This window comes from Pomacea canaliculata, linkage group LG2 (genome assembly GCF_003073045.1).
Source record: "Pomacea canaliculata isolate SZHN2017 linkage group LG2, ASM307304v1, whole genome shotgun sequence".
NCBI classification, from domain to species: Eukaryota; Metazoa; Mollusca; class Gastropoda; order Architaenioglossa; family Ampullariidae; genus Pomacea; species Pomacea canaliculata.
Window position 1 is genome coordinate 31,283,314 of NC_037591.1, and position 113,190 is coordinate 31,396,503.

At 40.5% G+C, this 113,190-nt stretch overlaps 9 protein-coding genes and 1 long non-coding RNA gene across 14 annotated transcripts; 6 read left to right on the plus strand and 4 right to left on the minus strand.

Annotated features, from left to right (window-relative positions):
- Positions 1 to 436: 436 nt before the first annotated feature.
- LOC112556815 lies at positions 437 to 23,489 on the minus strand. Of its 2 annotated transcripts, XM_025226180.1 has the most exons (3): positions 23,012 to 23,489; positions 15,263 to 15,546; positions 437 to 5,731 (listed from the first exon to the last, which is right to left on the minus strand). In XM_025226180.1, the coding sequence occupies exon 3, from the start codon at positions 4,105 to 4,107 to the stop codon at positions 1,564 to 1,566; it is 2,544 nt and encodes an 847-aa protein (XP_025081965.1). In that variant the 5' UTR covers positions 4,108 to 5,731; positions 15,263 to 15,546; positions 23,012 to 23,489; the 3' UTR covers positions 437 to 1,563. The 2 variants fall into 2 exon arrangements, with proteins under 2 accessions (XP_025081965.1, XP_025081966.1); XM_025226181.1 differs by lacking the exons at positions 15,263 to 15,546; positions 23,012 to 23,489 and adding an exon at positions 14,795 to 15,229.
- A 245-nt stretch (positions 23,490 to 23,734) lies between these two features.
- LOC112556817 (ribonuclease P/MRP protein subunit POP5-like) lies at positions 23,735 to 27,949 on the plus strand. 3 transcript variants are annotated; one of them, XM_025226184.1, is made up of 6 exons: positions 23,735 to 23,871; positions 25,136 to 25,218; positions 25,639 to 25,784; positions 26,247 to 26,384; positions 27,224 to 27,307; positions 27,710 to 27,949. In XM_025226184.1, the coding sequence occupies exons 2-6, from the start codon at positions 25,199 to 25,201 to the stop codon at positions 27,817 to 27,819; spliced, it is 498 nt and encodes a 165-aa protein (XP_025081969.1). In that variant the 5' UTR covers positions 23,735 to 23,871; positions 25,136 to 25,198; the 3' UTR covers positions 27,820 to 27,949. The 3 variants fall into 3 exon arrangements, with proteins under 3 accessions (XP_025081969.1, XP_025081970.1, XP_025081971.1); XM_025226185.1 differs by lacking the exon at positions 23,735 to 23,871 and adding an exon at positions 24,579 to 24,645; XM_025226186.1 differs by lacking the exon at positions 23,735 to 23,871 and adding an exon at positions 24,639 to 24,685.
- Positions 27,950 to 29,014: 1,065 nt separating this feature from the next.
- LOC112556816 (ATPase family AAA domain-containing protein 3-like) lies at positions 29,015 to 37,696 on the plus strand. Its single transcript, XM_025226183.1, has 15 exons — positions 29,015 to 29,345; positions 29,899 to 29,975; positions 30,334 to 30,495; positions 31,701 to 31,770; positions 32,105 to 32,270; positions 32,617 to 32,686; positions 33,001 to 33,156; positions 33,315 to 33,371; positions 33,875 to 34,000; positions 34,255 to 34,379; positions 34,594 to 34,645; positions 34,997 to 35,067; positions 35,436 to 35,598; positions 35,944 to 36,051; positions 36,436 to 37,696. Exons 1-15 carry the CDS (start codon positions 29,120 to 29,122, stop codon positions 36,607 to 36,609), a joined length of 1,803 nt encoding a protein of 600 aa, XP_025081968.1. The 5' UTR covers positions 29,015 to 29,119; the 3' UTR covers positions 36,610 to 37,696.
- A 2,366-nt stretch (positions 37,697 to 40,062) lies between these two features.
- On the minus strand, positions 40,063 to 51,047 carry LOC112557127 (succinate dehydrogenase [ubiquinone] iron-sulfur subunit, mitochondrial-like). Its single transcript, XM_025226778.1, has 8 exons — positions 50,941 to 51,047; positions 45,538 to 45,610; positions 45,120 to 45,178; positions 44,779 to 44,922; positions 44,425 to 44,503; positions 43,929 to 44,051; positions 41,186 to 41,410; positions 40,063 to 41,038 (listed from the first exon to the last, which is right to left on the minus strand). Exons 1-8 carry the CDS (start codon positions 51,045 to 51,047, stop codon positions 40,961 to 40,963), a joined length of 888 nt encoding a protein of 295 aa, XP_025082563.1. The 3' UTR covers positions 40,063 to 40,960.
- On the plus strand, positions 46,492 to 51,879 carry LOC112557126. The gene is made up of 4 exons (XM_025226777.1): positions 46,492 to 46,551; positions 47,837 to 49,241; positions 49,989 to 50,133; positions 50,922 to 51,879. Exons 2-4 carry the CDS (start codon positions 47,889 to 47,891, stop codon positions 50,942 to 50,944), a joined length of 1,521 nt encoding a protein of 506 aa, XP_025082562.1. The 5' UTR covers positions 46,492 to 46,551; positions 47,837 to 47,888; the 3' UTR covers positions 50,945 to 51,879.
- A 940-nt stretch (positions 51,880 to 52,819) lies between these two features.
- LOC112557794 (zinc finger protein 280C-like) lies at positions 52,820 to 62,328 on the plus strand. 2 transcript variants are annotated; one of them, XM_025227834.1, is made up of 9 exons: positions 52,820 to 53,010; positions 54,003 to 54,100; positions 54,590 to 55,310; positions 55,667 to 55,846; positions 56,497 to 56,656; positions 57,448 to 58,223; positions 58,644 to 58,933; positions 60,075 to 60,231; positions 60,722 to 62,328. In XM_025227834.1, the coding sequence occupies exons 1-8, from the start codon at positions 52,987 to 52,989 to the stop codon at positions 60,145 to 60,147; spliced, it is 2,322 nt and encodes a 773-aa protein (XP_025083619.1). In that variant the 5' UTR covers positions 52,820 to 52,986; the 3' UTR covers positions 60,148 to 60,231; positions 60,722 to 62,328. The 2 variants fall into 2 exon arrangements, with proteins under 2 accessions (XP_025083619.1, XP_025083620.1); XM_025227835.1 differs by lacking the exon at positions 52,820 to 53,010 and adding an exon at positions 53,060 to 53,222.
- A 1,098-nt stretch (positions 62,329 to 63,426) lies between these two features.
- On the plus strand, positions 63,427 to 69,129 carry LOC112558289 (nuclear pore complex protein NUP98B-like). The gene is made up of 6 exons (XM_025228657.1): positions 63,427 to 64,042; positions 65,262 to 65,413; positions 65,727 to 65,886; positions 66,402 to 66,645; positions 66,977 to 67,047; positions 67,488 to 69,129. The coding sequence occupies exons 2-6, from the start codon at positions 65,285 to 65,287 to the stop codon at positions 68,825 to 68,827; spliced, it is 1,944 nt and encodes a 647-aa protein (XP_025084442.1). The 5' UTR covers positions 63,427 to 64,042; positions 65,262 to 65,284; the 3' UTR covers positions 68,828 to 69,129.
- A 2,317-nt stretch (positions 69,130 to 71,446) lies between these two features.
- Positions 71,447 to 76,969, minus strand: LOC112558291. The gene is made up of 7 exons (XR_003098124.1): positions 76,781 to 76,969; positions 76,246 to 76,478; positions 75,361 to 75,429; positions 75,014 to 75,208; positions 74,469 to 74,702; positions 73,088 to 73,768; positions 71,447 to 72,247 (listed from the first exon to the last, which is right to left on the minus strand). It is a non-coding gene; the product is annotated as an uncharacterized LOC112558291 (long non-coding RNA).
- Positions 76,970 to 90,496: 13,527 nt separating this feature from the next.
- On the minus strand, positions 90,497 to 94,264 carry LOC112558007. The gene is made up of 4 exons (XM_025228184.1): positions 94,104 to 94,264; positions 92,801 to 92,885; positions 92,048 to 92,452; positions 90,497 to 90,642 (listed from the first exon to the last, which is right to left on the minus strand). Exons 2-4 carry the CDS (start codon positions 92,827 to 92,829, stop codon positions 90,591 to 90,593), a joined length of 486 nt encoding a protein of 161 aa, XP_025083969.1. The 5' UTR covers positions 92,830 to 92,885; positions 94,104 to 94,264; the 3' UTR covers positions 90,497 to 90,590.
- An 8,877-nt stretch (positions 94,265 to 103,141) lies between these two features.
- LOC112555766 (receptor-type guanylate cyclase gcy-3-like) lies at positions 103,142 to 110,806 on the plus strand. Its single transcript, XM_025224271.1, has 7 exons — positions 103,142 to 103,722; positions 103,951 to 104,161; positions 104,519 to 104,650; positions 105,939 to 106,056; positions 106,607 to 106,705; positions 106,971 to 107,062; positions 107,720 to 110,806. The coding sequence occupies exons 1-7, from the start codon at positions 103,142 to 103,144 to the stop codon at positions 108,032 to 108,034; spliced, it is 1,548 nt and encodes a 515-aa protein (XP_025080056.1). The 3' UTR covers positions 108,035 to 110,806.
- The last annotated feature ends 2,384 nt before the right edge of the window (positions 110,807 to 113,190 follow it).

Below are 113,190 nucleotides of genomic sequence, written 5' to 3' on the forward strand. Positions count from 1 at the left end.
ATCAGAAAAGAACTGTTACTTCTTAACCACCACCAATCCCGCCCCCCCCCCCCCACCAAAGAAAAAACCCAAACAAAACAAAACAAAACAACAAACTTAGTCAAAGGTCATGAAAAGAGAAGACAGTAAAAAAAAAACTGGCAAAGCAGAAAAAAAATTAAATGGTTTTGGACTGATGAAGTAAAAGAATGCATAGAGACTTCTAATGAATAATAATAGTTTATTATTTTTGTTGTAAATCTGAACGCTACAATTTGGTTAGACGATCACAAGTTTTCTCAAGTACTCTCCAGAAAATATGATCCAAGTAATATCCTCAATGCCTAACACACCAGGACTTCATAATCCAAACAAGAAATAGTTTGCTGTTTCTAAATGTCAGTCGGTAAACTGTCGCTAAGTAAGACAGACTGAATGCACACAAGAAATAGTCAAAGAGTTATTTCAATTTTATTTTTCTTTGGATTTGAAATGAGATTTTCACTGAACAGATATGCTGCACACTCGTTAATATTTGACGATGTATTCTCACGCAAGACATCAGACATTCCAGTAACAGGGTTAGTAAGACTGGCAACGATGATCAGAGGTTATTGTTACACATCTGTCAACAACAGACACTTGTAATTTACAGCTCCACACTGGCATGAAAGCATCCGAATTACTGAGGTAGCTCTAGCACCCTCCCAGAACTGAAGCATTATACACCAATATTTTATCTCCTCCTTCATTCCTGTCTCAAAGGCACGAGCGCCCTCTCTGCACTTGGCAGCTTTTTAATGAGAGAGTGAAGAGGACAGACCTGTGATACAGCCTCGGCTGCTGACTCGGGGTGAAAGCAGTTATTTTTTTCCATACTGTGTTCCTCTGATTTTCGTTTCCAGGAGGTCATCGGCATGAACAGCGGGGTCGGCGACATGGACTTTGATGTTCTACAGTTTGCTAAGTCCCGTAAAACTGATAATTTCGTGAAGAAAGTTTGAAGTGTATCTCACTGTCATAATCTGGCTTATCCGACAAAATCAGCAATTTTTCTTAAGGATGCTTGCTTCCTTTCAGAAGAAATTTGTGCAAAGCCCTGGTCCCCATTATATTCTGATTTTCCACAAAGAAGTAACATCACGTAGTTCAAAGTTCACTGAGCTATCCTGTAAACACTGTATCCGTGGTGATGATAATGATCTTTACAAATTAACTCGTAATGAGAGATGAAGAGGCGGAACACACAACTATATATACTCACACCGTCCATACACAACCATATGGTTTGTACATTACAAATTTTCCAGTAAACAAACAACAGAAGGTCACACATCTCACTCCAAACAACTCGATCAAATAAAGAAATAATAATGATACATTCACATACAAATTATGACAACATCAATTATATTTTGATCCCAAACAATTAATGCCTCCCATCATACTTGTCATCAAAGCCAATCCACATATATCGTTGTTGTTAACGCATCTTAAAAATGTTCTGAAAAGTTACAGACAGGTCCCACGCATGCGCGTGCACGTGTGTATCTGTACGTGTCATTGTGATGTGTTTTGAGTGTGTCACACAAGGGTTGACAATCGCTCTCCGTTTTCATCTTCAATCACATCCGTTGCAAACCGCTGGCCTTTCTCTAAGGTTTCTCTGAGTCCCTTCATCTTGTCCATATTTCTCAGTGCGCTCCGTCTGTTCTGGACGCCGTGAACATTCTGATAAATCCCTGGACCTTCTTTGTGACCACCGGATGCACTGGAGTACACACCCTGATGTGGAAGTGCGATGGTGTGGTTCCCGCGCACAGGTCCTTGCACACCAAAAGATGAAGTACCTGAGGACTGCGTCGAAGATGCACGCCCCTGTGACAGGTGGACGGGAGAGAAAGGAGCGGAAACCACGCGAGGCTTGACATCTGTGAGATTCTGCGAAACATTCCAGTGTTCAGCTTGCGGAGGGAAGGTGGAGAAGCTGTGCCTCTGTAAAGCTCCCTTCCCTTGTAGAAGCAGAGAGGACGAGCTCTGCTGTCCTTGGAACAGTTTGTAGATGTCGGAGGAAGAAGCAAACTGATGACGTCGAGGGCTCTGCGACAGAAGCATTTCTGACGTGGCACGAAGCTGCTCGTGAATCCTCGGCAGGTCCCCTAAGTTGATGGACAGTCTGTCCGCCGTAGAACGCGCAAGTTGGGGTTTGGGAGCGTGCAGCTCCGCCTGTCTGTACAAGCTGCCTACGTCACAGGAATTTCTGGCCCCTTGCCCCGGCCTCCTGACACCATTTGTGTATCCAGTGTCACAAGAACTGTAGCTTCGTCTCTGCACTTCCAAAAAGTTGCCGTCCTTCTTCTGCATGCGGCGCAGCTCGGCGAATGAAGCACTTCCGGCGTCCAACGAAGTTCCAGCATCCCTCGCCGTGGTCGCAGCGCCATGGTCGCTGAGGTTTGGCATCGAGCACACTACACCCCCTTGTCTCAGCCCCGTCTCTCTCGGCCGGATTTTCATGTATAGCTGGTCTTGCACCAGAGAGAAACTGAAATCCTTCGCCTCTCTGACAGAATCGCTCAAAGGTCGGTTGCTGATATCGTCTGAGTGACCACCATCAGCGGCAGTGTCCTCGCCGTGAGCGTTACGGGGGTCAGGGGTCGCATTAAGGTCACTCGCCCGGTTGCAATCACCGCGAGAGTCGTCTCTCGCGCCACTGCGGTTTTTATCGCGGTCGTTGCTGACGAGGGCTCGGCCTGGTTTATAGAAGGCAGAGGTTAGAGTGTTGACATCATCATTAGATTCGCTGGGCGAAGCCTTCAGGTAGTAGCTGTAGTCGATTTCTATCTCCCCTACATCGTTAAATCTCAGCCCTCCGCTTTTGCCCAGTCGGCTCAAGTTGTAAGAGGTGACATCGTCGCCTGCTGGGCACTGGGTTGGGTGCCCCTCCCTATCTATATACACCGGCACCGCTTTGTGGAGACCGTCAGCACCAATGGACTTCGATGTCATCAGATTGCCTGCAGGATACACCCCCTTGGCGTAGGCAGCACCTGCGACATTTTCGTTTTGGAAATTATAAAGTTCGTTATTATTCTGAGAACTCGTGTCCTCCACAAAGGGCTGCTGCGGGTCACAACGCTTTCCCGAAATGCCCACATCAGGCAGTCCAAGGTGATGCCCCATCAAGCTGACACCCGATGGACCTTCCAGCAAGAGGCGATGAGCGGTGGATCTCGTAGAGGTCGATGACCCCGACTCCTCCTCTACAATGGTCGTCAGCGCGCGGAGCCTATCTTCCAAGCTCGCGCTTTCGATGCGTTCCACGGGCGGCAGGTCTCGGCGTTTCACAAGAATTCCTCGCTTACACTGGAGGCGACCGCTGCTGGGCACTGGCTGTGGCTTAACGCCTGTGTAACCATGCATCCCCGGGAGACCAGCAACACTGCCGACGGCCCGCTGCGACCCACACGAACTGTCGGTCGTCAACGACGATAGGCTAGACGACAAAGCCGAAGACAGAGTGAACGAGCGACTGTCTGTTCCGTAACCTTCGTCAGCGCCGGGAGAAGACTGTTCGTCTGGGAGGACCGTCCTGCCTGGACTGTCGTCCGTCGGGTACACAGAATGAAGCTGGAATCTCTCCGCCGTCGTAGGAATCCGAGCAGCAGGCGTGTCGCCCGTCGAGGTCTTAGTCGCAGACTTGAGCTTGCAGGAGTCTGCTGTGTCCGGGAGGCAGTTCTCCTGCACGAGGTCGGCGCAGTACTGAGAGGAGTAGTAGACCTGCGCCAGCTCTTCGCTCAGCTGCTTGTGGCGCTGGTACTCCAGTAGCGTGGCGCGCAGCTGCTTCTGACGCTCCTCCTCCTCAACCTCCTCCTCCAACGTCGACAGCAGCAACCGCCGCTCAGATGGACCGGTGATGTCCCTCACTTCCATGACCACCGTTAGGGGGGTGTCATCTGGGGTGCGCCATGCTGGCGGCGGACAGTCGCTGTCGGTCAGAGAGTCCGGGGAGGACTTGCTGGGGGGAGAGCGCGAGCCGGCCGTGATTCCTGAATCCGAGTCACTCCACAGCTCGTCGTGCCGTTTGACGTTGAGGAGGGTCAAGGGGTGCGAGACTGGCGCTCTGTGCATCGCTTACTGTGTGACGTCACCAGAACCCCTCCCCTGTCTGTCTATCTTAACGTGTGTAACCCTACAATTGCTCTCCCAAATATCTAGTTTAAACATGAAAACTCTTCCCTTCTTTCTTTTAAAGAAAAACAACAGCTGTAGGGTGTGCAATCCTGATGGCGAATGTAGCAAATTGTATAACAGCTCCACGAGTGACGTATCACAGGTCAGCACAAACGATGACAGGTGTATGCACTCTGGTGTCCAAATGTTTGAACAGAATACACACAGTACAACACCCAATAGGTGCTGAAACTTGCACTGAAAAACTTCTCAATATTCCTGGCGATTACTCCATCATCTGTTGAAACTAAACACAAAAGCATAGGGGAGGTCACACCGTCCCCCGTCACGCTGGTCACAGAACACTCGCTTTATCTCTCGTTATCCGAGGGCTGGAGGGGGTGAACTAGGTTGCGCTGGGCAACAAGATGGATCATTAGCACCAGCTGAGTACACGTTATCACTTCTAGCACAGTCGAGGGTTAACACGAGTTGGAGAGCAAATGTCTGCTGCTACGGATCTACCAGTAAGGTCAAGAGCAGAGGGTCACGGACACTTTCTCTTTGCCTCTCGTTACGCCTCTAATCAACAACGTTAAAAAAAATAATTTGTAAAATCTTCATTTTTTTTTAATCTCCTCAGTTTTCTGGTCAAGTTCAGCGGTGGAATTGCAGGATCAGTCGGCACCAGTAGTCTAAAGGTGCGGGCCACACACCTACCCTAGCCACCCGGTGTTTTCCACTTTTCTGTTCAGTTTACCTGAACGTGAAATGAAAGCTCTGGCTTCCGGTTAGCCAGCCTCCTCCTCTGCTCGACAGGTGCTCCCCTCGTTACTCGCTGCCGGCTCAGCAATGATGTGATTCACAAAAGAGATGATTCACTGAACTCTCTCCTCCTCCTCTCTGCCTCGGACCCCTCAACCGTTCGTCCTGGGGTTTGGCGTGCTGCACACCAACGGTTTTGAGAGAGGGCAAGCGTACTTTATCACTGCCTCCAATCACTTTGGCACGCTGATAATCTCAACAACCATTCACACTACTCTCCCTCCTTTTTTTCTTTTTTTCTAACAGTTCATTCGCTATCGTACAAGGGAGATAAAAAAAACACGCATCCGGGTGTTCGCGGTGGAGCGAGCTTCACGTGAGAGATTCTCTGTTCTGTGAGGCTGGCCTGGTCGTGGCTGCTGTCGGAGGCTGGCGTCAGCGAGGTATCGCTGGCTGCACGTTGATAACTGGCTATTATCTCCCTCTAGTTCAGTTATCGACGTCGGTAAAGTTCTCACCAGGCGTCGCTGCTGTCGCTGCCGTTTCTGTCAGCTTCGTTGCTTTCGCTGCTCCTGCAAGCGGAGAGGTCTCGCGGTTCACAGACAGCGAAGTTGTGCGTCTCACCCGAGTTGCTTCGTCCTGTCAGGCTGCGAGCAGCAGCAGCAGCAGCAGCACAGCAGCAGCAGCAGCAGGGTACAGCGCGGCGGCGCACCCGTCAGTGGTCTCCCTTGCTCCGCTGGCGCCGCGCGCTGGCCGGAAGTCGCTTGGTGGCGCGTGCTTGGACTTTGAGCTCCGACTGCTGTGCCGCAGGCTGCATCTGAAATGTCAAGATGATTTTCACCTGTATGTATATACGACTTGTGAGTAGCACTCGTAGATGTATGGCCAAGAGAGCGGCCACAAGAGACGGAATTTTTTCAAAGATGTTGAAGAGAGAAAAGTGCAGTCGATGTACTTTTATATTTTGTAATCGTACTTTTAACGTGGATTGAAAATACACATGAACCTTGTCTGTAGGTGAGTGACACTAACACAGGATGGTAAGGTTATTCACACACGCGCGCCCGCGCATGGCTAGTAAAAGACTTTGTTGTCCTCCCGACTCACGTCTCCTCCCATCCTCCTTGAGAGACGCTTGTCCGAGCTGTGTCCACGTGACCAGCCTATGATGTGGACTCGACTGCATGTCGGCAATGGCTACCCCTCCCCTCTCCCCACCCCTATCCTTGGTCTCTTTCTCGCAAACTTTTAAAAACATTCTTCACTTCATCTCTGGGTGTTCTCCAATTCTTACTGACTAGCAGCGAGTATACCGCTCGCTAGTCGGTGTAAGGTAAGCACACGTGCGTACACACAAACTATTTCACACAAAAAAAAAAAATAGTGCAGTGCAAAGTGCGCAAGGATACACTGTGGTCATCTAACAACCTAACAGATAAGTCACTCATCGAAGATTACGGTGACTACTTGCACTCCTCTGTTTTTTTTCTGCGATGCTCTTTCCTCTTAGAATAAAAATTTAAGTAAGCGACAAGATAATTTATGACTGTATACCTTTTCAGAATGTGAAAGTGTATGTGCTCACTCTAAACTGCGAGCAATCGTAAGATGTCATTTTTCACGTGCTAGCGATAAGTTTGCCCACTTAATCTTGGAGGAGACATACAGACTAACGATGATTGAGGAGGGATGTCGGGAAAAAAGAAGCAGAATGGAGTGGGCAAAGATGTTTCTGATGGCTGTGAATCTGTTTGTTGTTTGCTTGTTGCTTTGTTGTTGTTTGTTTTGTTTGTTCCTTTTGTTTTTTGTTGTTTTTTGTTTTTGTTTGTTTGTTTGTTTGTTTGTTTTTTGGGGGAGGGGATTTTTTAGGCCGACACCGATAGCAACTTTTCCAAGTTTACGCGGAAATTTCTCAAGGAGCGTGGTAAAGCAAGGTTAAGGAGATCAGTAGAGACATCAGATATTCCCTCACACAGGCGCCATTGGTGTTGGCATCAACTGGAGCTGAAGTCGAGGGTTAACAGCGTCCTACTGTTCTCTGAGCGGACGTGGTCTGGAATCGCTACTGCCGGCACAGCGGAACCCGCATGATGATGATGATGGTGATGATGGTGGTAGCCTGGTACAAACTGCCGGCCTACCTTCCTGCTGCAGGTGAGCTTGCTCATGAGAGTGTAACCCCAAGAGGGAGCCAGCACGGCGACAATTACTGTCTCTGCATCGGCGTTGTGTACTAGTGACAACGGTTTGTGATGGATCTGGTGGTCTCTAAATCGAGGCTATGAAAGTTGTATGGCATCGCTGCTCCCACTTCCTACCTCCCTCCTTCTCTGCTTATCATTCCACCCTTTATCTATCACTCTCTTCTCTCTACTTCTCCCTCCCCCTTCCACACACACACTTCTCCGCTCCGTTTTCTCTTACATCTGTCTTTCCCTTCATCTTTCCGTCCATTCCATGCTTCATCTATCGCTCTCTCCTTTTTTCTATTCTTCTGTCTCTCAGTTCTATTCCTCTCTACCTACTTCGTCACTTCCACAATCTACCCCCCTCACCCTGCAGACACAGACACAACTTTCTTCTACTCTCCTTCCCTGCTCTTTCCCACCCTCTCTTCCGCCCGACCCTCCTTTTCTCGGCACGTGCGCGTCTACACCCATTCACCCGAGGAACACTTTTAAAAAAAAAAAGCCCTAAAGAAAGCATCCTTGCCACGGCCTCCCTATACAAGGGGCCATTAAAATTCCACACCTCGACCTTACGACGCCTTGAGGGCCAACCTTTCTGGCGCTGTAAACTGTTCTGCTAGTGTTGTAACTCGGCCACGACAGGTGAGGACAAGCTTACACTCAAACTCGGGCTTCGTCAGGGTTACAAGATGTCAAATTTGCAGAGCCATTTGGCTCTAATAATCAGTTGTAGCTGGTAATTACATGGGACGTGTGTGTTTCCCAAGTGCCGACATTTTAACTCGTAAAAAGTCAGGGTTTGTAGCCCGGAACACAGAGGCCCTTGTAGTTTCATACCTGAAGTAGGGTCGGTGAACTAGAGACAGAGTATTTTATGTCATACTGTTGCAACATTATTTTTAGACGAGCTCAGCATTAATGTTTTTGTAGCCCTCCTCACTCAATTCATCATCATCATCATCTTCACAGCACACACAAGTATTGATGGAGCTTACTTCGTGAACACTGTCAATAACCGCTGTATGTCTTTCTTCAATTTTAATAATTAAAAAAAAGTAATATTTGTCAGTTGTTTTAAGTGCTCTGTAGTCATAACGACGCAACGGAAGACGTTTGTCCTCGCCTGGTCCTCGGTCTTCAGTAGGTTTGCAGGTAACAGCGAAATCACGGATCGCAGATAAAATGATATCACCTGCACAGCTCGGGGCGCTTGCGGACGGAGACACACATACACAGCCATTAAATCCTCTTAACATCAACAACAACAAAAATAAACAGCAAACTACGATGTAGCTCTCTGTTTTTCTAAGGATCCTTACACACTCTCTCTCTCAACCGAAATAACTGTAGGGAGGTAAGGCCGTGCAGGCCATCACAAACTGCTGGGGAGGACACTGCCTCCCTTGTATCCCTCATGCAGGAAATGCTTGTATCTGCGTGTATGCATCCTGTGCGTGTGTGTGTGAGACTCAGACAGGAGAGAAAGTGTCTGTGTGTGGCTACGTGCTTGCGTGCATACATGCGTGCGCCTGTGCACCAGCCAGTGCTACGGAAACACCCTCCGCTTGCTTATTAGCGAGGTCATTAAGAGAAGAGTCAGGACAAGTTGCAGTCTGAGTACCAAACTTTCAAATCAAGACCTGTATGCGAGTTCTTGTTTGTGTGTGGGAGGGGTAGGTGAAGTGTGAGTGAGCGTTTGTGGTGGTGAGAGGTAGTGTGTATAATTATGTGATGTCGTGTGTGTACATTATATACTTTTAGCTTTAGTCTGAGATCAGACAGACCTCATCAATCGTGTGGACCTTGGCTAAGCCTCAGTTCATCCTCGTGCACTGACAGGAGCAGGGGTCGGGGTGGGAAGAGAAAATTGAATTGTATTCTCAGTTAAGAGATAAGCGCATAGAAAAGTGTGTCTTACAACCTACATTTACATTTACAGACAGAAGTTATACACCTTGAGAGCTTTGGGGTGGAACCATGCCAACCGTTTACATCAGTGAAAATCCGAAAGTCGGGAAAGATAGAGTGAGAGAATACTGATAATTCAAAAAAGAAAACAAGACCAGCGACCAACCGACAGACCGACGTACAGGAAACCAAAACAATAAAGAAATAAATTCGGAAGAGATAAAGTTATGAAGGAAGGAAAAATAAAGAAAAAAAATGGGAGAAATGAATATAAAGTAATGAAGAAATGAAGGTAAGCAGGAACGAAAGAATGAATAAAATAGTGAATGAAAAAAATGAAGGAAAGCAACAGAAAAAAAAAAACAGAATATGAGCGTCTGAGAAAAGCTAAAAAATTTGAAATATAAAAGTGTTTGTAGCCTTCTTTCTCTCTCCCGCGCGCGCTCGGGGATGGGGCGGAGAGAATCAGCCTGTAATGGAAAACACGCGGGGCACTCCGCAGCCTCAGGTTTTTTTTCAAAGGTGTGCGTACTCGTGAGGGAGGGAGAGGGGAGGAATATGAATGACAGGTAAGCTTTCGTATCCACCCACACTCTTAGTGGAAGGAAGAAGCAACGGAGAAAAAGGACCTAAACCAGACCCAGCCAGCAGGCTCAGAGGTTTGAGGGCCTTTGATGGCCTGCAGCTGCTGGTGAAATCTAGAATCCAGGTGAAGCTCGGGTGGAATGGAGGCTTGTAGCCCGGATGTTCTTTACTGCTTTACAGGTAATGCGGAACATTCGCTGTGTTGTTCCTACACCTGGTGCCATTATGCATATAGTAGTGTCAACAAACCTTGGTGTGATGGACAGAAGCCTTTACTATGTTGGCTGGTTGAATAATATCGCAATAAACATGTGAGAAAAGACTTTAAAGATTCTCCTCCTTCTCTTTCTCTCATACACATTCACTTACGCTGCAGATGTCCAAAAATATATTTATATTTTCAGGGTTCGACTAAATGACTAACAGATACGACTAAAATCTGTCATGTAAAATAATATTTATATTTTGAAGTAGTTTAATATTTTTTTCAAAATTCGGGATAATTCACTTCCTATGCGTAAGAAATTAAGAAAAAAGTTACAACAACTTTCTATAAACATTGTCCAGCCCCAAGATATTCCGAAGTTTGGGGAAAGTAGGAAAGGAGGAGAGACAGAAGAGAAGAAAAAGAAGTAAAGTACAACCCAAATGACATGTAGCCACGCCATCTGGATGGAGGTGCTGTGAGTTATGTGACAAGACCCCGGCGCCCACGAGGGCCTCATGTGGGCTTCTAGATAGCACGCGCTTCCTGCGCTACCTGCTTTGTGTCTACATGACTCTACGTGCTGTCTACGGGCTACGTCAGTGTCTACGTCCTCCCCACATCATCTCCCTGCTGTGCAGCGTGGCTCAGGTGTTGCAGGAGAAGTGCGAGAAGCAGAGCATCGATGAAACCAACATAAAGTTTAAAGTTGTAGGAGGAGCTCTAGCTGCTGAAAAGGTAAAAATGGAGAGAGTAGGGAGGCGTTTGGGGTTTGCTTTGCAGTTTATTTATTTGTTATTTGCAAGCAGCACAACACAGGTAAGTGCACACAATGCCGTAGCTCAACGTTCACGAACATGCAAATTCAGGATAAAAATGAGCTTTTCAAGTCCTGCTCAGTCAACATGAGTATTACACTAAGACAAACGCCATGCATGTAGGTATACATACGCACGCACACACGCAGACAGGAGAGAGAAAGCAAGCCTTGCCTTTTATCACCATTTCTATCATTCCTAGTGCAACCTGCCTACCGCAGTCTGAGAGACTCACGTGCCTGAAACACTAAAGCAGAGATGAAGGCAGCTGTAACCATACACCCATGAAATAAGTCCTGCCGACAGACAGGCAAGTGAAAGAATTATTACCAACCTTAAAACTTCTCCGCGAACATGGATGCCACGGTGTATGAAAACACTGAAAGACGATCGCCCACCTCCATCGCACGAGTAGTTCCACCTGAGCGAGCAGCGCTACTGACCGAGGCGGACAGGTCAAGCGGAACAATCTAGCAACGGTCATCAGCAGCCCTCCATCCCCTCCTCCTCCTCCGGTCTCCTCCCTCGGCGGTGGAGAGATGTCACGGACGAGTAGCCACCCACTGCGCGTGGACTAGTGACAGAGGGCCTGTCACCTTTGTCACCACGATGACATCATTAGAGCTGTCAATCACAGAGTTCACGCTCCCTGTCCTTCCCCTCATCACCCACAACCTCACCTGTCTTTCCTTGACGCACCTTGAGTTACACTTTGCAACAATATTCTTTGTTTGCGTCGGATGACAAAACAATATTTGTTTGTTGACAATTTTAATCTTGACAATCGATCTTGTACGAAAGTATAGTTTGATTGATAGAAAGAAGGAATGAAGGACGCTACCAAAGGTAAGACTATGGCTGTCTGCCTTCAAACCCGTCATCGTGGGGGAGGGAGGGTTGGCAGGTGAAAACATTACGTGAGGCGTGAGTGATTATCACCCAAAGGTAACAAGATGGACTGATGGGTTTGTAAACTTCTACAACTTGTACAGTGAAGTTGTTACCTGTTCATGAAGAACTCACAGTCTGGGTACCATCGCACCTGGCAAGGGCGGTCGAGGACGATAATTTTCCACACTCGAGCCAGCGTGGAGGACTACTGCGAGGATAACTTTTACACCTGATCTGGTTTGTTGATTTTTGAAAGGCATACCTGAAGGCTATCACGAAATCTGAAGAGTTGCAGTTGACAACTCTCCTTGTGATAAATGTCTTTGTTCTTGTTCTAGAAATAGAGAATCTCAGTTGCTTAGTCGCAATATCTGAAGTGAACAAGGAGCTCAGAGAGGTGAAGTGGCACAGGAGGAATGTAGTGTCTGCTTGTGTGTGTGCGCGCGTGCATGCTTCACACACACCTGTACAGCCAATTGTCAGCGGCTCGGGATCGAACCCGGCGAATGCAGGTGCAAGCCTGTTTTCATGGGTCAATGCTCTCCTATTGCTCAGTTTACAACGCCAGCCAGAAGCCGTTCGATCCTCATTTTCCAATCCACAACATCTACTTCTATATTTAAACTCGTGATCCCTAATGATAAGCAAAACTCCAAATCAAAAGTAACAATTCACAACCTCCCGTTAAACCGTCTGTGAAACTCACTGACCACTTTGACTGGTCTTGAAGACGCTAAGCCACAAATTCAGAATATATTTAAAAATTAAAAAAATAAATGAAGCCCTACTATTTTTAGTCTTTTGGAGAAGTAAATTTATTTTATTGAAGATGAAATTTTTTTTGTAATGGCATTTTAAGATATTATGACCTCCCTGGAGGACGGCGTCGTGTTTATGTTGTTTACCTGTCTCCTCCATTCCAATCATTTTCAATAAGCGCAATCAAGTTCTCTGCCTCCGATGCGAATCCCTCGCGCACACATTTCTGTTTTGGATCAGTGACCTTATTTTTCGATCCCAGGGTTCCATATTCCAGTGCCGTGATGTAAAGGCTCTTCATTTTTTTTTAAAGCTCTTCTCTGAAAATAACCGCCATTTACAGCCACTGGTCTTAGTTTCCAGCACACTAGCTTTCCTGCCTTTCCCATAATTCAGTAATTATTTTCAGCCAAGTGCCAGGCGGCGACCCAGTGTTGCCAGGCGTGCAGGACTTGGCTCACATCCAGTAAAATCGAATACATTAATTAGAAAGCTCGGAGGCCGTCCCTCCCTCACGTGTCCAGGTCATCATGATCTGGGTCTGACTGGCGATATTCGTCATCGTTTGAACAGTTTGACCTCGTGACCTGGCAACTGTCCCTCCCCGTTCACTATGTGTGTACAAAACACAAACATTCGAGATTCGTATCAGTTTTCTTTCGTTTTATTTATTACCCTAAGATATACAAAGTCACCTGGCATTTATTTATTGCGAAGTCCGTGACACCAGAGAGCTAGATGTTAGACTCCCTGCTGCCACAGTCCGCTACACCGCCTCCCTGGCCCCCCTGATCCCCGGCCTCCAGAATGAGGCTGTTGACCCATTCAAGCTTACAGTCTACAAGGCCATCTGGCAAACAATTGTTTTCTTAACAGAGTCCATTTAACAGTGTTACATTCGAGGCATATCAAACCTAAAATAATTTTTTTTTTTTAAAGTCGACCAGATGGCCCAGCCGGAAAGACAGCGAGGATAGTGGGTTCATATCTCGGCTCCGACACACACATTCTCTTTGGACGATACACTTATTTACAGTTGTGTCAGTTGGGACGGCAGCACTCTAACCTCTCGGCTATCCGCTTATCCTTTCAAGGTAAAGCAAGTCTACCTATTCACGTAGGGATACAGGCTGTCAGTAAGCTGCCCTACAGGCACAAAGCAACTGTTCCCCATACTTTGGGTTCAGAGTCTTAGGCTCAGTTATATGACAGTCACTCGTACAAATCCTGACTGGAGCACTCAGGGGAAGAGGAGAGTTGGGAGACCAGAGCAGACTTGGAAAAGAAAAGAACAGTAGAGAGCGAGGCAAAGGACGTCGGAACCACGTGACCTAACTAAGGATAGGCTAGATAAATAGCTGTACAAATAAATAGCTGTACAAATAAACAGCTGTACAATAAATAGCTGTACAAATAAACAGCTGTACAATAAATAGCTGTACAAATAAACAGCTGTACAATAAATAGCTGTACAAATAAACAGCTGTACAATAAATAGCTGCATGTGTCGTGACTATTGTGAAAAAGATAACCTCGCACCGACCCACGCCAGGTGAGGTGCCAAACATCGCTCAGTGTTGCTACAACTCAGTAAGACACTCGCAGAATTACGAGGCACTGATGGGGTTGCAGCGGTTGTGAATACACAGGTATGTGAGTGTCAAACAACAAACACATGAAAGGAAGACACACACACACACACACAAAGCAAAAGCGCGTTTCTAAACCAAAATATCAAACAACCCTGTATTCAGCATGCGGGATTTATTTTACCTCTACTCCAACACTCTTATTTAGCCCTGTATTCAGCGGTGTAGTCCGCTCCCTTCCCTACTCCGATATCGGAATGTGACGTCACCTGGGGGAGATCAACATTAACCTCAAAATGGTGACAAGATGAGACGTTACGTTAACCTCCTGTCAGTTTTCTCCCTCCCAGGCTTATAGTTCGAGACTCGTTCAACCGGCAAAAAACATCTAAATTACATGACTGTTTTAAAACGTTCGCTAGCTAGACCCCTGACAGAGATAACGGTGATTCCATGCACACACACACACACGCCAAAAAGAAAGAAAAAAAATACACTCACTCATTATCAAAGTCTTTCATAGATTCTTGGCCATGGTTTCTCGCCGTGTTTGTTGTGCACACATTGTATACACACCCCTTGCCATCCACACCAGGACATATTTTCTTCTTTCATTACGGACGTATTAAATTATTCACGTGACTGAGGTTTCTATCGCACGTTACTAGATATGTAACCGTCACGTAGTCTACTACGTCCCCTGTAATAGCTACTTCTGTAATCTTCATGTCACCATTCACGCCATGGTTTTCATTGTAAATTAAGTTGACCACGGGCACTACCAGATGAAAGAAGCATTAATCGCAGCCTGGAGTAAGTTGGCGATGTGAAGTGATAGGTAGTGTGTGATAGGTAGTGTGTGATAGGTAGTAAGTGATAGGTAGTAAGTGATAGGTAGTGTGTGAAAGGCAGTGCACGAGGGCTTACATTACATACACGAGGCTGTAAATTCCTGGGCGGCAGGGCGGCGACATACCGACACTATCACGTTACGTCGAAACCTTATCGCGATGAGGACGCTTTGAGACCCACCACCTGAAACATCTTTTGTTGACAAGAGATAAACTTGTAACCTTTTAACGTGTATCAGCAAACGGCGAGCTTCTTTATCTCTGTCGTCGTGAGCATCATTGTCTAGTCGTCGTCTTCGCTACTATCATCAACAGGGTTGTCTCTCTGTTTTAGAGGCTCTGAGCTGCCATGTTTTTTTCGGACGAAACCCTGAACCTACTTTGGGTTAAATTACCCTCGGAGAGGTACGAGAGGTGGAGAAATTTTAGTGAAATACTGAACGTGTTTTGTACATTTGTGTGCGATGGCCGTTAAAAACAGTTGCCATGGTCACATGTTCCACAGAAGTTTGTCCGATTAAAGACTTTCACACACTCAATAATCGTGACTAACCTTACGGCGAGCTTCCCAACGTTGTTTGTCCAGCTACTGTAAGTCTTCCCGACATTCCTCCTTTCTGACCACGTGGTCACGATCAAAGCCCTCAAGGTTGGGGAGGGGCGCGTCGTCCTTGACCTCCGTAAGTGCACGACCAACGGCTGACCACCAACAGTTGCGCCACCTCCACCAACACCAGGGTCGACGATAGGAGTGGCAGTCGTCGTACGCCCACGTCAGTCGAGCTCACAGCACACGTGACAGCACTGGAATCATGAAGGCGTTAAGTCCTCGTCATCCTAAAAAAAATAAAAAATAAAAAAATAAATTTCACAGATTGGATGACAGAGAGAGAGGAGTAAAAAAAGTAATCGCAAGATTGGAATAAAGATCAGTCACCAAGAAAACAAAGAATCTGTTCAGGCTACACGTGGACACACACAGAGGAAAGCGAAGAGATGGACGATGCGAGACAGGCGAGAGAGAGGCGTGGTTGAGATAAAACTGTCAACAAGAAACCAAGACCTCAATGAGCCCTCGCATGGTTAGTTCCGGAACTAACAGCACCTGATGGTAAGATTAAACGTGGATTAGCGTAAACAAAAAGGTGGATGGGAGGTGGGGAAAGAAGGAGAAGGGGGTGGAGAAGCGTGGTGGGTGTCACGTGACCTCGCGACTGAGATGATTGAAGCGTGACGAGGGTCAGGTTCCGGATGACAACGACTGCGCCATGCGTGTGAGGTGGGTATCCTGCCTGAGGTGCTTTGGAGTGGAAATCTGAAACTCCTGAATTCCTGAGCAGATAGTGGTGTCCTCAAAGCCCTCCGGAATCTTAAAAAAGTGTACGTCTCTTGATTACGACAAGCACGAGTGCAGAGTGAGAGGGAGAGTGTGTGTGCGCGCGTGCGCACGCGAACGTGTCATCTACGAACTGAATTCTTGTTATTATCTATAACGGAGCGAGATATGACCATCACACCCTATTCAGTTATAAATTTATGTTCGGTTATTCCCATCTTTCTGACTTCAAAACAAAATGCACAAGAAATTCCATTTAGTTTTTAAAGTATTCATAGTCTGCTTTCATGTAAACTGCAAGCGCCAACACACACACACGATCACACACACATAGACTCTCTCTCACACACACACTCACACAGACTCTCACTCTCTCTCTCTCTCACACACACACACACACACTCACACACAGTGCAAATCCATTTCCGCCGAGAGTAGGAAAAGTAACGACTGTAAAAAAAAGCTCATTGGCAGGGTTACCCCTTCTTCGTACTTTCTGCTTTCTCCGGAACCAGGGTCTGCAGAGTGGAACAACCGCCGACGCACGCCTTCGCTGTGCGGCTACACGTAAGCAGACGTTCGTCTCACCTGCCGTGTCCGTGTCGGCGCACGGTGCACGTGTACATACGTCATTACCGCCACGTACGTCAACCATGGCTCGCGACTCTCTTCTCTTTGCGCGCGCCTCACCTGGCGGCGGGTGCACGGGCAGCTGTTCGTTTTCAAGTTTCCACGGTAGTCTGCGAAACACAATGAGAGTAGGTCTGATTGAGAACAGATGTTGTCAGGCTCCGCGGTGAATGTAGTAATCAATTCTGGGACTACTTCTTTCCCCATCCTTTTTCTTGTTCTGTTTTTCCTGCCTTCCCTTTGTGTTTCTTTCTCTAGTCAAATGCAAAGCAACTGAAGTGAACCGACAGTATTGAATCAGCCCCGTGACCTGTGCATCTTCATCAGCGACTTGACAAGGTAAAGCTTGAAGATCCCTTCCACACGATGAAAGATGCAAATGGCGGTCGCCTCCTCAAACATGAGTTCCTGCTTTTATATTCAGCAACTGAATGACGATCCTCCGGCAAAATTAACACGAGTTTGGCATGGGGTTTGGGTGGGTGGTAATAGAAAGAGTCGGGTAACCTTTGCCATTTTAAAGGGAGGGGGTGCGTTTTCTAGTCACCCTGCGCTGGCGTGCTAAAAGCTTGCACCAAGCTGTGACAGTAAGCATTCCGTCAGGCTTTCTTCCAGTCACACCTTTATGCAAGGGTGGACGCCATTTTTCTATACCCGTAACCCGTGTGCTGACAGACAGGAGTGCAAGCCACTACCACCACCACTACCACCACCACCACCACTACCACCCCACCACCATCAGTCTGCCCTGACAATCTGCTTAAAACAACTACACATGGGTAAGAGAGCGTTAACCTGGCACTAAACGGAGTTTTGTTTGCCCGAGAACACGGGGCCGTTAACTGCCTTTTACAAACTGTCTTTGTTTGAGTTGTCGTCTGCGTGGTTCCTGACGTCCCAGAACAAGTTACAAGAAGTCAATCTATAAACTGAAGTCAAAGGAAGAACACGAGCTTGACGGGTGAGCGGTACTTGTCGGTGGTGCAGACCAGACAAGAATTAACCGAGTTTTAATTCTGTCAGACCATTAGTCCTTTGAAGACGCAACCAGGATGCCGATAGTGATCAGCAGGTCTTTGTCGAAGGTGTGATTTCAATACCAATAGCAACAGTCTAACATGAACAACTATTCTTCTCAACTACCCACCCTACCTTTTGGATTGATAATAGATACAAAAACATTGGATGGTTTACCTTCGTACGCCTATGGTTACACGCACAAGACTTATAAAAAAATCTGCTCACATCATTGCGAAACACTGAATGCGACGACCGATGCACACTTACCTGGCAATTGTCAGAAGATAAATCTGCTGGAAGCGACTTCGGGCACAGAGTTCGGCGAAGGGGAAAAAGTGCGAAATTGAAAGAAGATGCAAGGGGAGAAAACAGCTCAACCTAATGAAAAGCTTGTAACCTGAAGAAGCTACAGATTCGAGAACATCCAGCTTTTAACAAGATAGCATTCCATTGACTTGTCTCTCTTGACAACCGATGTCAGGCTGTCAAAGATCTTGGGGAACCTTCGAACATCTTGAACATTGGAACCAATCAACTAATCCATTTTGGGTTCCACGTGACTATGTCCACTTCACAGCGATTGCAGCAGCCCCGTTAAGTTTTTTTTTTTCATGCAAACTTGAATCATCCCTCCAAAATCGTTTTAAACTCTCATGATTCCCTTTATCACGCGCTTCAGCAAGCAAGCTTTGATTCTCGTGCAGTCACGCGCAGCGCTGCATGCAGTTGCTTCCAGCAGCAGCAGCAGCAGACGATCAACGCTAATCAGATGATAACATCATTAGCTGCTTCTGGAAATTACGAAGCGAACACAATTATAAAATCAAAAGTGATACTGACTTGCACGTTGGTGCAGCGGGTAGGTAGTCGGGTATCGTCTGCTGACATCTGGCTTGTGTCCAGAAGTGTTTAGCGAGCAGCGCTACTGGCTTTGCAGAAACTGATATATTATTTCACTGGGATCATCTCAAATACCCCGGGTGTAACTCCCTCGTTAAAGTTAGAAAGCACAATTGCACCAGCTTCAATTTCACTATTTAGACGAGCACTGTGTCCTCCTTCTCTCCTCTTTCTCTCTCTCCGAGGAGAGAAACGTGCGCGCCACAGATGCATAAAAATAACCTCTATATCATAGAACATTAGCTTTACGTATGACTTTCGTTAAAACTTTTTTAAAATTAAAAACTAAAAAGTAGGACAGAAAAAAAAAAGCATCAGGAGAAAAATTGCAAAGCTTGTGCTCACTTGAACTCTCTTCCTCATTCCTGCAGAGTTTACTGGAGACTAGGGCTGGGGTACGGGTGGCGCTGCTGCATAGTTCTTTACCCTGGAGACGCCTGTATCCTACTGCGTGTGTTACTTTACTCGGGTTCACTCAGGTGAGTCTTTTAACGGTTAGTCATGCACTTGCGAGCAACTGTAGGATGAGGAGGGATATGTGTTGAGAGAGAAAGACAGAGGGAGAGGCAGGGTGGAGGATTGAGGGCAAGAGGGGATTAAAGAGAGAACAGAAAGAGAGACAAAAGGACTGAATCCCTTTATACAAGTAGCTTCAGCATGTGTAATACCGTTCGATGAGAATCACAATTAGGGAGACGAGGATGAGGTAGGCATCGATGCTGGGCCTGGTGGTTGGGGGAGGAGGATACTGGAGTAACGACTACAGCTCAAGTTTCTCGATATACCCCGCAACCCCCACCACCACTACCACCACCACGTTTTACTTCTTGATTATAAACCTTAACAACGGAGGACTTAAAATTTAAAGAAAATGCACGAATGAGATTGCAGATTGTCGCGCGCGCATACACGCACTCAAATCAGCTTTTATCCAGCAAGTTTCAGAGAGATAGAAGACTACGAGATAAGAATTAAAAAAATGAGGAGAGAGAAAGAAAGAGTAACCAATTCTAAGAGTGTCTCCAGTCCTACACACATTTTGAGTAATGGTAGGTGTGCTCCTGGCTGAAGTAGTTTACTACTGCTCCCTTGATGAATGGGATTGAACTCAGCCAGAGAGAGAGAATAGGTCAAAATGAAAACCTGGCCTCGGCAGCAGAAAAGCACTCTCAGGTAAAAGCTGGCAGGTAAGTGGGTGTGCACGGGACTGCTGCTTGCTGGTCGGATCCCTTGACGAAATGGAAATGGGCGGGAGAGGGCAATGATGGAGTGGGGCTTGGGACAAAAAATACAAATTGCAAAGAATTAGATTTATTTTAAAACTGGAGGGTAAGGGGAGGGACACACACACACTATAAACGGTGGTCTATTTATAGAAGACAGCAGCTCTCATTCATGTTATCTCATCAAATATTCTAATAACGACACTCATAAAGTTTGAGCATCAAACAAAGAGCAATTTGAATGAAAAACACAGCTTTCAACTCAGTGACATCGAGTAAATGTAAATAAACAAATTAACAGAGCTCGCACATCAAAAGCTTCACGTGTAAAAGTTCTATTGTTCGACATTCGTAATGATTCGGTCCGACCCGAAGTGCATAGTAGTGTTCTACTACATAGCGAAAAGTTGAGAATATTGTTTTATTATTTTAGGTTAATGTAGTGGCCAAAGAAGTGCAACATAGTCATGCATGATTGCATTAATGGATGGATAGCATATTGAAGGACTCATTTTCGCAGGCTCTCTATAGTTTCTGAGCCAACCAGTCATTTAGCCACCAATCCCCCAATTAGGAAAACAAACAAATAAACCTCTTGGGAAAGAGGATGACAACTGTTTCGCAGTTAAAAGAATTAATTACACGACTTTTGTGGAAAATGACGGTTAGAGTTCGGTATAATTGTTCCCGATGAAGAAATGATAGTAACATTCCCGATTTTCTCGACCTCTTTCTGCGAAGGGTTCTTATATAATCGAACCACGTGACCAATTTTGGCCCATTTGTATAAGAAAGAGATGTAAAACTTTGTTGAACCTGGTCACACTTTCCAAGACACGTTTTAGGTCCGTAATAGCCTCAAGCAGCACACGCAGGTGAAAGGAGGTCGAGGTGAGAGTGAGTCACGCGACTCTGTGAACTGGCAGGCGCCACGGAGGGTTGAGTCCAGGTCTGACAGCACGTCAGTCTGATCCCCTCCCTTCTCCCCACTCAACCACAACCCCCACAACCGTTGTCCTCCCCAGTGAATCTCACTACTACAGCGACCACGACACTGCACGGCGACTTCTGTAGTCGCACCTGCGCTGTAGTCAGGTCAAAGTTGAGGCTATGCACAGACTGTCCTTCCTGCTACTGACCTCAGTTGATCCTTCATATACATCTTGCACATGCATTATTCTGGATTTTTCTAATATACGGGAATGTTGATTGTGAGAAAACACTCTCCTCTGTAGCAGCTTAAACAAAAAAATTCCGCCGACAACGGAAACGCACTTGTTAGTCGCTCCTGCTGTAGGTCCCTTTGAATTCCCGTCTTGGTGGCAAGAGGCCTAAATTGAAACAGCTTTGTAGGGAGAAGAGAATTATAAAACAGACTGAAGACATGACTACACACACCCGTTGAACAGAGAGCAGAAAGGACAGACAGCACAAGAGGTTTTATATCAATAAAGAACTTCACACACCCGCTTGTTCACGGCAGGCAATATCAAACGTATCTAGCACTTGAGCAAAATCCGGCTGTGGTTCTTAGCACCCTATTAGTGCTTTTTTTATTTTACATTTGTTAAGCCTAGTCCTAGACCCCTTCTGAGACTGTTTTATCTCTTTAATGTTTGAAGCCAATATGTTGTACACCTCGTTTGAACCTGTTCACTATCTACACGCCTGGCTGAGGCTTTCCGCACCATCGAGGAAACAACACCGATAATGCAATACATCGTCAACACGAGTGGTGCACAATGTCAAGTTTACCGTTTCCAGCGTTGCATGCATACATTAATTTACATGTATGTTTGTTGACCGAATTTTGAACAGGTCCCGAGAGTGTACTGGCGACAGCGTGACGGGATCCTTGAACTTCCTGATGCCGCAGCGTCGCTAGGATACGAACTACTTCCGCTGAAAGTGACGGACCGTGAACCGTTGCCCACCCCAGCAGCACCAGTCTGGTGATATTTGTGATCCACTGAGTGCTTGCCATGATGCAGACTTGCAATGGTTGCCGACTTGGCATAAAACCTTACAATCTATCAGCCATCATATGTGTGTATCGTATTTACGCGGTTGTTTGTTTGTTTTTGTGTGTGTGTGTGACGGTTTCCCGAATATCCCAACATTTTGCCAGCAACCAGTGAAGATGACATGATGAGGCTAATTGTTTATCTGACTGCCTCGTCCGCGATGCAATAACAAAACGCGATTGCCCCGTATTTTTCTCTCCATCACCAACCTCTGCCCCTCCCACCAACTCATCGGTGATGTTAGCTGAACACATTCTCGTCGCTCACTGACGAGGCTGGGAGCCTGTGAGGTTGGGGGAGAAGGGGCTGGGTGGTGGTAGTTTACACAGGGATGATATGACGACGAGTCGGCGCGAACTGTAATCTTTAAGATGAACTAAAAAGCTGTCGTGTGTACGTTAACAAGGTCCATTTTTTTTCCAAACAGGATGGAGATGATGGTATATGCAATGTGTATGAGAAAATAAACATAATTGTGTGTAGTGTGTGTATGAGCGAGAGGGGGAGCAACGAAGAAGTAGGTTTAGAAAGAGAAACAAATTCGATCATGTAGCTTTAGAAACAGGACAGCAATGTCTGAATAAAGAACAGAGAGGATTGGGAGGAGATAAGCGCTGACATTCATTCCGGTTGCCAGCAACACCTGTCCTTTCGTGGCGTAACTTGATTTTGACACCTGAATAGAAACAGGTGATGTCTACACTGGGTCAGCTTTCGTTTCAGCTATAGATCAATGTTGTATACAGCAGTTGTAGACAGACTTCTATCAGCGCCAGCAGGAGAGAATCAATATGCATTTAGAACAGGCGGTTAGTGGTTGTTTGGATACGAGCAGGTAGGCAAACGGATCTAGTCAGACAGGTGAATGTCGGTTATAACAAACTTCATTATTTGCACTATACCTCCCTCTCTATCACACACACAAACATTTCATACATCAAATACTCATGCGCGCTACACACACAAAAGCTAGACTGCTCAGATATTTCTTTGAAAGGAATTAGGAAGTTCCCGTTGTATGCAGAGTTACCAAACTCTTCTGATATATTTAAAACGAAAATTGTGCAACACATGCACACATAAACATACAATGATCATTCTTGGTTATCTTCTTACCATAAAATAATTTTAATTTAAACTCACATCCTACTTATTCTTTAGAGACTTACCTGTAGGTGCACCTTCAAAAACAACAACAAAAAAGCCCTGCTGCTTATCCCGATGTCCTCACTGCCGTAAAACTGCCACGGGTACGGAGAAAAAATAAAAAGAGAACACAGAAGATTGCTCCACGCTCTAGGTCTGCCAGGTAAAGGCCGCGGGCTCACACTGGCGGGCACCTACAAGCGAGGGCCGCAGGTAAACGTGGGGAAGGGAGACGATGGAGTGGAGGAGGCAGGGAGCAGGCTGCAGCTGTTGGTCCCCTCATCGCACGAGTCGTCAAACGCTGTCCATTAACAATGCTTGGCGTGCATCGAGGGTTCGAGTGGACTAATTACGGGCACGGGCCCGTACCTCAGTGTACGGTCATACACCCGACTGTCCACGAATAACCACGACAGATGGTTATAAGATAAGAGCGGCAGGCTTGTTTCCAAACAAGTAAATAAAGAACAAATAAAGCGGTGTGGCACACGACGGTGGTGGCGATCGCTGGCTGTGGTGAGTCCAGCTGTGCATGCCGTATGTGAGCGTGGTTTGGCAGCGCCAGTGCGATGTTTATGCTGCATGCTTCGCATTCACTCTCAGGCGGCCTGGGGGGTGGGTGTGGGTGAGGAGAAGGGGGAGATTCTGTCACCGGTCTCTGGCCTCGTTTGGCAGGCAGGACGCGTCCCACCGCACAAGCGGCAAGTGTTGAAGGGCAGGTACAACTGATTGTGCATTCTCTCTCTCTCGTTCGTGGAGGGAGAAGAACGTCGGAATAAATGGGATAAATAAAGGCAAGTATAGCATTTAAAGGCACCGAGGCGTGACTAAGTAGGACTGGAGAAGAAATCGGAGGAAAGTCCAAGTGTACCCTCACACAAAGGTAAATGAAGACGAATATTTTGCTCTGTCTCTCTCGCTCGCTCGCATGCTTCCCCACCCCACCCTCTAAGGATTTGTCAAATGCCTTTAAGGTTTCTTTTCAATCCGCTCCCTGACGGCCGAAGGAGCCTCATATCGCCAACTATAAATTATAGTAATATATATATGCTCTAACCATGTCAAGGTACATGTGATATGTGAATAACCAAAATCTTCAATGTGCAATACTGCACAATTACTTTGAAGAATTATAGGAGAGAAGAAAAAATTACTTTGAAGAATAATAGGAGAGAAGAAAAAGAATGCGCGGATATCTTTCAGCGTGGAGTTTGCCCCCACCACTCCCATCCTCTCTAAACCCGATATTCTTCCTACGCCACTGAGAGAGACAAATGACAAATCTTTGTTTACGAGGGTAACAGAATAAGTAAAAGTTTTACTTTTTTTTATTTATTTATTTTTTACATCTATAGCCCTCGATCTAAATAAAGGAAAAAGAAACACTACCTTATAACAAAACAAAGGCATAGATCTAAGAAGACGCCAGATTTTTATGGGGTTGTGATGCTACCACCGTGAACGCGTGCGTGTGTGTTTGCATGACTGCACTCACGCACTCCCTCTTTTTTTTTCCGGTAATGTGCGAGTGCAAACAAGGTTTAACTGTCAGCATGCAGCTTCCAATCAACACGTACCCTTCCTCACCAAAGCCAAGCATCTTCCTGCGTATTGTGTATACGTAGCAAGTGGGTGCCACTGCCAAACGTCACGGCAAGTTAGTCTGCTCAAATTGTGCTTTGAGATGAATTGGGGAGGTAAAGATCGAACTGCTATACTCTAACAATTATAATGGTGCTCATCCGGCCCGCTCAAAATAATTTCTTTTTTATCGTCATGATTCTGGCAAATCACCATGTTCTGGCCCCCGAGATTTTTTACCATGTCCAGTTCGGCTCTCGGGCTAGAAAAAGTTGGGCATTACTTACTTATAGCTAACCACAAGAAGTAAACAGTATTTGTTTACCAATGAAAATATACGTAGTGTGAGTCGTCTCTAAATCAACGATCGTATTTTTACTAAACATTATACAGAAAAAAACACATTTCATTATTGGCAGAGACTCTGCAGCAAAGGCGACACACCGTCATGCATGGGTATTTTATTTTATTTTTTTTATTTCAGACAGAATCTAGTTACCGCTCAGAAGAGATTACATCGTATTGCAAAATTTTACTATCGTCGAATTTTCGTTTTGCTGTTTCAGAGGACACAACTCTAGTTTTCATCTTAAAACGTTGTCAGTAGTTTCCCCTGTATTGCACTCGCGATGGTGCGGAAAAAGAACAGGTGTGTAATAAATGAACAAAGTAATCTTGCTTGTTGTCTAGACTAGTAATCTTTGCTGTCAGTTTTCATTATTTAAGAATCGAGAAAAGAATCCAAATAGAACCATGACTTTTTACTTTAGATTAGATAACTAAGAACAACGTAGTACAACCGTAATATCTTCGAGTAATCCAAATAGTCTGGACACAAACTTCACTAATCCGGATAAAGTGACTATTTGGCGATTACTTACAATTCTTGACAGTGTTAATGCTACGAGCACTATGTACATTAAAGATTTTCTATAACCCTAGTAGGATGTAATAGCATTTAACAGATCTCGCCACAAAAAGCACATGTTCATTGTGGGTTACTTAATGCCATAGAACGAAGAACGAACGTTAAAGAATTCAGTAACTTTTTGTTGCTTTTGGTTTGCAGGTATCTTTTGGCTGAGATAAATTTTGCAGATGGACGAAAGACAAAAAGAGATTTGAAAACTGAGGTTGTATATAGAAGTGTTCGTGATGCGCTGCAGCTAGCCTTTGGTGACTATGGAATGGGTGTCCTGAAGTCATCGTTAGTAGGTATGCAGGCAATTTACAGATTATTTTGCAACATAGCCCACTGATAAGTGGCGAGGATACAGAATAATCTTACTGGAAATCACCCATGACTTAATATCTACTTTTCAAGCATCAGCCTAAAGTTCTAAAATTTCCCTTACAGTGACTCCTTCTGTAGATGTTAAAAAAGGATATCATCTTGCAATTAAGGTGAAATATTGTGTTACTTAATACAAGAAAGTTCTCGATACAAAATTAGGATTTGAATTCTGTATTTCTTTGGATAAAAAGACTATATTTATATCCACAGGTCTTAGCATAAAATTATTTGCTTTTTTAGCTTCTCAAATTTGTGCCATGCAAAAATAATGTCACTTTAAATATATTTTTTATTCATCTTTAAACTCATATCTCTGTATATTTCAATAAATAATAAGTATTTCTCTACTAGATTTGCTGATGCCTAATATTTTATCTTGACAGTGAAATACTTGAATCCAGAAACAAGCATTGTGATAGTGCGAGCTAAACGTGACTTCTACCGCATGGCTCAGACAGCATTGTCATTAGTAAAGAAGATAGACAACATTGATGCCTTTTTTCACCTTCTTCATGTCGGAGGTATAATGTTTATACAGTTTTAAATGAATCCATTTTTTAACTGAAATCATCTGTCACCATTTTTTAGGATATGGTAAACTAGTTATTTTGTGGAACTTGATTTTTGCCTGCAAAAAGTGGAGTAGAATAATAATTAAAGATCTTCAAAATGATAACACCAGCCTACAACCTAGCTGTAGAACAGTATGTAGCAATCTTTGAAGCTGGACAACTGGAATAAGCAACAGTTGATCAAGTTCAATAAATGAGAAGCTTTTTTTCCCAATTATTAATTTATACAAGAGTTTTAAAGGACAGTGGGATGAAAACTTTTTTTCTGATAATGATTCAGTAAAACTCTGTGCAAGATCTCTCCAGATCTGGGTGAACAAACCATTTCATTTTCAAAACATACGCCCACAGAGATCATGATACATAAAAAGTGGTGAACACAGACCTCAGGATTTTACATGAATATATTTAGTTGAAGACCTTAGCCAAAGGTAGAGCAGGAACAATGTGTGTACAAACATGATTTTGACCACTTTCTATGCATGATGATGTTTATAGGTGTGTTGAACAAAAAAGAGTTCTCCCAGATTTTCAGAAATAGTATTATATATTGAGCTTTGCAGTCATTATAAAAAAATTTTAACTTTATGCATGAATAGCTATATCCACGGCTATGGCTTACTTGTCGCAATTATATGAGACTTATTCTGTCTTAACTTCTTTTACATAAGCCTTTTCTTTTTAATGTTTTGCTTGTGCCATAGACATGCATGCATATACTTTCTTTAAAATTGAATTACATTGATGCAATTACAATTTATTATTTGAACTTTTTGATTACTTTTCAGGAACCATTCGAGCATGTCAGAAATTTTTGATCAGACACCACAGACGCCAGTTGCCATTGTTGTTTCAGCAGTGTTCTACTCAAGGTATTGTTGTTTTGATGGAGTGTGCATGTTTTTGTAACGGGGTAAAAGGTAGTTTAACAAGTTGTAGTTCCATAACCTTTTGGTCTTATAATACAAGGTCTTGAAACCACATTATATTGTTGCCAGCCTTTTTGTGAACATATCTCTTCTCCTCCTAAATCTTCTAATGGGGTGAACTGTAGGAAGAACACCAATGCACACTGGTATCAAACTAGAAGTTTTTTTTTGGCTATCTAGTCTTTTTTCCCAAACAGAAATGTGTCAGGTTTGATACTTGTAACATCAGTTACATTTGGATCTTCATTTCCATAGCTGAATGCAGATTTGATCTTCTCCAAAATAAACATATACAAAGATAAACAAGAAACCTCCATTTTATTAATGGCAAATATTTTATTGCAGAAGAAAGAAAAAGAGTTCAGCAAGCTGTGTTGTCCACCTGTGTTCAGATGGAGATGCATAAAGCTGAAGAAAAGGAGAAAACTGTCATGGAGATCATGGAAGATGTGTAGTAATGTGAATAGAGTGACTGGTGAGTAAAAGGAGGATTGAGTGTGTGTGTGAGGGGAAGGTGAGCAAGCAAAACTGAACATGAGAAAGACAGTAAAAGTATGAAAATAAAAATAAACCATTTTAAATTGATCTGTGTTGTTTAAAGTGAAATTGAAAAAGAGGACGATCTTTGAGAATTAAAGCATTAAAATATCACGTAAGAAGTATAAGATAATTTCGATTACCTGGCTTTGCCTGAGTTACTGTGTTTTACTAACTTTAAAAGCTATGGTTTTACTGTCAACTTTTGATCTCTCACATCATTTGAGTCTTAACATACTCGTATGTGGCAAAATAGAGAAACACTTGCACTCTAGATGTCCCATGAGCTTACAGTTTATGTTCAGCGCAAAGTTTCAAATGAAGAGAGATAAAGAAAAACTATGTTGCTAGGCTCAGTTGTGCTTCTTCTACTGACAAGGGGAGGGGTGTTGACGATGCCAAGTTGTTCATTCAGAACACCCTGTACAAACATTTGGATAAGCCCAAGAAGCATGATAGTCTACTCTTCGCTGATTTTAGTTCTGCATTAAATACAGTCCAACCTTACCTTCTGGCTTTGAGACTGATTTCTGATTTTGATCTTTCTCATCAACTGGTTCTATGGATAGTGGGATTTTTTTTACACAAACAACACAGGGTAAACAGTAATTATTCTGATATTGTTGTCAAGCACTGGGTCCCCACAAGGCTGTTGCCTATCACCCCTGTTGTTTATCATGTACACTGACAGCTGCAGAAATACAGTCAGAACAGCTTCCTCATTAAGTTCAAGATTTCGGCCATTCTTTTCGGGTGGCATGACGCCATAATCCTCACCAGATGGAAAGTAGCCCGCAAATCATAACCCAATCAAATTTAGTCAAAAGATTTTCCAAACATTAAGATAGCTTTTCCTTATCCTTTCTTTCTTTCTATTCAATAAATTCACAAAGCTACCAGACAATACAACTTTACATTCCTAGATCTCTACTTATGTTGGATAAAACACACCATAATGTCAACCAATATTAACTTTTCTTCCAGCTTAAAATTTATTGTTATTATAACGCACCAGTCGAACTTTTTCCCAATTCTCGTTACGCACGTATCTCGGTAGAAGCAGCAGAATGTCTCAAACCCCACTTCCGCTTTAACCGAGACTAGCGCGCACTGCGCATGCGCTGACTAAATGACGAAATACCTTATTCCGACGAGAACACCACGTGAAAGCGGTACGACAAGGTTACAAGGGTTCACTTACAACTATTCTTGTAAAACATGTCGTGGCTATTTGGAATCGGTAAAAAAAGTCAGGATGATATACCCAGTATTCAGTTACCCCATCCTCCATCAGGAGGTGGAGGAGACGCAGCTGGAGCGGGGACAGCTTCGAGTGGTGGAGGTGGAGGAGGATTCTTCGGGGGGAAACAAATGGATGCGTATCACTTCGACTCCGCGGCTTTAGAACGCGCCGCTAAGGCTGCTCGAGAGCTTGAACAATCAAGTATGTAAATATATATAAATTTATTATAAACGTTAATTGAGTTAATCTGTTCAGATTCTGATGCAACGGTGTTGATCTACTACTATACTCTATTGCAGCAGACGATTTTCGAATATTAAAATAAAATTATTTTTTGTTCGAAGAAAGCATTTTGAAAAGATACCATCCCATCAGAAGAATCAAAGATTGATCTGCGCCGCAGACAACTTTAAATAATAATTCATAAAACCAACAAGTCTTTTATATTTTTATTCCCGTCAGAGCCAGCAGAATGATGCTTTCTACCATTTTCTGTTTTCATCCCCCTTCATCTCTCGCAGCCCTCGTATTATTTTGTCGTCTAAACTCTTGAATATTTTTAGAATTTCTGGTCTCGCGCAGACCACTTATTATTTCTGAGATCTCAAGTGTTTTGTACATGATATTAACATTCAATAGAAACTAATTTAGATGTTAGTCTGGTCTGACGCAGTCTGGTCAACCGTCATGTACATCAACCTCTTGTCATTTGAAATACTGTTTTTTAATTTTTAGATTTAATTTTATTTGGTAGGATATGCCAAGGAAGCATTGGACCTTACAAAACAACAAGAGGCCTCTAAACAGCTTGAGCTGCAAAAGCAAATAAAGGTAAATTAGTAACTATTGGTGAAAAAAATGTGAAACAGGGCTAACTAAACTATGCTAGTCTTTGTATTAGTAATTTTTCTTTTCTATTGAAATGCAGTCTGTTTCATAAACTGTTTGACAAACAGAATTAGCGACTCATTCAGGTGATGTCACCCACCTACTTAATGTACCCAAATCAACCAACCATTTTCCCAAAAGCCAATACCTAAGCAAAGGCAGTAAGTTTAGATATTAAAAGGGCAATCAAAAGATTGTTTTACGTTTTTCTATGAAAATGAAATCAGATATAGACATCACTATATTTTTTAAAGGGATTTCATGACTATAATAAAATGGTTTAGATCTATACTTTTAACAGGAGTATGAAGCACATATGGAACAGTTAAAAGTGGAACAAACAAGAGTACATCAGGAGGAACGCAGAAAAACCCTTGCAGAAGAGACAAAGCATCAGAATCAAAGAGCGCAGTACCAAGATCAACTAGCACGGAAACGCTATGATGAGCAGCTTGCGCAGCAGGTGAAAATAAAACAAAACACTTAGTTCTCACAACACCATAACTTAAATTTTTCTTTTTAGCTGGCATGTCTATGGAAATCATGCTGTTAAAACAATTATTAATATAATTTTAGTTTATTCCTTGTTGCTCATTTGAGGAGTATAGGGCCAGAACAAATTATTAACATACACTAGTTTAAAGCTTATTGCTTCTGTTTTTGTGATTCTCAAAAACCTATTTGTACTAACTGGTCAGGAGAAGAAACCAGTGATTAACAAGCAGCATATGAAGTGATGTCAAAGTATTTTATGCATTGTGCTTAATTAAAAAATGCATATTGACAGAGTTTACAGAATACTACTTTACGTATATGCTTTTGTTCCTTTAGTTTTAGTTTATTCCTTGTTGCTCCTTTGAGGAGCATAGTGCGCAACAACACCTTGCCAGCGGACCCGGTTTTGGGCAGCCCCCTTCAGTTGAGCCCAGGTGGTTCCGATATCCTTTGCCTCGCTCTTTACTGTTCTTTTTCGTCTGCTTCGATCTTCCAACTCTCCTCTTCCCCTGAGGGTTCCAGTCAAGTGACTGCTTGGCAATGGTGTCAGCTGGTTTGCTCAAGGTGTGTCCTTTCCAGCCCCATTTCCGCTTTTAGAGGTCTTGGCTAGTGGCATTCTGGTTGGTTCTTTTTCCACAGGATGCTGTTGGAGATCTTTTCAGGTCATCTTATTCCCAGAATATGGCGTAGGCATCGGTTGGTAAAGGTCTGGAGCTTCTTGTCGATGGTATTTGTCACTCTGCAGGTTTCAGAACCCTACAGTACAGTACTTTCACTTTGATGTTGAAATGCGAGTCTTACTGCTGAAGGATAATGCTTGAGAGTTTCAGATGGGGCATAGGGTGTTGAAAGCATGCCTGGCTTTGTTGATACGGCTCCACAGTCCTTGACAATGCTCCCCAGATACATGAAGCGGTCTGTTTTGGCAAAACCGTAACAATGCAGAAAAAAGAGATTGCTGGATGGACATTTTTACGAGGATGCTTTTGTGGTTACATATAAAAATTATTTTTGTCTTCTCCTTTTAATCATTTTACTTCCTCTAATTACTTTTTAGAGAGATAAAGCAAATCAGCCACCAGGGTTTTGATATTTTTTTCCTTATTTAAGTATGATTTATGATGCAGAAATAAGCTACATAATTGATACTTGCAGTGTTGAAATCCTGAACAGGCTCGTATGCAGGAAGAAAATCTCCGCAAGCAGGAGGAATCTGTAAGGAAACAAGAGGCAGAGCGATTAGGTAACCAACCTTGTTTAGAAAATCTTGGTGTTTAGATGTTCTCTCTGTTTGCCTTTCCACATTCAACTTAGTCCAGATTTTGCTTAAACATACAGAATTTAAAATTAGCTACAGTGTTCTGTATTGCTATCAACCATTTGACAGTAAGCATGTGGCAATAAACGTGATTGAATGTAAATAATCTTGTAACATTACTTTACATAAGTAAAAGTCAACAAGGTTTTCAAAATACCTCTAAATTCTTGTTACAGACTGTAAAATATTTTATTTATTTAATTTAATTTTTTTTTTTTTTAGTGTTTGTTTCACTAAAGATTCAATTTATTGGTTAAAGCCACCATGGAACGAGAAGCAGCACTCCGTCATAAGAACGAGGTGAGCAGGCTTGAAGCAAAGTATCGAGCAAAAGCAAAAGCTGACAGGGAAAATCAAGATCTCATACGGGAAAACATTAAGCTACAGGCATCGGAAAAACGAAAGATGGTGCTTGAATCAATTACGTGAGTAGTGTTTAAGATAGAAGAGGTAAAAACATTGATGGATTTTTTTTAAAAATACGAAATACGAAAATAAAATCCCCGTGCATAAGGAGTTAATAGTAAGGAAGACTGTTAGGTGTGTGTAAATGTGAAAAGAAGTGTGCAAAAACCATGTGTGATGGGACAGAATTTTTTTGCTTATTTGGGTGCTTAGTTTAGAGTGATGTATCAGGAAAAGCGCAACAGACTAATGCAGGTGAAAATAAATGTATTTTCCTATGAACTTAATGTGCTAACTATTTTGGTTTACCACACCAGGAGGGAATCGCTACTTAGTAGACACAATTGTTTCTTTTCACTTTTTCAGGACTGTAGGAGGTGTTCTAGGGAGTGGCTTTGATGCATTTATATCTAACTGGGATAAAGTAACAGCAACGGTATGTCTGACTCTTTTATAATTTTTCTTTAACAATAAAGGTTAATATGTATAGAGCCTAAAACTTTCGAATCAATAGATGTCTTTTTGATTGTTGTAAGAAAGAGCAGAATGTTATGTTTAAAACAAGGGCCAGCATTTTTTAATTCCATATTAATAATTATCAGGCATGGCCCAAGAGTTAAATGATTAATGATATCACTGTAGTGTGACAGGGCCTTTTTTTCTTTGTAAAAGCTGTTTTATTTACTAACTCCCTGTTAGTAATGTATGTTATACCCATACTTTTCATTTGCATATTCTAACATGTAACAGGCCTTAGGAATCACTCTGGTAGGTGCGGGTCTGTACTCTTCAAAATATGGACTTGGTCTTGCAGCCAAGTTTATAGAATCAAGGTTTGGCAAACCCTCCCTTGTCCGAGAGACTTCTCGTTTTACAGCTGTTGGAGCTTTAAAACATCCTATTCAGGTGAGTAAAACAATTTAATGTGATTGCTAGATTGTGTGTTGTGTGGGTGGTGAGAAATTATTCATGCTTGTGCACTAGCAAGTGCTGTAACAATTTTTAGTTTTTTCCTTATTAAAATTAACTTATTTGCTTAATTAATATCTTTCCTGTTATTTCAGACAATTAAGAATATGCAGCTGAAGCCAGAAGATACTCTTAAAGGAATAGTACTTAAGGTATGATCCATAAAGATGCAGCTTATGATCACACTCCACTTGTATAATTTTAGCACACGCACACTCACAGGTTGATAGTTCATTCATTCTACCTAATAATTAAATCGCCAAATGCTTACAATCTCATTCAAGTTGGAAATATTTTACCGTTGCCAGTAAGTTTGCTTCTATTTTGCCTGAAGGGCATGTATAATGCAAATTGCACATTTTGACGATCAACATTAGTGCAACGACTGAAAACTGTAAAGCAGAGGCATGTTAAAGGAAGAGATACTCATGCTGATGCTGATGCAGTCTTTCCCCAGCCCAGAGCAAATTGTTTAGTTCATCAGATTTTAATGTCAGTTTCGGGAAAATGGTGGTGATATGCCAGTTTCAGTAATATACGGCATAGGCATCTAATTTCATCTATTTAAAAAAAAAATTCCAAATCATACCTCACAGCAAATGCCTAGTGTTGAGTTGGTCTTAACCGGCAATTTTTTTTTTACTACATTTGTCAGCCTGAACTGGAAGAGAAATTGAGAGACGTTGCTATAGCAACAAGGAATACAAAAAGGAATAAAAGATTTTATCAGAACTTACTGGTGTATGGGCCACCTGGAACAGGAAAGACTATGTTTGTGAAGGTAATTATTTTTTAACTTGTTTTTTATAAACAGTTTATACCTCAAGAGATGGTTTGGAGTAATTTATGTAGGAGTTGGATGGAAAAAGACAAAGTACTATTTTCACGAAAAGAACTTAATTTACTTTTTGAGCTTTAGAAAACTAGTTGATTTATGCATGTTATATAAATTAGATACAGCTGATATCATTTTCTGCTTCAGAATGCAAAAGTGCAACAGTGTAAAACAGAGTTAGATAACATGTCTTGTTACAGAGCCTAGCCAGGCATTGTGGAATGGATTATGCTATCATGACTGGAGGAGACGTAGTACCTTTGGGAGAGACGGCTGTAACAGCAATTCATAAGGTGTTTGACTGGGCACAAACCAGCAGGAAAGGGTGAGTGACAGAAAACACCATGGCATATTCCATTGTTATTAGTAGTAATGATTTTGTACTCCACCTCACTTCTACATTCATATAAACTAAAATAGGAACACTGATGCCTTTTCCATAGTGTGACATCTCCTTTGGATGAACTACTTTTCCCATCCAACAACGAGAAAAAGTAAGTCTTACTTTTTGAATGCATTTAAATGTTTTTATGTTCCAGTGTCTTGCTGTTTGTTGATGAAGCTGATGCTTTTCTTAGAGACCATCACAAGGTAAGAATATTTACAAGAAAGGCAATAGAAAAAATTGAAATAATAACAAAATATTAAAAACATTATAGTTTGGGGTTTTTTTTCTTTCATGAAAACCAATCCCTCATTTATGCATCAGACCAGCATGCAGCTATGCTTTTACACATTTCATTTCCTTTATTATTGATGTTCTGTTGATTTTCTTGCATGGCATAAGGAACTGGTTAACTATAACACTAGTAGACAGCAAAAAAAAAACAAAAAATTAACAGTGTTTTGCTTTGTATGTACATGTCAGCTTAAACTGTTTTTATGGGATCAGTTTGTTTTACAAGTCTCAATACTTATTCTGACGTGCATTACTCGTTCTAGGAGCTGATCAGCGAGAACTTGCGACATGCCCTCAATGCATTCCTTTACAGAACAGGAGAACAATCTAAGAAGTCAGTTTATAATCATTCTGAAATACACATTTTTTGAACAGAAAGTTTCCTTACACTGCAGTGTAAATTACTTCCTTGAGAGTACTCAGTCTCAACATTTAACTTTGAAGAGTAATATCCATTGTACATTTGATGAAAACCTCTTGCATCATGCAAATTCAAAAGAAAAATGGTGTGCAACATGTAATATTTTTATAAATATTTTAATTATGTGTGTGTTATGCATGCTTGTGTTTATTTACAGAAGAAAAAAAGAGCATGAGAGCAATGTTTAAATTTTAACATCAGCGTGACAGTGATTGAATTTGGAATAATGGTGATAATTATTGAAGTGCATATTTACTGTTTCTCTGTTCCTCCTCTATCAGGTTTATGCTTGTGCTGGCCAGCAATCAGGCTGAGCAGTTTAACTCTGCGATCAATGATCGTTTGGATATGATGATAAAGTTTGACCATCCTGGGCTTGAAGAGCGTGAGAGAATGGTTCGCCAGTACTTTGAGGCATATGTTTTAAAACCAGCTTTAGAAAAAGGTAAAAAGACAATCATTCTAAATTGTAAGGAAAAAAATTGAGTCATAGGAGTTATTATCTGAAATTGTCAAATCGGTTATAAATAATTTTTTAAAAAAAAAAAGCTATATTTAGGTATGCATATAAAAATATACACACATAGAGTATGTCTGTATAGGTGTTAGTGTGGGGGATAAAACATGCATTTATCTCAGAATCTAGTTTTTCTCTGCACTATCACAGGCATCAGTGAAAGACCTAAACAAAACACAAAAAATCAACACAGGTAATTATTATAAAAATATTATATTGGGTAGTAAACCTCTACTTAGCATCATTTGTCAGATTTTGTTTTATTCATTTTCAGTTTGAAAGTTGAGCAGTTTGACTATGGGGCTAAATGTAAGCAAATTGCTGCCGTGACAGAGGGATTTTCAGGACGTGAAATTTCCAAGATGGCTTTGGCTTGGCAGGTAATTATCCTTGTCTTTTTTTTTTTAATTGCAGATCATTGTTGATAATATTAAATTCATGCACCTAATTCATTTTTGCTGTGGTGTCTTTGCTGACATCTTTGGTTTCGATGATTTGTTTGTAGTTTTTTATGTGCAACGCTTTGAGCTCACATTCACACAGGGAAAATCTGTATATAATAATAATGCAGTAATAGGGTTTGCTGTTTTTGTATAAAAAAAAAAAAAATCGCCCAAGGGGGAGAAAAGAACAGGGATGTCATGAGCAGGATCTGGTAACTTTTTGTACAACTGGAAGGGGGGCGGGGGGTTTCAGTGAAAATACATGTTGTTGATTATGTGTGGTGCTTATATGCTGAAGCCATAGGATTGATTCTTTTTAAGGTCCAGGCCTCCATTTCAGAAGATGGAACACTAACAGAGAAGAGGGTAGATGTTATAGTATATGAAGCACTTCAGCAGCACAAGGTAAAGATGGAATGGCATCAAAAAAGAGCGGAATTACATAAAAGCAGAAGTGAAGTGGACCCTCTTCCATCGTCTTTGCCTACACATTAGAAACTAGAGTGCTTACAGAAAATGATAATCAGATAGCAAATGAAGCATTTAAAGCAGCATAAGATAAAGATGAAATGACAGCATCATGAAAAACCAGCAAAATGAACAATAGCAGTCTATCTGAAGGTCTCTTGAAGGTTAAACATTTATTAATCTCAAGTATAGATGCTCATTTGTTTCTGTTATGTAAGCATATGGAATAATACATATTAATCATTTTTTATTATCATCAGAAGACAGTGTTTTCTTATTCACATCCCATTTCATTAATGTTTTTCATGATTCAAACAAAGCATTCATAATGTTTGTTACTGAGGCTGCTCTATGAGTAGAACAGATTTGAAAAAAGTGTGGACCCATGTTTGCGAGTCTTATTTTTAATGGACTGGCACTTTGGGAATCATATATAATACTGTGGTTTACTTTGATAGAGATTTGTTTAAAATGTGCCTCTATGGTCATTTTATTGTTGTTTGAGGAAAACAAATGCTCTGAGAAAGGTTGATAGTTTTACACAGCATTTTTGATGTTTGTGATAGTGTGCAAGAGATATACATCTGTATTGCAGTCATGTGTAGTTGTTTGTGAATGTTTTGAGGATAAATGCCATACATGGACACTTTTTTGGGTGTTCCTTAAGTTTCAGTTTTGAATTTTTCTAGTTTTAAAAGAGCTAAAATTTGCTTTGTAATAGGTAGATGCTTGTGAAAATGCATCATCCAGTATAATCACTATTGATCTTAGGTTTTCAAATTTCCATTTAAGTAAAACATAATACATATGAGGAAACGTAGCGTAAACTGTCATGTGAAATCATGTACATGTTGGGTAATATGTAGTCAGACAACTTTTCTTTTTTTTAATCAATCTGCATTTAGCCTTCTTTTGGATAATGTTAAAATCTCCACTGGACTATGTCCAAACCCTTTTGTTTCATTGCACAACTGTGAAGAGGCTGTGTATTAATCCCAGTTCATGCAATCATGTTTTGAATTTGCAAGTAGTGTGTTTGTGGGCATTGAGTGCATAAATTGTGACCTAATCATGTATCATATACATCAATTATATGCAAGATTTCAAACAGCAACCTCTTATTTTTTAAAAATACAGTATGATGTCAAAGTGCATAGGGAAAAAAGTGTTTCAAATGTTCACTTTTCATTCGTCCAGCACATCCACCCTATATTTCCTTCTAAAAGAAAGAAGTCGAAGAAGATATCTTTACTTTCAAGTGTGTGGAGGGTAACTGCAGTTTTCCACAAAGTTTACAATATGTATGTGACGAATGAGGCGGGGACAGGGATGGGCCTAACTCGCGCGAGAGGAAAGAGGACACTTCAGCTGGCTCGCTCACCCGACTTTCGCCCTCACACCCAGCTATTCGCACGCGTACGCAATGACAATCACACTCACCCGCGTGCACTAACACAACTAACAACACGGTTACGCAGCAAACAAATTATAATCACAAGAAAACAACAAAGTTGAATAATATGAGACAAACTATGGGTCTCTGAATAAACAATCTGACATCAAGACAAAGCCAAAAAAAAAAAGAAAACACTTTTTCTCCCAGCGCTTCGTGTCCGACGAACTTTTCCCCAGGCGCGTGCACCTCCCCAGTCTTGCACACAGCTGGGAGAACGGCAGTGTCCTCGCGACAGGCTGCCCCTCGACAACTAGTAGTGGACAGTCGCAGAATTGCCTTGGTACACTACTGGCGGAGATCCACGGGTCGCACACCGTTGCTCCAGGCGACGACGTTGGAGGCGAGTCTTCCGACGCACTGTCCCTAGCCCATTGACACTGCTGCTCCTCCGGTTGCCCCTGGCAACGGACAACAGCTGCAGTGGCGATCTCAGGCGACAGTGGTCCGGCTCCAGACGACCGAGACCCCAGGGACACATAGACACAGTAGTCGCTACCCCGGCGGTTGCCCCAGGCAACGGGTGGCAGAGCTGCTGTTGCGGTTCGGCGGTGTATCTCCTTGTCGCCTGCGAGAGCGGAGACTTCCTCTTCACTCTCCACGGTCCCAGACTGCAAGTACCAGCAAGAAGCGTTCACGTGGAACGGGCCTCCCTCAAGATAAAACTCGTAGTACCCCGCTTCCATAGGAAAAAATCCCCTAAGAAATGTTATGTCAACCTTTCGTTAAAAGTTTGTCTCGGATAGTGAAAAATTTCGGGAGCAACAGCCACGTGAACCACATATAAGCCTGGCCCACTTTCAGGGCGCTCGAGAGCCAGTTATGACATCTCCGGGCCCCTTGTACTTGTAATCGTAAATTATTTTCCCAGTAAATAATGTATGTTTACAATTCGAATCTCAATAAGAAGAAAAAAAATTGACAAGTTGACAGCCGTCGGGCCCGAAGGTACAAAAAAAGGCCAGACACTGGACAAGATTTTTCCTTTAACCTGTGGGGAAGTCACTGTACGTGTGCTCATGGAGGGGCGTACATAATTCCCCCCTCCCCTCCCGTCAATGACAAGTTTTTTTCAGGTGTTTAAATGCTCAGTTAACCACTGTTTTATATGTTTATGTAACGTAGCATCTGTTGTCAACAGTACGGCGTAACTTCAAAGTATTAGCGAGTCACGGCGTGGGAACCAAGTTTCTATTTCCTTTATTTCTTATGGAAAAATAAAGAAATAACTAAGTACACTTCTAGAGTGCAAAAAAAAAAAATATATATATGTATATATCTTGGGAGTGTAATAGATTATGTTGAGACAGGAAACTATATTTCGCATAATTGACTTCATATTCTTGTGCGGATTGATGGAGGAAATTGAGGTTTGTCTTTGGCCTGTTCACAAGTACATATCTCTTGGGAACCCAAGGCAATCTTATTATTATTTGTTGAAAGAATGAGTTACTGTCATCAATGCTTGAGTTGATAGGTACTCGTGATCGTGAGAGTCATTATAAAGAGACATGTTTTCACATTTCAAAATACAACAGTTAACAGTAATGACTTGATGATCTAATCAGTCCTTTACAAGTATTTAGCATGTTTTTGAAAATGGTTAGTCTTCACTGGACTATGGACATCTGCAAAAAAATAAAAGTCCAAACTCCGTTGTCCTGTTGCACAACAAATGTGCTTTACATACGAGTTATGTTCATGATCTAGTTCACAAAAACCAGCTTGTAATTTACAACTCACCTGATTGCAGGCATAGAGTACGTGTGTGTGTGCCAAGATCGCAATTTGACTTTGTATGAATCAATATTGATATATGCACGGTTTGAAGCAGTAATCATTTTTTAAAAAGTGTGCAATGTCAAAAGAGCACAGAAAAGGTATTTTTTAACTGCTTATCCAACACCTTCACCTCATACTTCTATAAAGAAGAGGATCAAAAGCAGACATCTTCACAGAAAATATTTGTGTTGCATGCATGTTATTCAGTGAACACTGGTTCACCACCGCTAGAACAAACACAATGATTTAAATGAGACAAGTGTATTTCCTTGTCTGTTTATTTAAATGAAGGCAGGCTGTCAAATATAGAGCTCATTGTTTGGACTCCTTTTCTAACTTACAACATTACAAATTCCTGGGAAGGTTTTTCTGAAGACATTTGGAAGGTAAATTAGTCTAGGAAAAAAGGTACAGAATTTCAGCCTTTACGATGTTTTTTTTTTCACCAAAGAGACTGGAGAGAAACAGACTATTTTCCCCCAATGATTTTATAACAAGACGTATAACGGTTGCTAAAGAGTGATGCAAAATACATTTTCAGTAGCTAAAAACTACTGCAAAATAACATGCATATTGAGGAGTTTACTACCAAAACAATGTGCAGTTTGATGCAGGTGCTTGACTAAACAACTGTCATTTTTCTAGGGGTGACAAAAAATTAATGCTTGTTACAACTAAACAGAAAAAGCTATCATTAAAATTACAGATAAACAAAAGGTAAAAAGAATGCTACATCCACTATGCTGCATTTCACCTTTTGTTCCATTTCTTTTCTTAAGTGAGCAATTTTTCTTTGAGAGCATTCAAATCATTTGGCTTGGTCTTTTCTTTATTAACTCTTCCCTAATAACTAACATGTCTTGAGCTTGTCAAAAGTGCTGCACAACAGTTGAAACAAAAACAAATCTCCATGGTTCTTAACAAAGCTATCAAGCAGGACAGTCAATCATTATGCACCAAATACCTCAGCTCTAAAGGTTACATGATCTAAGTTAAAATACTGATCAAAGCACAAAAAAAAAAAAAAAATTAAAAATAAATGTTCTGCCAAATGGTCTCAAAGCTAAACAACAAGTCTGAAATTTTATGCAGAGTATTCTGAAAAAAAAATCTTTTCTAGATTTTTTTTTTAATGTCACACATTTAGTGTTTAGCTGCAGCTTTGTTGTAATTCATCAACATCTTCTTCATCTCCCCAATAGCCAGGCCAGGATTAAGACCCTGAAACAAAAGAAAGATTCTAAGAAATATCTATAATGAGGTCAGAAATGGCTCATGTTTAACTATTTTGTCATAGTTTACTTTGCTTGGATGCTGGGCACAAGTATGATTCAGAATTTGTTCAGATTCAAATTACACCCATGATACCTTGGGGCATGTCTTAGTGCAATTCATGATAGTGTGGCAGCGGTAGACTGAGAATCCATCCTCCATCAAAGCCAGTCGCTCATTAGTATAGTCGTCACGGGAATCTATCATCCAACGATACGCCTGCATTAAGACAGCAGGTCCCAGGTATTTGTCTGAGTTCCACCAATAACTTGGACAGGATGTGCTACAGCAAGCACACAATATGCACTCATACAGACCATCCTGCAAGCAAAAAAAAAAGCATATTTTATTTGCTCTAAAGATGTTCTACCAAAGAATCTACTGCAGACCTATCATTATCAATTTGTGAGATAACATATCAAAAAATCTTTATGAAGCTTGAAAGGTTGATACTATCCCCTTCAAGTGACTTCCCTTAGTTGGGGTAGGCTGCCAGTTTCACAAGAATCAAACACAGCTAGAGAACCTGGACTTTGCAGATGACATTAGTCTCTTATCTCATCAGGCAACAATATGCACAAACCAAACTTTGTAAGCTAGCAGAGAAGACTGGCACAATAGAATGAAGACCGAAGTGATGAGAATCAAAAACAAGCAGGAACTCCCAATCCAAATTCAAGTAGAGAATATCCTGGAAACAGATCACTTCACGTATCTGGGGAACATTGTCCACAAGGATGGTGGAGCAGACGATGACATAAAAAGCTGCATAAACATGGACAGGCATGCTTTCAATAGCTTACTTCTCATCTGGAACTCACGAGCATTATCCTTCAGCAAGAAGACCTGCATCTTCAACACCAATGTGAAAGCAGTCCTACTGCATGGTTCTGAAACCTGCAGAGTGACAAATACCATCAACAAGAAGCTCCAGACCTTTACCAACCGATACCTACGCCATATTCTGGGAATAAGATGGCCTGAAAAGATCTCCAACAGCAGCCTATGGAAAAGAACTAACCAGAATGCCACTAGCGAAGACATCAAAAAGCTCAAATGGGGCTGGATAGGACACACTACGAGCAAACCAGCTGACACCATTGCCAAGCAGTCACTTTTCTGTAATTCTCAGGGGAAGAGGAAAGTTGGGAGAACAAATCAGACTTGGAAAAGAACAGTAGAAAGCGTGGCAAAGGACGTCAGAACCCCATGGGCCCAACTGAAGGGGGCTGCCCAAAACTAGGTCTGGTGGTGAGTGTTGTTGCGGCTCTATGTAGGAGTAACAAGGACTAAACTATGTTTACAACTGGTGACAGAGGGATGGCATGTATCTAAATCAATAAAGTCTTGAACGAGGCCCTTGTACCATTGGCCTTCATTAAGCTCACATTCATATTTAATTCTGTGACATTAACTGATGCTATATACTTTATGATGTATCTACATATATATATATAGATCATATATATTATTCATTTTCTTGAGTAATGTTTAACTGTTTTATAATATGGACTAGATACTTAAAATAAGATGAAGTAAATTTCAGATGTAGGTTAAAGATTTATATCAAAGGAGAATCAACTGAAAAACATAAAAAGGCTATATAGAAAACAAGCTACACAAATCTTTGCAGAAGTAACCAGAAAATTAAATTTATCCTGAAAGTTTGCAGATAATTAAGCAGAACACTGCAAATTGTCAAATTCATGACTTTTTTAAAACTTTCAAAACTCCTTGAGCCCTGTGCTATTAACTCAAATCTGTGCAGCAAAAGTCATATCAGCTTTTCTTTCAGCAACTGTGATTTTAAAATGTTTAAAATGATTAAGCTATAGACATTAGGTTCCTAAACATACAAAAAGAAATGAAGCCTATGGCTTTAAGGATAGATGCAATTTTGTGTGATTTTGCAGAGGGAAATGAAAGAAAAATCTTGTAAAATTAGTTGAACTGATTAATATACCTGTTACATTACCAGTTTTATAGTGGACTTGAAGTCAGTAACTGGTGATGCAAACTTTACCATTAGCACTATCTTTTACAAATTATTAGATTTTCAGGCACTGTCTAATGCACTGTGTAATGAGCACTTTTATGTTTTATTGTACTATTTCCTTTCCTGAAATCTATTCTCTTTGTTTTCAACTAGACAAAATGAACAGCCTTTCCATTAGTTAAAATGTTTATCAAGCAAAAATAGTCTATTCAACTGTTACTGCTATCATATAGTAATCATAGAAAGTTAATGTATGTGGCCAATATTTTGACTGACCTATGTACAATAAAAAGTTTTGAAGGCATTGATACATTTTCTTTGAGTTAGTACCAGTTCCTATCAGTAACTATACAAGCAGATTACACTTATATCTTGTAAGCAGTGTCAATTTATTAGCCAACAAAATGTTGTCACTTTATGTGGATCATTCCACATAATAATGGACTATGTTTTGTTAATTGAAAAGGTCTTGTGAAAACAGCTTTAAAATAGTGAAAAATATGATGCTGCTTCACTACCAGCACATGATTTTTTAGTTTTGATCATGTCTGTTTACTCCGCGTAAAGACAAATCACTCAAAACTGTTGAGCCTCATTGCACACCTAGTCATTATTAATGTGCCAAACCCTAACAATAATCCTGCTTTTAAGCAACAGAATTAAAGCAGAAAATTTTACAGGAGAAGAGTAAGACTGTTGGCTAGATTTAAGCACATTTACCAGGGAATCATCTATCTACTTGCATCTTAACAAGTCATTTTCTTCAAAACACTTAAAATTTGGCCAACAAGCCGTTAATTTGAAGCCAGTTTTCTTCAAAGTTAATGAGGATGACCAACTTACCAACTTGGCCCTGTCTTCCACAGATTGAAAGTACTGTTGCTTTCCAATGTCTTTTTCTGAGGCATCCTTCTTTTTCAGGTATGGCTCAATAGAGCGATACTGTGCATAAAAGTTGCTCATATCCTGTCCAGGCAAAAACAAAATTTGTCTACTTTGGCTGCACTTTAATGCTGTCGATGTTGGCATGCCCAGTTTTGTAGCATAGCCAGTACAGACATCAAGCTTTGTGATAAACCACAGCAACAAGAGTACAACAGATCTAAAGGGAAATAATTTATCTCTCATAATCTTCCAGGAAGACTTATTTTTCTAGCAGACACAACATAACAGCATTATTTTTAAGTCTTTTTTTTAAAACATGTATTTTACTATGCAGCCTGTTCTATCCTGAACTCTCTCTCATCCCTTTCAGTTGGTATTTAAATGAGCTTTCATTATAAGTTTAGCTTTGCACACATGCTGCTCTCACTAACATTAAGTATCAAGTTATACTTACTGGTACAAGGTCCTTAATCACATACATATGAGGTAGGGGATAAATCTTCACTGGCTTTCCAGCTTTTGAGTTGATTTTGCTAGAAAGAAGATAAACAAATTTCAATTCATTAACTGAAATATATCTTTAATCTATCAAAAACATATTTTAAGACTGACACCTACCTCCTCAGCATTAAAAGAAAAGAAATCAGTTAAAAATAGAAAAACACCACAGTTTATGAAAATACTGAGGTAGAGCATTCTAAATACTGAGACAGTATCGCATTACAAGATCCAATATGATGGCTAGATGGCTTCAACCAGAGCCAGCCAGGATCTACCCCTTAGTTTTGGATCAGTGATTACAACTCACTAGATGCAGGCCAATGTGTTGGTGCCATCAATGTTCATGGCGCATGAACCACAGATGCCCTCACGGCAAGATCTCCGAAAGGTCAAGGTAGCATCCTGCTCATTTTTTATCTTGATTAAAGCATCAAGAACCATTGGCCCACATCTGAAAACACAAACACTGATGTGAACAGCATGCAACTGATATGTCTACTTAAACAATGACAGCAGATCTCACCCAAGAGATTTTTAGGAAGTCTACTCAACTACAAAATAAGCTAGGACAATTACTGAAAGTTTTTACTAGTCCAATGATAGAATGAAGCATTGTGAAGACATCTAGAGAAACATATGTCTACTCACTGGTTCAAGTCTACTTCATAAGTCTGTACTCGAGGCTTGTCTCCAGGCTTATCAGGATCCTGTATGATTTAAATTTTAAGAAATGCTTAGCTTTCACTATGGTATCTCTCATCATAAAGACTTAAAATTAAAAATCATTACAATTAAATACTGACACTATTATTATAAAACAAATGGTAAAACAATGAAGCTAGGTAACCCTGCATTAAGAAATGTTATGATAGATAATGTAATGAAAAAGTGGCACCAGGAAAAAATGTGTAAATGTGATGCCACATTTTTAAATCACACAATACACTATGTTATTAGTACTATGCTTAATATAATGGGAAGATCAAAAGACCATAAATTTCAAAAAGCAAAGTGTGCTTTTAAAATCTGTGAAATATATTTTCAAAAATCATAAAACACGTCATACCCATCTGTAGATTTCAAACTTTTTAGGATTGGCTGCAGCCTTAGGGCTGGCTGCAGCTGCAGTTTGTGCACATCTAGCCTATAGGAAAAAAGAATTAAGAAATGTCATCCTTTACTAAACTAAAATAATAATACTATAGGAATTTGTATAGCGCCATATCCAGGGCCCTATGGACAGGATTACAGTGCTTTGAAAAAACACACACAAGCAGGCATATATGATGGCAACTATGACAACTTACATTGTACATCGCTCCATCACGCTAAAATGTGAGGATGCCTTCTATGCTTGTTATTTAAAGCACAAGCAATAGCGTTTGCATTGTGGAAAGCATATGATCTTGACATCGTGTTGACATATGATTGTCAACTGTCGTATGCTCGGGCAGTGTAATGGTTTCTAGCGGATAACTCTATCATCAATTTTCAGTTAAATTATACCTTCTACTACTAAGTACTGACAAATAAGCCTGCCTGTTTCCTTATTTATTTTGTTTTCTGCAAAACGAAAGAAAATAAAAGACGAAATCATAATAAGTGAAGCCAAGACGGCAGCCTTGAGGTTATTTTCATTTGACAGTTACGTAATCCCAAAGTCATAAAACAGTCAGAAAACTCTACCAGCTATTCATTTACTGAAATACAATGACGAATTACTTAAAGACACCTTTAACAGTACCATCATAAACAAATTTTCTGCAATGCAACTGTAAAGGAAGGCCAAGGACACTGTCAAAAGGTGACCCTTCAAAGCTACTGATGAATACTTTTAATTCGATGCTAAAATAATAAATTCTAAGAAACCTTCGAGAAATTTAAATATGAAAATTGGATGTGCACACATAAAACCGACAAGAACGTACCTGGAAAAGCTGAATCAAAGCTTTCTTCACAGGCGAAAACTTTCACCAGACAGCTTGACGCTGCCATATTAGCTTAGGTAACAGTCAGACATGCGCACAGTCGCTTTCCGGTATTGTGTACATGGCGGCATAAACAAACGCACGGATAGTAGGTATGGATATGTACAGACTGTTCATAGCATGATTGTAATAGATAACAAGTAACTTACTGCAATATTGATATACTTTATTTATAGGAGTTACTATTTAAATAATTACACCTGTAAACTTAATGTCTGCATCGTAGACTCTGGAAAAGGTGAGAAGTCGTTGTCATGCCCAAGCCTGTCGACTGTAGTCTGCAATGTGTAATACATTCTCGCATTCACCTTAGCCGTACGTTAGCCTCACAAGGAGTCAGGGACGGCAATTTGTAACTCTTCAGGGGACTTGGTCTGTAACCAAAGACGTCATACTACTGCTAAGGCGTTTAAAATTCAGCATCAGTTATGCTAAAACAAATTAACTTTCATCAAGGCACCGACAGAGGTATAGCGACCGTAACCTTGACTTGACGAGCCCGAATTTAAAGCAGAAGAAATGCTACTCAACCAACCCCAAAATCCGCTTTGAGTTAGGAAAACAACAAGAATCAAACTTTACGGAGATTTTAAGGCCTTAGCCGGAGGTAAATGTGCCGCCCTAGACACTGAAAATATTAAGGAAGTGCTACTTTCAAGATCGAGCTGAACTGGTGCAAGGGAAGAAAAGGAAGAAGAAACAACTCAGGATCACGGATTAGATCCTAGATTTTGTTTATCAATGTGAGGACTTCAGTCATCAAAGACAGATTGCCAGATTACAACTTTCATTCCTTTACTAAACCGATGGACTGAATTGTACAACACTTGTACAACTTCAAGCTGAGATTAGATGCCAGTGTCCATTAGTGTTAATCAGAAGGTGGGCGGGAAGAGTAAAAAAAAAATCAAACCAGTAATTTTAAGGGACATGAAAAAAATGTGATAGTATTTTATAAATGACAGACACTGCCCCCTTTCCCACACAAATGCTATTTTTTTGTTTTGTTTTTGCCATTTTTTAAAAGTTTTTCTTATATAGCTTTTGTGCCATGTAATATGATTTAGCTTGTGAATGTATTTATCACTTCTATCTGTGTCTTTTTTCTGTACTTGCTTTCCCTCTTTCACATGTAGATATATGGATTTATCTCTCCTTATGAATGGTTTTGTTAAGTTTTAAGCCTGGAGAAATCAGATTAAATTTTAATTTTTCCATTATTACCTTTGTAATAATGTAAGGAAAGCATATTTGTGGTGATTACTTCACTAGACCTTTCACTAATTATCAGATTATCTTAAGTGATGAAATGAAAACTGTATTGGACAAAAAAAAAAAAAAAAAAAAGGTACATACTGCTTATTTTTTTGTCCCCAGATTAAGTGGTGCAAAAGCTGCAGTCGTCTAAGGATATCCATTTATCTTCTTGATGGTAATGATAGCACTTCATGATGAGATTTCTTATAAGCCTCAAGGCTCTACTATAGGACTCTCCATGGAGAAAAGACTAGGTTATAGTAAGAATTGGAATGACTTTTCTGGTATTCTTTCTGCTCTTCCTTCATCACTTTCAGTCAGGCAGGAAACAGAAGATGAGAAATTGTTGAAGCAGAAGATGCAGAAGTTGGCTGGTCTGGATCGAAAATCTGACAAAATCAGGGATGTAGATGAAGATGGAGAACCTTCAAGTAGAGCACCAGCACCATCCAGAGTTCAGACCAAACTTGGTAACATTAAACCAGATCCTTTGCTAGCTATTACACCAGAAAAAGGAAATGCATTAATATCTTGTGCTGGCAATGAGGACCACACACAAGACAACACTGAAGAAGAAAGTGGAAGGAAAGAATTGTTGGAAGCAGCTAAAAGAAAACCTCGCGTGAGATTTGCACCTGGAACTCGAACCTCACCCCCATCTAAAGATTCCTCCAGTCAAGATCATATGAGCAGCGACAGTACCTGTAAGCATGATCTTGATGATAGGATTGATTCGAAAAGTGAGTTTGTCCAGGATAAACCTTACCATCCTGCTCAGTATGCAGACAGTAATAAGGAAAATGACATTGTTAATAAATCTCTTTCATCTCAGACATGTCAAAGATATTCAGCTCAAGTCAGAGGGGACGATGGAGCTTATGCACTGTCTGGCCAGGCTGACTTCAAAATTGATGGCATGGAAGATGCTGTCGATGCTAAGAAATCAGTTCATGCCAAAGTATTCAGGCATACATGTAGTACTGTTCATAGCTCTAAGGAGGATGAACAAACTGCTTTTGATTTAGAAGTAAAGGAGTTTCTGGAAGGTACATCTAAAGTAAAGGGACAGTATCAAGGGAAAGGATGTGTTAGAGGAAATAGTGCATCGCCTATTGAAATACTGGAGTCTTGTATCTCTGACAGGAGTTCATCACCACAGACATTAACATACAGCAGAACACCCAGAAGCCAAAGTAAATCCCCTGATCGATGCACACCTGCAGTCCAAGGAGGCTCAGAATTCATTGTATCCAGAGGGCATGATCGGCCACAAAAGAATATTTCAGTTGTCCGGGAAGCACCTTACCGTCCACCTGTCCGTGACTACATGTATCCATTTGACAGCAGTAATGGAAAAAAAGAATACCAGTATGATTCAACACTTGAAAATCCACTAGCCAAACCTGAGTTTAACTCTGCTCTGAAGATAAGTGAAAATTTGAAAAGTGTTAAGAATAAGCAAATAAACACCTGGGGGGAAGTTTCTAAAAGACTGAAAAAAAAGAAACACGAAATCCAGGAAAAGGTGAGGAATCTTTTTTCATCAAAACAGACCTTTGAAATGTACCATTTGAAATAGAGCTTAAGAAAATGTGTTCATCATTTTTTTTTTAAAGTTTCTTTTTAGTATGATGATAAATAATGGAAATGGTTTTGTTAACTTTCATGTCAGAGTATTGTGAAATTTATCTTGTGAAAATGTGTTCAAAGCATGTTACAGTACAGATAATAAGAAAAAACAAAACAGAAGAAAGTAAAATGAAATAACTTAAAAAAATTTCAAAATAAGTAAATTAGGAAAAAATAGTCATCTGAACAATATATGTAATTAATGATGTAACAAATATTTTGAAAAGTAGACTCTGATGTCATAAAAGCAGATGAAATATTTTTAAAGTACATCAGTTAATAAATGCCTTAATTGCCTTAGTTGACTATAAATATCATTGGTTAATGTTTCGTAAATATCGGGCATTTTGTAGCAAGAAACTGCTAATAATGTTTACTCGTATTTATGAGTTTAACATAAAAGCACCAGAGGAAACATCATTCTTTTTGTTTTTGGCAATTCAGAAGAAGTTGAAAAATGGGTAAATGGGATAACTTTCCTCAGAAATGGCTGCTCCCAGGAAATAATTATTGTGTTGTATTTAAGGACCTTCATCCAGAATAAATATGCAATGGAACATTGTTAAATCTTAATCTTTCGTTAGTCTTACTCATAGAGAATGACTGTGGAATAGATTTTATAATAGTCATATATGTCATGCAGGCATCATCACGTGTTAATGTTCAATCAACATCAGGGCTCTTCTCAGAGCTTGTGGACATTGAGGTACCACTACATGATATTACTCCTTACTGTGGAAAGGGAGAAAACTTTGCGTGCTATGATTACAAAAACAGCACCTGCAAAGGTAAGATTTGTGAATACTTTTCACAAAGTTTTTGACAGTTAAGTTTTAGATGGGGAAAAATTATGTTTACATCCACGTAAATTTGTGGAAACATTCATGACATCAACAGAATCACATGATTTAGTTATTAGTAATAGTATTATCATGTAAAGAAGAGTCAAAGACAGTATGTTCTTCTTTGGAATTTTCTACTTTTCTGCAGGCACGCCCGTTAGTGTAGTGGTTAAAAGACTCGCTTGTCATCCACTGCACTGGAATATGCTCTGTTCAGATTTCATTGGAACACTCTGTAACACCTGTTTACAAGGCTGGTCATGTGGGGGGGGGTGTTCTATGGGTACTCCAGTTTCCTCCCCAACTTCCTTTCCCTCACTGGTGTGAAATCATCTCCCAGTGGAAGCAATATCCTTCCAAAGCAAAGAATCTGTCTTTCTCAAAATTGGTGAATGATGAGAAAAGAATGCAAATTTAGCAGAAATGTGATGCATATGATATTCACCAAAAAAGGTTTGTGGCAGTGGACTATGTGCATAGGTTGAGTACACGACTGCCTGTGAATGTCAAAAGACTTGTGCATGAATTTTCTTTTGTATATTCAGGATATTGCTGTGTATCATAATTTGTTTTATATTTTATTATGATATACATGAGCTTTTTTTTTTTTGTGTGAGATAAAGATAAGATTTTCATTTTGGCATGTTACTTATGTCCTGTAAACATAAACACAGTATGGAAGTTTCTTAGAATTCCTTATTTAGGTAACAGTCTTCTCTTCTCGTCTTTTTTAGGCACAGCAGGTGAGAGAACCTGACATTATGGAGTTCTATTCCTCTGACTTTCAGCAAGAACTTGCCTGACCTGACATTGACTGGCATTGATCCAGTAACAGAAAGTCTTAGTACTGCCAACCCCATTCTGGCTTTTGACCTTTACAGACATAATAGAGTCTGGGAAGGCCTTGCTGATAACTGATGCTATTTGTTGCTTTATTTATTTAAATTTTCACTGTAATTACCTGACTTGATAGCTACTGGCAGATGATTATTGCTTTTTTGATATTGTCATAGTAAAATATATTTGTTCTTTATATTCATAATCTGCCATATTCTGATATGTTGACACTGATGAATTATAAAATTAAAAAATAACAAAACTTTGCTTTTGTGATTATAAACAAGGTTGAATTATTTTTGATATTTTAAAGCTGTTATTGAAAGCCTTTGTAAAAACAGATCTGTGACACTAGGAGAAAAGAAGATCAAGATTTTGTACATGTAAATATGACAAAAAGAAGGTATGCTTTGTATGTAAAGAGAGGATGTGGAGAAAGGGTGCAGTCTTTTGAAGACTTACTGTTTTAAGAGTTAACATTTCATTCAAGATTTTATTAATGTGAGTCAGGTTCCTCCTCTCTACCTTGGTATATATTAATGCAGGCAGTAAAGAATCTGTGACTTATCATTGCAGTCTTCTCATGCCAGGATGTCCAAAATTATTTTATGCATAGTCTACATATCTACCAACACATTATATGTAGCATATAGCCTGTTACTTAAGTTTGAAAGATGACTTCAAGTTTTGGCAGAAAATGATGATAAACAGAATAAAAAGGATGATACATAATAAAAAGAGAGAATCATTTACGTTTGCAACCACAATGTCAAGATTGGTGATTTTATCTGAAAAAACAAATGTTTTGAAAACTGAGCACACAAAGTCTGCAAGATTAAAATTTTAGACAAGAAATGTGGAGTAATTTTTTTTTCAGTTGCCAGCATGCTGTTGTTTATTATTTATGTGTATCACATCACATTAACACTGTTGGTCAAACCATTCCTCCCCTTCCAACCAATCCCTCCTTCCCCAAAAAAACCCAACCTAAATTTGTTTACAATAAAAAGAGAAGTGATGAAAGGCTCAGTTTTTAGATTTATAAAATAGTAAAAACTTATTGTGCTGTACATATTTTTTTCTGTAACTTTTTGTTACAATATGCAGGTGCCGTCCCTACCTAACCCCTCCCCTATCTTCTGATTTTCCGTGATATAGCCCTAGTTACTGACACGGCATTAAACACAAACAAATCCCCTATCTTCTGCTGTAATTTGTTTTTACTGGCCTCTTCAGATTTTCTTAATTCTTTGAAGTGTCTTCTTGCCAGTGTTTTTAGCTTTTATTGTGAAGAACAGGTGCGTTTTGAATATTTGTAATTTTGTCATTCACCGCTAGTGGCGTACAAAGATGTTCTTCGTTGGAGGGGTGGGGGCAAACGTCATGGTGATAGTAAATGCATGGCGTTCGCACTTGCACATTATTAAAAAGAAGGAAGGTTCGGGAGTGCAGCTATGTACACGCGCGCGCCCGTACGCTGTGGTAGCATCACAACATATGTTGCTTTCTATGTTAGACGACGAAGCAACACTTAACAAGAAACAAAACTCAGTGGAAAAAAATGACTGTTGTTGCAATCACAAGAAATTATGACATATTCAGAATAAAATAAACCTTACAATCATATTAATGACAATCAAGCCTTGCAAGTCAGTGTGAAATGCTGATCAGCTGACATCTGTTCAATTTTAGAATAGAGAAGACGACAAGAGTTTATTATGAACTTAAAAAGTGTGGCAATCTATTCCCGAGAGAACACGAACTAGGAATCATACGTACCAAGGGACGCTATTTATTGAAGGAGGGTGGGGGTGGTGTGAAGAAATCCTAATAGCTTCCCCTGAACTTGTTGCGCTGTTTGTTCAACGCGAGCTTTTGGCGACTTAAGTCTTGTTTATTTTCCTGCGCGTTTATTTTATCTGTGAAGAGCTTATATAAAGGAAAACTGAAATAAACATTATTATGCCGAAGAAAAGACCAGAGAAGGTATGTTTTGTTATTTTCTTTGTAAATAAGCCTTCTGTTGTCTGCTTTTTTCTCGCTTGGACTCCATTCAAAATGGCAGCTCCCTCATTCATTCTCTGACTGGTGTCAGTTGACGAATGGTTATGTTGATCCTTCGGTGCTGGTCGTCGGGTAAAATAATGGAACAGACACAGTGGTTGATAAGACTCGTCACGTAGGCCTGCCTTGGCATGGTGAGCCGGTTCTGAATGGAACGACCAGTCTATCCTTTATAAGTTAGTAACTCTGTTCTCTGTCCACTTTGGCCCGAAGGACGGCTTTAGACTGAATATCGTGCTGAGAAACAGTCCATCAGTCCTTGCACTGCTTGAATGTTGTGAGAAGGAATTTTTGGTGTCCTACGAAGGTTGCCTGCACCAGTCAGGATTTTGCGTTATCTTTACGAGATGCATAACACCCTCCTCGGGCACTTGTTCTCGAATGCCTGTATTCGCATCTCAGTATCGGCAAGTAGGAGTCCTTATTTTAATTCCGTACATCAAGATTGGAATTATGAGGGACTTGTACAATCTGTACTTGGTAACGAATCCGATGGTGTTGTGCCAGATCCAGCTCACCACAGTATTCTCAGTTTTGATACAGTACTAGAGTTACGGATAGCCGAGGGGTTCGCTGGTTATTTAACCTAGAGGTGCGCCATTTCGATATCCCTGTCGTGTAGCAAACTGCTTGTAATTGACCCAAAGGTCAGGAATGGGTATCAGACTCCATGGAGGGTTGGGAAAGGTATCTAATGCAGCAAGGAAGAGTGTCTGGGCACCACCCTCACAAAGCGCTGACAATTACAAATCTGTAAATGACCAATAACCAAAATATGTTTTGGGATAACCTTTATCTTTTTTAAAAGTGGAAAGGATGCTAATATGCTTTTATTAAACAAAAAAAATTAATGATAAGTTGATCATACACTCAATGTCAGAAATTTATTTCTAGGATTTTTCTGTCTGTTGTAGGAATCTGTTTATTTCCAAGATCAAAAAAGGGAGAAGAGGCAACGCCACAATCCTGGTTTCTATGCCAGCTTTGTGAAGGGCTTAGTTTCTCAATCGGGGTAAGTCTTGTTATATAAAAATTCATGTACTTAATATTAGGTACAAATTTAAGAAATTCCATTTTGCCATGATACTTTCTAGAAACTGGAAAATTGGGGGTAAAAATTATGGCTAAGGTTAGAATAGTTTGATAGAGGGAGGTGAGGAGCACATACAGTGGAAGCTAGCCTAATGGTCATGTTGTGCTCATTGCTTTCATCTGGCCTGTCAAATACTTTCACTTTCCTCCACATAATAAAATCCATTCTTTCCTGCTGGATGGTGAAAAGTTTGGCTTTTATGTTAATGATGTTTTGAATTAGAGAATTCTCACTAATTGTTAAAAAGGGTTCTCTAATTCAATACATTATTGCGATGAAAAAGTGTTTGTTGATATTTTATATTCACACATGCACACAGGCTTGATGCATAAACATAATTGCTATATGCTATCATCCTGTGAGAGGAGGTGTGGGGTTAATACAACTTGCTGACATGTTCTTTTGCAGTCACCATGAAGACAGGACTAAAGACAAAATATTACCTCACCTACAAAAGGGGAAGAAGACTGCAGAATGTTTACAAAAAGCAAACAAAAAGAAAACTGCCTCCATCAGTGAAGAATATTCAGAGTTTTCTTTGCTGTCACTGCCAGAATGTGAAGTAGAAACCACAGAGTGCAGTTCTAGTAGTAATCCGGAATCAAAGAACTTAAGGACAATATCCAAATCTGTCATCAACGTGAGAAAGGATGTAAACTCATATTCTCATATTTTTATGAAGGATTTTACCTGCGGTTCCATGTTAAAACCAAACTTGAGAATACCAGGTCATTTCAAGAAGCAAAGAAAACAAAAGTGCAGCTTTGTCACATCTAATGACAGAAGAAATGTTGAGGCACATAACACATTGAACAAAGACATGAAATATGTGACTAAGGGTAGAAAACATTCTGTATCTGGTGGTAGTACTTGTAATATTGCCACAGTTGTTAATAAGAATTGTGAGCAGTTCAGAGGCCATCATCCACCAGGAGAAGATGATAAACTCAAGCACACTGGCATCCAGTGTGATATGTCTAGTCTGCAGGAAGACAATGCTGAAGAAACTTCAAGTTTTGATTCAAATGGGAATGGTATCATCAATATTAATGACATTTTAACTGCTGACCGAGCTGAACATACAGTAAATGCGAGATGTAACGATCTTGATGTTTGCCACAATGACAAGGTATAGCCAAGCAGTCCTATAAATAGTGCTTTTATCGAGAATAATATATTATGCAATGTGTACTTATTTTTTTGTACTTTTATTTAGCTATGCATTGTACTGTTTTATCAGATCTTAACTTTTTTAAAAATAAAATCAAATCTGTAGCAGAGATTTTGCAAATGAGATTGAGGCAGTAAACTACTTCCATTTCCTTACTTAAGAGAATTATATGTACAAACAACAATAAGATTTGCCTTATATACCAGTTTATTTCTTACTTTGTAACTCTAGTAGCTAAAAGCATGCTTAGAATAAGGTAATAATACATTTTGCCAGTTGTTTGACAACAACAAAATTTTTATTCACTTCCCCAGACATTCCAGACTGTTTTAGCCACTGTGGAAGAAGATATTGTTTCTCTTCCTGGGATGAAAGAATTTTTACTTAGGGAACTGCCATCACAGATGAATGTTCTTGTGCAGCAGCTTAAAGAGCGAGTAGTTATTACTGGCTCTATTGAGCAGCTTAACAGGATCTGGACTACACTCTCAAAGGTTTGATGATTACTGTCACTTAAAGGCAGAACATTTTCAGACCTTAGGAAGAGAATGATTTCGCCCTTGCTAGGGAAGGTAGGAATACATTCAGTGATGACAGTCATCACCAACTACTACCCCATGGGTACTCCTGCCTTCCCTCGTCCAGGTGAAACCATTTTAAAAAATGTGCACAAGAAATTCTGCCTTTAATACAAAATGTTGCACTACTGGAGATTATTAGTAAAGAAGGAATCTATATTTTGTATGATTCTGTTTGTGATTAAGTGATCTGAATTTGTGGATGCCCAGTCCTTGCTGTTCCATTTTAAGGTTGGGTATTTCAAGTCCTAACAATAAAATTTTGTATTGTTGTACATGGTTATGTGACTAAATAATACTGCCTAATTTAAAACAAAAACTTCTGAAGTATCATTGAAAACAGAGATTTGCTTATTTAGGGGAAAATAAAATGTTCTGACATCAGCTGACAACAAAAAGGAAATATAAGGACTTGCAATACATATTTAACAGTCTCAAAATATATGTAAATGTTTCAATTTTTGTTTGAACTATATCAAATTAGTATATAGCATTTTTCTTCATATTTTTAAGTAGTGAAGATTTAACTGCAAAATTTCATTTAGCTTGTCTTTTTCCTCGCACAGAAGAAACAAGAACACTATACAAAGGAAAACAAAATTTGCGAAGAAAGGGGAAAAGCTTTGGCAGAGATGGTATGCAACCTAGACTGCAGTTCTTTTAGGTCGTTAGACGTTTCCTGCAGGGCTTCAGATAAGGATGAAATGGCCCAGTCTTCTCGAACTGGTAAGTCCTACTCTGAGGTCAATCAAAATTCACTTTAAGAAACAGTGAGACTATAAAGAGCTACTGAAAATGTCACTTCCGTTATATTCTGCAGAGAAATTATAAAGTAGTTTAGCACACACATATATATATATACAGATTAAAATTAAACTTATCCAATAAACATTTTAAACATTTGTAAGAAATACTTTCTCTATTTTAATTGTCATTATTTTCTTTCTGTGTGGTGTGCGTGCATGCACATGTAGGAAAGAGCCTGAGACTTACACTTCTCTATAGCATTTTGGCATAGGGCATGGGGACATGGCATATGGTGACCTACAGTTATGGGATTGTTAAAACATACTCTACAAACAGAAAATTCATATAAAGAAGCAAAATTTAACTTGATCATTAGTTCCAGAAAATATAGTGCCTGTGACCACCAGGCATAGTAAAGCATTTATAATTATACAGTCTTACTGCTCTATCTTGCTTAATGGTAAAACTTAATTTCACGTAAAAATATGCTACTGTCTACTCCTACAATTTTTTTCATTATATCACACATTAACCATCTCTTACATATCCATTCTCACTCAAGGGGCTTGAGAGAGGGAGAGAAGGGCTTATTTTAAGCCCACATCATCAGATTTTTAAAATCTTCTATCCTCAGGTTTATCTGTTTGATTGATTTGAAGCTTTTAGTACATTATTTTGAAGCATGTTAGTTTTTAGACAAATATGATCCTGCCAGGAACCAACTGTTGTGCACAGAGAATTGTAGTGTTTGGCTATATGTCTGTTACCAGGTCAGCGTGTGGTTTTTGTTGAAAATGGCCATGGCATTTCACTGCAAGTGAATGTAGAGGTGCCTACTTCTCAGCTCAGTTCTTCAGCCAACATAACTAGCCCACAACCTAGCCAAAACTGTATGCCGCTTTCTTCAGTCCCTGGATCTAGCATGAATGTAAACAGAAATCGTGATGAAGAGGATTGTCATAAGTCTGTCTTTGCTGTTTCTGACATTCAGGAATCTTCACCAGAAGGAGAAATTTTGGCATTAGAGGAGAAAGTTGGAGAAGGAAATGCAAGTGATGAAACTTCTGACTTGATGCAGTTTTCAGTGAGTGATGAAGCATTGCTATCCCAGCCTGAACATAATACAAATTTTATGATATCCTCACAAAAAGCAGGCAAAAATTACATAATGGGTACTGTTGACTCTTTAGAATGTATCAGTGAAGAACAAACAGTAATTGTTGATGGAGAAAATGCAGTAGGTACAATACTGGAAGAAAAAACTGTTGATAGTTCAAACAGTGACACAGGTCCTGCGATCAGGCTGACAGACTTTGGAATGGTTTCTCCATCGTCTGGTGGCTTCTTGCCATCTTCACAGACACTGCAATGTGGACTTTGCAATACTGTGTGTCAGAGTGAAGAACTGGCTTTGAAGCATATGAAAACTGTGCATAGGAATGGTACGCTGAACACTTGTGAAGTATGCGGAGTGGCCTTCCCTGAAAAACGAGGATTGCTTGTTCATCTCAAAGCCAAACATGAAGGTTCTGGATGCACCTGTCAGGTATTTTTGAAACAGTAATAACCATCACCTTGCTCTATTTTCTTTATCTTTAAAGGGGTTAAATGTTAAGGTAATGATCTGGCCACGCTTTGTTATCTAATTTTTTTATGATCCTTTACAAACCTCATCATGAAGCATGCTTAATTTTAATATTTAAAATGGCAATTAATCTCTCTTCATCATTTTGCCATTTAAAAGATAAGTTCAACGAATAGCTATTGTTTAGTCTTGTAGATCTTAATTCTATCTCTTGTGGATCTTGACTCAACTGCTCTATTTGGCTTAAAGTTGAAAAATCTGGAAACAAAAGTAGAATGAAAGAGAATTTTATTGTTGAATTTTGTTGACATTTCTCCAATAGTTATTAGTATTTGAGTATACCACTATAGTTAGGCATATCTCATGTCCTCTTTCTTACAGATTTGTGGGAAAAAGTTTCAGTGCCATCGATACCTCCGCACTCACCTGCAGCGACATGCAGGTGTCAAAAGTTGTGCATGCACAATATGTGGGTGGCGATTCTTTGAACAGCACAAACTCAAATTTCACATGGAAACACATAAAACTGCTGAAGAGAGAAATCTGCCTTTCAAGTGCAAACTGTGCAATAAACAATTTGTAAACAAGGCAACGTACAGTGATCACTGCAACACTCATTCTGGGCTTCGGCCTTTTACCTGTCGTGTTTGCAATGCTGCTTTTGGACACAGGTAAGATAATTTCAATTTATAGATATATATATTCTTTGCTATTTTCTCTCAGTCTCTTATTTTGGCATTCCCTGTTAGGATCAAATTTTAAAGTCATCTACTGTTCAAATTAGAAAATATCCATTGTCAAGGCATGAGAGCTGCTTCATGGAATATTTCACCTTTTTCAAAAATACAGTATTTTATAGTGTTTGTACACTTGCAATGCTAGAAGAAAAGTACCCCTGAAGCAGCGTGGATACTGACTGACACAGATGGGTCAGTGATGGATACCATTCAAAATATTGGAGCTGGGGTATACGTCCAGTACCCTGATGGACATAGGCAGATGACAGCCATACCAACAGGCTTTCACTACACCAACTACAGAGCTAAAGTCAAATTCCTGATCTGTGTGATGAACAGTGTCAGAAGCAAAGCAAGCACAGACTCCCAAGTGGTGTTCCAAACAGATGTCCTACAAGCTGCTCCCAACAACCAGCTACCTAAGCTGACCGCAGCACTGAGAAATACCAATTGCCTGAAAACAGCACTGCAGTGGATACCCTCACAGTGGTATTGAAGTCAATAAGCAGGCTGACAGAATGGTAAAATTAGGAGCTGAAGCCAGGCAGAATGAAAACAAGGTCATTCAATCAGAGATGAAGACCATCATCAAGGTTTTGCACAGATCATCCAAGCACCAGCCAGCTACCATTATGTGTCCAGATCAGACCAGATGATAATTTTCCACCTTGGGACAGGACACCATCCGTACCATAAGCTTCACTTGGTGTCACCCCTACGTGCTCCTGTGAAGACGCAGAAAAAAACCCATGGAGCACATCCTACAGGAATGTAGGTTCCTCTAGAAACTGAGGGTAGAGGTCTGGCATCACCAATGCCCCTTGACACCAAGATGAATGGACCTGTGGATGCTTTGCAGATGACTGCCAGGTTTATCACAAAAGTGGGAAAAAAAAAATAGGTGAATGAGAACAGCATTAATTATTTTGCTTGTATATGGTGAATTATGAAAATCCAGGAGTTAAACATTCTCTTGATATTTGCCTCATTGCTAAAATATGTTTATTTTGCCATAGTTTAGCCAGTTTGTGCAGTAATAAGTAGAGATGATGATTCATCCTTGTCATTCTGGCAGAGTGGGCCTGAGACGGCATTTAAAAACCGTTCATGAGAAGGCCAGACCCTACGCATGCAGTTACTGTCACTAAGATTTCACCTACAAAGCCAAGCTAGATTCTCATCTCATCTTGCACACAGGCATCAGTAAACACAGGTGTGAACTGTGTGGAAAGGTTGGTACAAATGAGACATCTTGCAATTTAATGGCATGACATAGCTCAGAGAGTTGTTTATGAAGTTCAGGTCTGGTTTATGCTTGTTAGATATATCATTAATGGGTGAGAAGGCAGTTTTCAAAAATTTAGTAAATGGCTCTGACAAATTATTCACTCTGCACATCTGCAAAAAAATTTTGAAATGATTTCAAATCACTGTGATGTTATCACAGTTCTTGAAACCTAACATGTTCATTTTGATATTAATAGTAATCAATTTTTAAAAAACTAATCTAATCAGCTTTTCTTGATATTTGTAAATGTATTACACTAGATAACTGGAGAATAACTATTGAATAATTAACTACAATTTTTTAAGAATGTATCTATTTATTGAGGTATAACAGAAGCATTGAGGAGTGAAAATTGCATGACAGCTATCTTTCTCTGCATTTCAAACATGCTGAGGCTATTTCATTCAGTAACATTTTCTGTCCATGTTACCAAGGTATTCACTGCCCGAACATCTCTCCAGCGACACCGGGCTAAATGTTCACTTGGGCTGAAGACAACAGCCCACATTACCTTTAGTGCAAGGGACATCACCAGCCAGCCAGCCAAATGGGGACAGTGATTCAGTATTTCTCTGTGGCATTTGTGACAAGGCTTTTGCAAATTATGAGGAAGCAGAACAGCACATTGTCTTGCATGACTCCAGGGCATCTTCATCATCCGATAGACTTGTTCAGGAAGAATGCACAAATACAAGGAATGGTGAAGCCTCACATTTTCTGCAGAGCATCACTACCTCTCAGCCTGAGATGCAGTCTGTTGAAGCAGAGGTAGTCTGCTATGCTGTGGGCAGTGTGTCTGGAGTTGTGACTGGTCAGCTAGGTCCCAAGTCTTCTCTGGAGCACAGTATGACTAGTGGACAGGATGACCCATGTGCACTGAGAACGACTCAGAGAGGCACATTGAAAAGTCTGAACGAGGAGGAACAAGTTCAGCTGGTAGCAAGCACACTAGCAGACTTATCCACCTTATGTTAGATTCAGCACAGCTCGGCAATGGGACTCTTCACTCTGGGAAATGCTTTTTATCACATTTTACCACATGAAATAAGACACAAATACTCTTGAAACTCATAAACTACAAGTTATAAAACTCTCTGCAATTCAGCTGCATGCTTACAGTCAAACCATGATCCTTAAGTGTGTTCACTTGTGAATGAAAGTTCATTGTGCGATGATAACTGCTCGGCCAGTTATTAATTTGTGCTATCATTAAAATTGGGTCACATCACTATTACTTGAAAATAAGCTTGAAGAACACCCAGATGTGTATTCAAATGCAAGATAATACAAAAGACACAGGCTAGTGCGCACATACATGCATGTGCCTTAAAACTTATGCAGAGCAAGGAGGAGAGCAATAAAATGATATCATGAAAACACCATATTGAACAGAAGATGGAAAAAAAACGATTTAAGAGAATGAAAACATAGGGTTCAAAACACCTGTTGTCCAAAGACAGTTTGATTTTAGTAAAGTGTGAAGGAGGCACGAAGTCATCCTTCTGTGAAGTTTCCAGAACACTTTCTGGAATGCACTTAGAGCTTTTAAGTTTCATTGTGAGAGACAGGCACTTTAAAGTCGACTAATGTCGCAGTTAATACTACTTCAGGAAGAAAAGCGCAGATCGATTTCTGTATGTACTTCAACATTTTAAGCTTAAATTTTTGTATAGACATCCTTGCTCGTGTTTCATAAATAATTATAGGAAGTGTGTTGATTCTGGGAATGAATTGATCATTTATTATAGGCATATACATTTAAATGTAAAAAGTTGAGTGCAGTGCAGATTGGCTTGTATATGTGTGTGTTTTGAGAGAGAGAGAAAGGCCTTACATGCTTGAGACAGATTAAAAGGCTTTGAAAATGTATGTATTAAAAATGTTAAATTTAAATTTTATCACTGGTAATAATATGTTTGGTTAATATAGTGAAATTACTTTGGAGGTGTGCATAGGAAATTTTAGTTGAACAATTAGAATTACAAAGTATTGTTGTGGAAAGTATGTCTCGTTTGGGTAAAAATAAAGAAAACTTTATGGATTTCTAGTTTTTCCACTCCATCCCACCTCCATCTTTCATACCAAGGTTTGGTGATATTACGCCATCGAAAATAAACAGCCTGACATAGAAACCAAGTTCTAGTTAATAGCAGATCACGGGGTACAGTGGGAGGAGGCTGCCCGCTAAATAGCAAGGGAGGAAGGGAGAGGTTTGACCATCCCAACAGCGTGTCTTAAGGTGGTGGACAGAGGTGGCCTTCAGATATGACAGATTAGCTGGGAAATAAGCAGGGTTGCCCATGGGACATATTTTTCTCCACCCATCCCGGATCCCATCCCGGCAATCCTATGGACAACACTGAAAACCACTTTTCGGCCTTATGATTCAGAAAAGATTTAAATCCTTGATGAATGAAATAACAGTATTTATTTTGCAATATCAAGTATCGACTACCATGGGAAATACAAATGTGTGCTGTCCCATCCCATCCCATCCCATGGGACGTTTCCCATGGGATTCCCATTCCTATGGACAACACTGGAAATAAGCAGGTTTTGCTTATATGAGGATCAACTGTCGGTGCACTGTTAACTCTACAAAATGCGATGCGCTTCCCATGGTAAAAAATAGCGTCTCAAGGCTATCAGAGTACTCAGCGCCACTCAATGGCGGATGACGGCACCATGCATGTTCAGACACATTAGTACATAAACTAGTCTAGGAGATTGTGTACCCTGGTATAAACACGCCCAGTCGAAGGTTCAGAACGCAGTACAACGTGTCAGTGATCTGATGAAGGAAACCTTGCAGCACATGAGAACAGCCAGTAGGTATTCATTCAGCTTACCCCACACAGCACTCCACTTTTCCGTCCAGTGGACTGAAAGTATTTCTTCTAACGAGATTTTCTTCTATTTAACAAGAGTTCAGCTGGTCAGCTGTATACTTCTTGCAATATCTTCCATCGTTAGGAACCATATGATGGTACGGAAATAAATGAGTACTAGCATATACAAATCAGGAATTATTAAAGATGTAAAGAACACATAAACATAAGCCATACATTTTTTTTGAATGAGCAGATTTTTCCAAGTTAAAGATTAAAGAACATGACAGGTTTGGCGGTATGTCTCTCAGCCTGAGGGTGTAGGAGCCGCCATACGTGATCAGGAGACTGGCAGCTCATGATGGATTGTACTCTAAACGGATTTTATTACGAGGTTTGTCAAAAGTGCAGCATAGGTATACTGTTGCAAAAAAGGAAAGCATCATAGTCCGAAGGCAGACACTTTAAGCACAGCGTCCAGGTAAGCTGAATTAGGGTTTACTTAACAGCAGCGAGCAGGTGTAAACGGGAAAATGTAAAGCAAGAAGTCTGTCGATGGACAAAGGAAGTGATGCTAGGGAGCACAAATAAATGCTCGTACACACCATGTATTCACACTCATTTTCTTACCCAGTGAAAGCCGTCAGGTGCTGACTTTATTGATATACTGTAAGATTAAAAATCATATGAGATGACGAGTCTTTCAGCGTTCACGTGTCGCCGCATACGAAGAGGATTTCTTTGAGTAGCATACCAGAATACACAGTTCATCTTCTACTAGACATGATCATGTGCCAGTTATATTGGGGTTTGACATCTGTGAGCGAGAGTGTATTACATGAAGGATTACAATCAGCTGTGTGGGACATTTGCTGATTGGCATCCACGACAACGTGAAAAGACGACAGTAAAACTCATTCAAAAGACGTGAGTTTCACGTAGATTTTGAAACGTAGTGTTGAGAATCCGTTTTAAAAACACTTGACTTTTTTGTAATCATTTGACAGATGTGCTATATTAAGGTGACCAGACTTTTCGGGGGCGAAAGCGGGACACGTTCCGATGATGGTGTCGTCACCGTCAAAGAATGCCGGAAAAAAGTGATTTTTAAAGACAACCGGGACATTTGATGGACTTGCTAGAAAACCAGAAAGCAGGACATTGGGCGTTCCGCCCGATGAGCAGGCGGGACACGAGGTCAAAAGCGGGACTGTCCCGCCTAAAGCGGGACGTCTGGTCACCTTAGCTATATTCAATTTATTTTACGTAGTATTTTATTCAATTTTTTATACTTAGTGTCTATATTACAATTAATTATCCAAGTATTTACACGATGCTTACACGTGTTAGTGATTGAGCGTGTTTTGTGTCATAGCTTGTCAGGGTTAGCGAGTACAGTTAGTCTCCTACTTACTTAGTATAGCAGTCGAGCATTACGAACAAAAGTTGTTCCCAATCTCAAAAGTAAATAGTGAGGGTTTTCTTTAAGTTAAAAGATAGTTATCAACTATTATAAACTTAATTTCAAAGTTCTTTAAAGTAATTTGAAAGTTGTTCAAGCACATTAAAAACAACCGAAAATGATTGTTTATATCGGCAGGGTTGTCCATGGGACATATTTTTCTATCCCGCCCCATCCCATGGCAATTTATGCCTGTCCGTCCCATCCCACGGATGTTTCCCATGGGATTCCCATGGTATTAGAAACCACTTTTCGGCTTTGTTCTATAATCCTGCTACTTCACATAATAGATGATTCAGTGGAAAGATTTAAATCATGAATGAAATAACAGTAAATTTATTTTGCAATATCAAGTATCGACTACCATGGGAAATACAAATGTGTGCTGTCCCATCCCATCCCATCCCATGGGACGTTTCCCATGGGATTCCCATTCCTATGGACAAGACTGTATATCGGTACCTCCGAAAGAAGAGCTGGATGTACATGTACCGTACAGTAATCACAACACACGTCCGTCCCAAACAACAAACTTATATACGAACGGTCTTCTGGAACGGAACCTGTTCGTAAGGTGGGGATATACTGGACTTCCCGTTTTATTTTCATTTTTGTAAATTTATTAACATTTAAAGACACAAGGGCATGCTCGCTTAGACTTAGACTGCTTATTTATCATTGCAGGCACGAGGAGGACCATCGTAGACATGAAGTGCGTCAAACGAAGTTTGGCAAGTGGAACAAACGTTTTGCGTGTTCTGGTGGCTTACTGCTCGCTTCTTCTCTACTTTGCCCCTCCCCTCGTATCCTCGTTCGGTCAAGGGCTTCAGATCCAAGTAACTGTTTCTTCCACCGAGAAGTCATTTGTAAGAGGGGGAAAAGTTCAAGGGACGACTGACTATAGTCATTATAATTATGGATAGGGGGACAGTTTTTGATACGAAGCACAAAAGCGAGTAATTTATGATTAATTATACCAGGAATAATATTAAAATAGATGTTGACATTTTAAAAAAAATTATAGAAATGTGACCAAGGTGTATATATTAAATGTGTAGCAGAGTAAATTTCTGTGAAGTTACTTGAACATTTGAAGGAACATAAAAGATGGGATTTTTATTGTTCTTTGATTCATGTTGCTTGTTACAGGCCAGTTTTAATATTTACTGCAACCGCCGGGCGAGCCAGAGGTTCCCCGTGCATTACGATGTCGCCGCCTGTAACGGCCTGTGTGAGCCCAGGAGGAACGTGCAGCACTTATTGAACATCAAAGTCAACGCTAGCACCTACTTCCGGGTGGGCGTTGAAGGTGATGCGCAGGTCACGTAGACACGAGCGCGCGTGCACACACCCACACATATTTATAAATATCATTGTCGTCATTGTAGCACCAGGATTATCATCCTCTTGGCATTGCTTTACTTTTCAGTCCTCCAGCAACCGCAATTTCTTGCTTACGTTCGCTGCAGCCTTGCTTGATAATTCAGTACAAAATATTAATGATTTTAGTTTGTGGACGTGTCCAGTTGCCAAGCATTAAAACGCTTGTTGTCATGATCGTGGGTTGTGGGTTCAGATCTCACCTCCGGCACACCTTTACTTCTTTTTACACCTGGCAGCTGCTTAGAGGACCGGTCTATAATCCGCTCATGGTATTTGTTGACTCATCGTAAAGCAAATCAGTTCTGTCTGAAGCTATCATGATGGCTGATGTACAAACATTTAGCGTAACCTATTACTGTATATATATATGTGTTTTCATAGTGAGATCATTAGAAGCTTGCAAAGGTTACTATTCTGTTTTTATGTGGTGGCACTTTTTAGTTCTGATCGAGGTGGAACCAGCTAGGACACGCAACCTCAACATCGTGGGCTTCGGGGTTGTTGCCCTCACGGACGATGACAGGATCGTAGGGAGGTTCTTGGATCAGCGTGACGTGTTGATTGCGTCATGTGACCCGCTGTTGGAAGGTTCCACGGCTTTTCATGCTCGACCTGCTGCCAAACGATCGTCCTTGAAACTGGTCTGGTTACCTGGGTCCAGGAATTATGGGAAAGTTCACTTCCGGTTAGTTACTCTCTTCTTCCTTCTCCACCTTACTTCCCCTCTTTGTGTGTGTGCGCGCGCGAGAACACGTGCATTGGTGCACATCGATGAGTATGTGTAAGAGAGAGAGAGTGAAAGAAAGAGGATGAGATTACAGTTGCAAACCTTTCGTTTACTCGAAAAGTGATTAATTGATTGCATCTGTTCAGGCGTTTTATTTCTGTGTTTTCTCTATTATCTCTGCATTCTACTTGGTCTTGTTGTTCTTTAAAGTCTATATCTGGCATTGGTAATCATTATACTTACAGTTTATTACCAGTTAGATGCAGATAACTTTATTTTTTTTCTATAGAGCTTGGATCGTAGCACGACACAGTGAAGTCTACGTTCTTGATTCTGACTATGTTTTGAATGAAGTCTCAGGTAATCATTTTAATCTCGTCACGTTCACAGTCATATTTCATCCCATGCATACATTTTAGTGACATTTATTTTAGTTCATATCATCTGGATTTTACTCACCAACTTTATTCTCAGTACCTTGCATAATACGTAAATCAATAAAATTCTCATTTCCTGTTGAACTATTTCTTTTTACCAAGAGACCATTTTACTTCTTTATTTACAGAAATAATTTGTGAGTTGAATTAATACAAATTTTATATGTTAAGTTTCGTAGCTATGAAATTATGTCACTAAAACTGTATATAAATCACTATGAAATTAAATTATTAAAAGCTTACAACATCCCTGTTAGTTAAAACCATTAAAGATTATAGAAATTGCTATGAGATTAAGCCATTAACATTTACACAAAACTATGTGAGATTAAACATTAAAATTATAGAAATGACTATGTACAGGAACCAAGACTATTCCCGTGAAGGACGATTTCTACCAGGTCATGCTCAGAGTTTTTAACATCTCTCGATCGGCCATCACGACGACATCCAGTGCCGTTTCTTTATCCACAGGCAGCAGCGACGACGAACCTGCTCCCCCAGCCACCGCCAGCAGCAACTCCCCTCCTACCCATGACATGGAGAGTGTAGAGGTCGTCTCCAACAGCACTCACGACGACACGGAGGAGCACGCAATGACGTTGGTGGTGTCTTTTTCGGGAGGACGGCGAGTAAGCTGCAGATCCCGAACTTGGACTCCTTCGAAAACTCATTTGAGCGGCCGCTTGATGACGGGGTTCAATCTCACCTCCAGTGATCCTTTCGCACACACGAAGCGAGACGTGCCAGAGTTTAGGGACATGTTTCCGGAAGCACCTCCTCCCTCCTTCGATTCCCCCCTCACCGCCCCCTTTGCGTCGGACCTGACCAACCCTTTCTTCCAGTCCTTTGGGGGTCTGGAGTCTTCCATACGAGGCTCAAACTCGCCACAGCCCGGTGACTCTGTCAGGCAGATGTTCCCTACAGGAAGTGGGCCGACCTTTTTTATTTCTGGACAAGCACCAGGCGAGGTATCAGCTGTCCGCTTGGGGCAGCAGGCGAGCAGAACTGCCTCGAGCTTTGGAGCCAATGGCGCTGATTTAGCTTCAAATGCAAACTCGTTTGCGTCTCAAGATTTTGGCATGAGACTAAACCCAAACAACAGGGGCTCTAGTGCTGCTGCCACCGCACCATTCACAGGATTTTCAGGGCAGCTGGGTTTTCCGGATTTTCAGACAATGCTTTCTGGCCAGACGAGCCCGCTTGGCTTCCAGCAGCAAGGCTTCAGCCAGAATCAGTTTGGTGCAGGCCCCTTTAACCAGCAGCCAGCGTCATTCCAGAACCAGCAAAACCTGGGTAACCTCTGGTTTGGACAACAAGGCTTTGGCCAGCAAGGCTTCGGACAACAGTCGATGCCCTTCCTGTCTCAAACTGGTGCCGGTGGTAGCGCGTTTGGCCAGCAGTCCGGCAGTCTCGGTCAGCAGCAGTCTTCTGCGAACCCTTTCAGCTTCTTTAATTTCCAGCAAAGCGCCAGCACATTTCCGGCTACTTCCAACAGTCTCGGCTTTCCCAACGCTTTCGGCTCCAACAGTCTCTTCGGCAGCTTTGCCAGTTCCTCTTCTTCTTCTTCATTCTCAAACCTAGACCAAGGCCGGTTTAGTTCTTTCTTCGGTGGTTCGTCTGGAGGAAGCTCCAGTTTAGACTCGTTTTCTTTTCCATCTAGTTTCGGTGGGTCTAGGACGAACTTTGGTCAGATAGGCTAGCCGGTACTTACATTTTCGGGGATTCTAGAAGAACAGAATGACAAAAATAGAATTCTGGTCTTCTAGAATCTAGATCCATTCTTTAAGAGTATAGTAAAGGGAAGCAACACGAGCAGCATTGAGTACCTGCGTGTACACTGGATGAAGGAACTTTGTCTGAAACGCGGATAACAGTATTGAAGTATTGAAGAAAAGTGCAGACAGATGAAATGTTTTACTTTCTCTGTCTTTAATTTATCCGATGTCTGATGCTAATGATGCAATGTAATAAGGTGAAATAACAATAAAAGCTAGATGTGTACAGTGTCTTGGTCACATGTTCTTGATTACATGAGTGTGATGAAACTGCACCTTCTACATCTGATCTCTTCTAAATTTTCAAATCCCGAAATACTCAATCATTTCTGAAGCAGAATAAATAAAATATCTAAACTGTAAAAGAAAATGCAAAGTTTTTTTCTTTACAAAGTATTACCTCATTGTACTATGTGGAGAAATAGGTTTAGTTTTCAAATTAATAAATAGGTTGTCTCTAAATGTACAAATATATTTAGCATTCTGATGAAGTATCTGCCAAAGGTTTTAGAGAAGCCTTCTTATCTTTTCTATTAATAAATTTTTATGAAAAGAGTCACCACACACAACATTACCCAAACTGCAAATATTTTATTTTTTGTTCACCTTTTTTACCTTCTTGAAGGATCCCATACCGTCACGTTTGACATTCATACACCAAGTGATCTTATGTAGTGAATTAAACAGATACTAATCACGATAAATTTAACTGTGAACTGTGTAGGACACTGGGTTGGCGAATTACAGATGGATGATCAAAGACTTCCCTTAAAAGCATAATTAATGGGGTTTAACCTTGACGTAAATGGCAAAGTTCATTGATCACAAATGTCCGGAGAAGATCATGTGAATGTGGATTTGGGTTTGTTTGGCAGAACCAGTGTTTGTGAAGCGTGAAAGAAATTTAGCATGGAGAGATTAGCAGATTGTCGATGGCAAAACTGGAATGAACACGAGGATATTGTGTATTTTTCATCACGCATTTAGAAAGAGAAGTGTCATAATTAGAAGGATTTACGGTTTACGCTTAAAAATCCTGCCTTTATGCAATGTGTTGTCGTTATCCTATACACTACACCCCTTCAAAATGGGATCAGAATCCATCCATCCATCCATCAATCCTCTGTAGGTGTCATAAAATGTTTTTTTAAAATACTTTCTCAAACGAATTCTATTTGTTTCAAGTTGCTCCAGATAAACGAGTCCATCTACCTCAAAACTGCTGCACGTAGAACAATTGGAAGCATAGAACTTTGTACATTTTGTTTTCCGGACATTAGCATCCAGCCTGAATACATTCCATCTTCTCAGTCGCGTAAACCCGCTACCTTCCGTTATCCTAGAGTTGTCTGAGCGTGTTTGTCTCTTCGTACGATGGCATAAAGATCGATTATTCAGAGATCATTGCCAAAACACTCGCAGCTTCTGCGTTTACTGGGTCACGTGACTAGATGTTTGTTGTCAATATTGTCGTTGCGAATTCATTGCTGTTAGGGGATGACAGAGCTTCAGATGCTTTTCTCGAGTGCGTTTATTGTGTCGATTGTTGGCACTGCACTGAGGACGCCAACTACGCTTTATTTGAGTTTTATTTTTTGTTCATTTAGTAAGGTCAAACCTCATGAAGATGCTAGATATATCAGACAGCCTAGTAACCTAAGGAAACTCTTGTCTGATGCAGCTCATGATCGCACGACAACTTGCAACACGAATACTAAATTATCATCATCGCTGTAGTTATCGGTATGGTAATCGTGACACTTCCCGCTGGAGTGATATACAGAGAAGGACAAGACTTCTGAGTGACTTCTGCACCACGTGATCACTGTGCAAACCAAGCTCGATGACTGGTGTTGTTTTATAATACAACATTCTCACACAAAAGGAACTATCTAAGGCTTTAGCAGTTGTAACAAAATGTGAGCTTTATTCTAATTTTTCGCTATACCGCCATGCAGTTTACACTAGTGCAAGTGCACTTTTGTTGACATTAGCGGCCACCACCGACTGGCCAATGAAGACAGTTCCAGAAGCATGCAAACACAGCCTCGCGCAAACATACAAGTGTACATTTTCCCATTCAGACAGTACCCAACTCCTTCACATGCATTTGGATTGTGAAAGCGTGTGGATTTTTTCCAGTGCAACCAAATAACTGGCTTTTGTGTGCTACGCTGCGCTGCACTAGACAACAATATAGCCCGAACACCAGCTTCGTCACTGTATTCGAGAAAGAAAAACAAAAAGTGAATTCAAAAGAGAATTCGACTGTAGATTTAAGAATAATTTTGTCACGCCTGAGGGGATTCTACTGTACAATAGCCTCTACAACACGCCATCCATTTACAAAAGCATACGAAATTTGTAAATTTCAAACTTCAGTATTTGTCTGTGATAAAAAGCAAACATTACAGCATCTCTTACTTTTTTTAAAACCATCTTTGACACATTCGTGTTTGAGTAGGTGAGTAAAAAAAAGAAGAGGGGTCGAGAAAGAGAACGAAAAGGAGATTAAAAATAAACAGAACAAGATATTGCTGCTGTTGCTGCTGCAGTAGTGGTGGTGGTGGTGGTGATGGTTGTGGGGTGGTGGTGGCTTAGAAAAGAGTTCTGTGTACAACTTTCTGAGCAATGTCAAACTTAGCAAACAAAAGAACAAAAGAAGGATAAAAAAAACACGAAAGAAATGACATCGTGCTCTGTCTGGTGAGGACAGATAATTGGCAAATTTTGTAAATAACCGTCGTTTAAAATCCCAGAAAGCCATGATGAGGCTAAAACATTGGCTATGAATCAAAATGAATAGCTTTTATGCACGCAGAGAATAAATTGAAAACATTCTAGTCTCTAAAGGGGACAATATCAAATATTTCAAACACACGGAAACTAATATCATTTAAGATCATTTTGAGTAAATTTATAAACAAGTACTTCAATGTGACAAAAAATTAACAGCAAGGTTTAATAGGACATAGATAATTTAAGCATAAAGATCGGATCACCGGATCATTTTATAAACCAGCGAGACTGATAATGAAAAGGAATGAACGGGTTGTCTGTCAGTGTCTGAAGTCACAAAAATTCCATGAACGATCCTGGAGTGCCAAGTCACCTCAGAGTGTAACACGTGTAAGGAGAGGCGCAGCCATGTGTCCAAGTAGGTGTCGCTCCTAGATCCTCCTGGACAAGCAAACAAGTGTTCCTTACTCTTTCAAAGACAAAATGGCGGCATTCCTGAACCTCGAGGCACGTTGCTTGCGCATTCTCGCTTGCTCGCACACGAGCTCTGGTACAGCAGTCGAGTTCCAGTCAGTGAACTTCGCCTGTAGAAGATGCCTATGTAGACTGTACATCAACAGAGAGAGAGAGAGCACCAACACCCGCACGCACGCACCACCCACGCATGCACGCACGCACGCAGATAAAAATGAGTAAGTTTTTTTGTTGCTTTTCTAATAGTAAACTTACTGTTACTTATGCCAACATAGGGAATACCATTTTTAGTCCAAGTATCCAGAAATGTTACTGACTAGGGAGATTAATGTAGTGGTCATAGCAAGTAACGGAGTCATATCTTGAACTACTTTGCCTTGGGGCGTCACTGCAGACTACCCCGGGTGTAAGGTTTCTAAAAGGTAGTAATTTAAACAAGTAATTTATTTTAAAATAATACTTTTACATGTATAAGGATAGCAGCCGGACTTGTGCATGAATCTGACTGAATTTAGAACATGAAGTGTTTTGACAGTTTTACAGAGCGTTGAATAATATGATGTTAAAGCTGTGTGATGTTTGATGTATGATGTTGAAGCTGTTGTGTCCCAGCTGGCTACTTGTGGGTTTGTTTTGTTGTTAAACGCGACTCTCAGTGAGTGCTTATTGGCATCTTTTTTTTCTCTCTAGACTTTCGTGGATAAGTAGATGCTGCTTGCACTCAAATAGAGGGATGTTGACGCAGCTGTACTTTGGGAATGGGGGCGAAATAATAGAAATAATAGTTTCACAGACCACACAAAACGAAATTGCTCCATATCTTTCTTTCAAAATCTCCATTGCTTGCAAAACAGCTAGACGTCAATCTGCCTACTCTTTATCACAACACCCACCACCCCGAGCGAGTGATAGAAGAATTCGTACACAATCAGAAAGTCAAAATGGTGGAAGAAAAAACTCTTGACTTCTTACTAGGATTAGTTGAACTCTTAGTAGTCATTGTTGTTGTAACGGCAGTGGAAGTATTGCTGTCTGCTGCAGACGCTGATGAGTTCAAGGTTGATCTTGCTGAGTTCACTGAGGAAGCTGTTGTGTTGACGGTGAAAAATGTTGAATCTGATGTAGAGGCTGATGGGGTCTGAAGTACAAATGAATCCAAACTGATTTTGAAGGAGTTCGTGGTAGAAACTTTGGAATCTACCACTGACGTTGTTGAACTTCTGGGTAGATGCTGTCGAACCTATGGTAGATGGAGATGAGTCAACTGAAGAGGAATGAGATTCCAGGGTAGATGCTGCTAAGACGTTGTTTTTGACCCTGTGTTAGATGATTGTAGTGAAGTCCCTGTTGTGGATACTGTCGATGTTTGTGTCGAAGAAGATGATGCTGAACTCACTGATGTGGTTACTGTGGATTTCTGGGTGGAAGTAGACACTGTTGAGCCCACTGTTGTGGATAATGTAGTCCCTGTTGTGGATACTGTCGATGTTTGTGAAGAGGAAGATGATGCTGAACTCACTGATGTGGTTACTGTGGATTTCTGGGTGGAAGTAGACACTGTTGAGCCCACTGTTGTGGATAATGTAGAGCTTTGGGTAGCAGTAGATACCACGATGGCCGTCGTTGTAGAATCTGGGGATCTCAGGGTGGATGCTTTTATTTAGGACAGAACGTTTTAGCGGTTAGCAGACTGGTTTGGAAGGTTGTTAATTTAACCCTTTTATTTACACTGTCGACAATTATGTGGTGTTCGTGTGTGTGATTGTCGCTAATGATAAGAAAAAAGTCTCACTTACTCTCTCACTAACTTTGACAATATATAAGTATGTTTTATATGCTTCTTTCACTTAACTAAATGGCCAAACATTAGGGGGAGGGGTTACGAGGGTCTAAAAACCCATGATAATCTAGACAGCAAACAGACGCAATACGAACGTGTTAAAGTTATTGAAGACACCAACGAAATCAAATCCACAAAAATATCAACCGAGAATCGTCAACATCTCACTCATATCTCAAAAGATACATTAAAAATTTGCTAGATGCGTAAGTAATAACTGTTGCTGTCTTGGAACATGAAAAAATATTATGTGTAAAGCAAATTATCCGTCGAAAAGTGATTTTCTATCCGCCGTTCGTTAATTTGGCTAATTAAGCGCAGAGAGAAGGTACAGGTTATAACCACGTGACCCCTCATCATGTCGAAACATAATATAAATACGCTAGCACCTTCAACACTTGGCTTAATCTCTCTATCTCTTAACTGGTCACACACATGAGAGTGAAAGCGAGAAGTCAGGCAACAGAAGTGATAATGTCAGAGAAGTCCGGCAACTGAGGTCACAAAACTGACCTACAGACGATGTTCCGTCTTCACACACAGCCCTGTACCAGCTCGTACGCGGTGTGGCCTTGAGTACCCACTGGTTGCTGGAGCTGGTGGTGTAGGCACTCTCCCCCGATGACCCTCCCTCCCACCGGGTGTCCACGTCGTTCATCGCCGACACCGTGTTTTGGGTGTTGGTGTACCACTCCCACTCGTTGTTCAGGTACACCAGACCCATCCAGTGCTGCGTAAAGTCGGGACCTGTGTCAACAGCAAACAAGTCGGGATTTTCTAGATTACACAATTAGAGGATGTCAAGAAAAGGTAACAGAAAAAATAAAAAATAAAAAGATAGAAGGAATAGGATAAGAAAGAACGGACGAAAGAAAGCAAACACAAAGAAAGAAAACCCTGGAATGAGCAAGCCATCAATTGAAAATCTGTCCCACAATATGGATCCCATAGTTTTTATCTTCACTTTCTATAATTAAGGCGAATGGAACGTTGAGCATGCCTCCATTCAACAGCCAGTCCCAGAACAAGGTCATCGAAACAGAAAACTAAGATCGTACCGAGAGCAGCGTACACGTCCTCTGCTTGGTTATCGTCTGCAGGTGCACCAGGTGAGTTCCTTGAGATTCACAGCGGGTCTGCGCAGCATCCCAGTACTCATTGGAAGAGAAGCCATAATAACACGTGTTACCAACAGTCACCACCTTTACTCGCCTGACCAGCAAACTTGGAGCACGTTGTTTGCGTTGCAGCAACTGTTCAATAAGAGCATTAAGCAATTAATATTTTCTAAAAATACAATTTAGGAATGGCTTTTGCATCATTGTTTATGCAGAAATCTAGATATTTACACTTTTTTGTAAGTGACGATTATGAGTAGGTCGCATAATATCACCCGCCCACTCACCTGTTGCAGAGGAAGGTTGCGAGGGGACTGTTGTAAGATATGTTGACGGACTGACGTCTGTTTGGGATCCTGTCAGAGTGAAGTAAACTGTTAGAATGAAGTAAAATGTAAGTTAAATTATTTACCTTGCTTTTTACGCTAAACGAGTTTGATAAACTGGCAAATCGGAGACCACAGAACTATAAGAGTATACTCTGGGAAGCTTACACAAATCGTTCTGCCAGTTGGTATTTTATTGGAGATGTCCCCTTCCGATAATTAACCTTCCTTCATCTAGGGTAAATATGGCGGAGTTCAACTGAAACAAGTTTCTAGCTCCTACAAATAAACTGGACAAATAACTATAATGGTACAGAACTAACAAATATCATTTTGATTGACTGAATTCATAATCTGAGAGTGGCAAAAGCCTAAAAATGCAAAACGAACATTGCAATAGGCATGGTTGAATTTATTTTCGCTGATAATTTCATTTGGAACGAAAATAAATTTATATTTTTTGACATCTAATATTTTTTTTAGTAGTATTTTTGTCAGAATCAATCAACTCGACTTTAGCAGATTCTAGCTTCATTTTCATGATTTATTAAAAAAAAGTTTTTGTTTTAGTTATAAGTTTCTCATCTGCTACTCTGCCCATAATCACGCAAGCGGAACGATCTTCTTTTCTCGTAAAGAATGCTGGTAAATTAGATAATGTCACCTCTTTAGAGGTTGATGACCTGAGAGATAGTGTGTCTATCCTGATCATTTAAGCGGCTGATTTCCTACCGACATTTGGACAATTTGGCTTATGTGTAAATTACCGTTTCAATTAAATACCAGCCCAGGAAATCGTATATTTTCTTTGCTTTTACCAAAGAATAATAAAATCACAAAGCTGACCTACAGACGATGTTCCGTCTTCACACACAGCCCTGTACCAGCTCGTACGCTGTGTGGCCTTGAGTACCCACTGGTTGGTGGAGCTGGTAGTGTAGGCACTCTCCCCCGATGACCTCCCTCCCACCGGGTGTCCACGTCATTCATCGCCGACACCGTGTTCTGGGTGTTGGTGTACCACTTCCACTCGCTGTTCAGGTACACCAGACCCATCCAGTGCTGCGTAAAGTCGGAACCTGTCAACAGCAAACAAACGTTATTAAGATTTAAAGTATATTAGGAGCACAGCGGGGACGATGACAAATGAACAAAGAAATAATAAGGGAGAGAATGAGAATAGTAGAAAGAAATCAAACGCAAAATAAACCACAGAATGATCGAGCAAACTGTGGAGACGCTGACTAAAAGTTTGTTCCCAGATGTTATTATTGTCCTTTTTATAATTAAAACTAACTGAACGTTATGATTAAGGCTCTTCTATATGTCCTGCAGTTTGTTCCATGGTAATAACATTTAAGCAGAAAAAAGAAGATCGGACCTAAAGCAGCGTACACGTCCCTCTGCTTGGTTATCGTCTGCAGGTGCACCAGGTGAGTTCCTTGAGACTCACAGCGGGTCTGCGCATTATCCCAGTACTCAGTGGAAGAGAAGCCATAATAACACGTGTTACCAACAGTCACCACTTTACTCGCCTGACCAGCAAACTTGGAGCATGTTGTTTGCGCTGCAGCATCTGTTTAACAGGAGCACTAAACAAATAACATTTGTTGTTTGTCCTGCAACATCTACAAGCGGAATTAATTTATTTATTTATTTACAAGTGTATGTTTGTGTTTTGTGCTTGTACGTTAAATAGCAGCAGTTTTAACAATAATTATACTAGGAGCTTATTTTCTTAATACCTTTCAAATACTTTTTTATTCTTTCTTCTTATTGTTATTGGTACTAGACTAGTATGAGACTAAATCACAATGTTACCTAACCCTGATTTATTTTCGAAACTTGAAGAAAACACGTTAAAAGTCTGTTGACATGTAATGTGATGCTCGCAGTGGCTACTTACATGGCACAAAGAAGAGAGTCACCCATGCAAGTGCTACGGATCGGCTGAGGACATGCATCTCACCAATATACAGCGATGAGCGCCCTCGGGTCACGTATCTGACGTGTTCAGAACTCTTCACAAAAAGAAGCGACGCTAGCCCCAAGGTAAGTATCGCAGATTTGACTTCTTTCTGTTCCTTTGTTCTCCTTTCTATACATGCACGAGTAACAGGACAAGAGACATTGAAAAGGAAACAACATGGAGCTGTGATCTCAGACCAACATCCCCTAACAGTGTTTACAGATTGTAAGATCCGAGTGGTTAAATTGGTTAAAGCTGATAAAAGACCTTATCTTTGTGACGACCGATACGTGGAAAGAACTGAACAGGAATTAAAATATGTGTGAATAATACAACAGTGTCTGGAAAAACATCAGCAAGTATCAAACAAGCAAATTATAGTATATCACCGATGGCATAAGCTAGCAGCCAAGAAAAAAGTGTGTGTACGCTCGTTTGCGCATATAGAAGTGTGCATGTGCACGAGAGTGAAAAAATCAGATTAAGATTATGAAGTTAACCGTGAAGAAAATTGATTACACACCCTTCAGGACAAGAGACAGCCACTTCTAAAACATGACTAAGAAATGAAGTTATGAAAAGCAGTTAAATATGTCTAGATAGATAGATAAAGCAAAATATTTCTAAAGAATGTAGAACATATGCATTACGTAATGTATTTGCATAACTAGGCAAACTTTAAACAAAGTGATCCGAATTTCTTTCTTCACCGAAACATCGCAGGCTAAAATACACATTTTTGAATTGGAAGAGTTTCGAATATCTTCGCCTTTTTCCTTATCGGTCTTTTCTTCAACACAAGCAGGTATGGAAGCTAATAGTTTCGGCTCGGTCAATGCGTTATCGTTGTCTGACCTGTGAAATCATCGACCGGATGTGAATCTTGTCTTTTCATTAAACCCTTTGTTTACCAATCCACTAAGAAAGCACGGAGGCCAAAATAAACTTACAGAAAACTGAGCAGATCAAATATTAGTCCAGTTATGTGCGTGTCCACTACAATGTACAAAAACAAACTTTAGATAGACAAGATGAGATTTTATGTAGGAAAGATCCTCCTCCCGCTTCAAGTTCTTGCTCCTTCTCATCATCCGCGTGACATCATTTGAAAATACAGAACTTATCTTATCAAGATAATTGGCTTGATTTAACACAATAGTATTTAACTGTCTACACGTTATTGTCTACTGTAATTCTCTCCTCCTTCTCTCATTCTCGTTAGGTCTTTAGAACAAAATGAACAAATGAACGACAAAAAAAAAAAAAAACAACAAAAAAACAAGACTCCGAAAACGATGACGACGGCAAAAACGACGACGACGACGATGACAATGAAGAAGAAGATGATTACGATGACGATAAAATAAACAGACATTGTTACCTTGTCGATGCCAGATGCTCGCCCAGTCACGGACTGCCCCGAGCGAAGACTTAGTTGCTGCTTGTGGTGCTTACTACCGCTCTCATCGCAGCGGGTAATACATTGAAAGGCATTTAATGAGATTCAGCATCGATCTCGCTGAGTTCCAGAAGCAGACACAAGAGGAAATGACGAAATATACGTGAAGCTATGTCCGAACTCAAGTCTTTTGCTTGCTTTCTTCTCTCCAACAGCAATGGCCGCTGCTATTTATAGTATCCTCTTCTCTGTCTGATTCTACTCTTGTGATGTCGGTGTCTGAATGTGCGGTCAGAGTGAATGGAAAAACTGAGTTGAAAATCAAGAAAGGCTTGCAATGATTCTTGCTTCTGGTCGGAAAGAAAATCAAAAAGACCAGGAGAGCTACAAACTTAGCCGAAACAGTGGCTCGACCTTCGTGGCTGACTTTGCTTGAAACTGACTCAGCCGCCATTTGTGCTCGAAAGGCGAGACTGTCGTGGAATGTCATGCCAGCGTAGATTTGTTTTGATAAATTGACAACGTTGCATGCTTTCTGCTTTATGTAACTGCTTTAGTTCTTTTATTTATAACTGACGAGTTCATTTCAGGCTGGTTTATATGACAGAGCGACTAGTGAGGTGGGCGAGTTGTAGCTTTAGTAAGTTTTCCCGTGCAGAGACTGTACCGTAGTTTTAGATCAGTGCATCAAACAGATTCAATAAAAGAACAAAATTTTAGCTATTTCACTCTTCAGATCTGCCACGATAGCTGCAAAAGATTAACTGAGCTAAACTGGATCAGATCGGTTCCGCTAGCAACAAAAGATTAATTAAACTGAAGAAATAGGTTAGATCTGTCACCCTGATTCTCTGTGGTCGTCTGAAGTAAGAGAAGTTTTAGTCAATAACACTTTATTGTTCAACAGTGAAAGTTACTTAAACCTTTTTGCGATAATGTGACTACAGGGATATAGCATCTCGTCCTGTTTACATTTTTCAAAGAGCTGGTCTCCTGGCCACGCGAAAGTCGACATATTGATGAGTGTTTGCTATTTTTACTGAAAACCTCTAGACTCTAAATATCAGCTTTTCATCAGAAAAGCATGAGCTGTACAGACGGTTAAGGCAATCTTCAAGGATTATTATCATTTTTATCCAGGTCATTGTGAAGTAACAGTAAATACACTCAAGAGACCAAGGTGGCAATGGTCTCTGTTTGTTGCAGTATCGTCTTTCAGCTCCTGATGTAAAGTGGATCCTATGGAAGAGAATACGTGAAAAGCATTTCATTGTGAACATCAGCAGGGGCAAATGTACCCGAGGCGGAGGAATAAATAACAGCTACAATATCCGAAATCAATTATGAACTATTCGAGGAAATCTTGGGAACGAGTTTAAAGGACAGAGTAGGAATCGAAATAACAGTACTGTGAAAAAAGCTGAAATGGCTTAGTTTAAGATCGACTGAAGGATCTTAGTGATAATAGTGGGTTTCGACAGTATGAGAGCAGAAATAATGATGTCATTGGATGATTATTTTTCACACATGATTATTGAAACAAACCCCCTGTACTCGCTTTTTTCTTTTCAATGTGTTTACTCTCATAAAATATTGGCATCTGCTTTAAGAATATAGCATAATATATAATTTTGATTTTTGCTTTATTTAGGTTCAGCGAAAGTTAGTTTTATTGCTATCTTCTCGAGGCAGGATGATGAAAAGCAAAGTGAGCACAAAGGTAGCTGGAGTTCTGAAAGAAAGGTCAGCTCGGACGTTCTGACTCATTTCCCAGTCAGTATTAACTAACTGCTTACTGTGGCTGTGTGTCTGTTGGACATTGATCTCTTTTTTCAAAGCCATGCATTGGTGCCTGCCTACTTCCAACCAGCTTTCAAAGAGTCAGCGTTTCCGCCAATATTCAGTGGCGCGTACCAGAGGACCAAGCACCATTACCTGAAAAGGGTCTAACGAATAACCGCCTCACATTAAGCCCATCAACCTCCCCACGGACGTGAACCTCCCTCAGGCGACTCAGACTCGGTACTCTCCTATGATTCTACTTCGTGAAGCTGAGCTGTTAGATGACATTCAAAACGATGCCCATCGGCGCTCTTAAGCTGCTGCAGTCGTAAAATATACTTTAAAGAAGCAGTAAAATTTAAAAAAAAAGCATCAGTGTACCCACCTTTCATTTTTATTTTTTATTTGAAGAAAATGAGTATAGTCGACTCTCGTAAGTTGTTGACGAATTGATTAGGTGAGATTGGAAACCCGACAAAATGTCATGTCATTTATTAAAAAACACGCTTTGCCTAAAGTTCATGGATGGCTACACATCTCGGTCAGATCTTTGGCAGGTCCCATTTATTGCATTCACTGAATGAAACGATGTACATTAATGCACATGTTTGAAGTGATACATTGATTCTTGATTCGAAGGAGAGAGACAGGTGTAGAGACAGAGATAGCTGTGAAGACAGAGACGGAATGAAAAGAGAGAAAAATGAACCGAAAAGGGAACAATATTGTGATTATATGTGTGTGTGTTTCGTGATATATATATATATACTCTACCAATATATTTCCATATCTCTGCTTTGTAGTAGTAATGATAAAATATTGTGAACAATATTAACCCTGTTTTCTTCGCTTGTAAATGGACTTCTGTACTAAAAGTGATGGACTTTGTAACCACAAGATAAAAAAATGTGTAAACGTTAACCTCAACTTTTTCACCAGAAGGCACTGGTAAATAAACTCGTTCGAAACCACAAGATATTCTGTGAATAATTACTTAAAGCACACATAACTACACAGATGAATGACAAAGATAAAAGGAAAAAAAGCCAACAGGAATCTGCGAGGACATTGAACATACAAGAGTGCTCAATCAAGAAACCGTTGAAGAGTGACTGAGTTCAAAGCTGCGTGGTGGGCTGCAAATGGCACTCGAAGTATTTCTGTGATCAGACTGATTCAGTATCGGATTGTCGAGAGCGGAACAATGTGACAATGTGACAATGTGACACTCTAGCTGTTCAAAGGATCAGAACTGCAGTGTGAAGTTGTTGAAATGTCTGTAAACGGGTTCTATGCACGTTGCCATTAGCTCGACAACAGTTGAAGGATAAGGGTGATGGATTGCTCTTTCTATGAATTGCGGATGGAATCGGTTTTGTACACGTCAGCGTAAACCCAAGAGAGAAAAAAATTTACGATTGAGAGTTTAGTTGTTTTCTTTTGTAAACTTGAAATCATTTTCACCGCATAACCTTTCTTTTTCGTTTTTTTAAGATTTTGGAAGAATATAAGCATGTGCAGTGAAAACAGACTCAAGTGTTGAAAGTATTAAATTGAAGTTGTTCATGGTTGTCGCCATTATCGACATTTACCTCTGATGTGTTTGAGACTGGGGGAACCATCTAGCTTGAACATGTACAGTTTTATTTGTGTAGTTTCCTCTGCTTCTAAAAACCTGCATCTATGGGGATTGGTCCTTTTTCTTTTTCTATGATCTACATATAGTGTGTGTGTGTGCGATTTTTGTGTAAACACACATAAGTATTATCTGCACTACTATGAACAGCTTTGAACAACAATTTGAACATGTAACAACCAAAAGATTAATTTTGTCGTCATTAGTTTTAAAAATGTATTTAAATACTTATACAGACATACACATAGTAAACACGAATACATGATTTTTGAAAAATATTTGTTTATTACTGTCTCCGCACCTCGGGTGGCGTTAGCTCCGCAACTAATGTTGACTAGAAATCACACTCAAAGTCGACCAGCAGGTTTTACAGTTTCACGCGTGAGAATCTACTAAAGCTACTTGACTTGGACTTGACGCCGAGTCAATGGGCCTCCTCGGCTCTCATCGGCTGTCATCGGTAGGGAGATGGCTGGGCGGGATTCAACGAAGTGTGGCGGAAATCAACGAAGTTTGCTCAGAGTTGACAAGACGACGAAGGAGAAGAGTGTCGAGGCAAGTGTCAGAGGTGACGCCTGATGCAAAAATAAAGAAAAGAAGCATTTATATTTGTTGCCTTTAATTTGCTTCAGTCACGAGACAATAAATTATTTCCTCCTTACTCTCTCTCCCTGTCACTGTGTATGTGTGTGAGTGAGAGAGAAATTAGTGTATTTGAGTGACTATGAAATCCAGTGTAGGAACAGACATGCATGCATGTGTCTTGGTATGGGCTGGCATGTGTGTAGAGGAATTAGTCAGCATGAAGGGTGGGCTGGAGACATTGCCTGGTACTTACTCCACTGCCGTGCTCCTCGCCATGTGCATCGCCATGACCATCTGCAGCGTGCGCATCCCCGTGAGCATCTGCCGCCTGATGAAGGTCACATATATGTCATTAAAAAATGAAAAGTCGTCGTTACGGTCACACTTGATCAGTTTTTGGGTCTTATAGCCCAGTGAAGAAACAAATGCAAAAAACAAAAACAAAAGCAAAACAGAAGAGAACATCCCCGTCAAAAAAAAAAAAAAAACAACCAAAAAACCCCAAAACAACAACCAAAAAAACTCCAATGGATGAGTGGTCTTTAAATGCCCCAAAATGACCAAGAAAGGAAGGAGATAAGAAGGAAGGCTATCGAAGAAGCCAAGGAGTCAGTCATCAGTAATTGGTCCCTTGACTGGTACCGGTCGTTGTGGGGAACACCTTGGTAGCCGCGGCAGTTGTCCAATGTCCGCCACTCACACTTGTTTCGGGCGATAGGTTGTAGCAGTCAAGGAGACGAGAGGAAGAAGAAACAGGAGAGAAGGAGAAAGAAATAAAAAAGGAACTAAATAAATCAAGAAACAAAATAAGTAAATAATGAAGAAAAAAGTAAGAGCAGATGGGAGAAACGGAATGAAATGAAAGGAAGGAGAAAAGAAATAAGAAAAAAAAAAGAAATAAATGGTGGCAACTCACGTGTCCCGTGTCATGCGTATCTCCTGCAAAAGAGTGAAACCACATATTTCAATTATCTATGTTCGCTAGCTCTAAAAAGACAAAAACAAAATCACTGGCTTCATTTATGCATTTTGCTAGCACTTGAAAAAAATGATATTTTGTACGATGAATGCTAAAGACTTCTTTACCAAACGATAATCTTCTGTCAACCATAACTTACTGAGACCAAAACATTATATACATACAGAAAAACTATAGGACAACCATCTCAATAACACATTGAACTGGAGACAGTTTTACAGTAACCTGTTGTATCGGGACTGGAAAGTTTCTATGCCAGGACATGATAAACACAACCACGCAAAATCCGTTTGTCTCAATATTGCGGTAAATGCAAGTGTTGATAAATAGCTACAATAACCTACTCAACACTCTTATGTACAGCATAAGTTGTCATTAAAAAGAAACAACCATAAACGAAGCCCAAGGCATTGAGATACGTGCATTAAATGTCAGAAAGTTTATACTGTGCGTTAGTAGGTATTAGGTCTGGCTGCATCTATGTGCGATGTTTTCGTAAAGTCTACGTTTAAAAATCTGTTGTTACTCTATGTTAGACCTGGGCAAAGGCCGGCCCGCGGGCCGGATCCGGCCAGCCCGCCTCCTGTGTCTGACCGGCCCGCCCGCTGGCCCGCTAGCCAGTATATATACTATATTATCAGTATTGGGTAAAACTGAGTTAACTATATCAGCCCGGCCTTCTAAAACCATCCCAATTTCTCATGCGGCCCCTTGGGAAAATTAATTGCCCACCCCTGCTCTATGTAGTAACTGAAAGAAAATACTTAAACGAGCCAACCCTTCCTATCCCCAAGAAAACATTTTTTTTTTTTAAATAAGAAGAAGCATTTATTTCGTTTGAATAAAAACCATCATATGATCATCTGAAAAGGGTCGTATGAAACTGCTACATGCGAAGCAGAAGATTCAAGAGACGAGCACACCTGAGTTAGTCAATTAGAAAAAATGTTGAACTCAAAGAACATCATCTACCGTGCCCACCATGCTCATCATGCCCACCATGCTCATCATGCCCACCATGACCATCATGCCCACCATGCCACCATGCCCACCATGCCCGTGGCCATGCTGTGGTCTGCAGTGCGGGCTGTCGTTAAAGCTAATATGCCCATGCCCACCTACCACAGACGGAAAGAACTCTCTCAGCGAGAAAAGCACACTTGGTATTGATTAGCCTCCCTCCTCCTTAGTGTTTACATTGATATTGAGCTCCAGGCTAGTGGATAGTGTGAGCAAAAAAGCTCCAGCCTCTAGATTTCTTCTTCTCCCCATTCCATTTATCATTGATTTAAACTCGGTTTTAGGGAGGGTTGTCCGTTAATAGGGTTACCGACGGGTAATGCACAAAGACCTTGATTGCAAGTGATTATTTTCTGTGGCCCATTTTACCCTTTTTTGTTTGTTTCCTTTTTTTACTTTCTTTGTTGTTAAGCTGGTTACCTTTCTCATTCTATCCTTTTGACTTTCAAAGTTAGATTGTCATTATATAAAACATAATCACGTTTTGAAAAAAAAATCATGTGACAGTTTCGAGTCGAGTATAGGACTCGTTGTTTGTTCTATTTTCTGGTTCCTTAAAATATAAAAGACATTTCTTATACACAGCTTGTGCCTTTCATGGACACAGATATGAGTTTGAAACCAAAGACTGTGCAAACATCACAAGAGCAACCCGCGGCAGCGTTAAGTGCTTTTCGTTTTGAAATGTTAATTAACATGGTCAAAGTTGGTCGTTATAAAAATGCGACGATGAAAGAAGGCATCATGTTAAACTGAATAGGCTACAGCTTACTCTCAAAAGGGGTTAACTTTAAACCTATGTTAAAAATAAATGTATCTGTTTAATTGTCATGCAAATAAGATGTCAGTAATTTCTCCACACAAATACATTACGCAACTCGAAAAGGGTTTTCACAATGTTGAACCACAATTTAGAAATTAATTTTATCTTGTCAATACAAGCTTTGTTAAGCAACAGAGATAGTAAAGTGGCTGTGATAATCGACCATGTCGGATGCGTTCTTGAATACAAGTCCCTCATCGTACTCCACCCACAGTTTACTCACCACTGCCCAGAGCCAGCGCCATGATCATGGCCAAGACGCAAAGGATGAGTGTGAACTTCATCACTTCTTCTGCAAAAACATCGAATTTACATCTCATCAAAAAGAACAAACACATCGGAAAAACACGCTTCTCAGTCCGCGCAAAGACTTCCCACCCACTCGCGTCTGACGTTTCCTTTCTAAGGGTGAACTGACTTTGTCTTAACAAACATGAAAACATGAAAGTAGTGCAAGGTAAATAACTCGTCCGGAAGTTCCGTGTAGCCAGTATTACATTAATTATTTCCCCTGTACTGCCCAACCATAGGGTCTCATGTTTTATTTTAATTAATACAAAATAATTACACATATAGTCCATCAAATGGCAAAAATTGAAAAGAAATCGTCACAGATAATTTTTAAGATGATCAATAAGTTTTCTTGTTTGTTGGTCACATTAACATCGCATCTGTTTGTGAGGAATAGAAACATCTTTTTTTTTTTAAATAAAATTTATTTTTAAAAAAGTGCTCAAATGTTATCTTAGCAATGTTGTTAAGTGCGACAAAAGGCCAGAGATCGTGACAGGCCATACTGCGACATGCACGAGTGGTGCAGGAGGCGGCGACTAAGATGGCTAGGTTTCTACACTTCCTTGCTCTGCTTTCCAAATGGCTGACCAGAAGACACTACCTTCTTGATTTATTATATAGTATCTCCTTAAATTTTGCTTCTTCTTTTCGTCTTTCTGAGTATGAAACCGTCTTGGCCAGGGTTTGCTTGTTGCGAAATGTTCTTGAAGTGAGCTAGTCGACCGCAGCCTGGCAGATATGAATGACCCCGCAGGTGGTCTTGACGTTTTCCGCCGCTATCTATGTCTGCTTTGGTGACAAGTTATTCCCAAGAATGTTTTATGGCCTGCTAATACATTCAACAGGTGCCAACGCCGGTGAATTAATTCATCAGATGTGAAGGAAAATGAGATGAAAGTGCTTTCTCTTACAAAAGACTTTCTCGTATGGAGCAACTGTTCTTGCTGTGGCCGGCATCAATGTAACGGAAGAAGAACCGTCGCATGGGCTGGAAATTTCTATGCAATGTCGCAGCCTTATTTACACTTTTTTGTCATCACTTAACTCAAAAACTTATTTGCACTTAACTTTTGTCATTACTGAAACCTGTATAAACAATCTGCAGTAAGTTTGGGTTTATAATTAAAAACACAGCGAAGTCTTTATCTACGAGAAGAATACTTTGAGTTGATGTTAAGATATTAATATGATAATAATATTTTGTCATGATAAACAATATTACCATGTGCAGTAACTAGCTGCCTGGTAAATGTGCAGTAACTTTTGCTTAATATAAGCGCTTACTTTCAGCGCATAGTAATTATTAAATACGTATAACAATCTCACATGGAGCTTAATCATGATTATGTAATTACTTCAATTTCAACGGTCAAATTTGTAAAACTTAAAATTAAAACGAATCTTCACTTACCCTTTTCCGTCCTCTGCACACGAGAAAAAAGTCCTAAAAAATAGTGAAATCCGCCTGGGCGAGAGGTAACTGTGCGAGTGTCTTATATACAGCTTGTGGCGGCAGATAATTGACATGTCCCACGCCTCCTCCCGTGACCTGCAAGTGTCTGTCCTCCCCCCTTGTGATGACCTGCTGAAGCTGGAGGTCCCCAACCTCGCTCACGAAATTTTGTTAGCAGCAAATGCACCCTTTTGACATACCATATAATCCTACCACGGATGTAGGGAAGGGTGGGATAAAGAGACGAGGGTATGATGAAAGACAAAGGCTGATTAAAAGTTAAAAAAGTAAAAGTTAGGAGTACAGGTGCTTTAAGACGAATCAGAAAGTGTCTGTGGTGTATGTGTAGGGTAGTTGTACTTGTATTAAAAAAAAAAAAGAAAAGCCATTGTATGTTTTTTTTTAAAATCCTTCTAAAATTGTGAACTTTTAGTCTTGAAGGACAAAATGTCCTTGTACCGCACATGGAGCCATTGTTCTCTGGGACTTGATTCCTTTACAAGGTGAGAGAGCGGTGGCCTGTCATTTACAAACTGCTATGCCCGGAAGTATTCCCCGGTACCTGTCACAAAAAAAGATTCGCTGACAAAACTGACGACGACACGCTAATTAATTACCCCCTCCCCATGACAAGAGGAGCGAAGATAAATGACATCTATCTCCTTCAGACAGCCACGTGCAAGTGAGTCATTCCTGTCATGTGACTGAGGGCTTTTGTTAAGGTTTTTTAGTTAATGAGCAAGGAATGTTGGTCACTTTCTCCTTAAGGGACTTTAAATTAGTACATGAGGTGAAGTATGTGACTCTGTCGTATAAGTAACAATAAATAACAACCAGAGAGTTAAATATTCAACACCAGGTTTCATGTCAACAACGACTTTTCACAATGACATGGGCTGCAGATATAAAATATCGTTCAACATTTATTGGCAATTTGCATTCTCTTTCTGTCGGGCTGGTACTTCAATTATTTTAAATTGGAGGACTAATGTGTGTGAAGTGTAGCAATAAAAATCACGATAATATCTGCCCTGCGCTTATATGATAGAAGACAGATGATCGGCGAGGACAAAACTTGTCTCGCCTGTGGCCTCTTGAAGCACCAGCGAAATTTCTGTTTCATTTTCACAAGAACCACACTGGAACACAGTATATTCACAGTGAACTGCAGTGTAAAGTGCGAGGAACTTACTTGTCTTATCCTTGCAGCTTCTAATCATAAATTGGACACTTTGTCTCCTTTGACATTGATGTGTCCAACGTGTCCTTTTATTTCTGCTATCCGGAGCAAAAGGAAGTGTTGATGTAAATCACATGATAGCTTACTGGGGCTAGATCATTTGTTTCTGCTCTTCAGGAACTTGTCAGAAGAAAATAATTATATCTTCTTACGTAACAGACATCAAGGGAAAACAACTCCTTGAGGGTTTGTCAGTAAGTCATCTCTCTAGAACCACGCAAACCATCGATCGACGTGAGACTGTCATCTCTGTTCAGCTCATTATCTGCAATGAAGTGAGTGGTGTGCAGGAAACAGTATTTCCAATCCCCTAACTGCAAAACTGGAATTTGCAGGATGTCAGCAGGGGCACGTGCGATGGAAAGTTCTACAAGAACACTTGACCAATCAAGTCGCAGACAAGCCCAAGATGTGTCGTCGGCTGATTGCTTGTCCTGTAGCAGCCGCCTGCGACTTAGATTTTTGACCATTATTTAAAGCAGAATGTCTTTGTGTTCATAGTGAATCTCATTATTAAGGTCGTTGTCTGGGAGAGGTGGTATAGGTGGGAGTAGTGGCGGGGGAGAGGGTCAAGGGGGAAGGCTGAGGGGAAGAGCAGAAACCAAACTTACGTCTGACGGAGGAAGAAGAATGGTAGACAGACAATCTTACAGAAGTTACAAAATTACACCGTTAGGCTGATCTCTAACAAAATTGGCAGAAATATTCCTATCGTCAACGGAAAGGTCGTAGACCATGTTTTTCTCATCTATGTTGCTCTGAAGCATGCTTATTTTAATCTGTTATACGCTGTTGCTTGTGTCCCCTGTAAGAGGTAGGCCCGTTGTGATGTAAATCTGCTTACTCGGAGGACATTTTGACACGAGCGACAATAAACGAGTGAGCAAATTGCCTGGGGGCCGATGCAGTCCTCTAGCAATGGACGTCACCTAGTCAGCCCACACCTTGCTTTTTTAGTTTATGTATCTGCAATGAAGTGAGTAGTGTGCAGGAAAAAACAGTAGTGTTTCCAGTCCCCTGACTGCAAATTGTAATTTGCAAGATGCCCGCAGGTGCGCGGCGCGATCGAACGTTTCTATGAGAACACGTGATCACAATTTGTATTCCAAACTTCGCTACCAACAGGCTTGTGCTCACATTATGGATTGACTAAAAGACTCGGACAGCATACGAGGGACAGGAAAACAAACAAATAACATATGAACTATAAAAGAATAAACAACCGTACTAAACAAAGAATAAAATCAAATACAGAAAACACAAAAAGGAACGAAATAACAATAACAAGAACTGAGAGTAACATGATATTACAAAAGGAAGGTGTGAAAAAGGACTAGCATTATGAGAAAGGGTGTTAGGAGCAATGTTCATGTCAACTTTCTAAGTGGTCTAAGGACCATTTTTAACCAAACAATCGTTGTCAGGTTTGAGTAATGTGTGAAGGGTTATAGGAAACTAAAGCTTTGTGGGTGAAAGGAGGGGAATCTTTGTGAAATTAGCACTTTGGTCATTATGTTGAGTTTATTCCAATCGTGTTTATCTAATTTTACAAGGGAACTTTGATTCGAAGGTATGACACTTTGGTAGGGTTAAGAATGGCTTTAAGCTCGACTCCAATGAAGTTGTAGATCAAAGGATGACAATAAGAAATCGCAGTAAACGTTTTTGGGAGTCAAACTACCCCGTGGGAGGCCGTGTACCGTAAAAGATAAAAGGAAAGAAAAGCAGTAGACAGAGATAGACAGAAGGGGCTTCGGAGTAGGGAGCAAAAGGAATGAAAAGCTATGGAGGCAAGTGACGGAATAGTCACTTCCCCCTTTTCTTTCACTTGTTTAAAGGACATGCACACACATATCATTTCAGATGCTCGCACAGGGCTTGTTTCAAAATTAAAACGCAACAAAAACGCAACACTATGAAAGGAAAATTACAACTTTTATTACTACACTCTGTTGTCAGTAACTAAGGCACTGGCTCAATGTAAGTCAGAAGATGAGTGCTAACAATGCCGCTACACCCAGTGGAATGATGGACAGATGTCTGGCGTGGAGAGATGGGCCTCCCTGTCAACAGAGGAGGTTTACATGATTACAGCAACAGATACCTCCAGTAGAATAAGGCTTGACACAATTCTTGCGTGATTAAACAATTCACATCCGAGTGTTTGACTTCTTAGATCAGGATAAGAAGACTGTTTTCCCCCAAGGGTCATTTTAATATTTATAACAACAATCGCGGGCCGTACACATTATCAACTTAAAATGTAGCCTGCTCTATTTGTAGTTTCGCCACAGTATGTTAACACTTTTGCATCTTGTACTATTCCAGCCTGCCCCGCATTGCTGTCCTGTGAGTCACCACAATCCACCCTTTTGTAATTTGGTGAGTGAAAAATATGCTCTGCCACTATGAAAAAGCAGAGCAAAAAAAAACAGTTTGGAGTTTGTAAAGTATGTGTTTATAATTATAAATCTCAAAGAGGAGATAGAGTATACAGTAACAAAACCTTTTTTCCTAATGCACAATTTTCTGTTTGTGGTTGTGCAATGGAAGTACATTAATAATAATAACAAAAACTACATACATACCTCCTCCCGATGGAGGAGTTCTTGGCCTAAAACGTGTCTACACACATACTACAAGCACACACATGCTTGCACATGCTGAGTTAAACCCAAATGACTTTTTATCAGCCTAATCCCTTCATTTGCTTATCATTTGAAAATCCATGAAAGAATAATGTTTAACACTTTTAAGTGTAAGGTACAAATCAAAGTCGACGATCATTTTGAGAAAAAAAAAAATCTTCTTGAGCATTGGTTAGACAAAAAGGAATCTCTATCAATAATTCAGAAAGGAAAAAAATTATAAATGGAAAAAAACTACTAGGACATGCTATTTCTTTGTCTGACTTACAGCTAGACCCATTGTTTCACGTCCATAATGTATTTTGCGCTTGTCATGGATGGTAGGATGCTCTGGCTGACACGGGACACACATTAACCGAGCTCTAACAACGCCAAGTAAACGCCCTCCTTCAGCCACAAAGCTTGGTTGACAAATTACCGTCATCATCGCAACCTCGACTACACCTCGAGCTCCCCTGCTCCTCCAAGGTTTTATCGCCATCTGCAATGTCCTCAATCTACAGCTGCAGCTGTTTCCTTCACAGCTGTGCAAGTCGTTACTTGTTTCTGAGGTGTTCTCCGTGCTGTTCGTTCTTCACAAAGCCGGAATTGTTTCAATTATTATTCTCTTGCTGTCAGCAACTGACTTGATCTCATACGTTTTTACTGCTTCGTATTGTTTACCCACGGATCACCCCTCCTTTACCTTCTTTGTTTCGTTCATTTGTTTATCCAAGATTTTCCGCCCTCTTCCTTTCTCCCTTCGGTTTCTCATCCTTCTCTGTGTTCTGTATATCAGGCAACAGTACAAGCTGTAAGAATGTTTAAACGAAAGGCTTACCGAATACCCAGGATGAGGAGGTCCATGATCGCCTTTTCGGTGTATACCACCGTGACCTCCGCCATGTCCTCCACCGTGACCTCCGCCATGTCCTCCACCGTGACCTCCGCCGTGTCCGTCGTCGTGACCTCCGCCGTGTCCTTCACCGTGACCTCCGCCGTGTCCTTCACCGTGACCTCCGCCGTGTCCTTCACCGTGACCTCCGCCGTGTCCTTCACCGTGACCTCCGCCGTGTCCTTCATCGTGACCTCCCCCATGTCCTCCTCCGTGACCTCCGCCGTGTCCTTCACCGTGACTTCCACCATGACCTCCCTTATGATCTCCACCGTGGTCACCACTGTGTGTGTCGTGACTCCCGTGACTGCTGCCGTGACTGCCGTGAGGCTCATGGCCCTGAAAACGCACCTGAAGGCGCATGCATACAATCATGCAATCACACACATGTGCGTACACACGGATAGGAATATATAAACACATATACCATAAACGTATTCATACAGGAGTGAAGGAGTAAGTGAATATGTTTCTGCGCTCGTACTCGTGTGCATTTACTTTTATTCATCACATCTCTGTCTGTCTGTCTGTCTGTCTGTCTGTCTGTCTGTCTGTCTGTCTGTCTGTCTGTCTGTCTGTCTGTCTGTCTGTCTGTCTGTCTGTCTGTCTGTCTGTCTGTCTGTCGTCTCTTAGACGAACACACTGCCTTGCGTGAAAAACTGTAATCTGCTCTAAGATGCCGCTGCTCGGGATACTTACACTGGGGAGAACCGGAGCGGAGAAAGCATGTTGAAGAAAGAAATACAGGAGCAAGCATGCAGACAATCTCACTGAAGACATTTTTCTGCATAAAAATTTGTAAAAAACCGACACACGCACGCGCCCACACACACACACACACACACAGACAAGCGCGCGCACACACAAACAAAATCATGAGAAAGATGTGTATAGATCAATATGTCATGAGTCATTTTTTTAAGAAAACACTTGAAAAAAGTTTTAACTGTGAAGGTAAATACAGATTCTGTTTATCGGTCAAAACATTCTTTGAGAAGCATTCTGAATCTCTAATCCTAATATGACTGTGATCTTTCGTAAGAAGTCATGTTTAAAATAACAGCAAAACTTCATTAACAAAAGTTAAATACTTTTCAGCAAGCAATTCATGTTTCTGTTACACTGAGGCAAGAAAGAACAAGAGCGACCTTAATAAAGGTCAGATGTCAGGCTGAGGTGAAGTGTTTCCGCTTTATGCTGGCATTGACAGTTTAGCGACAGCAACATGTCTACCTTTTGTGATTCATTAAAAATGAGCTGCAATGAGTTCACATAAATTAATAAATTTAACAAGATCCAATTTTTTAGTTCCAATTTGCATTCACGCCAAGCTACAGTGCAGAACTAGGTATAAATGCCTATAAATAGCTCTGGACACGTCGGCATCTGTTATAAGAGTCTGGACTTTGTGGGAGGAATACAGTCCACATTCAGTCATCTGTGGTTCATGCCTACAGAGCAAACCTCGCAACACTTGTAACTAATGAGACAGGAGCTTGTGGAAGAACAGTCGCTGTTGAATGAGACTTGCTAACATCTCTCTGCTTCTAAGGAAGAAAACGAGACGGAGTGAAATAAACTACGGAGAGTAAGGACTGAAAATTATTGAAACAGAAATTCTCGAGCACATTCTATCGCAAGCGCTAATTTATTGATGAAATAAGATGAACGGTTAGTGACTAGGGAGAACAAAATGATCATTGTTATTTTTTTTTATAGAATTAATCGCCTAATTAATAGGAAGAACATCTTGGATTATGGTTAAACAAATTCGCGTTGATCTCCGCGCTAACAATGGCATTACACCTTCGTCACTATCGGAGATCACAGAGACAACATGAAGACCCAAGCTGAAGCAGGGAAGTAGTAGTATTGTCAGACAGAAAGCCTGTATCCTACTTTAAAAGAAAGAAACTTCAACGCTACTATCCTTGTCTTCAGCGCATGAAGCTCAGCACACTTCACATACTGACCACAAGGAACTTTTCCAAGAGTTTCTCACCTGTAGCTTTTCTCTTTCTCTCTCTCTTCGTTTGCAGAAGGCAGCGTCGTCTGGGATTCCCGGTCTAACTTAGGGTTTGGGAAGGTAGGACTTGGGCCGTCAGGGACTTTTTCCTTTGCCACCAGCGCGGATGTGCCTTGAGACAAACAGCCCTCAAGGTTTGCCGGAGTGTTCATCATTTCCATAATACTTCCCTCCTCAGTCCATCATGGCCGCATCCGACTCCCCTTATTTCTTCTCTTCCATACCCTTTCCCCCATAGCTTACAGCAAGGTTAGCATCAGCAGATCTTTCTTTACCTTTGTCCCTCCCTTCTCCTATTCCAATCTCTTTCTTCCTCCCATCCCCATTACCTCCTTTCCTTCGTCAACATGAGCGCCGACTCCTCACTAGCCCCAAGTTCCCAACTAAAAAATGTGGAATGCCAAGGAACTTCTTTGTTTCCTTACAGCCCGGAAGTTCTGAGTCTAAACTGTCACACTACATACACTTGATTGATAGTCCTTTCATGAATGCCGCCTTGTGTCTTTCTGGTGTGTTCTGTTGCGGAAGAATGGACAAGCCGGCTAATTCCAGGATTATTACTGAGGTAACTTAGCAATGAAAATGTTTCTTATCTTGGCATCAATACAATAGCCACTATTGTTTCCTTTCCCACTCTCACCGACAAAAGTCATCATCAATTTTGTTGTCACTGTCATGGACTTCACAGCTTTCTCACATACAAGCAGCCTCAAGTCAACTGGGAAATTAAAACATTACCATATTGAGTTAACCGTTGTTATAAACATCTCCAGCATTAGACTGTAGAAACTCCCAAGATTAGTGGCCAATACCAAACAAAAAAAAAAAATCAGATCTTTTGTAATTATCTTTTGATAGTCAGCAAGGAAGGTTAGACACTGGGAAGAATGCACAAGGTGTTACAAACTTTCCACACAACTAAAGCCGTTGTCCAAACTTCCATTCTTTATTTGTGTCACGTGGACTCTGTACCTCAAGGGTCTTAAACAACTGGAGAACTTCCACGCGCGAGTCCATAGCTCCATTCCTGGCATTCAATGGCAGGACAGTTAGCAACCTAGAAGTCCTGGAGAGGGCATCAACGCCATACTACTCAAAGCCTAGCTCCGTTGGACAGGTCATGTCATCATAATGAAAGGTCACTGCATCCGCTGTCAACTGCTTTAAGGTGAACTAGAGGATGGCAAGAGGAAGAAAAGTCGTCCATACAAACGCTACAAGGACACCATAAAGAAAAACCTCCAGCCTAAGGAATTCAAAACTGCAGGCAGCGGCAAAAACTAATGGCAGCCTCCATAAACTTGAGGTCAACCAGCGAGAGAGACTTGTGCGACTACATTCATGCAGCACATGACAACGCTTCATGATTTAGTTGTAATGTTCTTAAGATTTGAAATAAAATAATGAGAGAAAGAAAGAAGATATAACGCATATAAAACAGGAAGTACGGAAATGTAGGTTGACATGGAAGTAAATTGTTGTCACGTGATAACTTTGCATACCTTCCCCAAGACATATTTTTAAAGCTGTATTTTGTATCTGAGAGACAAAGGAATGAACAGTCTAGAAAAGCCCAGATTTTTTTTATTGTGCACTATTGTGTATGAAGCCACGTGTGAGCTGGAGTGTGTCGTGGTGTTGTGTGTCTGTGTAGTGTAGTGATGTGCGCATATATCAAATGTGATGCAACAGTGATGTAGCTAGGAGAAAGTGAGCAAAGAGTAAAAGATGAGATTGGGGAGATGAGCAAGTGAGAGAAAGAGACATAGGAAAGCGGTAGATAACAGTCCTGAAATTCCTTTAATAAACAGAATATAGAAAATACAATCAGATGATCTTAAAAAAGGACGAAGAACTAAGACAAAAGCACTAACGGCAACAGCCACCTCAGCGAGATCGGCAAGTTGCATCAACTTACAGAAACAGGGTGTGCCTACATCCTTTTTTAAGATCATTTTGATTGTATTTTCTATATTCTGTTTTTCTGTGACAAGGGAAAAGTTCTGATTGCATTGTAGGCTACACATTCAAACAACACGTTCAGGCAATATGTTCAAGCAATGCCTTTATGATAATACTCAAATAATACTATGTTTTTTTCCTTGTTAACACACGCAATAGGTGCAAAACAAAAGTTCAGCCATCACCTCCTTGCGGTAACAATGTTGGTTTATTGGGGTAAACCCCCAAACAGACAGAGGAAAATGAAGTTCTATTACATATATTATGGCGTCTTATGTTAAGAACGACTAAATAGATATTGTCATCACAAAAAAGATTGTTTCTAAGGGAGCTCAGTCCACATGTCTTATATTTACAGTTGAGAAATATATAAGTACATCCTACAGACTTTGACCAGGTTCTTGGGGATAAAACTAAGGGAGGCGACTGGAGGAGTACGAGTACAATAAATATTCGAGGCAGTTGTGTACCCTGCATTGTCTATGACCTATGCTGAAGGTAAACGATTTCTATAACAACCACAGTTAGTTCTCCACGGATGAAGTGGCACTAACATTCATCCAGGTTCCCCTAACACCAACACCTGACAGAACTTCTGCAAAGTTTATTCACGTCGACAATAGTTAGGTGTTCAGTCGAAAGGACAAGCAACCTGTGCCAAAGACAGTTATGTACATAACACTGAAAGTGCTTCATCCATGAGAAAAAGACATCAGACTTGGAACTAGTCACAAGTTACAGCTTGAACAGATAACACGAGTGTCATCTAGCTGGAACGCCTCTGTTACATTGGTATTGCTTTGTTTACTGAAAGGTTAACAAGAGGCTTTATTTCACAATCATACTTTTAAGAATCAGTATTCTGCTTCTTGTTCCAAATCACCCCCAGCGGAGCATAGGGCCGAAGACTCAGTATACCATGATGTATTTAAATTACTATTAACACAGGCCTAACTTAAAAATAAAAGCAGCTGTCGATTTTGAAACCGGAAAAAGCGAACAACAGTGAATATACTATTCTGTTGATAAGAAATAAGAAGAAATCGGGTAAGTAAGACAAACATATAAATGATGCTTGCTTCACAGGACCTGGTCGATTGGGTGCAGTTTGAACAGATCGTTTAGGTACTGTGTTGACAGACTCGTGTGGAAGTGTACAAACTTCGATTTTGCAAATTACAAAACTTGTAAAGGCTTTGGTTACCTAGGTATGCTATTTGTTTTCGCTGAGGCGTGCTTAGTTAGCAAGATGACCTTAGACAAACATGTTCAGAGATTTCAGCTCAGAAACTGGCCAAATAGAGGGATTGCCATCGATAAACAAGAAGACATAAACATACGTTTTCATGTTGGTGAGGGATACAGATGGTATAGTAATGTAAGACAGGAATGATGTGCTGACCTGGGGTAAGGATGGTACTGTATTCCGCGGCCGTAGTCATGAAGCGGAGGTAACTTAACCACAAGGTTAGCTTTGGGCCTTTCAACACAACAAGAAGGAGGAATTTTTAGTTGAAACGTTGTACTTTAGTTTTTGTTGATGAACCTTTTAATTTTTTTTGATATGTAAGAATTTATCTGGAGAGTTTGTGTGTGTGTGTGTATTTTCCATTGTTAGCTTTCAACATGTATTTATTTAGGACTGAGCAGACATACAATCGAGGTCAAAGTTGGGCTGTTCGGGCACGCATAGGCCAGTCGCCCAAGTCAGTGTCAAAATTAGTCTCATCTCTCTCTTGTTTACGGTCCACAGCTACACATGGGCAGGGCTGTTGCTATAGGGTGAAGCAAACTGTGAAGTACAGATGTAGCTTTGCATCATGACAAAACTATGAGAGGTAACTCTGTACCTTTATAGCTCCGGTCACACGTGTCCTATCTGTATTGCCTAAAACTACTATTCTCTTCAAACTGATTATCGGCACATCGAGGGCACTACCATCTTAAGTTAATCTGGCAGCTTCCAATATAATCAGCCTGAGAATGTATTTATTTTGAAACTGTAACTCAGTTGCAGGTCTGTCGAATCGATGATGTTAACAAAGAGAAAATCACTTCCGCACTTCAGGCTCTTCTTCTGATCGACTTTCTCTTTCAGGGCCAGATATTGATATAGGGCACACATAAAGGAATGCTCCTCACAGACCCTTCATGTCTTTGTTTATTGTCGCAAATTTGGTTACGTTTGGCAAAGCTTGGAAATAACCACCATGAAAACACTTCCCCTTGTCCATATATTCAATTATGTGCCCGGTTAGGAAGGACCTTTAGTAGTGTTGTTAAAGTTGAACAGACCTAGAGAAAGCGGTTGACTGGGCTTGAATGGCTCATCAGACTTATTTCCAGATGGTTTCGCCTTTGGCTTTCAGCTGTTTCTCTCAGCCTGCTTGATTCCTGAAGGTGTTCATGAAGACGGCTATTTGAATGTTGTGTTTTATTGAGGTCTTCATCTAAAGGTGGATTTGCATGCTTACTACGAAATGCTCATTTGATGAGGGTTTAAGCTTAGTTTCTTGGCCAGTAGGTTTGTTCGGTGGCATGAAAGGTGTTTTTGTTTAAAGTAGCGTAAATAGCAAATAATTCAATAAAACAATAGTTAACAGTTGCGTTTCGCCATTAAGATTTGTTTAATGAACACATTGTTATGTTTAAACTACATTGTTTTGATAAGAGTATTTTTAATATTATACATACATATATTATTTAGAGAAAACTGGCAGGCTTAAATTATTTTTTAAATTATTAATCTTTCAATAGGTTAGTTTTAAGGGTGGGACTTATCAATGTATAGAGAAATGGCAATTTTACTATCTACCCACCCTACCACAATTTATATTTTCTGGGGATACTGCGGAATACTTTTGTCACTCACGCTAAGGATTGTTGTGTAAACTCCTGACATGTGTGTATGGCAAGTGAAATACTTATTTGCAAGGTGGAACACAATTAACGATATGTTGCATAAAAGATAACAAAATATTCAGAGCCTGTAGTACTTTAGTCAATCGTGTTAAGGATCGGTTCCTGACATTTGTGTTTGGCAGCAGAACATTCAGGAGAAATGAGTGAAATACCATTTGTCAGATCGGTACTTCCAAGCACCTTCCTACTAGACATCAATTTTGTAAACACGCTACTATGTACTTTGGTGTACATCATCGATGTTGAAGGTTTGCTTGTCGTTAAAAATTGCACAGCACCAACAAAAACAAGAAAATTACATGACGAGGCAATCTTTTAAAGGTATTCTGAGATCAGTGATTGCTATCATGAAGCCAGCATGAGTGTATCAACCCTACTTTTGGTGTCGGTGTATCTAAGAGTAACGGGTGGTTAAGTTAGTATTTAAAACCTATTTATTGGCTTATATTCGCAGAGGATGATATAAAATTCCGCGTTACTATCCTACTCCTTCCCCTCTCTTTAGTAAAATTAAATTATAGAACTGTGATTACAATTATACGGGATCATATTTCCTCCGAGATACCAAAAAAAAAAAAAAAAAGAGAATGTTGTAGGTGTAACTGAGGTTTAGATAATCCTTTAAAACCAACAGTTGGAAAAACACTATTCCTATCACTATCATAGTGAAGACGACTGGCAACGCCGCAAGGCTGCTATGCCGACCACCACCCACTACTTCAGCTGTGAGCATCTTTCCGGAGACCCTTGTCTAGCGCCTGCAGCGCCGTGTCGCACCAAGAGACCGCGGTCCTGTTGCTGTGGCTGTTACACACGTGACACCAGCGAATCCACACTTTTCTCTCGTTCTGTCTTGTCTTGGATCGAGGGCATCGATGTGAAGGTGAAAGGTAGCGTCGCGCTCAACACAAATGCAAGAAAGTGTGGAACCAAAATGGCGACCAGAGACTGATAAAAATAAAGAGCAGATGAAACAGGCGGAGGAATGAATACAGAGCCAGATGGACGCCTAAAGGTATTGTATTCGTTACGTGGATTAGCATCACGTGTGAAATGAATACTGTTTATAATTTCCCGAAAGACGATCAACTAAGCAGTAGTAAAAAGACTATGGTACATCAACTTCATGTTTTATTGTCTAACTGCGTATACGGTATGCTAGTATGATCCCTCTACATATTAATCAGAACAGGTCATATCTCACACACTGTTGAGAGGTAGTACAGGCAGGAAACTAAAGAAATTGTAAAGAAGGCTGTAATGCGACCAATGTTTCCAGTTATCGGCGTGATTAACGGTGATGATTAGAGATGTTAGCTTAAAAATGTAATTTACATATTCAAGGGTCTGCATATATGTTTCGTCTCAGGAAAAAAATATAGGTTGTACCAGATCGTGAATATAAAAAAAAATTGTTTAGAATATGGCACATGCCCAGGACATCCAAAATGAAACTGCCATTAGAAGTTATTCTTTTGCTCATATGTACGCTACTGCAGATCACGACTGGTATCTTTCAGAAAAATGTTATGATATAAATAAACTGTAACGAACTATGTGAGTTCATATCTTCTGAAGTTTCGCTGAATCACATAGGATTGCTCTCCTGTACATCTTCCTTCTGTCGGCGTCACTGGACCTCGTTTTCGGGACTGGCTACACATTTACCTGGATCTTCTGTCCGTCTTTCATTTTACCCAGCATGCACTTGTAAATGGTTAAACTAGAGAGTGGCATGGCAACCTAAGCGCCAAGAAATCGTAAAAATGCCATTCCCTTTTTTTTTCTTCTTCAGTGTCAGATACAGACCCATGAATAAATCAATGTTGCCCTCGCAGTAACGTGACGAGCTCGAGACTTGGTTCTTCAACAATCTGCATATGTGATCCGTGCGTTGATTCCACGTCATCGCGATTAGTGCATGCCGGGGACGAGATGACTAAATCTCATGTGTTGCATTTAAAATGTTTTTTCTTTAAGCTTGGTATTTTCGACTTGCCGAGAGATCTGGTGCCGCCAGCTAAAATTCCATACTAACTGCCCTTGGATATATTGGTCGTATTATTTTTTAAAACTGTGCGATTTTCTGGAAGATCCACATCGTTACTTTTTCCATAAACATGTACCTTTTTATTTTCTTTAAAGAAATGCCTTTATTATTTTTGTTCAGGCATGTCTCCATTGTTCTTGTACACATGTGCACTTTTGCAACTGCTCTTGTTGATTGCATCCTGTGAAAAAAAAGGTTGTAGGATTCCCTATTAACATTTAAAATGACAAAATACAAGGAATAAAAAAAGCAATTTTGTTTTGTTTTGTTTGCTCAATATGTAAGGACCAAAGATGAATTATAAATGAAAGTGCACAAATGCCTTTGTGGCCTTATTTCCGGCTTGTAGGACTCGTGACTCGAAACAATGTTGGATTCCACAATATAAACATATTTAGATCGCGTCCACGAAGCAGGTAACGATGAAAATTCCAATATTCCAAAATCATTTTTGATGAAGCTGGTCAGATTAATAAAACGAAAGAAAATCTGCACGTGTACAACTAGATTATGCTACAGGTCTGACATTTTAGCTTCTTGTCAATGCGCTTTGAAGTCAGACTTGAACTTTGTCATGCATGTGGGTAAGCGTGACGGACGTTCCTGATAAATATTTCCAATCATGATGTTAGAATTTTCTGTTCTTACAGGAATGATATGCGGAATACAAAGACCTTCATGCAAGAAGTTGCTTCTCCGTGACGGAAGGCAGACCCAAAACTGTTTGTCAAAACTTTATCTTCCCATCCAGAGTAAGTCTTACCACCTACAACAAACGCTAAATAATTTCATTAAAATAAAAACAAGTTTTACCAAAGTGATTTTTTTCAACTTTAAATTCTAGCTCTTTGCAAATCTTAAGCTCGGTTCAAGTATGGACTTCTAGGATGCCGTAGGCCGGATTCAGCCATCTCAATAATCAGCAGGATGGCATCTCTTAAACCGCCTCGAGATTTGCTAGCGCATACTTACTGGACTAGACCAATATTTAGCGAGCAATGTCTATATTTCCTACCGGCTCGATCGATAAGGTCTTGTAAGGGAGCCCACCAAGATAGAGTGATCTGGCAAAAGCAGAAACGTATCACCAGTAATTAAAGATGCCGAACTATCGATGTTGTCTCTAAGAGCAGGACATATCTTGCAAAAACAAGGCCACTTGAGGAACGGATAACCTACTTCAAATACATTTCCTCTAGAAGTATGGGGAGTGGATTTCGCAATGAAAGTCAAAAGACACTAAATGCTACTTTTGTGATACCACTGGGAAAAACTGTGAGAAATAGGATTTAGAAGTCAGAAACTGACTAAAAGCTATCTTCATCAATCATATACAATAGCAGGCAGTCCTCTTCGCGATGAATCGGGTTAACTTTAAGGCAAACAAAATACGGCCTCTCGAAAACTATGATACTCAGTCCAACCATCAGGAGCAACATAGAGACATTAAGACAGTAATCGCTGAAAATCACTGTAAAAAAATCAGCCATAATTCTCCTACAAAAATCTCCGTGGTTCAAAGTTCTGTGAAAACAGACTTTGGCTCCAATGATGAGTTTAAACAGTTACCATCCAGCGAGCCGGTTGCGTTTGCAGTGAATGATGAGTCAAAATCCAGACTTACGGTGCTAAGGACCTGCTCATCAAAGGATATAATTCACAGGAAGTGCCTGCTGCATGAGGTGGAGGTATCGGTTAAAGGTGCAGACGACATTTGGGTCAAAAATCGCTTCATCGTGCGCAGCATCTTCGCCGTGTGCTTTTTCTCGTCGCTAGCTATATTCTGCGTGCTCGTCTACGACATCGTCAGCGATGCCATCAAAGCTGAGGAACACAAGTCAATAGAAAGCTGCATGAAAGGTATGTCTCCGGTTGTGGACCTGTTTTACGAGTCCTGTTAAGGTTGTGCGAAATCACAATATTTAACAACACTTCTGTCCGTGGAAGTGTGGACCTCAATGATGTGGAAGAATCCAGGAAATCTACCCAAGAACTTGCAGAACTGTGTCAGACCATCAGCCAAAGCGATTTTTTACCAATCTGTGCTTATTTGGTCACTAATGCGTCGATTCCCGCTGATATGGCCATCATCTCGGTGTCTGCAACGCACATTTCAACACTCAGCAGTCGTGTGAGGGACCAATTCCTCACGTGCATTAGTGAGACTGACGACCAACCCTGGATGCTGACGTCTGTGTATCTGGCGCTCGTGGAGCTGCTTCGCTACATTTCCCAGGAGGCCGTCTTGTGTTGTGTCAGATCGTCCGCGGCAACGGCATCTGCTGTGGAGTATGCCCACCGGCACAGGGCTATACTCAACCACATCGGCGATTTGCTCCATTTTCCTCTGAACGAAAAAAATTTAAGAACCTTCAGTTCAGGCAGGTGGAACATCACGGACACACTGACAGCTTACGATGAGCTCACGCGATGTACAAACGACAGCGAGTTGTCCGATGCATACCGGCATACTCTGGCCACCTTGACTCACGTGCGTGCTACCCTGGACGACCTTCGTGCTGTGCTCGGTGCCCGCAACCTGGACATGCTGAGCTATCACACAAGAAGGATCGTCTTCAGCTGTATTGCCATTGTGACTGTCATCGGAACAGCAGGTACTGTTTGCATCAGAGTCAAGAAAATGGCGGACTGTGTTATCAGGTAGGTGAAAAATTATCTTTCCCCACTTTTGAGCAGGATGTTGTGGTATTTATTCCTTTAAATTTGCAACCTATTCTGACAGTTTCCTGTCCACTTCTTTTTTCACTCATTTTTTTTCCACATCTCAGCCATCTCTTCCATCACATTTTAGTTCTTTACTTCATACTTCAAACGCATTTATATTGTCTTTAAAGTTGCCCCTTGTGATTGAAGCACCGCCTGTCTTAGGTATGCCCAGACACTTGAGAAGCGGACTGAGGAGCTGGACGTCGAGAAATCAAAAACGGAAAAACTGTTGTATCAGATGCTCCCACCGATGATCGCTGACCAGCTGACGGCCGGCATGCACGTGATGGCTGAGAGTTACGAGTCAGTCTCCATCTACTTCTCGGACATCGTCAGCTTTACCTCCATATCAGCCTCAAGTACACCTTTACAGGTAAAACTCCTGATCTGGATCATTCTGCTGTTTTAGCAACATATTTTCCCTTGTCGCGACACTGCTGACATTTCCTTTGCAACAGAATGGCAGCTGTTCGTATTTTTGTAAACGTATAGGTTACTGAGAAAATGTTTTTATCTTCTACTTTACTATGTTGTGTCTGAGAAGCTATTTTCCACATCACGTCAGCAGTTTTACTTGATGCCTATAATGCTAAGTTTATAAAACTCTGTATGTCGCCACTATTTTTCTTGCTTCTTTCACATTTATTTCGCTTTTTCGTCATGCAAACACCTAATACAGACAATAATCATAAAATTAAATAATTGACTGGCTCACTTGTATTGAAAACAGGTTGTAGAACTCCTCAACAATTTGTACTCCACCTTTGACTCCCGCATCGATACGTACGACGTGTACAAAGTGGAGACAATTGGTGATGCCTACATGGTGGCCAGTGGCGTCCCTACTCGCAACGGAGAAAAAGTAAGACACAATGATCCATCAAGAGTGGCGAAGCTCAGCTGAGAATACAATTACCTATTTCTAGAAATCAAACTTACCTTCTCGGAAATTGTGACAAGCTTATTCCTCAGCACTTCAGTATCCACATCTGATCGAAACAGACAAGACACCTGATCAGAACAGCGAAAAGTACTTCACTCCAACTGTGCAAAAACATGACATACATTTAAAATAAGAACAGTTTATCTATAACCCTTATTATACGAATTAATATCAATTCAAACATTATTATTACATGAATCCAACTAAGGGGGGCGGCCCAACAGTCCGCTGGCGGCCCTATGCTCCTCAAGGAACAAACAATTTTTATTGTATGAGTTGCGATTATCATGTAGTTAAAAGAAATTCCTGTCCGAGCTCAGCATAGTGACCAAAAAAAAAAAGCAGTTATGAAATCCTGCACATTAAGCAAATCTTCAAAAATTCTCAAAATTTTGTCACAAATTGTATTTACAATTGTGTTTAATAATATTTATTTTATAAATATATGATTAATAATTAACGATTTTTTTGAAGAAAATGTCAAATGTTTTTTCGATTTAGAATGGTGTCACCATTACTGCCGCTGCTGCAGATGTTTTTAGAAATGGACCTATTTTTATGGAGCTCTTCTCTGATCGACTTGCTCGACAAACAGAATATGCAAGTTTTTGGATATCTTCATCCTTGAGCCTGTGGTGCCGATAACTACAATAACAGCTGATATCAAATGTAACTCTGAGATCGCGCTTTGTCTTCCGCACAGACTGAAAGAGCAAACTAGCTCGTTTAGAATCGACCCTCAGCTCGTCGACATGTTTTCGCTGTTCTCTGCCGTGGCTCAGTTTCCCTCAAACAAGGTGGCATCTCGTTTGTGTTAAAAAAAGGAAGTCTCGATAGACGAAAATTCCATCTACCAATGTTGCATTCATGCCCATGATACTCAATGGAGCTTGATACAGAGCGATGGTAACATCCATTATCTGACAAAAAGACAAATATATACGTTCGGATCGAAGAATAGTAATAATAGGAAGATAAATTCTTCTGGATTATATACCGATTCAACAATTCGTTTTCATAAATCTATTTTTCGGTGGTTCTCGTCTTTCATTTCAGCGTTTGAAAATTGTACAAATTTACTTTAGGTCAAAGGTCCTAAGGAAGCACCACTTATACAATTTGATTATACGCAGTAACTGTTTCCAGGAAGTCGGATTGTTTGTGATTTATCGATTCACTTGCGTTCTTCCCGGGTCTCCTGTTGCAGCACGCGGACGAAATTGCAACCATGTCCATCGACCTTTTGGCAGCGGTGAAGCAGGTGCATTTGCCAGCCCACATCGAAGATCGTCATCTGAAAATACGCATTGGCATTCACTCAGGTAGTACATTACACTCTTCTCTTACAGAAAAGTTTGTCGCATTAGACATTCATTTTTTAAATAAAAGTCATATGTTTTTTTCTGTCCATTTATGTTGTTTTTGTCTTTCTTTGTCATTTTACTTAGATACTAAAGCTAAGTAGGAAAGTGGTTCGAATATGAGAAAGTGCAAAATTTGCAGTGAGACGGTTTAGTCAACAGAAACAAGCTGGCGAGTGAATAAAAAGGCGTCCCAAGCAGAAGCTGGCCACAAAAAAAAAAAAAACAAAAACAAAAAAAAACAACAACAACAACACACACACACACACACACACAGACGAACAATTGACATTATTCAACGAAAACTGCTGGCAATGGCAGAAAGAAGACTCAGGATGAATAAAGAGAGCAGTCAACTCCGAACCGGTTTGTCTGCACGATAGACAAGTAGACCATGTGGACAATGTCGTTCTTGCGACTCTCTTCACGCAAAGGTTGATTATGAAACTAGTTTACTGACAACTGTTCAGTCGTTCGTGCTTAAGGATGGAGCTCGTTGCCATTTGTGTTGCAGGTATGTGTGTGGCGGGGGTAGTTGGACTCAAAATGCCGCGCTATTGTCTCTTCGGCGACACAGTCAACACAGCTTCGCGCATGGAGTCCAACTCTGAACGTGAGTCGAATAACGCGGCTTAACTAGAAAAATTCAAATGTTAGCCCCAGTGTCCCAAAATTATTATATCAGCTGTAAGACAGCTCGAAGAGCGAAAATTTCTAGAGCTGTCACTGATTGCTTTATCTTCCTCACTGGGTTCCCACCACAATACGAGACGACACACCTAGTCATAAAAGTCAGAATACACCTGGAACTACATTTTACGAACTTACTCTTTCCTTGTTTTCTTAAAAGTCTGATCCCTGTTCTTCTGATTTGCTAGCCATGAAGATACATATAAGCAAGGCCACCAAGGGTTTACTGGACAAGACGCACAGATACATCATCACGTCCAGAGGTGAAGTTAATATAAAGGTAAGACATCGGAAGAGGGGAAATCAGGCCTGATGTGTTCAGTGCTGTATTACATCTTCAGGGAAAACTTTCACGATGAGCCTGAAGAAAGAGCTGGAGCATGGAAGCTTTTCTTAATGATGTATTATGCGTTATTTATTGACGTGTGGTGAAAGCTTCATATATTTGTGTAAGTTACAACTAAAATTTAAAGACAAACCCCTACAACTTCTAAAAACAACTTTCACGATGAAGCTTGTACAACAAATAGTGTGATATTGTTTAGTGAACGGGTTTAAAAGAGCTCTTTAGTTCATGTTTCGATATGGAATAACAGACTTTTCAGTGATCTTAAAGTTGAAATTCAACTTCATCGTATTTCTATGTATCGTTCAGAACATGGTTCAGAAGCATCAACCAGATAATGCTTTCCTTCTAAAGGTTGAATGTCCGCACTTTCAGAAATGCATGTTAATTTTTAAGCAGAACCTATTACTAGTTTACGATGTATATATAGCGAAATATAATTTTAAAAAAAAAACTAAAAATGAAGCCATGAAATCGATTTCTTCCCTATCTTTCCCACAAGCATACACACACGCACATAGACTACCAAACGTGTACAAGAAATCCCATATTGAAGGGGATAGGAGCTGACTGCCTATTGTTGAATTTCAGGGTAAAGGACTCATGGAAACTTTCTGGCTAGAAGGACGTAAGGACATGGGAGAAGCTAATGACAGCATGGTCTGCATGTGGCGACCAAAAAAGCTCCGACAAGCGAGCACGCCTGATACGAGCCATGGCAGAATCTCAGAAACTTCTAGCAATTCACACGACACTAAATTCAATGAAGAAGTTGCAATTCTGGATCGAATTCCGGAAGGCCCCAACAGCGACTGCTCACTCCAGGACAAATCAGGAGGAGTCAATATGCTTTCTGAAGTATATTATGCGAACAAAACTGTAAACGACTACAACAAAGTAGCTTAAACCACTTTATGTGCAAAGTCGGCTCACTTCACCAGAAACTTGCGATCAAAATTCGCAAAGCAGGCGTATTTTTGCAGCTAGACTGTTGGCCCTCGTTTTAAACAGACTTCAGAAAGAAAGCACTGTGCCACCCTTTCCAAATGCTTTCAATGCCTGGATCACTATGACAAAACGAACTTTGAGATTCGTGCTCCCAGATATCCTTGGGTCTCCCAGAAATTTTATCCCGTGTAATGATTAAGGAGCAGCCCAAATTCTCTGGATGTTGTCTATTTGGAGTTATAAAATAAGAAGCTTGCGAAAGAAAGGACCCTTCCAGAACAAACTCTCAGGCCAGACAGCTAAAAATAGATGTGAAGTAATTCTGATATTCCAGATATTCGGCTCCAGCACGTCCAGCACCAGAAGACTCATCAGCATTCTGTTACCTTTGATGTTTTCAGAAAATTCAGCCCAACAAGATCTTTAGCACTGTAGGGTAAACAGTTTGCAGCTTAGAATGTTATGGAATGTGAACTGATGCACATGAACATGCTGATGTGCAATTATTTTGAGTTTTGCCCTGTTTGGATGTAAATGCAACGGAAAAGACATGCACCTCAGACATTAACACTGATCCAAAATCTTCATATAGAAGTACAGATTCGTGTCATCGTTTAAGGTTTAATAATTTCAACGAAGCATATGCCATGGAGCAATGAAAAGAAATATTACCAAGTTGGCTTATTTCTATGCATGTTGCGTTATTGTTATTGTGTGGGGTTTTTTTTTCTTTGGGTGGAATGCATACACCAAGAGTAAAGATGTCTATGGGTGGCCACCCACTCCTTTTGTTCCCACTGTAAGCTATTTTTTTAAATCTGCTATAGTCATTACAAGGTTACGCTCCTCCACCCCTACCCACATTCTACCGCCTCTAACCATCATCCATCACCACTACAAAAATTGTGTATTGCATCTCGTTTAAATGGGATCCCCAAAATCTGCTGAGTAGTATAGTTAATTAAAAAATTAAATAGTTTAAAGAACGGATAAGATTTAAGATTTTTCTGTATGTTATCACCTTGAATCATTATGAGAATCTCTGAAGCGTAAAGCCTAGTGTCCTTCAGGGTTAAGGGTCAACGGGAGGTAACGCTGATCGTTTTAATAAAACTGCTTTTATCAGTAGTTCGACAGTGACTGCAACTTTTATCCATCCCATCGGACGTATATTTTGACAAGAAAATGGCTGGCATAAATTAAAGGAAAGGCATTCATTTGTGGTAGCCTTTCACGAATTTAGGGGATGGGACTATGCAAATTAGTGCTTTAACCCTAAAGCAAGTCTTGGTTAAACAGATGGACCACTCTAACAAATTTGTGTCCAATGAATGTTTCATAAACTTACTCAGGTCTTATAGTAATTTTTTTTTTCAAAATTGAAAATTTCTGTTTTCTGCACTGGCTCCCCATCCGTTCTCGCATTCTGTGAAAACTGTATGTGCTATTTTTTAATTTCTTTGTTGGCTCCTGGCCTATTTTTTTGAGCTTTTCTTCCCCTACCTCCCGGCGCTCTTCGTTTGTCCGTCTCCTATTACTGTCACCAGAACAACATATGGTCACAGAATTTAAGTTACTGTGCTGCAAAACAATGGAGCTCTCTCTCTCTTTCCATATCCACCACCTATCTACAATTAATCCTTCAAATCTGCACTGAAAAAACTACCTCTTCCTTGAGTATTTGCAGAAAAATCAGACCTTTACAGCATTACTCCTAACACACTCCACACAATACTAGTCCTTTTTTCACTCTCCACTTTTGATACTTTTTCTACTTAACTTCCACTACAAAATCATGACCTTCGTCTTTTTTTAATATTCAATGGCTCAATCTGTGTGTTTATATGTTTGTCTTCTATCTGTCGTCAGTGCTGTTGTTTATTCTTCCGTCACACATATACTGTCCATGTCTCATTCCTGTTGTAATCGCTAATTAGAGCATCCTCCGCAGGGTTGTGAATATGGGCTATATAAATCTTCATTTATTATTATATTTAAAATAAAGAGCCACTGAACGAATATGATTTCGAAATTATGATTAATATTCGCCTCACACGAAGCTATAATATAGACCAGCCGTTGGGCCGTCATCTCTCAATTTCATCGTCTCTGGTAGGGTCGTTCGCAATCTCTAAGAATGTCATGCCAACTAGAATCGAAGAACACGAATACACACACGATGGCTGTACAAACTGGTCATGTCAGTCAGGTGGTTCCCGGGTTCACAGGGGTGGTAATCCGTGTGACGTCACGGGGCTCCAGCTGCTGAGCCAAAACACGTTCTCAGAGGCGATTCTTCGTTATCCAGTAGAGCTCCAACTCTTTCAGTCCATACACTATATTACAATTTCTAAACCATTTCTTCAATTCACACATCTTTCTCTCTTACGTTTACAACTTCCATCTTCTAATACAAGTCCAGAAGTAATACATAAAAAGATGTCATAATCAATAAACAGCTCAGTACCAAACTGTATCCAACCTCGATCGACACTACCCTCAACTACACACAAATCTCACTCGGGAAATGCACAATCGCATGTCAGGGAAGTCTTCCTCTTTGTATCTTTGTAAATTTCCTTTTCTCTTTTCGTCCAAAACCTACTGGTGAACTCTGTTCACTACACACTTTCTGTCGCCTTTAACAACTTCCAACTGATGTTCTAATCCATTCAACATACATTTGACATACACTTTCAGTCCGTGAGCCACCAAAGGGTTAAACACTCCGAAAAAAACACAGGAGGCATGGACTGCTCCGCGACACAAGACATTTCTTAAAATAAATCCATGAAATTAAATTTATGTACAAGAATTTTACGGACAAATTTAAGTGGAAAGTTGCAAAGCTTTATTTGTCCTTCACTCCTTCTCCACCCCAGAACGATTTACTGACTTGTAAGCCTCAAACCTTTGCCTTCTGCCTTGATCTCGATCTCTTGCATTATATAACCAACTTGATATAAACACTTGCAGGTCAGCATCTGTAGCTTCAGGATAACTTTTTCTTGCAGCACCTAAAAATAGAACAAAATAAAAGAATATGAGGTCTGCATAAAAAGAAAGCACTTAATTGTAAGTCACTGACCCTAAAATCCAAATATAACGTGAAATAAAGAAAGGTACAAGCAAACTATATAAATGTAAAGTGGAGTAAAAAATTTAAAGGGTTATAAACAGAAAGGAACTACAAGTGGAACTGTGTTAGAATTTCTTTAGGCAAGAAAACTGGAAATACTGATTTCAAAAACAATCCCAATGCATGCAAAACTGTCATGTTAATTCGTTTCTATACAGTGTTAACCAGCTGATTAAAGGACTACACATTGCAAAAACATGTGTCCGTATTTCTATTTTTGCAATGTAATTAGATCACAATGAAATGAGGTAGAAAAGTTCTCCCGGCTTGATTTATCTCCCTGTCATGTTTTTCTTTAATGACTTGTGAAAATGTGTGTCTGCACCTACTATCAGAGTAAAAGGTTAAGGTTGATAACCAAAAAATTAAGAAACAATCCAAACAGCCCTATTTTATCACAGGCACGTATTTATGTGCTGTGCACAAACACAAAGTCAAATATTTAAATCCTTACCCTGAATTGTTTCTAAAATAAAGGGGTGGTTACTGAGTCCCTTCTTCCCCCTCCGACCACAGAAGTTGTAAGACCGGGCTAACCCAGTTGAAAATAGCGCAGATAGTATGCCCCTCATTACTTGCTTGAAAGTGAGTCCCCCACACATCGCCAGATGGCATTCCTGGAAGCAAAAATAAACATATATCATTTTTCAAAAATAAATAAAAAAAGTACAAAATTCTTGTGGGCATTATCATGATACATGTTAAAAGAACTCGTATTATAAGACCAAAATATGGATGAAAACCATTAAGGAAGTTTAATATTTTTCTGTTACCAAGCTAAAGTGGTTACAGAAAATTTATTATCAGCTGTAATCCATGCCACCATAACAATGCCTTTAATACTTTTTAGTACTGCAGACATGTCATTTGTTCTATACCAGGGATGCACAACCTACGGCCCGCGGGCCATATCCGGCCCACGAAACTTCTGCCCACAGTGCAGGAAATCGGCATGTTAGTAATAAAAAAAGACCTTAAAAAAAAAAAAAAAAAAAAAGGGAAGACGAAGTATTTATCCCCACTTAGGGGCGTTTCCCAATCTTTTTTTCGATGGACGAACATTTTGATTCAGTGCTCTGACTTGGTGTCTCTACGATGAGGCCGGACATTCAGAAGTTGGTTTCGGGAAAACAACTTCAAATATCCCACTAATTACCACATAATTAATGGTAAGTACAACTTGTTTCTAATAAAAAATGGTATCTGTTCTATTTTTTTTTTCCTTTTTGTATTTTTGCGGTGAAGAGGCCCGCGACACGGCTGTCCGAAATGGATATGGCCCGCAGGCCGAAAAAGGTTGGGCATCACTGTTCTATACAATAAAATACTTTGAAAACCTTTAAAGGGAATAGAAAAAAAAAAAAAAAGATTTGAATCCTCCTACTAACAAATCAAAATAAAGCACAGACCAAGTGTGTCTGTTTCTCTGAGTCTGTCTTCAGATCCAGCTCGAGACGCTCTACCTCCTCTGAAGACTGTAAGGGAAATTGGAACCCCTCTGGCAGTTTTCCCCGCGTCACATGCTGTTCCTGGTTCTGTTCCTGCATCCATACCCGTGTCCCCTGCTGTTCCTGGTTTTGTTTCTCCCTCTTCTCAAACCTCCTTTTCAGATCTTTCGTATCATTTTTCATCTCTTCCAGAAGAGACAGTTGCTGCAGTACAATTTTTTCTAGTTTCTCTAGTTTAGCTGGAACCAACGAACACAATAGCAGAAAATATGTAAAGAGTGATCTTTGCTGGCTTCGCTATAATTCATAATGCCTGAAAACATCACTATTCAGGGTTACTTTTTCCATTTGTCATTATTTATTTGAAATGTCATTCATATTTATTTAAAATTTTTTTCACTATGGCAAAATTAGGCTGGGATTTTCCACTTCTGGTTATATTTCACAAAAACACTGTTCATAAGTCTTGGCCGAGGGTCAGATAGAAACAATATGTTAAAATGATTATAAACAAAATAACTTCAAAT

Bases quoted from the DNA above. Each gene is read 5' to 3' on its own strand.
- LOC112556815 (XM_025226180.1), bottom strand. From the start codon at position 4,107: ATGCACAGAGCGCCAGTCTCGCACCCCTTGACCCTCCTCAACGTCAAA.
- LOC112556817 (XM_025226184.1), top strand. From the start codon at position 25,199: ATGGTGCGGAAAAAGAACAG. The intron at 25,219-25,638 runs GTGTGTAATAAA...TTTGGTTTGCAG, and splicing joins ATGGTGCGGAAAAAGAACAG to GTATCTTTTGGCTGAGATAA. The intron at 26,385-27,223 runs GTATAATGTTTA...ATTACTTTTCAG, and splicing joins TCACCTTCTTCATGTCGGAG to GAACCATTCGAGCATGTCAG.
- LOC112556816 (XM_025226183.1), top strand. From the start codon at position 29,120: ATGTCGTGGCTATTTGGAATCGGTAAAAAAAGTCAGGATGATATACCC. The intron at 29,976-30,333 runs GTAAATTAGTAA...TACTTTTAACAG, and splicing joins AGCTGCAAAAGCAAATAAAG to GAGTATGAAGCACATATGGA. The intron at 35,068-35,435 runs GTCAGTTTATAA...CTCCTCTATCAG, and splicing joins ACAGGAGAACAATCTAAGAA to GTTTATGCTTGTGCTGGCCA.
- LOC112557126 (XM_025226777.1), top strand. From the start codon at position 47,889: ATGGTAATGATAGCACTTCATGATGAGATTTCTTATAAGCCTCAAGGC. The intron at 49,242-49,988 runs GTGAGGAATCTT...TATGTCATGCAG, and splicing joins AACACGAAATCCAGGAAAAG to GCATCATCACGTGTTAATGT. The intron at 50,134-50,921 runs GTAAGATTTGTG...CGTCTTTTTTAG, and splicing joins CAAAAACAGCACCTGCAAAG to GCACAGCAGGTGAGAGAACC.
- LOC112557127 (XM_025226778.1), bottom strand. From the start codon at position 51,047: ATGGGGTTGGCAGTACTAAGACTTTCTGTTACTGGATCAATGCCAGTC. The intron at 45,611-50,940 runs GTTCTCTCACCT...CCTATAGGCTAG, and splicing joins ATAGAACTCCATAATGTCAG to ATGTGCACAAACTGCAGCTG. The intron at 41,039-41,185 runs GTATCATGGGTG...CTTTTGTTTCAG, and splicing joins GCACTAAGACATGCCCCAAG to GGTCTTAATCCTGGCCTGGC.
- LOC112557794 (XM_025227834.1), top strand. From the start codon at position 52,987: ATGCCGAAGAAAAGACCAGAGAAG. The intron at 55,311-55,666 runs GTATAGCCAAGC...TCACTTCCCCAG, and splicing joins ATGTTTGCCACAATGACAAG to ACATTCCAGACTGTTTTAGC. The intron at 58,224-58,643 runs GTATTTTTGAAA...TCTTTCTTACAG, and splicing joins GTTCTGGATGCACCTGTCAG to ATTTGTGGGAAAAAGTTTCA.
- LOC112558289 (XM_025228657.1), top strand. From the start codon at position 65,285: ATGAAGTGCGTCAAACGAAGTTTGGCAAGTGGAACAAACGTTTTGCGT. The intron at 65,414-65,726 runs GTAACTGTTTCT...TGCTTGTTACAG, and splicing joins GTCAAGGGCTTCAGATCCAA to GCCAGTTTTAATATTTACTG. The intron at 66,646-66,976 runs GTTAGTTACTCT...TTTTTTCTATAG, and splicing joins TATGGGAAAGTTCACTTCCG to AGCTTGGATCGTAGCACGAC.
- LOC112558007 (XM_025228184.1), bottom strand. From the start codon at position 92,829: ATGCTTTCTCCGCTCCGGTTCTCCCCAGT. The intron at 92,453-92,800 runs GTAAGTATCCCG...ATGCGCCTTCAG, and splicing joins CCGCTCCGGTTCTCCCCAGT to GTGCGTTTTCAGGGCCATGA. The intron at 90,643-92,047 runs GTAAGCCTTTCG...CTCTGTTGACAG, and splicing joins CTCCTCATCCTGGGTATTCG to GGAGGCCCATCTCTCCACGC.
- LOC112555766 (XM_025224271.1), top strand. From the start codon at position 103,142: ATGGCCATCATCTCGGTGTCTGCAACGCACATTTCAACACTCAGCAGT. The intron at 104,651-105,938 runs GTAAGACACAAT...CTCCTGTTGCAG, and splicing joins CTACTCGCAACGGAGAAAAA to CACGCGGACGAAATTGCAAC. The intron at 106,706-106,970 runs GTGAGTCGAATA...CTGATTTGCTAG, and splicing joins CATGGAGTCCAACTCTGAAC to CCATGAAGATACATATAAGC.